This window comes from Sphaeramia orbicularis, chromosome 10, assembly GCF_902148855.1.
Source record: "Sphaeramia orbicularis chromosome 10, fSphaOr1.1, whole genome shotgun sequence".
Lineage (NCBI taxonomy): Eukaryota > Metazoa > Chordata > Actinopteri > Kurtiformes > Apogonidae > Sphaeramia > Sphaeramia orbicularis.
In genome coordinates, this window is record NC_043966.1 from 6,234,786 (window position 1) to 6,356,681 (window position 121,896).

The 121,896-nt window shown below is 37.0% G+C and overlaps 4 protein-coding genes across 10 annotated transcripts; 2 read left to right on the top strand and 2 right to left on the bottom strand.

Moving 5' to 3' along the window:
• The first annotated feature begins 57,362 nt into the window (after positions 1 to 57,362).
• LOC115427619 (microtubule-associated protein futsch-like) lies at positions 57,363 to 77,386 on the top strand. Its single transcript, XM_030146226.1, has 23 exons — positions 57,363 to 57,496; positions 58,106 to 59,758; positions 59,938 to 59,999; positions 60,491 to 60,529; positions 60,623 to 60,681; positions 60,772 to 60,803; positions 60,888 to 61,010; positions 61,991 to 62,116; positions 62,232 to 62,348; positions 63,648 to 63,772; positions 63,847 to 64,568; positions 65,984 to 66,056; positions 67,527 to 67,639; positions 67,732 to 67,844; positions 68,214 to 68,292; positions 68,549 to 68,574; positions 68,677 to 68,805; positions 70,390 to 70,520; positions 70,609 to 71,210; positions 71,442 to 72,340; positions 75,014 to 75,071; positions 75,300 to 75,421; positions 77,016 to 77,386. The coding sequence occupies exons 2-23, from the start codon at positions 58,766 to 58,768 to the stop codon at positions 77,046 to 77,048; spliced, it is 4,776 nt and encodes a 1,591-aa protein (XP_030002086.1). The 5' UTR covers positions 57,363 to 57,496; positions 58,106 to 58,765; the 3' UTR covers positions 77,049 to 77,386.
• Positions 77,209 to 105,679, bottom strand: matr3l1.2 (matrin 3-like 1.2). 6 transcript variants are annotated; one of them, XM_030146229.1, is made up of 21 exons: positions 105,563 to 105,679; positions 102,662 to 103,634; positions 101,204 to 101,265; positions 101,064 to 101,102; positions 99,106 to 99,203; positions 97,821 to 97,870; positions 97,480 to 97,596; positions 95,796 to 95,921; positions 95,537 to 95,713; positions 93,905 to 94,029; positions 90,934 to 91,288; positions 89,937 to 90,110; positions 89,730 to 89,817; positions 89,588 to 89,604; positions 89,374 to 89,496; positions 86,201 to 86,560; positions 84,056 to 84,186; positions 82,096 to 82,627; positions 80,922 to 81,057; positions 79,249 to 79,364; positions 77,209 to 77,521 (listed from the first exon to the last, which is right to left on the bottom strand). In XM_030146229.1, exons 2-21 carry the CDS (start codon positions 103,463 to 103,465, stop codon positions 77,465 to 77,467), a joined length of 3,687 nt encoding a protein of 1,228 aa, XP_030002089.1. In that variant the 5' UTR covers positions 103,466 to 103,634; positions 105,563 to 105,679; the 3' UTR covers positions 77,209 to 77,464. The 6 variants fall into 6 exon arrangements, with proteins under 6 accessions (XP_030002089.1, XP_030002088.1, XP_030002093.1 ...); XM_030146228.1 differs by having other exon boundaries at positions 102,662 to 103,631; positions 105,563 to 105,637; XM_030146233.1 differs by lacking the exon at positions 105,563 to 105,679 and having other exon boundaries at positions 86,201 to 86,329; positions 86,432 to 86,560; positions 102,662 to 105,555.
• A 1,034-nt stretch (positions 105,680 to 106,713) lies between these two features.
• On the top strand, positions 106,714 to 114,391 carry LOC115427622 (polyadenylate-binding protein-interacting protein 2). 2 transcript variants are annotated; one of them, XM_030146235.1, is made up of 4 exons: positions 106,714 to 106,848; positions 107,079 to 107,249; positions 110,932 to 111,126; positions 113,241 to 114,391. In XM_030146235.1, exons 2-4 carry the CDS (start codon positions 107,109 to 107,111, stop codon positions 113,304 to 113,306), a joined length of 402 nt encoding a protein of 133 aa, XP_030002095.1. In that variant the 5' UTR covers positions 106,714 to 106,848; positions 107,079 to 107,108; the 3' UTR covers positions 113,307 to 114,391. The 2 variants fall into 2 exon arrangements, with proteins under 2 accessions (XP_030002095.1, XP_030002096.1); XM_030146236.1 differs by having other exon boundaries at positions 106,750 to 106,898.
• Positions 114,392 to 114,503: 112 nt separating this feature from the next.
• On the bottom strand, positions 114,504 to 120,368 carry exosc3 (exosome component 3). Its single transcript, XM_030146234.1, has 3 exons — positions 120,092 to 120,368; positions 117,066 to 117,215; positions 114,504 to 115,990 (listed from the first exon to the last, which is right to left on the bottom strand). The coding sequence occupies exons 1-3, from the start codon at positions 120,314 to 120,316 to the stop codon at positions 115,631 to 115,633; spliced, it is 735 nt and encodes a 244-aa protein (XP_030002094.1). The 5' UTR covers positions 120,317 to 120,368; the 3' UTR covers positions 114,504 to 115,630.
• Positions 120,369 to 121,896: the final 1,528 nt, after the last annotated feature.

Below are 121,896 nucleotides of genomic sequence, written 5' to 3' on the forward strand. Positions count from 1 at the left end.
CAAAAACTTTTCTCTCACTCGTGGTTAGCGGTTTGGTGAAGCCATTTATTATCAAACCAATGTGTTTGCTCTTTTTAAATCATACTGCCAGCAGAAACTATCCAAATGACCCTGATCCAAAGTGTACATACCCTAGTTCACAGGTGTCAAACATGTGGCCCGGGGGCCAAATCTGGCCCGACGAAGGGTCCAATCCGGCCCATGGGATGAATTTGTGAAATGCAAAAATTACATGTTAAAATCATTTTAGGGAGATTTAATCTAAAGTGGGTCAGACCAGTAAAATACTACCAGTTCTTAAATACACCGCTAGGTGCTACTTGGACACATCATCAGTGATGAACCCGAGGTCATAGGGTGTTTCGGGTCTTTGATCATCAAACACCCTCGCTCGGACGACCCAGCCGGGGGTGATCAGTCCCCGGCTTGTGTCCAAGTGGCCCACTACTCCACGGATCTCCCCTCCGGATCCATAACCACCTTGAGGCTTTTTCCGCCATAATAACCTATAAATAATGAAAACTGCAAATTTTTCTCTTTGTTTTACTGTAAAAAAAAAAAAAAAAAAGAAAAACAAACAGTTAAACTGTACAAAAATGTTTACATTTACAGACTAGCCTTTTACAAAAAAAAGTGAATAACCTGAACAATTATGAACAACATTAAATGTTTTAATAGAAGTATGTGGAGTTTTAATAATATTCTGCCTGTTATTAAATGTTTTGTGTGTTTGTAGATCCATTGTGATCTGTAAGTTGTAATGCACGTGTATAAATGATAAACTAAGGCTAATATTGTAAAAAAAAAATGCACTTATTTTTCTTTAGAATTTTCAGGGTGTTAATATTTGTTCATGTTATGTTCAAGTACAGTTGTAGATGTAAACATTTTCATTACAGAATTTTACTTTTTTCACTCAAAAACACAGAGAAAACTTTGGAGTCGACATTATTCATAAGTTCTTATCCTATTATTTATATTCTTTTACTGGTCCGGCCCACTTTAAATCACATTAGGCTGAATGTGGCCCCTGAACTAACATGAGTTTGACACCCCTGCTCTAGTTCTTGATCCTCCTTTAACATCAACGACAGCTTGAGGTCTTCTGTGGTAGTTGTGGATGAGGTTCTTTATTTTCTCAGATGGTAAAGCTGCCCATTCTTCTTGGAAAAACACCTTCAGTTCCTTTAAGATTTTGGATTTTTGCATGAACTGTATGTTTGAGACCTCCCCAAAGTGGCTCAGTGATACTGAGGTCAGGAGACTGAGATGGACACTCCTTCACCTTTTTTTCTGCTGTAGCCAATGACAGGTCGACTTGGCCCTGTGTTTTGGGTCATTGTCATGTTGGAACATCTAAGACCATCCAATGTGCATTTGTCAGGGTATGTAAACTTATGAGCACAACTGTATATGTGCAAATATTGTGATGTAACTAGTTATGGATGGAACAAATTAAACAGGAATTAAAACAGGTTGTAGAAATCCACTCGATTTTTGCCAGAATGAATATAAAGATAGCTTTGCAGCACCTGGAGGGTTCAAATTCAAACTTTTGGAACTATTAGAGTCCAAATACACAAATAAACAAGAAAAGCACTCGGAGAGCGCAGACTTCCGCCAAAGGAGATCTGCCCCCCACCCCTCCCCACCCCCCGATCACCACCAAAATGTAATCATTTCTTCCTTGTGTCAGTATCAACATTTCCTGAAAATTTCATGAAAATCCATCCATAACTTTCTGAGTTATCTTGCTAACAAACATTTACAAAGTAACAATGGCATCACCTCCATGACTGTCTTCTTTATAATTATGGATTTTCAGTCTGATACTTCAACAGACTACAAACTACAACAAACTCACACTTCAGTCACTCAGCAAATTATCTTAAACTGTCAAACATCATAGATTAAATGGTGCAGAATTCAAAGGCATTCAAAAATGACTATTATAACTAATTACTAATTAATTATGTATAGGCTAATACCACTGTGATCATCCTATATCTGTTTTTTGTCTGTTTGTTTGTTTGCTTGTGTGTTTTGGTGATGTCTACGTCATCATAATGTGTATTTTTAAATTTCTAATTTATAACGAATGAGTGATGTATCAGTGTTGGCTGTTTTATATCTTGTGTCTGTCACCTGCCTAGGGACTACAGAGGAAGTTATTTTTACTAATTCTGGTATATTTACATGGGTGTATTTTTTAGCCAGTAATGTTCATAAATATGCGTGGTCCCTATTAAATAAACCAATAAAAAAAAAAAAATTAATACTGTTACTGTGTGTGTGTGTGTGTGTGTGTGTGTGTGTGTGTGTGTGTGTATATATATATATATGTATATGTATGTACAGGGTGGGGAAGCAAAATTTACAATGAACATTTAGTTGTTTTTTCTCAGCAGGCACTACGTCAATTGTTTTGAAACCAAACATATATTGATGTCATAATCATACCTAACACTATTATCCATACCTTTTCAGAAACTTTTGCCCATATGAGTAATCAGGAAAGCAAACGTCAAAGAGTGTGTGATTTGCTGAATGCACTCGTCACACCAAAGGAGATTTCAAAATAGTTGGAGTGTCCATAAAGACTGTTTAGAATGGAAAGAAGAGAATGACTATGAGCAAAACTATTACCAGAAAGTCTGGAAGATACTATTAAAGAAGAATGGGAGAAGCTGTCACCCCAATATTTGCGGAACACTTGCGCAAGTTTCAGGAAGTGTGTGAAGGCAGTTATTGAGAAAGAAGGAGGACACATAGAATAAAAACATTTTCTATTTTGTAAATTTTCTTGTGGCAAATAAATTCTCATGACTTTCAATAAACTAACTGGTCATACACTGTCTTTCAATCCCTGCCTCAAAATATTGTAAATTTTGCTTCCCCACCCTGTATATAATAAATGAAAGGGACAGGACCTCAGCTCTCTATTGCTTGATAACACTGGTGTGTGTCTGAGGCTGTTTTAGTTCTATTCAGACATAAACATTCCAACTTTGACTTCTAATTATTAAACATGTAAAACAACCATCTTTGAAAGTTATCAGCCTCTGTCTTTGTTAAGCCTGTAAATAGTACAGTTCCATCTGTAAACTACTCGCATTACTGGGCAATCTGGGCTGAACATTTGGACAACCAACCTCAAATCAGGAAGAACGAACCAGGCCCAGAATCACACAAGAAGCTAATTATCGTCTCGTTTGGAGTCAGAGCATGAACTTCTTAAATTAACCTAAAATACTGATTAATGTGCTAAACAAATGAGCTAAAGGCTTAATGTGTGATCAGAACGACAGATATCTTACATCATGAGGATCTGCATTTCATCCCTTAAACGTGTCCCCCCTCAACAGAATGGAAACAGATCCATGTCCCCATTATGTAAAAATGCATGAGTGCACACAAACAGGGATCTGGGCCAGGCCTCGTTGCCAGTTGAGGTGGGTGGAAGAATCTCTTCCCCGACTTCCCTCTGGTCGTGTCTCTGCAGGCGTCTCCTGCAGGAGCACAGATGGAGGAAGAGGAGGAGGATGAAGCTCCGACACGCTGCAGTGATGAAGGATTCTGACCTGTCTTCATATGTTTTCTTGTTGTTTCACATTTAGGGTTCGTGACTGACAACAAACAAAACTTAATCCCTCACATTATGTCATATTTGCATGTCTTCTGAAGATGGATGTAGCATCTGTTTTGGAAGGTGACCAAATCTAGCAAGAAGTTGAATTGGTAATTATTGGTGAAGGTGTTGTACGACAGTCGACCTGTGTCTAATCTCAGCTTTCCAACATCCAGATAAACAGACTATATTCAGAAAAAAGAAGCAAACAGATGCAGCTCTGCTAATTTTCTGACGGAGATTACATATTCCAGGTGTAACTGTGTTTCGGCCTTGAAGACCATAAACAAATGTCTAATGGAAAAAGTCTCAGTTCTCTGAATAAACAACTATTTTATGCAAATCCTTGGTTTTACAACAATCCGACAACCTCACCGTTAACATCTTTAACCCATAAAGACCCAAACAGCCACTGGTGACAAAACCATCTACTGATCTAAACTGTTTAATACCTGTTGATCCAGTAATCCTAACAATACATGTAAATATTTGGTGTAAAATACAGTTTGTCATCTTTTCATGGTCATCAGATATGACCCATTTGAACGTTCAGAGACTTCGTAGTTACCGTGGAAACACCGTCATCTTCGACAACATTGATTCACCAGTAAAACCCATGGGGTTGGATCACTGACAGTGGATGGACACACTGGGTTTGTGTTCAGTTAATGATATATTTGCTGACAAAGTCACTTTTATTTACGTTTTTTCTGTTTCTGGTATAATAACCCTCAACTTTAATCTGAGCTTTCATGAACATCTACATGATCAGTAAATTATATATAGTAAAATACATGATTTACACTGAAAAAAATGTAAAATCCATCCATTCATTTTCTACCGCTTATCTGGGGCCGGGTCGCGGAGGCAACAGTCTAAGCAGGGATGCCCAGACTTCCCTCCAGCTCTTCTGGGGGGACCCTGAGGTGTTCCCGGGCCAGCCCAGAGACATAGTCTCTCCAGTGTGTCCAAGGTCTTCCCCGAGGTCTCACCCTGGCAGGACATGCCCGCAACACTTCCCCAGGGAGGCGTTCAGGAGGCATCTGAAACAGACGCCTGAGCCACCTCAGCTGGCCCCTCTGGATGTGGAGGAGCAGCGGCTCTACTCTGAGCTCCTCCCCCTATCCCTAAGGGTGCATCCAGCCACCCTACGGAGGAAACTCATTTCGACCGCTTGTATCCGGGATCTTGTCCTTTCGGAAGGAGGATAATATTATAATGAATGGTGATAAATCACTTAAGAAAAGTTAAATATAGAGGAAAAATTAATTTGCAACCTGCCACAAAATTAGCACGGGGTCTTGACACGTTCAATGATCAACTTACAACATTACCTGATAAAATATGAACAGTGATCAATATTTTGACGTTTGTCTCTGTTCATTTTGTACCATCAAAGTCAGAGATATACAAAACCACATTCGTTAAAAACCTCATAATTTCTACTTCTACATCTGAGAAATCTGCTCTGTTGAAGCACAAGATTAAAGGTGGGGTAGAAAATCCTGGAAAAACAGTTTGAGCAAGCTGCATTTTGAAAATATACTATTCAAAAGTCCAAACCCCTTTCTTCAGACTTCCCCCAAAGCCACGCCTCCAGAGTACCAGAACGCACAATGCTTCTTCCCGGGGGTTCACGAGCACTGTGCAGCATCGATTTGCCCGCTGCCGCCGCTGAATAGCAGTTGAGTTTGATAGACATGTCACCATTCAGTCATTTTGATGGGCCGGTTAAAATGATTGGATGGTGTTTTTTCAGTCCTGTCTGTTCCACAGGTGACTAACATTTTCTATTTTTGTCTTAGAGCATTTAATTTATTGGTTGCAATCGGGGTGTGAAGGGGATTTTAAGCAATATAGTAAAAAATACTCCAGGAAAACATCTCCTACCCCACCTTTAATGTGTTTATTCAACACTTTCAACAGTTTCAACAAAAGAACTTGAAACAACTGTCCCGTCTTGGGTTTTTTTGTCCTCATATTTCCATCCAGAGGGCTAATGTGCTGTTTAGAGTCTTCCAGCTTTATGGGTTGGTTCTGCTGCCTGTCACTACCAGATCAACTGCCCATTTTCCTCATGTGTGATACTAACTCTACTTCAAAATGATCCAAAATTCTTTGCCAGAGAGGTTCAGGGTCATTCTACGCTGCAGATGGGTTAATGGAGTTCAATTTTTAATCACATTAATTATGATGATGCGTTATTCCATGTTAAAACGTTAATTTTGACAGCCCTAATATACACTGTTTGTCAACTGTTTTTATGATACAACTAAACTGTTAGTTAATGTAAATCAGATGTTTTAATCCATCCGTGAATATTGTTTTGAAAGATGGCATTTGCTTGTTAGAAATAGCAGTCACATTAATTATCAAATTTTGGTTAAAGCACATTTTTTCTATTCACATCCACTACCGTTCTTTTTGTTCTTTTTTTTTTTTTTTTTTTTTAATTTTATTATATGCTCATTTGTCCAAATGTTGCTGTTGTTGTGATGGGTGCAGCTGTGTCACAGCTGAGAACGTCGCAGCTTAAATGTACTTGTTCTTCTGCTCGGCTGTATTCCATATGTTTGATCATTAAAACTGTGACGCTGTTAGGATTCGTGTAGAAACGCTGACTCCAGAGACGACAGATGTGAGTGCAGAGACAATTAATTAACAAGCGTCACAAACCCGGTGGGAATGGGAGGGGAGTGGGTGGGTGGGGGGGCAGTTTGGACTTCACGGTCTTTGGGATCTGGTTTGTTCTAATCTGGTTCTGGTCCAGTGGATCCTCCTGCAGGATTTGGTCACAGTTGACGAAGTGCTAACTGACCGTGAGTGTAGTTTTTAAAAAGTGGATTTGTTTTCTGTGTGTTCACTTGTCCTTAGTTTGGGATTTTTACCCGCCCTCCACAAAATCCATCAGGTTTCAGGTCCCGACAGCAGAAGATCCATGTATTGGCCTCCACTTGGCCCCAGGAGGGTCTGGACTAGGAAAACAGACTGACTGCACATCACTATCACTTCTTACTTTATGATGATTTAATCCTGCTCACAGTTTAGAGTCAGTACTCATGTTTCTGCAAATGAAGACCACATTTCCCATCAGCCCTAATTCTCTGGACAGGACACGTCTTTTTTTTACTTACAGTTTAAAATGGTTCCGACTGGACTGATTTTTGTAGTTTTCCTGATGAAGTGATTCTTCATAAAATGTAAATTTGACCCAGAGGTACCTGGTTTTGCTTCATTTTCATTGCAGTTGTTTTTTGTCATTGTGAACATATCATTTACATTTGTAGTAATTTAGATTTAGAATAAATTTATGAGTTGATACCTACGGTTACAAAACCCTCAACATTCCAATCAAATCAACCCTTTTTTATATTTTCGTAACTTTTGAACCATTCTACATTAAATCAGTGACATCAGATGAAGACAGTCGTTTCCGCTCCTCTTCTTCTGCTCCTCTTCTTCTGCAAGTATGTCGTACTTGGAGGAATGTTCGTCGGAAGTCTGATGTGCAAATGTCATGATGTAACTAGTTATAAAATGTAACAAATTAAGCAGGAATTGAAACAGGTTGTAGAAATCCACTGAATTTTTGTCTAAATGAATATAAAGATAGCTTTGCAGCACCTGGAGGGTTCAAATTCAAACTGTATGAACTATTAGGGTCCAAATACACAAATAAATGAACCACAGACTAATAAAAGTGGGTTTAGCAAAATATGACCCCTTTAAAATATATGTTTAATCTATTTATTTGTTTATTTTAATTTTATTCTCTTTAAGCTGCATTACTATGTACCTGTGGATGAAAAATAAAACTTAACCCTTCTTAGTTTGAATCTTTTTCATTTCAAACTGTCTCTCCCACTAAACAGGGCCTAAGTCCTAAAATTTACAGAATTTCACAGTTTTTTTTTCAAATGCTAAAACAAACTAAACATGCAAAGAAAAGTTTTTAAGATGAATTCACCGTAGTCGACACCCTGGAATTAACCCTTTGCAGTAAAATAACAGATAATAATAAAGTATGATGTTGATGCAGGTTTGAGTCCAACCTTCAGGTGACTTGGTTATTGACGAGGGGACTTTATGAACTATTAGGGTCCAAATACACAAATAAATGAACCAAAGACTAATAAAAGTGGGTTTAGAGAAATATGACCCCTTTAAAATACATCATTTCATTTTCAGGATTTTTGACTTTTCTTCTCAGGAGTTCAGGAGCCCAAACCTCAACTAAATCTGTCGCCAACTATGAGTTTCATTCGCTCAATCCTCAAATCTGATGATCTGGTCAACTTGATTCTTTCTGTTCTATGGAGATCAAACTTAAACTCAAAGAAAAAAAACTAAGTTCTACTAGCCTACTGCAGTTGTAGTCTGTAAATGTCGTCTCTGCAGGTTTCACGGTCTTTGTAAAAAATCTTCTGGTCTTAAGTCTTGTCTCATCATCTTTCAATGTGAGAGGGGGTCACATTGAACATCTTCTCAAAATGTATGAAAAACTGTCATCAGAACTACATATCTAGGACACACGGGCTCATAACAGCACATATCATCCACATGAAGAAATAAATTAAATACAGAAAGGTCACATTGGTCCCAAACGCTACAAAAGCTAATCCCAACTCACCTCCCATTTGTGTCGACATTTTAATGATTCTCCAGATGAAAAATTGAAACCAGCTCATGCAACCATTTTATGAAACGCAGTGGAGATAATGTCTTCTAAGTCTTTAGAATAAGTAAGTTTTGTGAGTGGATTTAAATAGTCTCGTGAGCATCAGAAGAGCCAAGTCTGCACCAGAAGACTAAAACTGAAAAATGAAAACTTTTAATAAAAATAAATCCAACATTTTATCATCATTTGATTTATATTTATCTTCTATGTGTATCATGCTACTGTTTATTTTTTTCAATACCCTTTATTGCTAAATTTGTTATTGTATATATTTATTATTTTACATTACACTGCCTTTTTTTTCTCTTTTCACTGTTAATTGTCCTTCTGGCCCAAAGAATACAATCATAAACCTACATGTACACCTGATATTTTTATATTTGTTCCATGAAAATCTACTAAATTATTTCCAGTAGTTTATTCTCTTTATTTGGTATCTTTGCTTCCAGTTTATTTTCAAGTGTTTGTCCAATCGTATTTCACCATCAGGTGTTGCTGGGTAAAAGAGATCTGCCTTAAGCCTCAGAATCAACAGTGCAGCATCAGGAGTGATAAATAAATGGAATGAACTTGTTGATTTAACCAATCAGATTTCATTTTGACCACATGGGGGCGATCTAGCAGGCGTATAATACCATAGGTATTTTTACGTCATTTGACTGGACGGTAGAACCACATATCTGTTCCTAAATGTGTAGGGCTACATAAAGTTCTGTTATGGAGGACATAACAGATATTTCTTTTGTGCTCTTTCTTTTAAAAAATGCCACAAACAGAGCATTGGACAAGAAAACATTGGACTTCTGTAGGCTTCAACACCACCACTAAACCTTACCAAACAATATGAAATAACACAGTCTCCATACATCTTATGGGCATACACAAAAACACAAAATACATAAGGGCTTATCATTTTTTGTCTGACTCTTCCTTATTTTCCTGGTGAAACAGGGAGAAATGAGAGCTTGTGACTATTGCGCAGGTGCAGCTGTTTCGCTACTGGATGTTTACATCAAAAAGAATGCATTTGCACATGTCAGACAGTTTGGAGCATGCACATAATTCTTAGAGGGTAAAAAATAATTGGGGGGTAAAAATTTTATGTGACACTTGTCAAATCTGTCCCTAAGAAAAGTAACATTGTGCTGAATTGAAAAGGAACTACATTTAATTACCAAATTTTCAGTAGTAATGTGTTACACTACTCCTTACCAAAAACAAAGTAGTTTTGTTGCACACAACACTGTACGGATAACACACCAATTAAAAGTGGTGTGTAAATACAGGGTGGGGAAGCAAAATTTACAATATTTTGTGGCAGGGATTGAAAGACGGTGAATGACCAATTAGTTTATTGAAAGTCATGAGAGTTTATTTGCCACAAGAAAATTGACATGATAGAAAATGTTTTTATTCTATGTGTCCTCCTTCTTTCTCAATAACTGCCTTCACACACTTCCTGAAACTTGCGCAAGTGTTCCTCAAATATTGGGGTGACAACTTCTCCCATTCTTCTTTAATAGTATCTTCCAGACTTTCTGTTAATAGTTTTGCTCATAGTCATTCTCTTCTTTCCATTAGAAACAGTCTTTATGGACACTCCAACTATTTTTGAAATCTCCTTTGGTGTGACGAGTGCATTCAGCAAATCACACACTCTTTGACGTTTGCTTTCCTGATTACTCATATGGGCAAAAGTTTCTGAAAAGGTATGGATAATAGTGTTAGGTATGATTATGACATCAATATATGTTTGGTTTCAAAACAATTGACGTAGTGCCTGCTGAGAAAAAACAACTAAATGTTCATTGTAAATTTTGCTTCCCCACCCTGTATATATTTTTTTATACTTTATTTTTGACAGATTTTACATTTTTTAACAAACAAACAATAAAACAAAAATGTAACGACATAAGAAGCAACAGACGTCAACAAGCACAGACAGGGCAGTATCAAAACTTAAAGTACCACAGTAAAGAAGTGGGTCAATGAGTCACAATATTATCCCATCATGATAAGAGGATAGAGTTAGCTTGGGTATTGTCCTGTTTCAGTCCAAAAAGCGGTGTGTATATGTACGTGAGTCATGATATCACATTTCAGAATTGGAAAAACGCGTCTATGAGAGTTTGGACGGTGACAGAAACAAAGCGGCGTTTAGTTTGGCAGCAGAGCTCCAACTCTGCAGCTGAATATTCATCAGCACCTGCCCTCCTGAACAGGCAGCTTCAAAGTGTGTGTGTTTAACTGTGTGTGTGTTGGCCGTGTGTTTAGAGGATTTCCCGCGGTCGCCCCTGAGTGCGACCCCGGCGGTCCGGCTCTCTTTGAACCGGATCGCTGAAGGCCTTCCCGGTGATGGGCGAGCCGTCCTTCGCCTGCCTCCTTTCATCCGTCGGCGGCGTTTGTTAAACGGCGGCCGTCTTCCATCGGCAGATCCATCCATCAGCATGAAACAAATGAGTCATTACGGAGCACACAGCGCGTCCCAGCAAGGCTAATTCTACCCTCCTCCTCAAACGTGTGGGAGTTTTTAATATTGTGGAGAGAAGACCAGTTTACCGTCCTGGGACCAGTTTGGCTTTTCATCAATCTGCCATTTTTTTTTTTTTTTTTTTTTTGGGGTGTTGTTATGTTTTCCCCCCCCTCCTCGCCCACACTGACGGAAAGGAAACAGACAGAACAAAGCTTCTTATTGTACTCCAGTTTAAAAATCAGCTCTGGTTTTGGGGGAATTCTCAGAGGAAACTTCACAGAGGTGGAAGTTTTATCCAATAAAAGCTCTGGGAATATGATCACATCTCTTTGTTATCAGCGTTGAAGTGTTTTCTTTCTTTACGCAAAATGAATATCAAAGGTTCATTTGTTATGAAGCCCAAAGACATGAGAAAACACTGTTAATGAGCCGTCAGTATTTCTCCCCTCGTCAATAACCAAGTCACTGCAAGGTTAGACTCAAACCTGCATCAGCAGTATACTTTATTATTATCTGTTATTTTACTGCAAAGGATTAGTTCCAGGGTGTCGACTACAGCGAATTCATCTTGAAAACTTTTCATGCATGTTTAGTTTGTTTTAGCATTTGGTTAAATAAGTTTGAAATTATGTAAATTTTAGGTCTTAGGTCCTGTTTAGTGGGAGAGACAGTTTGAAATAAAGAAAGATTTAAACTAAGAAGGGTTAAGTTTTATTTTTCATCCACAGGTACATCGTAGTGCAACTTAAAGAGAATAAAATTAAAATAACAAACAAATAAAATGATTAAATATATATATATATATATATATATATATATATATATATATATATATTAAAGGGGTGACATTTTGCTAAACCCACTTTTATTAGTCTTTGGTTCATTTATTTGGGTATTTGTACCCTAATAGTTCATACAGTTTGAATTTGAATCTTTATATTCATTTTGGGCAAAATCAAGTGGATTTCTACAACCTGTTTCAATTCCTGCTTAGTTTGTTACATTTTATAACTAGTTACGTCACAACATTTGCACATATAAGGTCCAGACTTCCAACGAACATTTCTCAAAGTATGCCATAATTGTCCTTAACCTTGTCCTTAATATGAAAAGTACAGTCATTAAACTCATTTTAACAGCGGAAGAGTCAGTAAAAATGTTGGATCTTAAGGTCACTCAGAATGTGTCTTTTAAGTTTAGGTTGAAGACACCAAATTTATCTTTTGGTCTTGAGCTGAAAACTTTTTGGAACCAGCAGGAATAAGCAGATAAATCCGGATTTTAGATGAACTATAACAGTTTTTATGCTTAATGCAGTTTGTGTTAGCTAAGAGGAGATTTTTTTGTGTATCTTTTAAAGGGGTCATATTTCTCTAAACCCACTTTTATTAGTCTGTGGTTCATTTATTTGTGTATTTGGACCCTAATAGTTCATACAGTTTGAATTTGAACCCTCCAGGTGCTGCAAAGCTATCTTTATATTCATTTAGACAAAAATCGAATGGATTTTTACAACCTGTTTCAATTCCTGCTTAATTTGTTACATTTTATAACTAATTACGTCACGACATTTGCACATATAAGGTCAGACTTCCGACGAACATTTCTCCAAGTACGACATAATTGTTTATCAGCAGCAGCGGTTGTAGTAAAAACTGAAAATATGTCCAAACTTAGAGCCGATTACCTGAAATGTTCAGTTGTTGGTTGTATTAACTAACACAAGTGGTTGAACAGGACAGAGCACATAGTCAACAACCTGGAGGGGGCGGGGCATGAAGTGACTCATTTGCATTTAAAGGGCCAGCACTCCAAACCACCTTTCTGGTGTCATTACTCAGAAATAGGGTTGAAGATGGAGTGTATCGGTACTTTGTAATCTATGTGATGTTTTATTATGTTAGTCATTTGTCCAGGACAACAGACAGAAAGTTTTTTTCTCTAAATCTGGAGCAGGCATCTTGTTCTTTGCAACTAATGCTAATACACACTGACCTGTAACTAAATAAATAAATACAAATACAGATATCTGTAATTGGAACGGCTGCGTACTTGTGAACTTTCCTCCCTGTTTCTACTCCATCTGCTCCAGAACATATTTCCCTCAAATCACCACAATGTCACTCCATTTGATTTCAATACATTCATACTAGTATTTACATATCATTTATACATTTTATATATTTTTCAAAACTGTAATACATTTCGTCGGTTCAGCCGGGCATGAACTGCATCTTGGGAATTATTTCCCAGCCAAATCTACACGAGTCACCAACCAGTGCATCCTTGGTTTGAGCTAGCTGAGAAGAACAACATCTGGGTATTCCATGTTTTCTTGGTTTATGCAAACTTGCAGTTGGAACAGTAATTGGGCCGCGACTGATGATGTTTCACGAGAACACGAGAACGGAAGAACAGACAGGAACACGTGTTGAGAAATGGCTTATGTTTTCTACAAACTGATGATAGTTTAAGAAATAGTAATTATTGCAGTAATTATCCAGTGGAAGGATCTGAACTATCTGATTAACTGAATCCAGGTACCATCTTTTTAAATATGCGAGGGGATTAAAAAAGACATAAAGTTCTACTCCTGTTGGATTTAAGGGAAAACTAAAGGAGAGTTTTTCATGTACCTGGACCCAATACTTGTGTCGACTAAATTTGGTTTGTCTAGCTCATGTGAGGGCTTTATTTTTGAAATTTTATCAAGGGCGACAATGAACTAATTTCCCACTATAATGTCCAATACATTAACCCTTTCATGCATAGGTCACTCCAGTGGACAGTTCTTCTCCAGCTGTTCTCTTGTATATTCATGGGTTTTGTTGTTTTAGTTCCATATCAGCCAACACAGTGGACACTTATGCACCATCCCATACACTGACATTCAGACCATTACTGTAACTTTGCTGTTCTTGATAAACCTGATCTGCACTAACATGTTTAAGTGTAAATCAATTGTTATTTGTTAGTCAAGAAGGTTTTTTTTTTGCATATTATCTCCATGAAGTGAGTAATTACTAGCATTAGAACCTGTTAAAATGTGAGAAGACATCAGATTAGCAGCATTAAAAATGTTTTTATTTCATTGTTTTCATATCACTTCCTGATATTGGGTTTTAAACGCGTTTCTTTACTTCAAAAATTAAATGCATGGATATTTTTGTAACTCCATTGAAAAAAAAACTTGATCGCATTGTTTTTTTCATGCCTAAGGAGGAATAAAAACACTGAAGAAAAAAATCTTGACTAAGGTTCTCACAATTCATGCATGAAAGGGTTAAAAAAAAAAAAAAAAAAAAAATCAGCAGTTGCAATTTCTGAATGTTTCAGCCCTAAAAACACTTATTTGGCAAATTGATCAACATTTATTGACACATTTACCAACAATCCCTGCTTTCATACTGTTATACATAATAACATCAGCCTAACAGAACGCGAGAACGGAAGAACAGACAAGAACGCGTGTTGAGAAACGACCACAGTCTGTGGATACGGAGCATTGGTTCGTTGGTGATTTTGGTAGATCTAAGTGTTTTCTGGTACCAGACTGCCCCCTGCTGGTGAGAGTTTGTTGTTAGTGTGGTTTTATCCAGTATATCAATACTACATAGAACCGCTTTAAATATAGAGGAAGCCGAATCTGATCAAATGTTTTAACTAGAAGGTAATAATAAATGCAAAGAAAAAATGCAGCAGTCACTTAAAATATCAACAGCTCGGGTCACTTTTCACTTCAGTTTTGTGATTATCTGCTTTATCGACTCATAAATCACCCAAACATGTTTTATTTTCATGATATTGGACAGTTTTATTTAAACTCTGCTGTTTCTCTGACTTAATTTTTTTTTTTTTTCAGTTCAGTTCCGAATCTCAAATAGTGCACAAAGCAGGTTAACACAAAGAGGAGGAGGAGACGCTTCACTTCACCTCCCTCTGCTTCCTCTCACAGAAAGAGAAGGATTATAGAGTCTTATAAAGAATGACTTCCATCTGTGTGTGTGTGTGTATGTGTGTGTTTGGGGATTTCTCTCCCTGTAAAACATCTGGAGAAACAATCTGCTGTAAATAAGCAGCAGCAACCCGATAAATAACAAGAGAAGAAGAAGCTGCAGCGTCTTTCTGCTGAATCTACAAGACACACTTACACACACACACACACACACACACACACACACACACACACATCATATTTGCCTTGTTGCTGTGCTTCTGACAGACATAATGGATGCCTGCACATACACACATTACTGTTGTATGAACATGTTTTTCTGCACAAACATCACTTTGCTTCATATATGTGAGTGTTTTCCTGTGTTTTCCATGTACTGTGGTGCGTGTTTTCAGCAGAATGTTAGAACACACCTGATCCACCTCATCGATGTTCATACCGTTTGCTTCAGGCCTCTGCAGGACGTCATGAAAAAATTACAGTTTTATCTGGATCTGGAGAAAAAAACTACAAATCCATTTTCCACCAGTTTCAATCTGTTAGGCTGACGTTTCCTGTATAATAGTGTGATAACTCCAAAAGTTATGGACGGATTTTCATGAAAATTTCAGGAAATGTTGATACTGGCACAAGGAAGAAATTATTAAATTTTGGTGGGGATTGGGGGGGGGGGTGTGAGAGATCTGTCTTGGCAGAGGTCTGCGCTCTCCGAATGCTTTTCTTGTTGGTAAATGTGATAGGATGTCAATAAGTGTTGATCAGTTTGCCAAATAAATCTTTTTAGGGCTGAAACATGTTCAGAAAATGCAACTGCTGACCCTTTTTTTATGTACTGGACATTATAGTAGGAAATTAGTTCATTGTCACCCCTGATAAAATTCCAAAAATGAAGCCCTCACATGAGCTAGATCACAGGTGTCAAACATACGGCCCGGGGGCCAAATCCGGCCCACCAAAGGGTTTGGTTCAGCCCTTTGGATGAATGTGTGAAATGCAAGAATTACACTTTTTAACAATCACTTTAGTTCAGGTTCCATATTCAGACCAGCATGATCTAAAGTGGGTTGAATCATTCAATACTATTGTAATAACTTATAAATACTCATTCATTCATTTTCTGAACCCGCTTTATCCTCACTTAGGTCACAGGGGCCACTGGAGCCTATCCCAGCTACTTATGGGCAATTCCAAATGTTTCTCTTTTTAAATGTAAACATTTTCATGTATTTACACTAAAACAAATTATAATTTCGCAAAAACTGTGAATTATCTGAACAAATATGAACAACCTGAAATATCTTAAGAGAAGTAAGTGCAATTTTAATAATATTATGTCTGTAAATGATAAAATGAAGCATTATATTGTTAAAATTGCACTTAGTTTTTCAGGTTGTTCATGTTATTCACACGGTTTTAAAGGATAGTTTGTAGATGTAAACATTTTCATAATGTAATTTTACTTTTTTCACTCTAAAACAGATTATAACAAGTGAAAGGGTTCTATCTGCACTCTTCTCTTTTACTCCATTTTAATTGATTATTATTTATGTTTTATTGATTACGTTTTAATTGTATGTTTTTAACTTGTCTCTTTTTCATTTTTGTAAAGCACTGTGAATTGCCCTGTGTATGAATTGTGCTATACAAATAAATCTGCCTTTCCTTGCCTTGCCTAAAACAGAGAGGAAAGTTTGGAGTTGACCTTATTTATATATTATGTTATTATTTACTGGTCTGGCCCACTTCAGATCCAATTTAGTTAAATGTGGACCCTGAACTATACTGAGCTTGACACTCCTGAACTAGATAAACCAAATTTAGTCGACATGTATCGGGTCCATATACCTAAAAAACCCTTCTGGAGCTGTACCTTATGCTGCGTTCCAGGCCTCCTGTAACTTGTGTTTTTCCAGCCTCCTGCAGGTGAAAATGCACTGGAATGGCAGTCAAACCTGTGACTTCCCACCCATGAACCCGTACTAGATCAATGTACTCCCAGTTCCGAGCTCTGACGTCACAAAGCCCATCAAACACTGCAAAAATCAAAATCTTACCAAGTGTATTTTTCTCATTTCTAGTCCAAATATCTCATCACACTTAAAATAAGACAACTCACCTAAAGAGTAACTTTTCAGTGAGATATAAGAACTTATTTTTCGACAATAAATCTTGAAAATCTTATCTTAAGAACACTTACCAGGATAATTTTCATATGTTCCATTGGCAGATTTATTTGCATAATTCAAGCAAAAAAATCTGCCAATGGAACGAGTGAAAATTATCTACTTTGATCATCATCAAATTAGATCATGTTTGACACCTGATTCTGACCAATATGATTTGAATACTTAAAAAAAACAAAATTATATACCTAACACATCGAGTACCCTCATTTACCAATAAGAATCAAGAATTTAACAAAGCCAATTAAAATTTCTCATTGGTTAATTGTATTTATTGTGACAGGTAAAGTTTTATGTCTTTTTCAGTTATAAAACAGGAACTACAGGCTCCAAACCCTCACTCCAACAGAAAAGTTACACAGCCACTCTATCATTTTGCTTTATGGCTTTATTTAACAGGGACAGAGCTCATTAATCTGTAAGAAAATGTAAATGAGCCAGAGTTCACCAACAGAGTGAATTTCAGATGTTAAAATGCAGCTTAAAACAATGTAGTTTAGAAAGAAAATGTCACAGTAGCTCATCTTTCTGGCATTGTGTCGATGTCTTTTCTGAGAGTTTCAAGCCCAATGTCATTCCACGCTCTCAGAAGCTCATTCCAGAGAGTTTCCTTAGAGTTTCCTTAGGTTGTTGCCAAGGGGCGGCTGTGGCTCAGGTGGTAGAGTGGGGCATCCAATAACCGAAGGGGTGGCGGTTTGAATCCCGCTCTGTCCTAGACAGTCCGTTGTGTCCTTGGGCAAGACACTTTACCCTTCCTGCCTCCAGTGCCACCCACACTGGTGTATGAATGTTTGGTGGTGGTCGGAGGGGCTATTGGCGCAAATTGGCAGCCACGCTTCTGTCAGTCTGCCCCAGGACAACTGTGGATACAAATGTAGTTTACCACCACCAGAGGGAGAATGTGAGAGCGAATGAATAATGGATCAATAATGTAAAGCACTTTGGGTGTCTAGAAAAGCGCTATATAAATCCAATCCATCATCATCATTATTATTATTATTATTATTATTATTATTATTATTATTATTATTACTACTATTATTATGGGGGGGCATGCTAAATATTAGAGTAAAATATTTAAAAAAAAAAAAGTACTGGACTGATAAATTTGAAGGTGAAATATGCTCAGTACCTTTGCCTTTACCTTTTGCAATGGCAAAAAAGTGGAATTCGGGCTCTGGGAACAAATAAACCACCAGTTTCTTCAGATTTTACAAGTGTTCTAATATTTTTGCACACCACGGTAGGTAGGTAGGTAGGTAGGTAGATAGATAGATAGATAGATAGATAGATAGATAGATAGATAGATAGATAGATAGATAGATAGATAGATAGATAGATAGATAGATAGATAGATAGATTTCTCTAATATTTTTTTTCCTGCTCTGACTGTAAATAATAATTTTCGTCCACATCTAACCATCTACTTTCATCACATCTGACTGAAAAAGACAAATCTACCGTTAAACTCTACATTTTTATCTCAGATCCTCATGAACAGGACATCTTACAGCTGCAGACATGATGTGTCCACATACTTTTTTCCATATATTTTGTAAACATCAGTATTCCAAACTGGGAAATTGTAGTTTAACCCTTTCATGCATACTGGTCACTCCAGTGGACAGCTATTCTCCAGCTGTTCTCTTGTATATTCATGGATTTTGTTGTTCTTTTCATTGTTTTTTGTTTGTTTGTTTGTTTGTTTTTTACACATATCTATATTAAAGTTTTAAGACACTACATATCTTTTCTGACATGAATTGGTAACATTATGTAGATCTCTCCTGAGCAGAAACCCCCAGAATCACAAGCCCTCCCCATGGTTTTCACACAGTTTATCAGTAAATACATGTTTCTGTGCATCAGAAATTAAACATGTGGTGTCCAGCTGAGTGGACATTTTTGCAACTTCATGAAAAATAGGTTCATAAGAAATGTTTTTTCATTATTATTTTTTAATGTATTTTTTATTTTTATTTTATTTTTATTTATTTTTCAGAAGAAAATTTCCAATCACATTGTGTTTTTTCATGCCTAAAGAGGAATAAAAACACTCAGGAAAAATTTTTGATTAAGGTTCTCATAATTCATGCATGAAAGGGTTAAATTTAAGTTTGATGATGTGTTTCCTACTCAGTGATGTAAAAAACAGACAGGTGGGACCAAGTAGTGGGGCAAAAGAGGAAGAAAAATGCTTTAAAAATGGGCAAAAATCTTTAAAAACAATAAATAAGCAAAGTTTAGTTTATGATGAGAACTTTCAGAGATGCACACACACACGCACACACACTGTATATATTGTATATGTCTCACGACACACACACACACACACACACACAGGTCAGCTTCTGCAGACATGTTTATGTTTCTGATATACAGATATTCTTCAGTGTTTTAAAAGCACACACACTCTGCCGTCCCCCGGGCCTCTCTTGGCGTGCTCTCCCATAATTCCTCTTGTCCACACCACAAAGCGGTCTCCCTCAGCAGCCGCCGGTCCATCAGAGAGAAGAGCGCGGAGCTGCCGCCGCCGCCATTACGGCGAAGCGCGGCATCCTCGCGGGAGCCGGCGCTCTGCCTCTGAAGCCGAACGCCGAGCCGTTTGTGTTGTTGTTGGTGCTGCTGTTGTGTTTTTGCTTTTCCTGCGTTCAGATCGGCGTTCTGCACAAACAGCATGTTGGCTGCTTAGGTTGGCAGAGATGCAGGTTGTTAATTATGTTTTCCATGCCAAGCATACAATCACACAGTAATTGGAGTTGGAGCAGAGGATTGTGGGAGTGTGGTGAATGATAATGACTGCGCGGTCATCAGCATCATCATCATCATCAGTATGATCAGCAGCAGGATGAGCTGAGCCCAACATACCGACACACGGCTGCAGCGTTAGTCTGCATGCAAACGGCAGAATGTCAGCGCCTTGGACTGCAGTCAGGATCCAACTAAAAGTGTAAGAAAAGAAAAGAAAACACAGTCAGACCATTTGGACTCCATCATTAACTTCAAGATTATTATTATTATCCAAACCGTAACAAAAGATGTTTGGTTTCATGCAGGGACCCAAACCTTCAGTACCTTCTGCTGCTGCATCGTGTGCAGGTGTAGTCACTTTCATTTGTATTAACCTGTTCCTTCGCACCTAATTTGAGTTAATTTTCACCATTTTACTAAGTTCCAAAGCTTAGAACTGAAGAACCACGAGGCCAAAATGTATCACTAGACATATGCGCAAAACTTTATCGATATTTACTACCATATTTTCTGGACTATTGAGCGCACCTGAATATAAGCCACACCCACCAAATTTTAAAAGAAAAAAATATTTGTACATATATAGACCGCACCTGACTATAAATCGCAGGTGTGCACGTTGTAACATAATAAATCCAATCAAATTTTATTTATATAGCGCCAAATCATAAAAGTTATCTCATGATGCTTTACATATGGAGTTGGTTGAAACCAGACTGTAAGCCAATTTACAGAAACCCAACAGAATCCTCCAACATGAGATATTTACACAGAAAGATGGTAAAGAGAAAGATTATTTAAATATTTATTTCCATACTTTAACTTCTTTTTTCCAAACAGTGCCTGTAACACGGCAGTAAAACAGCAGGAGCACGACTGGTTCAAAAACCCAGAAAAGTCATTGATCTGTATCTTCATCTTCTTCTGCTCACTAAACCACTGTAGTCGTCTTCTTCAGTGTCAGAGTTGAACATCCTCAGAAAGGCTCCGTCAGTCACACTCCTTCTACGTCTCTCTTTTGTTGTCGCTCTCAGTGGCACTTCCGTGCTGCAGCTCTGTTTCCTTCTTTACAGACACATTGATTGCTTTTAACTTCAAAGCTGCATCATATGCATTTCTTCATGTGTTTTCCGTGATGAGGGTTTGTGCAAAATGATTGTTCAAAGTTCAGCTTAAAACTTCTCCTCTTCATCACCTCTTCCACCTGCCTGTCTCGCTTTTGCACTTCCTGGTAGAGCGCCCCGTGGAGGCTGTTAGCCTGTAAAAATCTATACATGAGCCGCATCGTTGTATAAGGCGCAGGGTTCAAAGTGTGACAAAAAAGTAGCGGCTGAAGACAGGTGACCATACACACGTATTTTGGGACTGTCCAAGCTTGTTTATATACTGGAAAAATATCAAAGAAGAAATTGAAAGAACTGTAAAAAGAGAAGTCCCTTCAAATGTTTTGTTTTATTTACTTGGAGTCATACCGGTCAATGATTTTAATGCAGAGCAGAGATATATTTGACATGTTTTACTATTGATTGCTAAAAAAAATAGTAACAGTAAATTGGAAGAGTGTCAAATCACCAACGGTAATAGAATGGAAACAAAGACTGAAACAAGTGTACACTATGGAAAGAATGACCGCATCATTACAATTGAAAATGGATCTTTTTAAGCGGCAATGGCACATGGTCAAAGACTATTTGTGTAATTAAACTTTTTGGGTTGTTGACGGGAATTGCTCTTATAAGCCCTGACATGAGGAGTTTTGTATTAATATAGATGTGTGCATATGTATACAAATATAGGAATATTTCGATATTTGGCAATGTATCTATAGATGTAGTATAATATTTGTAACAATAATAATACTGTGTGGTGTAATTTATTTTTATTTATGTCTTGTCTCAGATGTTTTGTTCTGTTTTATATTGTGCAAAAATCTAAATAAAAAGTTCAAAAAAAAAAAAAAAAAAAGTAGCGGCTTACAGTCCAGAAAGTACGGTAAATGTCAAAAAAACAGAAGTGTGTAATGTCGGTTTTTCCATTAAATCACAAATGTGGTGATTTGTTTATTTATTATCGCAAGATTGCAAAAAAAGTTATGCTCTCATGAGGTGGTTTTTGAGATGTTTTGATATAGAAGAATAGCACAAAAGTGTAACGGAAAAAAACATTTTGTGCATTTTCACACATCTGGTCCTGGTAGTTTTGCTCAGGCCAACGTCTCCTCTATGACCCTGGACTCAGAACAGGTGGTAGTAGTTTGTTTTTCGGCCAATGGACACTGGCTTTAGTGGAGGAAGTGCTTCCCCAGGGCGGGACAAGTCTGGGGACACCTGAGGTTCAATAACATGAACTCAGCAGGACATAGCTCAGGAACACTTCTGTCCTTTGGTATGTTGGTATGTTTTTATGCTTTTATGTTTTTATGTGATAGGTAGAAAACACATTTTGTCTTTTAATTCTACTTTCTTTTTAATGTAACTTATTCTTAGCTACTTATAATCTACATTTATTTATTTATTGATGTGGTGTGACTGTGTTTGTGGAGCAGTGACTGTATTGAAGTTTATCCATCCATCCATCCATCCGTCCGTCCGTCCGTCCATCCGTCCGTCCATCCCTCCCTCCCTCCCACACAGTTCAGTAAATGTTACCTGGGTCATTGGGAAATTCTGAATCCACAACTCGTGGGTGAATTCCTGGTGCACAGTTCTCTCCCAAAAATCCATTCTGCGCTGCCACTGCCATAAATAAGGACTTATCCTTGGGACAATTCTACGTTCCCTTCTTCTTTTTTGTTTAAGCCGGTCAGTACAACAGCAGTAGATGAACCGACACTACAGTGGCAACACCGAGGAGGTTTGGATCAAACTCAGAGCGTCCATCTTCCTTAAACGAGCGTCTTATGTTGGAAGTCCGGATTCTTTTCGGTCTCATTTTTATAAATTTCTTATTGACTTGATCTGACCACAAACAAAATATAACTCAGCGCTGAGGATCCACACACTGAGCAGGAAAATGGATCCACACATTCCAGTGCACGTCACTTTTATAATCCTTGTAAACTGATCTTCAAACTATGGGCTGACCCCCTTGTGCTAACGTGGGTCGGGTCACAAAAAATGGACCGGTGTCATCTGACTCTAAAGTCAAGCAGATGTGATACTTCAACTCTATGTAAAACCCTTACGAGAACTACACAGTATTTTATGAGAATTACGACGTGTGGTGGGATGGGACTTTACTAGAATCATGCGTCAGAAGCCAAACACTCTTCAATGGAAACACCAACAATTAACAGTTGTACTTTGTTGAAACTGAAGAAATATTGCTTTTATTTTGTGGAAAACTGTCATGGAAACCCAGCTACAGATACTGCGTTAACTTCACCTGAATACTTCTGCTTCCAGCTGAAAAGAACAACCCATCATTAGCCACCGTTAACTAATCAGCTTCACCTTTGACAGTGAGGAGTTTCTAGTCTTTGCCTCCCAAACATCAGCAGCAGCAGCAATCATCCCTTCAGACGAAAAATATAAGGATCTGTCTGTTTTCTGCACTTTCATCCTGAGTTAAAGGGTTGACTCTCCTCTGCAGGTTAGATGTTTACATCCATAAGACAAGTTCTTCTGGAGAACTTTGTTGTTTTTAGTGATTAGATACTGAGGTGAGAGCTGCGTATTGATCACAAATGTCCAAAACTCATCACAGATCTTTGTTTGGATCCTTTTAAGAGCTGAAGCGTTTGTGGAACACGTTCAATTGACAGGTTTGTGCTCTGTGTCCAGTGTTGACCATCATGTGGGATCAGCGGTGTTTATTAGTTTATTTATCGTAGAGCCTGCAAAAAATGCCAGTATACAATAAATCTCAAGTCTTTTAACTGCAATAAATGGTAAAACTGCTAAAACCAGACATTTCATTACCTGTAAAGTCTCCTTGTGATCAAAGTTCCATGGGTGAAACATCCTTATTCCCTTAAGAACAGAACATAGGAACACTATTAGAAGAAATGATGCAAATAGTTGTGATACAATACATATTAATGAAAGCATCCTCATGTTTTGGCTTTATTTTAAGTAGATATCGAAGCCATAAGACCCAGCCCAAGAGGGGATGATTAATTTTAGAAGAAAAACAGGAGAAGTGGTTTGGATTTTTTACCTTCACAGTTTTTCTCCAGGGGACATGAGCGAGGATTTCTCAGTTAATGACTTCTTATCGTTATGCCAGCGTATTCACAAAAGAGACAAGTTTATTATACGTTACACAATTTATATATATATGTTTATGGTATTTTTGCATTACATACAGCTCTGGAAAAAAATAAGAGACCACTGCAAAATTATTCCTTTCTCTGATTTGACCTTTTATAGGTATGTGTTTGAGTAAAATCAACATTTTGGTTTTATTTTCTAAAGTACCGACAACATTTCTCCTAAATTCCAAATAAAAATATTATTATTTAGAGCATGTATTTGCAGAACATGACTCATGGTCAAAATAACAAACAGATGCAGGTGTTTTCAGACCTCAAATAATGCAAAGAAAACCAGTTCATATTCATTTCTAAACAACTCAATACTGATGTTGGAACTTGGGAAAAGTTCAGATATCAGTATTTGGTGGAATAACCCTGATTTTCAATGGCAGCTTTCACATGTCTTGGTTCTCCATCATTACTGTTGGACGACTTTATGCAGCTCCTGCCATAGAAATACAAGAAATGTTTGAATGTATTATTTTTATTCAGTTGTTTTATTTAGTGTTGTTTTATTGTTCTTATTTGATGTTGTTTTTAATTGTACAGCTTTTTTATGTTTTTAATCGATTCTTGTATTTTGTTCTTTTATGTAGGTTTTATCTATTCTTCTGAATTTTTATATATTTATTTATTTATTTTTCTTTACAGTTGTTCTATGTCTTTTAATCTATTCTTTTTTTTAAAATCATTTTTAAAAATTTATTTTCATTGTGCATCTCAGAAATACAATGCAAAAAACAGAAAGAAATTCACATTTTATGATATAAGATTTTGTGACACACAAAGTATAAATCCCACCCCCCCAGAAAGGTAAACGTAAGTGATTTAGAAAGGCACATTCAGCAGATTTTTTTGGCTGTTTATATACAGCAAATGAAAATAATTAAATGTATAAATGCATAAATAATAATTCTGCAAACATAAATGTAAATAAGTATTTGGGTAAATACTGTCAGTATATTTTTATCAAATACATGAATTAACTTAATTCCTTGTAATTTATTCCACTGTTAAACCTTACATTTCTTCAACATAAATTATTTTAACTTCTGAGACTTACACATGCATGAAGACATCTGAGTTTTGGGGAGAAATCCAGGTGTGTTGATCTGATTTCTCATAATCAGATTACTGCGGTTATCTGTTAAAACATATCAGATTATGCTGTTTACATGATCTGATAACTCCTCAATTTGGACAATGGTCAGGCTAAATGTAGCATGTAAAGAGCACACCTGAATACAACAGAAGCTAATCAAAGAGTGGATAAAGCAAAACAATATGCAGAAAACGCAGAATTTAGACAAAACAATGAGAAACAGTGGTTGTGAATATCTCGGGGTCGATCTTCTATTTTTGTTATATACTCTTGCAGGACGTTCGTATGTACCACCTTTCCTGTGGGTCCTGAAGGCAGCAGCGGGTCTTCCTTCCCATCATCACCTCTGTGTTTCAGCTGCAGAGGGAGTCACCGGGCTCCATCGGCGGCGTGGTGAGGACGCCGGCGGCAGATGGCGAGCAACCCGGAGGGGAGGCAAACCGCCACTTTGACTGCCACCCCCGCCGAGAGGTGAGGGGTTTCCCACACGAAGCAACAGGGGCGAGAATGATGGCGAGGACGAGCCTGGCCTCTGCTCGACATCCATCAGGGCTCGGTGTTAATGAGGGGAGGGAGGGGAGGCTCAGAGGGGAGACGAGGTGAGAGGTATTAGTGACGGTGATAAATAAAAAACTACAGGAGGTGCAGAGAAAGAAGAGCGACAAGAAAAGAGAGCGAGAGGCTAAAGAAAGCACAAACGTATCTGAGGAAGGAACACCGTCCTGGATAATTGATGCACCGACGCTAAATAAAAATAACTGACAATCACATTCTCCTCGAACGCATCAAGTAAGAGTCTGTTTTTACAGTTTAAGAGGTGAAAAGATGGCGTCTTAAATGTCTTCTTAACCCTTTAATCGGCAAAGTTGTAATATTGCAACAAGCAACATAACTGACGGAAACAGACCATAATAGCTCCAGACAGAGTTGCCAAATCTTGTTAGCACCTCCCACCAATAAATGGTGGACATGTGCCCCCTTCAATCCCAACACCATTTCAGGGCATGTTTCCTTTCAAAGTGAAAAAGAAAATCCAGTTTGAAAGGCGTGGTCCCAAGCCAGTTTAGTAGGTAAGTAAAGTTTATTCATTTAAGTAAGTAAAGTTTTTTACCTCCGCCAAGGAGGTTATGTTTTTCCTGGCGTTGGTCTGTCTGTCTGTCTGTCTGTCTGTCTGTCTGTCTGTCTGTCTGTGTCTGTCCGTGTGCAAGATAACTCAAAAAGTTATGGATGGATTTGGATGAAAATTTCAGGAAATGTTGATACTGGCACAAGGAACAAATGATTACATTTTGGTGGTGATCGGGGGGTCATGTTGAGCCGCATTATGTAATAAATTCCCATTATGTAATAAAAGTTCAAAATGTAATAAGAATGTCACATCATCTTGTAATAAAGCTGCATTATGTAATAAACTGACGCATTTTGTAATAAACTACGCCAACGCATTATGTAGTAAATTTTTTCACATTATGTAATAAGTTATTACATTTTGAGAAATTTATTACAAAATGCACGTGACACATTTTTATTTTTAAAAAATTGTAATAACATGGTTCAGGATGTAATAATTATCCAAATTAATATAATTTCAGAGCAATTTAGAAGACATTAGTCACAGGAGCTACAGGTAATATAATCAGAACTTTAACCACACAGTTTAAAGATTAATTTAGCACATTACATTTTCCTGAAAATAACAATGTGTCAGTGTGTGTGTTTGTAATAAATTTCTCAAACTGTAATAACTTACTACATAATGCGAAAAAATTTTTGTAATACAAAATGCGTCAGTTTATTACATACTGCGGCTTTATTACAAGATGACATGACATTCTTATTACATTTTGAACTTTTATTACATAATGGGAATTATTTATTACATAATGCGGCTCAACAGGGGGCACTGATCTGCCTTGGCGGAGGTCTGCGCTCTACAGGTGCTTTTCTAGTTTAGTTTTAGTTTGGATAGATAAGGACAGATTTAGCTACTCTACTGCTTGGCTAAAAAGCTATTAAAACTAACTGCATTTTACTTTCTACTAAAGTTTAAGTTCATTTATTTTAACCCTTTCATGCACGAATTATGAGAACCTTAATCAAAATTTTTTCCTGAGTGTTTTTATTCTTCTTCAGGCATGAAAAAAACAATACAATTAAAAATTTTCTTCTGAAAAATAAATTTAAAAAAATAAAATAAAAGTAATTTTAAATAAATAAATAAATAAATAAATAATGAAAAAAAGAAAAATTCTTATGGACCTATTTTTCATGAAGTTGCAAAAATGTCCACTCAGCTGGACACCACACATTTAATTGTTGACGCACAGAAACATGTATTTACGGATAAATTGTGTGAAGACTATGGGGAGGGTTTTGTGATTCTAGGGGTTTATGCTCAGAAGAGATCTACAAAATGTTACCAATTCATGTCAGAAAAGATATGTAGTGTCTTAAAACTTTAATAAAGATTGTGAAAAAAAAAAACAAAACAACGAAAACAACAAAATCCATGAATATAGAAGAGAAAAGCTGTAGAATAGCTGTCCACTGTAGTGACCAGTATGCATGAAAGGGTTAAGGATAAGATGACAAAAAACCAAAACTAGAAGCACTCAGAGAGCGCAGACCTCCGCCAAGGCAGATCAGTGGGCCCCTGTGCCCCCCCCCACTCCCGATCATCACCAAAATGTAATCATTTGTTCCTTGTGCCAGTATCAACATTTCCTGAAATTTTCATCCAAAACCGTCCATAACTTTTGGAGTTATCTTGCACACAGACAGACAAACCAACGCCGACAAAAACATAACCTCCTGGGCGGAGGTAAATATAGCATCTTCTAATCAGCTTTCACCACATCAGAGGAATAGAGGATGAAGGAAGGAAGTGTGGAGGACCAGACTCAGCCTTTCACAGCACAAGCAAATGTTGTTAATACAGACAAAGAGCGGGCTATAACAGTCAGGGTTAGGATTATTCAGGCTTCATTCATAATACAGAAAAATACAAACAATGAGGCGAATTTGAAGTCAACCTACTGTGAATTATGTTGAGGCTGAATAGGATTAGGCAGAGGCTAAACGCTTATAAATACTTTGCCCACATTCAAATCAAAATCAGTTTTATTCTACCAGTCAAAACAGCAACAATCATTCCTGCTTGTATCCTTCAAATATCTTACCAAACCAGTGTTTTGAAAACCATTAATGAATTGCACATTTTTAACTCATGAAGACCCAGTGTTATTATATCGGTTCCCAAATGAATTTTTCTCTGTATTTAACCTTTTTAAAGTGATTTATCACCATTTACTATAACGTTATCCTCCATATTTTGCTTTTTTTCAGTGAAAATCAGGTATTTTCCTATATCTCATTTACTGATCATGTGGATGTTCATAGAAGCTCAGATTTAAGTTGAGGGTTATTGTATTGGAAACAGAGAAAACTGAAGAAAATGTGACTTTTTCAATCAAATCTATTTTGGACTAAACATAAAACAAGTGTCTCCATTAAAATGTAAAAAAAAAAAATAAATGCAAACATTCCGGCTGGGATTTGAACATCGCAGACCGTAGTGTTACTTTCTGAGCTATCCACCCACATGTACTTTGGGAGCGCAAATTTATGCGTCCCAAGGCTCTCCTATGTCTCCTATTGGGGGGAACGAGAGGTTGTAACCCCAAAGTAATACAGAAGTCATGTAACGCATTACATTTCTGAGACAGTAGTACTGTGAGGTGAGGAATTACTTTGAGATAACAGTAACAAGTAATATGTAATGGATTACAGTTTGGAAGTAACTTGCACAACACTGCAAATGAGTCATTGAATTTCATAACATGGAAAATGAGAAACAGGGCAGGTGTGTGTGTGTGTGTGTGTGTGTGTGTGTGTGTGTGTGTGTGTGTAACGATCAGCTTTATAGATGATTGGTATGGCTCGTTTCTGCAGTACAATCATTGGAGTAGTTTTGAAGGTGGATCCCCATATCTCCACACAGCGAAACAGATGAGGTTAAATAATTGAACAATAAATGGTTCGGACGATGTTGTGATTCACTGAGTATCGGTAATCATTGTATTGTCAATCAGAAACAGCGGGATTCAATGTCACGCTCCTCAAAGTTTCAGATTGTCTGTTTAGAAAAAGAGGAAAGTCCATTTGCGATCAGACTTCGCTGCAGAAGCCCCTCGCTCCATCATCACCTCTCCCATCATGCCTCACCTGACAGAACATTACAGATGCATTATGGGATCTGAGGGAGGTGGCAGAGGGGACGCGGCGCTTCATGAATAGTTGATAAAACATGAGACGACCAAACGGCGGTCGTCAGGAGAACAGGAGGGTCATCAATATTCCATCACAGACACATGGATTCTTCATGAGGGAAACTCTGCTCTTTGTTTTATTTCTGGAAAAAAATGTTTTAGGAAGTTTGACATGAAAAAAGAGAAAGTTTAACACAAAGATTATCCTCACACCACCTCACTGGAAACCACAGAAGAAGAAAAAGCCTGGATGTTCTTGGAAATGTTCACAGTTAAAAGGAGATTCCCATCAAATCCTCCTCTGGTCAGACTGAAAACTTTCTCCAGTCAGATGAAAATTTCCAAAACATACTTTCAACAGAAACACAACATTTTTTTTTTTTGTACATAAATCACCGTAAACGATCTTTTTGAACCCGATAAACACATATTTAATAGGTCTATGAGGAACAGCCAGAAAGTTTGATCAGTACAGCAAACAGTGTTAACATTTAATGGAACACACTCCTACCTGTAATTACACTTTAATCTCCATAACAGTATTTTTCTTGTTCCGAGGTGTAGGCTAGAGGCAAAGAGATGAAAGTGTGCTGCTTTTTATGACTGTTTTAGTCTAAAATGGACCGGCATCCTGCTCCAACACTCAATAAAAGCCATACCTCTATCTGAAATCTAAGTTTAATGGGTTTTCAAGGCTAAACTTTATGTTAAGTTTCTTTATGTCAAGTACGTCAAGTTTGTGTAGCGACTAAAGATGGAAATTAGTCTTGGCTATAATCTTGCGTATTGGCAAATATTATGTTTATTAATATGCACTGTCCCTTTGAAAAAACACAAAACTTCAAGTAACTTAAAAAGTGTTTTAACGGCAAATCTAGTATACAGATTTGTATCTCTTCTTTTTTAATTAGAAGGGTTAGCTAATTAGAGCTTTCCATCACGGCTTGATGGTACAAATTGTTTCAAGATGTAGAAATATGGTGGTATTAGTCCATGGTAAATACAAGAAAATATTACAAAAGACAAGTGACTGGATGTTGAATGAGTATGACAGATGTCCAAAATGACCTTTTTACTAATAACAGTAAATTTAATACACTCATCATGACCAGGGTTATGCAGAACAGTCAGTGTATCTTTTGGTATTTGGATTTTCTTTTCAGAAACCAAAGAAAAACTAGTGGTTAATTGATTTTCGTTTTTAAATAGAGGAATTAAAACTGAATTTTAAGGTGTTTTTCTTTTTCAGTGTCAAAACAGATAAACCAAATTTAATAAAGGGACTGATTTTCATTTTCTCTTTCTAATAACAAAAAATAAAGTTACTACCTGACAGAAATGGAAAAACAGACCAAAAATGCCTGTTTTTTTTTTTTGTTTGTTTTTGTTTTTTTTCTGAGACAGGATGTTGTCATTTTCAAGGAAAGAGCGCTAATGCCTAGGACACAAAGATTCTTACGAACGATGGATTTGTACGAAATCTGGACATGGTAGACCCGCTCCCTCCACGAATGTCTACGAACTCCAGATTTTATACAAACTGGAAGATTCGTACAAACCCACTGTTCATAAGAACAAGGTAAAATCAAAAAATCTATACTTAAAAAAAAACTCTCTAAGTAGTAATAAAACTAAATAAAGCTTAACTCAGTCTATGCAATGCCTCATAATTTGAATATGAATAAAATATGCTCTGAAAATAGCATTGTGATACGTTCATTTTGAAAACTCACAGTAAACTGGTCTATATATTTACATTTCAAATGAGGATTTTTTATTATTGTTAAATGACAGGTCCAGGAATAAAGAAGTGAACAACATATGAGGTGATGACATTAGTGTTAGATGTTATTTTCACCTGGACAGAAACACTTTTGCCTTTTGTAAAATTTTATACTGAAAAAAAATTAAAAAAAACAACTCAAAGTAATAATAAAACTAAATAAAGCTCAACTCAATGTATTCAATCCCTCAAAATTAAAATATGAACCAAAAAAATGCTCTGAAAATAATATTGTGATATGTTGATTTTGAAAACTGATACTAACAGTAACAGCTGGACCGAAAATATTTGAAAGGATTATTTTTCATTAATATTAAATGACAGGTCCAGGAATAAAGAAGTGAGCATGTGAGGTGATGATGGTAGTGTCAGGTTTGGACAGACAGGATAAAGTTCTGAGTACTTCTCCTGTCAGCGTTAGTTTAGTCTTTTGAGACTCGGTGTTATTATGGCGTCTGTTCTGCAGTGGGAGGGGCCGAGGCGAAGGAGGCGGCGTGTCACGCTCAGAACAGGATGATGCTGAGCTTGTTTCACGGCAGCTTAACGTGTTTTATCTGTCATGTGTCATCACAGAGGCCCGGTCGGCACTGGATAATTGACTTTGTTGATGAAGATTAACGACAAATCCTAGAGTTGTTGAGCAGCGGCGAACATGAAGGAGATCAGAGGACAAAACACCGCCCTCTGGAGTCTTCTATCACCGTCATAGTGAAGAGCTCAGACCTTCCTGTTCGTTTTTTAATCATCCACACTAGTCACTTTTCCATTGGACATCTGCGCAAAACTTTACCGTTATTTACTAAATGTCAAAAAAACAGAAGTGCATTATGTCGGTTTTTCCATTAAATCACAAAAGCGATGATTTGTTTTTGTTTTTTTTATCGCGAGATGACACGTGAAGTCATTCCATAAACATGGCGACAAACTTAAATATGGTGTTGATTTACAGATATATTCATTATTATTATTATCATATATTCCCCCTCTATCTTGTACTAAATACAAAAAATGATTGGGTTTCCTGGTGTGTCCACACATACTGCCCCATGTTTCTTCTTCTTCTTCACTTGTTGTAACGTACGTCACCATCCAGTTTTTTAATTCACCTGAGTCTAGTTGCGAAAAAAGGTCTTTCCATTGCAGTTTTGCGTGATATACCATTTGCACTATGCCTGAAAAACCACCTCTTGCCAGTGAAAAACTTTTCATCGAAAAATGAGACTTCTGGCGAAATTGTTGTTTTTCCATTAGGGAAATTTTTATGCGCAAGTTATATTTGCACAATTTGAGGGTCAATGGAAAAGCGACTACTGTTTCCTCCAGTAGAAACACTGGTTCAACTTCTTCACTTGCACAAAACATGAAAAAGTAGTGGCTCTGAAACGTTCTCACAGTATAGAGGGTCTGCACGTGACGTCACCGCTAGTGGAAGTCACCGTGGTTCCGCCCACTGAGTGGCAGAAAGAGGGAGATGAGTAGCAGCTTTGGTTTGAATATTGCGAAAACTTTAGAACAATCTAAAAAATGGGGCAGAGCTGTTGTGCCATTGATCGCACAAACAGGTTTAAAAAGCACTGGGAGCTATTGTTTTAGCGGCGACCTAAAGCCAAAGACAGAAGAAGCAGATGGATCGCTGCAATTCAGAGAAAGAACTGGAATCCAGACAAAAAACCTGGATTTGTGGTTGACATTTCGTGTCAGGTAACGTTAATTTATGCTGTATTCTTGTGTAAAATCATACCTGAAATTCCATCTGGTTTTGGCTAACGTTCCTTCTCAGTAAAGCTCTTAATGTTAGCATCTGACATTTAGTTCTAGATTTCAGAACTGAATCGTTTGTGTCTTCAGTTGTGTGATTGTGAACCTTGTGCTCTACATGATTTGTAAACTAGCTTAAACTGAGGCTAACCTAGTTTTCCAAATAAGGGGGTACTCTAGCACAAAGCTGTTGGATCTGTGTTGGATCCAGTATTTGATGTGAACTCTCCTTAAATCTCCACAGTACCAGTAGATCATCCACTCACTTGGGTCAGTACTAAGGGTTCAACTCCAGTAAATCAGTAGTGAACTGTGAGCACTACTGCTGGGCCTTTACCGCCCAAATCACCGCCAACAAAATCCGTCTGCACTGACACAAAACCTCCAAAACAATAGTATGTTGAATTAAAGCACTCACCAGCTGGAATCCTCTAATGAACCAGGACCAGGATGGACACAACTCTGGGTCTGTTGGATGCTTTCAGCCTTTGCTTTGGGGATTTTCCCAGCGTTGAACTCAGGTTCATCTAAATGTCAGGATAGGTGATTTCTGTCCCAGATCAGTGTTGGTAGAACACTTGTTGTTTGGTAGCTTGTATGGATCCATGTCCAGTCCAATTGTCTTTAATTTCATGTTATATTCCACATTTTTCCTGGTCTCGCTGTAGTTACTGCTATGCTCCGCCATGTAGAGCCGGTTTGTTTTTGCCACTCAGTCTGATTTAGGGGGCGTGGCCTGGGGGGAAGTGACGGATGTGCATTCCCTCTATAAGAGTCGACTTTTGAAGGACATTTCTACTCACTGTTTATGTGCAAAGTGAACAGAAGTACAAGACATATTAATAACAGAACATGCATATTTATTTGTGTTAAAATGTGGCGAGTAAAAGGAATGAATTTGTCAGAAAAATAAATAAGCACAGACGTCTGTAACTCTGTTAACGTAGTCCTACTTCCCACGTCTAGTATTTAAAAAGCTTTATTTGTTTCCTACCCGGAGTGTTTAAAATACATACTTTTAAAGTTATGCAAAGGACATAAATGTATTGGGTTGTAAAGACCCAGTGCTACTTTTGTGGCGGTTCCCAAATGAATTTTTCTCTGTATTTACCCTTCATTAATTGATTTATCAACATTTATTCCAATATTATGCTCTGTATTTTGTATTCTTAGGTGAAAATCAGGTATTTTCCTTTATTTAATTTATTGATCATGTAAATTTTCATAAAAGCTCAATTCGAAGTTGAGAAAGTGGAAGAAAATGTGAATTTTTCAGTAAAATATATCATGAATTGAACATAAAACAAGTGTCTCCATCCACTGTCATTGATCCAACTCCATGGGTTTTACTGGTGAATCAAAGTTGTAGAAGATGCCGGTGTTTCTACTTTCACTACGGAGTCTCTGAACGTCAAATGGGTCATATCTGATGACCATGAAAAGACGACAAACTGTAAAGGGAATCAGTTTTAAACAAATAAATAAGTGTAAGTAATTCTGTTCCTGTACGTTTCACTTGTTAAAGAATATCTATCTGTGTATCTAACAATGGGCCAAAAGCCATGAGGACTAAAACAGTACAGTAGTACAATCTCTTTTTTCCTATCCGTTATTCTGTTGTCATATAGTTGTGAGGGGACAGTGACCTCTGACCTCCATGCAATTCACGCTCTGAAAATGATTATTAATATAAAAGGTGTCCATGTTGCACTGATACATCCACATTCACACATTTGCGCTCTTCACAGCTGAATAAATCAAACGCACCCTGACGCGCTGACATTTACAGAGCGGCTGATAAAACGGCTGCAGGATCTACCCAACAACAGGCGACTCATCAGCAGATTTACCGCGCAGCCGTCCAAAGTTTTTACAGTGAGAGATAAAAGCCGAAGGTCATGTTTTATTTATTTGTTCCATCACCGTCATAATTAGCAATTTAAATGACCGTCAGAACAACTATTATGTCCGATTCATCCGCTGGGAGCCATCAGGCTGCAGATAAACCAGCGGGGCCCAACCTGAGGCCCTCCACCCCCAGGAGGTCACAGCAGGTGAGGGAGCGGACCTGCCCCAGTGAGCAACATGTTTCTGTTTTCTGATGAATACTGAAGGTTTTCAGGTTGACCTTTGACCCTGTGAGACCCTGAAAGCTGTCAGGACTTAGTCTGGAGTTATCATTGTACACTGTAAGACCGGACCAGTTGAGTTTGCTTAAAAAATTTGAGTAATGAGTATTGAAAACTAGAGTGTATTAAACTTAAATGCTTGATTTGAATGGAACTGCTATTTTTAGTACAACACACTAAATACCAAGTTAATTTAACTTAAAATTTGTTGCAATGTCAATTGCTTTGTATAACACTGGGTTACAAAAAATGTTTTTTGCAAGTTGTCTAGGTTTTTTCAACTGAATTAGGACCATTTTGCACCGCTAAATCCAAAAATGACATCTGTTTTTCTCAATCAGGTCAGGGTTTTTTTTGCTAATTTGATTTTTATTTTATTTATTTTTATTTTATTTTATTGAATTTTTATCTTGGTCACCAAGTTTAATACCAAAGTAAGACTGGTAAGCACACTTTATGAAACTTGAGACTTGATTCCTGTTAGGTACAATGGTGTATTCACCGCAGATGTAGCGGAATACGTCAGGCTTATTTTTGCAAGATCTTCTAGTCGAAGCCATTTCATTCACCTGTAATATTAAAAAAACCATTAATCATAAATTGGCAAAAGTAAAATCTTCAGAACTCATTTATTGCAAGAAATATGAAAGAACTTTGTATCATATGATGTGAAAATGCCCATAAATGTAAGCAAAAATGTTAAAAAGCCAATATGTAGCATAGTTCAGAAAGTTGACCTGATTGAGCAAAATTAATGTGATTTTTGGATTCAGCACCAAAATTATCCTAAATCAGCTCAAAAAACTGAAACAATAAATTTGTTGTTGACCAGTGTAATTATTAACTTAATATCATCAGTTCATTGGACTCAATTCCAAGTTGATTTAAATTCAGATCTTTTGCGATAAACATTGCTTTATGAAATTACCCAACTTCATTTATTATAGCATGGATGGAAGTTAGACAGGAAGTGAGTTTAATGTAATTTGTCAGTATAGGGAGTGCTTTTGATTTGGCAAGACATAAATATCTACATGAAATACAAATAATTCTAGATGAACAGTACAACCATTGTTCTTCCTCTGGCTCTGACTCATGGTGCAGCTCTACAAAAATACAGGAACAAACACAAAAAGGCCAATAAACACTGCCATACACACATTCAGTCCAAATTAACACTAACACCACAACCCTGCTGAACCCCTGCACAGAAAAATAATACATTTTCAACAACATGCCCAATACCCACAATGCAATGCAGAGATAAAAAGGTGTGGTCATGACTAAAACTTAGTGATTTAATTCCATTCAACTCAAACTTTTTTGTACTTTCGACTATGTCTACAAATTAGTAGAATATACTTAACATTTTATACTAATATAATAAAACTTAAATCATTTAAGTACATTGTAATTAAAGTGTTTTAGTAAATACAAAGTCCGGGCTTACAGTGTACTTTATCTTGCAGTTTTTCCATATTTTATTACTTGAGTCAACTCTAAACAGGCAGGGATGGGAATCAAGAGCTGGTTTTTCAGTATTTATTCTGAGAGATTTTACTTTATTCCAAATACACTGAAGAAAATCTAAATCTTACCAAGTGTATTTTTCTCATTTCTAGCCCAAATATCTCATCACACTTAAAATAAAACATAATCACCTAAAGAGTAACTTTTCAGTGAGATATAAGAACTGATTTTTTAGACAATAGATCTGGACAATCTTATTTCAAGGAGTCTTTCCAAGATAATTTTCACTTGTTCCATTGGCAGATGTTTTTGCTTGAATTAAGCCAAAAATCTTGAATTAAGCAAAAAAAAAAAAAAAAAATCTGCCAATGGCACAAGTGAAAATTATCTTGGAAAGATTTCTTGAAATAAGATTTTCAAGCTCTATTGTCTCAAAATAAATTCTAATATTCTAATAGCTAATAAATTTGTTTAAAATGGATTCCCATTAGTTGCTACCAAGGTAACAACTAGTCTTCCTGGGATCCATCACTTAAAACAGCACATCATCATTTTAATGCACACGTATAAAGAGAAGTTTACAAAATAGGCAACAGAGCCTTATAATAAAACAACTGAAACATGTACAAATGTATTTCAAATTTGGACAAGTTCTTACTTAGTCTTTTCGTGAGAATAATTTTAAAACTTCTTATATGATTGTATTGTTCTACTGAGTATCAGCTCTATACACACTTAATGTGACCCATGAAACGCACTGGAAAAAATAAAAATCTTACCAAGTGTATTTTCCTCATTCACTTGTTCCATTGGCAGATTTTTTATTTATTTATTTATTTTGCTTAATTCAAGGTTTTGTTTTTTTTTTTTGCTTAATTCAAGCAAAAAAAATCTACCAATGGAACAAGTGAAAATTATCTTGGTAAGATTCTTGAAATCAGATTTTCCAGATCTATTGTTTAAAAATAAGTTCTTAAATCTCACTGAAAAGTTCCTCTTTAGGTGATTCTGTCTTATTTTAAGTGTGATGAGATATTTGGACTAGAAATGAGAAAAATACACTTGTAAGATTTGGATTTTTGCAGTGCATCTGTACTTTCTACCTCTTAATTTTTATTTTTTGCATCTTCCTAACATCCAATACAAGCACATTATCACATTTATGTATCATACTACATAAGAGCGTCTACACCCTGCACTAATTTCTTTCCTGACAGTGATGTGACGTTATGATCTAAGACAGACTTTCGGTCTGGTTCATGTTGTAACATGAACTTGACTGATGAATATTTCACTTTAATTTCACTTAGCGGTGTGATAGGATTTTGTGACCCGAGCTGCTTTTCCATTTGAGCGACAAAACAAAGTGAAGGACAAAACAGTCAGTTTAAAGTTTAATGTGAGTGCAGATGTACAGTAAATCCAGAAAAGGAGGAGGCGTGGAGGGGAAATGGGGCAGATTGATGAGATGAGATTAGGTGCTCGGATGAACATCGTCCCAACAAAACATCCATCCATAATGCAGAGGCGCGCATTTATCTGGAAAAGGAAGTGGGATGTTCGGAAGACACATCATCATTATTATTATTATTATTATTATTATTATTAGTAGTAGTAGTAGTAGTATTGAAATCTGAAGTCATCTGACCTTAATGACGGGTCCACACTAATTTGGACGCTTTTCATAACTGGTATTTTCTCGACGTTTCATCTTAAAGGGCTCATATTTTGCTAAACCCACTTTTATTAGTCTTTGGTTCATTTATTTTTGTATTTGGACCCTAATAGTTCATACAGTTTGAATTTGAACCCTCCAGGTGCTGCAAAGCTGTCTTTATATTCATTCAGGCAAAAATCCAATGGATTTCTACAACCTGTTTGAATTCCTGCTTAATTTGTTATGTTTTATAACTAGTTACGTCACAACATTTGCACATATAAGGTCCAGACTTCCGACGAACATTTCTCCAAGTATGACAATTGTTTATCAGCAGCAGCGGTTGTAGTAAAAACTGAAAATATGTCCAAACTTTGAGCCGATTACTGATTAAAATTTTCAGTTGTCGGTTGAATGCAACTCCAAACCACCTTTCTGGTGTCGTTACTCAGAAATAGGGTTGAAGATGGACCTGTGGAGTTGAATGAATGAAGAATTCAGACCCAAGCAGAGCATTTACAGTTTATGGAGACCACAGGGAAATGTTTAAAATGCCTAATTCCATTTTTTTTAAAAAAGCAAAATATCACTCCTTTAAATACAGTTCTATGTCGCGAAAATGGATATCTTCTGAAACTCTTTCCAAAGTGTAGATTTTCTAAACCCCAGTTTGTGTATATCTGTGTGTTCTTAGAGACTGTTAAACGATAACATCATATCCCTTTGTGTACATTGTTCATATCATTTGCTCATGTCCATTAGATTCAAGGTTCAAGGTACTTTATTATCCCCTAGGGGCAAATGACTGCACAGCCAGCAGCACACTCATCAAAAATAAATGACAGATACAATACAAAAGCATAAGTTACACACTATTCAGGAACCTGATAGCAGCAGGAGTAAAAAGTTCTCATGCCTTTTGTTTCTGCTCTGCGGTAGGGTGTATCTGCGACCACAGTGAAGTAGTGTGACCTCAGACCATAGACTTTATGTAATAAATGTCTAATGCAGAGGTCTCAAACATGTGGCCCGGGGGCCAAATCTGGTCCCCCAAAGGTTCCATTCTGACCTCTGGGATGAATTTGTGAAATGCAAAAATTACACTGAAGAAAATGAAGTCTAGACACTTAACAGGTTACAGTAGAAAAAGTTTAATTGACAAATAAAGTCTAATTTAATAAAAATAAATGAAATAAATGATAACAGATGATCGACTAATAATGAGAAAAGTGTAGAATAACCAAAAGAATTGAAGGTTTAAAAAACAAATGATTAAAATTATTGAGGGAAGGTAGATTTATGTTTAAGTGTCATTATTATTATTATTATTATTATTATTATTATTATTATTATTATTATTATTATTGTTATTGTTATTATTATTATTACCTCCACCAGGACATATTGAGGTCACTTTGCTTTGTTTGTTTGTTTGTTTGTTTGTTAGCAAGATAACTCAAAAAGTTATGGATGGATTTTCAGGAAATGTTGATACTGGCACAAGTAAGAAATTATTAAATTTTGGTGGTGATGGGGGGGCAGATCTGTCTTGGCAGAGGTCTGTGCTCTCTGAGTGCTTTTCTTGTTGTTGTTGTTATTATTATTATTATTATTATTATTATTATTATTACCTGGGTATAAGGGCGTCTGTTTGTGTCTACTGTGGATCATGTGACCTCCTCAGCAGCAGCAGAGCGTTAATTATCCCCGTAGGACGGTGTGTTGGAGCGCCGTCAGCTGATTACAGACACTCAAATACTTTTAAGTGGGAGGACGAGCGTCTGAATCTGTATCAGACGTATGAGACTGTCCCATCTCTCTGTCTGTCCCTCTGTCTGCTCGTCTTTTCAGGACGTTTTCACTCCTGGGGCTCATTCGTTTTTGGTGAAAAACTGTCAGATTTTCTTTAAAACAGCTCTTTGACTCAGTCTTAAGGTAAAAAGTTTGTCACATGTAATTACAGCTGGCCTGTGACGATCTGGAGGAATGAATATCTGCTGATGAGTTCGGTTCTGCTTGAGTAGAAGTTGTCACACAGTTCTGTAAAAGCTCAAATGGTTCTCTACTGCTGTGGAAAAAGTGGATGAAGAATCCACGACACCCTTTAGTTTGATGACAGTTATTTTGACGTCTCAAGTTTCCATTTTGGCCGTTTCCATCTCGGTGTTGCGGAAACAGTAATGAGAGGGTGGAGCTGACATAGAGCAAAGGGTTAAAGTTCACACAGGATATTTAGGACACGTTAAAACTGAGGATTTAAATCAGTGGTTTCCAACCTTTTTTGGCTCGTGATCCCATTTTAACATCACAAATTTCTGGTAACCCCAGACATTCAAAACAGAGACTTTTTTTTTTTTTTGCTAAAATTAATTTGTTTTTGATCGTGTGTGGTATTCGAGCTGTACGGCAGCGAACAGGAAGGCCCTCCAAAGGGTCATCACCATGGCCCAGAAGACCACCAGCTGCCCCCTTCCTTCCCTGGAGGATCTCTACAGTTCCCACTGTCTCAGAAGGATGCGAAATATTATCAGAGATGCGACACACTCTGGCTTTTGACGTTTGACGTTTCCCGGACACTAAAGGCCAGCACAAACCGCTGAATGTTGTCCAAAGTATATGATGATGTTTTATGTGTCTTTTATACTTCTAGTAACACTCTTTTTTTTCTTTATGCTGCTTTTTTTTTTTTTTTTTTTTTTTTTTTTTTTAGATATTTATACGGTCAAGGTTTTTCTTTTATATTTTAGTTTTTATACTCTTATATACATTATTTATAATTTTTTTTATGGCACCTAGGACAATTGCACTTTTTAAAATTTCATTGTACCTGTACAATGACAATAAAGACATTCTATTCTATTCTATTCTATTCTATGTGATAGTTTGCTATACTATATTCAGATTCAAATGTATTTGTCATTTCAGCATAGAGAACACAAAGAAATGAAACATTGTACTCAGGTCCCCAGCTGTCAGCAGCATTTAGTAAATAGTATAAATTACTGATAAAAATAATAAAATACTGATATAAAAAACAATAACAATAGCCCCCCCCCCAAAAGTTACCTCTAAATAACTAAAATTTTTATTTCTAAAGTGCACAGCAGTAAAGTGCCAATTTAAAGTGCATTCCGGGGCTCAAATTCAGCCAGAGTTCATGAGTCTAACCGCCTCTGGATAAAAGCTGTTTTGGAGTCTTGCAAATAAACATTAATTTTAGAGGACATTTAGTCTATAGAATGTATATTATTATGGACGGAGGCAGAAAAGTCAGGTGTAGATTACTGCACAAAGGGAGAATTCACACCAAACGGCCCCTCTGACCACCACCAAACATTCACACACATTCACACACCAGTGTGAGCGACACTGGAGGCAAGGTGGTGAAGTGTCTTGCCCAAGGACACAACGGCACATGACTGGGACAGAGTGGGATTTGAACCGCCAACCCTTCAGATATTGGACCACCCAATAGATCAATAGATAGAAAATCTTATTTCAAGAAATCTTAATCATAATTTTCACTCGTTCCATTGACAGATGCTTTACTTGAATTTAGCAAAAAAATCTTGAATTAAGCAAAAAAATCTGCCAATGGAACAAATGAAAATTATCTTGGTAAGATTTCTTGAAATAAGATTTTCCAGATCTATTGTCTAAAAATAAGTTCTTGTATCTCACTGAAAAGTTACTCTTTAGGTGATTATGTCTTATTTTAAGTGTGATGAGATATTTGGGCTAGAAATGAGAAAAGTACACTTGGGAAGATTTAGATTTTCTTCAGTGTATTTGGAATAAAGTAAAATCTCTCAGAATAAATACTGAAAAACCAGCTCTTGATTCCCATCCCTGCCTGTTTAGAGTTGACTAAAGTAATAAAATATGGAAGAACTGCAAGATAAGGTACAATGATAACTCCAGACTAATTCCTGACAGCTTTCAGGGCCTCGTAGGGTCAAAGGTCAACCTGAAAACCTTTAGTATTCATCAGAAAACAGAAACATGTTGATCACCACAGCAGCAAGTTCTTATATCTCACTGAAAAGTTCCTCTTTAGGTGATTCTGTCTTATTTTAAGTGTGATGAGATACTTGGACTAGAAATGAGAAAAATACACTTGGTTAGATTTAGATTTTTTGCAGTGTGGTTATTGGGCTGCGGTCGGCACCAGTTTGGGTCGAGGATCATCCTGTGTCTTTATCTACAGCCAGTCGGATCCTCCAGGTCAGCGCTGGTGAAATTCTTTTGGGTCTACCGCTTGACTTTTTTGTTCCAAAACCCTCAGGATCTTTTAAGAAAATCAGAATGACTGACTTACTGCCTCTAACCTCAGCAGTGATGGTTCGCTGCCAGAGGCCTTACTTCTGCAGCTCAACAGTCCGACCACGTTCAAAGACACAAAGCTTCTGTGCCTTTTCCATCAGGAGGTCATGACAGTGTGAAAACCTGACTCAAAATGACAGTGAATCCACATTTTTGCACTGATTTGGGCTTTTAAAGGCTGTGGTCTTCAACTTTTGATCAGCTGCTGAACAGTTTAATTGTTGTTTTTGTAAGGCTCAGAAGTTAAGGTAATTAATGTTGAAGAAATGTAAGGTTTAACAGTGAAGTAAACTCATATTACAGGGAATAAGTTAATTCATGTACAGTCTACTCTCGTTATACCGCCAACTTCTGTTCACGGCCAAATTGGCGGTATAGCGAAAATGGCGTTACAACGGGTTGCGTCCATAATGTGCATGTTTTTACTATATGATGTCTATGCTGCCTCCGTTAACCCGTTCTAATTGCGTTTCTAAATAAATCTTGATTCTGTTATGTTGTAAGGCAGGGATCGGCAACCTTTAACACTCAAAGAGCCATTTCGACCCGGTTTCCACGGAAAAGACAACACTGGGAGCCGCACCTCGGAGGTGCCACGCCACAGCGGCGCACCTCGGAGGTGCCGCGCCGTGACGCTGGCGGTATAATGGTCGGGAAATCAATGGTATAAGTGTTGTTTGTGCATGGAACTGGGCTGGCGGATGGCGATAAGCGGAAATGGCGGTATAACGGCGGGCGGTTTAACGAGAGTAGGCTGTATTTGTTAAAAAATATATGTCAACAGTGTTTACCCAATTAACTATTTTCATTTATGTTTGCAGAATTATTTTTTACTCATTTACATATTTAATTATTTTCATTTGTTGTTTACAAGCAGCTAAGATAACACTGGGTTACAAAAAAATGTTTTTTGCAAGTTGTCTAGGTTTTTTCAACTGAATTAGGACCATTTTGCACCGCTAAATCCAAAAATGACATCTGTTTTTCTCAATCAGGTCAGGTTTTTTTTGCTAATTTGATTTTGAAAAATTTGATCTTCTAACAAAATATAATAATTAATACCAAAATAAGATTGGTAAGCACACTTTATGAAACTTGTGACTTGATTCCTGTTAGGTACAATGGTGTATTCACCGCAGATGGAGCAGAATACGTCAGGCTTATTTTTGCAAGATCTTCTAGTCGAAGCCATTTCATTCACATGTACAGGGTGGGGAAGCAAAATTTACAATGAACATTTAGTTGTTTTTTCTCAGCAGGCACTACGTCAATTGTTTTGAAACCAAACATATATTGATGTCATAATCATACCTAACACTATTATCCATACCTTTTCAGAAACTTTTGCCCATATGAGTAATCAGGAAAGCAAACGTCAAAGAGTGTGTGATTTGCTGAATGCACTCGTCACACCAAAGGAGATTTCAAAAATAGTTGGAGTGTCCATAAAGACTGTTTATAATGGAAAGAAGAGAATGACTATGAGCAAAACTATTACCAGAAAGTCTGGAAGATACTATTAAAGAAGAATGGGAGAAGTTGTCACCTGAATATTTGAGGAACACTTGCACAAGTTTCAGGAAGCGTGTGAAGGCAGTTATTGAGAAAGAAGGAGGACACATAGAATAAAAACATTTTCTATCATGTCAATTTTCTTGTGGCAAATAAATTCTCATGACTTTCAATAAACTAATTGGTCATACACTGTCTTTCAGTCCCTGCCTCAAAATATTGTACATTTTGCTTCCCCACCCTGTAATATTAAAAAAAACATTAATCATAAATTGGCAAAAGTAAAATCTTCAGAACTCGTTTATTGCAAGAAATATGAAATAATTTTGTATCATATGATGTGAAAATGCCCATAAATGTAAGCAAAAATGTTAAAAAGCCAATATGTAGCATAGTTCAGAAAGTTGACCTGATTGAGCCAAATTAATGTGATTTTTGGATTCAGCACACCAAAATGATCCTAAATCAGCTCAAAAAACTGAAACAATAAATTAGTTGTTGACCAGTGTTATCTGTTGAATGTGTCTTTGTAAATCCCTTACATTTACCGATCTAATAACTGTTAGCTTCTGATTGGTTTGTTCGGTCATGTGAGGAGGTGGGTCAGGAAGTGTTGTGATGGTAGCTGTCATGTGTGAAGCTTAAAGCACTGGTCAAGAAGAAATCCATCTCCGTCCTGCTGTCTCATTTTATAAAGAATGAACCATTAACCACCAACGAACCCTTACGTTACACTTTTAATAAATTGCTTGCTCGCATTTTTTTTTTTTTGTCTCACTCCCATTTCTTCTTTTCACATTTTGAAACTCTACTTCGAACCTTCTTACGATCCAGCAGTGCAAAATGAAAATTCATGCAATTTTTCAACTGGTCTTAAAATTTTCATCAGGAGTGTACATTGATGTATAATTTGGAATTTGAAGTAATAGTAACATATTATATATAATGTACATTATAATGTTTAACATGGTTAACTACATGGTCGACTACAATCATGTTGAGACACATTAGCTGAGAAACAAGTTCCACCGAATGTTCCTATATTTCTTTGATGATAATGGGAGAGAAAAACAGAGAGATTAAATACATGTTTGCTTAATTTGGTTATTTTTATCAGAATCCCACCTCAGCAATACCTCAGACTGCCACTTGTATCAGAAAACTGTAATTCTATTAATATTAGATCTTTGTGCAATATAATGTATGTGTATAAGTGTATGTACAGTATATATATATATGAGCTCCTTTAGACAGACTACCTCCACAAGTGTGTATTTTCTGTTTTTTGTCTTTCCTGTCCTTTATTTTTGTATTTACTACTTCTTATCCTTATCTTATCTTATCTTATCTTATCTTCATATATACAGGGTGGGGAAGCAAAATTTACAATATTTTGTGGCAGGGATTGAAAGACAGTGTATGACCAATTAGTTTATTGAAAGTCATGAGAATTTATTTGCCACAAGAAAATGTACATAATAGAAAATGTTTTTATTCTATGTGTCCTCCTTCTTTCTCAATAACTGCCTTCACACGCTTCCTGAAACTTGCGCAAGTGTTCCTCAAATATTGGGGTGACAACTTCTCCCATTCTTCTTTAATAGTATCTTCCAGACTTTCTGGTAATAGTTTTGCTCATAGTCATTCTCTTCTTTCCATTATAAACAGTCTTTATGGACACTCCAACTATTTTTGAAATCTCCTTTGGTGTGACGAGTGCATTCAGCAAATCACACACTCTTTGACGTCTGCTTTCCTGATTACTCATATGGGTAAAAGTTTCTGAAAAGGTATGGATAATAGTGTTAGGTATGATTATGACATCAATATATGTTTGGTTTCAAAACAATTGACGTAGTGCCTGCTGAGAAAAAACAACTAAATGTTCAGTGTAAATTTTGCTTCCCCACCCTGTATTCACATACAACTGAATAAAATCATACCTAGCCTACTGATTATCCACCCCCCGTGTCTTAAAAAATGACATTTAATGAATCAGTTTGTTAACAAAGGGCAGCAGAAGCCAAACAGAGCATCAGTATGTGAACATACTCAGCCTCTTTGACCTGAATTCAAAGTTGAACTTCCATGTGTTTAGAGAGAATGATCTGCTTCAGTGATTGTTGTAAAATGTATGGATTTTTTTTTTTTTTGTACCAAAAAAAAAATCTTTTCTGTTTTTTCAATATCAAATTCATTCATTCATTTTCTGAACCCGCTTTATCCTCACTAGGGTCACGGGGGTCGCTTGGAGCCTATCCCAGCTACATAGGGGCGAAGGCGGGGTACACCCTGGACAAGTCGCCAGTTCATCGCAGGGCTGACATATAGAGACAAACAATCACTCTCACATGAGGTGTGAGGTGTGAATGTGAGAGTGATTGTTTGTCTCTATATGTCAATATCAAATTGCCATGTCTAAATGCATTCAAACCACATAATGAATATTCTCTCAAAGACCCAAACAGTCACCAGTGACCGAAACCATCTACTGATCTAAACTGTTTAATACCTGTTGATCCATAAATCTTATCAATTCATATAAATAATTGGTGTCAAATGCAGTTTGTTGTCTTTTCATGGTCATCAGATATGACCCATTTGGACGTTCAGAGGCTCCGTAGTTACCATGGAAACACTGTCATCATCTACAACATTAATTCACCAGTAAAACCCATGGAGTTGGATCCATGACAGTGGATGGACACACTGGGTTTATGTTCAGTTAATGAGAGATTTTGCTAAAAAAGCTGCTTTTTCTTCAGTTTTGTCTGTTATGATAATACAGTAATAATAATCTTTGAATTCACTCTGAGCTGTTGGAAACACCAAAACAATCGCGGAAAAAAAATTATTAGACCATTAAAGTCATCAAAAACAATAGTTATGCAATCAAATACTAACCTCTGTGTGTATCATGTGACTAAAACAGACAGAAAAGAAAACATGGAATGTCTAAAAGCACTGTTTTTATCAGCACAATGCCATAGATATTGATGGAAGAACTGAAGTGATTTTGGTTATTATCAAGAAAACCTGGAAAATGGATAGATATCAGCTCTGAAATGAACCCTTTCATGCTCAGTGGTCGCTCCAGTGGACAGTTCTTCTCCAGCTGTTCTCTTGTATATTCATGGGTTTTGTTGGTTTAGTTCCATATCAGCCGACACAGTGGCTGTTTACGCACCATCCCATAATACACTGATTTTCAGACCATTACTGTCACATTGCTCTTCTTCATAAACCTGATCTGCACTAACAGGTTTGAGTGTAAATCACCTGTTATTTGTTAGACACAAAGGTTTTTTTTTTTTTTTTATTTCCATGACGTGAGTAATAACTAGGATTAGAATATGTTAAAATGTGAGAAAACATCTGATTTGCAGCATTAAAAATGTTTTTATTTTATTGTTTTCATATTACTTTCTTACGGAACAGGATTAGGGCCACTGGACTTTAAACTCAGAATTCTGCTTTTTTTCCTCAGAATTTTGACATTAATCTCAGAATTCTAACTTTTTTCTCCGAATTCTGACTTTTTTTTTCTCCGAATTCTGACTTTTTTTTTCTCATAATAATAATAATAAGAAGAGGAAGAAATACACATTGGACCTTAGTTTATTGTATTTTTTTTCCAGTGGCCCTAATCCTCTTCCCTACTTTCTGATATTGGATTTCAAACACCTGTTTCTTTACTTCAAAAATTAAATGCATGGACATTTTTGTAACTCCATGAAAAAAAAAAATAGATCATTGTTTTTTGTTTTTTTCACATGTAAGGAGGAATAAAAATACTCAAGAACAAAATCTTTACTAAGGTTCTCGTATTTCATGCACAAAAGGGTTAAACTACTATGAGCTATTTTTGTTGTTATGATTATATTTGCCCAAACAAATGTACCTTTAGTTGTACCAGGCATTAAAATGAACAAAAAATTGAACTGTTCTAATACATTTTTCTACGACTGTATGACCAGTAAATGAAATGTAGGAAAAAACCTGAATTTCACTGAAAAATGCCAAATTCAAATAATAATATTATAATTAATGGTGATAAATCATCTAGATAAGGTTAATTGTAGAGCAAAATTAATTGGAAGTCGACACAAAAATAGTTCTATATCTTTTAAGCTTAATTTTTTTTTTATTTTATAGAAACATACCATGAAGTCAGATATTATTCAAACAGTATTAAATATTAACCCCTGTTCTGTTCAATGCACATATTTACAGACGACTTAACACAATAAAGTCAGTCATTTCCTCTGTCAGATGAAACACATTTATGTAAAATCCGTCTTTGCTGTTTCACCTCCAGTTTTTCACGACATCAGACTTAATGACAGAAGGATTTTTTTTTTTTTTTTTTTTTTTTAATTTCAGCTGTTGTTTATTTCATCCCATTCATCAACAGCAGTTTTCAGTGTCTTTAAAAGGTTTGTGGTTGTTACTGTCCTGACTTTATCCACTCTGACTCTGTCATTATGGGTTTATTCCAGAACTATCCTCATCATCGTCTCAAACTTTCTGACTGATTTAGAAAGAATAAATTATCACCTAGTTCTATGTTACACCTTTTTATCCAGTTACACTCATTATCACAACTTCACTTCATGCATTTGGAATTAAAGTGCCGAGTTTTAGGTAAAATAAGCAGAAATTATTAATTATTCTTAAGTATTTCCAGGTTTTCCTTTCAGAATTTTTGGAAATTTTAGGTACATATGGAGTCACGTGCTCCTTCTATCAAAGAAAATATAGAATTTAGCATCATTATAGGTAGTTTTTACAGTCATATGTTTATAGAAATGTTTGGGGTGATATCCTAAATGTCCATAAAGCTTAAAAAATACTTAAAATAGTTGAGATATATTTATGGATGATGGAATATGACAGAGTTTTATTAATAAAGCACATAGATGAAAACAATCCATGTTATCTTAAGCCAATGAGATGAAACAAACCTATTATTCTGAAATAAAAACAAGCGGAAGTGGTCATATTTGATCAGTTAAAATCAGCACTGACAAATATTACACCGTATCTGCAAACGTTTGACCCTCTGAGAATGTGAAAGCTTTAAGTATAATATACATTTTTTAATTTTATTTTAAAATTTGACATCGTGGCAAAGTCAGTTAACAAGAGATGAGACCTAAACACATGTAAATAAATACGTTCATGGTTTTGTGTGAACATACAACTTCAGGTGTGAGTTTTATAAATATTTTCTTAAACAGAGCAGACATTAGTTTGCTTTTTATGTATTTCATATTCTACTTATATTTTTATTTATTTCATTTATTTATTGGTTTATTTAATAGGGACCATGCACATTTATGAACATTGCTGTATAAAAAATATGCCAGAATTAGTACAAAATATTTACTTTTCATCTGCAGTCCCTGGGCAGGTGACAGAAACAAAACATAAAACAGCCAACATTTGTACGTCACTCGTTTGCTATAAATTTAAAAAATTAAAATACACATAATGATGACATAGGCATCATCAAAACAAATAAACAAACAAACATAAAAGAAATAGACATAGGCTGATCAGAGTGGCAGTAGCCTATACATTCACCTCTATACTTACATACAACTGAACACAGACAGTGTATGTGTGATGAAATGTATGTCAGTTAAAACTGCGTGCATCTGTGTTTTTGTAGGAGCCACTGTTTTAAGTGAGTTTTAAAAGTGTTGTATGTTGGACACACTCTTATTGGGAGGGGCAGGCTGACTTGGATCGGTGATACTATAAATAAATGAAATAATAGGAGGTTAATTTACTAAAACAAAGTTGTACGTCTGTAAATGTTACCCAGAGAATGACTTGAGTCCCGGTCCTCTAGTTTATTTTAATTACCTATTTTAATTTAACCCTTTCATGCACAGTGGTCACTCCAGTGGACAGTTCTTCTCCAGCTGTTCTTTTGTATATTCATGGATTTTGTTGTTTTAGTTCCATATCAGCCAACACAGTGGATGCTCATGTACCATCCCATTCACTGCAATTGAAAACATTACTGTAACTTTGCTGTTTGTGATAAACCCGATCTAACATGTTTGAGTGTAAATCAATTCTTAGTTATTGTTATTAGACTATAATTAACCACAAAAGTTTTTTTTTTTTTTTTGTGGAATATTATGTCCATGAAGTGAGAATGTCTAGTATTAGGAGTACACTACAAACAAAAAGTCAAGGATATTTCTTTTTTTTTTTTTGGCTTTTTTTGTAATTTTTGCCATTTGCAAATAAAACTATGTTTGGTCATTAAAAAAAATGTGTTTCAATTCACACACAAAAAAGTAAAAAGCGTTGGGCAAGAATCCCAACTGAAAAAAATAGCCCACAAATTAAAAATATCCATAACTTTTTGTTTGTAGTGTATGTTAAAATGTGAGAAAACATCAAATTAGCCGCATTTAATGTTTTTATTTCATAGTTTTCACACAGTATATCAGGAAATACACGTTTCTTTGCTTCAAAAATTAAACACATGGTGCCCAGCTTGGTGGACATTTTTGCAACTCCATGATAAATAGCTTCATAAAAAAAAAAAAAATAATAATAATAATTAATTGCATTGTTTTTTTAATGCCTAAAGAGGAATAAAGAAAAAAAAAATCTTGATTAATGTTCTCATAATTCATGCATGAAAGGGTTAATTTATTTAATTTTTTGTTGTCTTTATATATATATATGTATACATTTCTTTGTGTTTTGTTTTATTTTAGTTTTACTCTTAATAGTGGGTGGGAAAGGATAATGGTTAATAATGGCTCAGTCATAGAAGCCGTTCAGGTTTAGATTAAAACTGTTGTTCTCAGTACAGATTGTGTAAGATAACTGCCTATTACCTTTCAACTAGAACACCTGGGAACATTGTACATGTTAAATATAGCTATGTAATGTGTGTATGAAAAATCCAATACGAAAGATTTATACAGTGGTGTGCAAAAATATTAGAAATTAGAATAAACTGGTGGTTTATTTGTTCCCAGAGCCTGAATTTCACTTTTTTGTCATTGCAAAAGGTAAAGGCAAAGGTACTGAGAATATTTCACCTACAAATGTATCAGTCCAGTCCTTTTTTTATTTATTTTTTTTTTTTTTACATTTTACTCTAATATTTAGCATGGCCCCCCTTGGCAACTATCACAGCAGCTCATCTTTCTGACATTGTGTCGATGTATTTTCTGAGTTTCAACCCCAGTGTCATTCCACGCTCTCAGAGGCTCATTCCACCGACTTTCCTTAGAGTTTCCTTAGCTTGTTGTTAAGGCGGGGGGGGGGGGGGGCGCACTAAATATTAGAGTAAAATGTAAATAAAGGACTGGACTGATACATTTGTAGGTGAAATATTCTCAGTACCTTTGCCTTTACCTTTTGCAATGACAAAAAAAGTGAAATTCAGGCTCTGGGGACAAATAAACCACCAGTTTCTTTAGATTTCACAAGTGTTGTAATATTTTTGCACACCACTGTATTAAAAAAAAAAAAAAAAATGTTACCAACAGGGTGGACCATGTGTTGTTTTTGTTGTCTGTCTTTTGTCTGTTCTATAATTCTTCATTTACTATTAATTTTTTTGTTCTACACACATGGAAACACACACACACACAGTATAAACTAGAGCTGAATCTGTCAACGCTCCAACTGTCTGATGTTTTTATAAACCAGGTCGGAGTCCAGAGAATATTGAAATCTGCTCCGTGTGAATAATTATTGACGACCGATAACTGTTGTAGTTTGTTGTTTGTTGCCTCTGTTCAGTCTGAGCTGACGTGACAGAGGCTTAAACTGCACGTTTTCGGAAACGCTGACATGTCTCACATCAGCTCAGAGCAGAACGACGCTGATTCATCCAAAGAACAACTGAATAAAACCACGATAACACGATGTCGCTGATGTGTCTGAAGTAAACAAACACAACTGCATCTGGGTGTTTTATTTAATATTAAAATTCACTGTCTCTTTGGGTTAATTTATTTTTTATCTTTTGCAGAATGACAGAAAACATCAAGATTTATTCCCATGGAGTGGCCCTTTATTAAAAATAAGATTTTATTATTTTCATGTTTGACGCCTGATGATATTAATTGAATCTGAACTAAACCTTAACCTGCAGCTATCAATGATTATAATTATAATAATATCATCTTATTGATTGTTTACTGAAAACAGCAAAGTGGGACTTTAATGTGATTTTATTCTACAGAAACAACAAAAAGTGATTTTACTTTAAAAAAGAAGGAAAATATGGCTTCATATTTAGACAGAAGAATGTATTTGGACATTAAAACGGCAACAAAAATGTGATTTCACTCCACAAATAGACAGAAAACTGATTCTACACAACAACATTCTACACAAACAACTAAAAATGTGATATCATTCCTTCAAAACAAAAAAAAAAAAAGCAGAGACACATGATCTTACTCTATAACTACAAAAAAATATAACTTTACTACAATAAAAAGGCAGGAAAATGTGATTTTACCAAACAAATTCACAGCTAAATGTGTCGATTTCACAAAAACAAAAAAGTTACTCTATTGAAAAGGAAGGAAAACATGATTTTACTTAATCATTACACAGGAAAAAAAAATTATTTCACTTCATTATGAAGGCAGGAAAATGAGATTTCACTCAACAAATCGACAGCTGAATATGATTTTATTGGACAAAACTTCCAAATATGTGACTTACTCTGTTAGAAAGGCAGGAATATGATTGTACTTCATCAATAAGGCAGGAAAATGTAATTTTACTCCTTCAAAGACACATACAGACACATTTTACACCTAAATCTGAGGTAGGTAAATGTGCTTACTTATGAGGTGACTACTTTATTTTTGTTTTTCATTTTCTCGTCACTGCTTTGTGTCTGTTTTTATAAAACGACGTTGTACCATCAGTGTGTTGGTCTTTATTAGACGTGTTACAGATTTGACTGTGGTTTATTTCACTGATTTCGTTCATGATTTGACCTTGTGTCTTTGTTAAAATAAACTAAATGATGGGACTGGTCTGTTTATAAAGGAGCCGCCTGATATTTGTCTCATGAAAACACAGATTTGATCCAAAGTGTCGACCCCAGAACGTCAGGTGTCGTCTCCAGAACATGTGGTCTCTGTCTCCACCTACTGCTGTATTCCATAAACAACAAACTCTTGACTGACGCAGCATTTGTGACGGAAATCTGGAATAAAAAAAAAAATCCCTGAGTATGTATAGATAAAAAGATGGAGTTCAATGTAGAACTGCTCAGCTTGTAATCATGACCCAAAATAACAAATGTGTTTTATGACCTGCATTTGTTTTTGGATTTCTCTCAAGAGTTATTTTATTTTAAAAGGTTAAAGGTTGAAATTAATGAAATAAGTTGCAAAGCTCTGCATAACATTGCTACTGAGCTGAGGAGTATTTTTCATGTATTTTTACTGCAGGTATTTCTTTTTCTTTTTTTTTAAATTAACCTATAAAGACCCAGTGCTACTTTTGTCTGTTTCCAAATGAATTTCTGTCTCTATTTAACCTTTCCTAAGTGATTTATCAACATCTATTCTTATTTTACCCTCTATATTTTTCATTTTTTCCCAATATAAATCATGTATTTTCTTATATTTAATTTAAGGCTCATGTAGATGTTCATAAAAGCTCAGATTAATGTGGAGCACTGTAAAAATCAAACCAAAAATTACCAAGTGTATTTTTCTTATTTCTAGTCCAAATATTTCATCACACTTAAAATAAGACAGAATCACCTAAAGAGTAAGTTTACAGTGAGATATAAGAACTGATTTTTAGACAATAGATCTGGAAAATCTTATTTCAAATCTTACCAAGATAATTTTCACTTGTTCCATTGGCAGATTTTTTTTGTGCTTAATTCAAGATTTTTTTTAATTAATTCAAGCAAAAATAAACAAGTGAAAATTATCTTGGTAAGATTTCTTGAAATAAGATTTTCCAGATCTATTGTCTAAAAATAAGTTCTTATATCTCACTGAAAAGTTCCTCTTTAGGTGATTCTGTCTTATTTTAAGTGCGATGAGATATTTGGACTAGAAATGAGAAAAATACCCTTGGTAAGATTTAGATTTTTGTAGTGAGGGTTATTTTATCACAAACAGAGAAAACTGAAGAAAAAGTGACTTTTTTCAGTCAAATCTCTCATGTATTGAACATAAACCCAGTGTGTCCATCCACTGTCACTGATCCAACTCCATGGGTTTTACTGGTGAATCAATGTTGTAGAAGATGACGGTGTTTCCATGGTAACTACGGAGCCTCTGAACATCCAGATGGGTCATATCTGATGACCTTGAATAGATGACAAACTGTATTTTACACCAATTATTTACACGTTTTGATAGGATTAATTTACCAGCAGGTATTGAACACTTTAGATCAGTAGATGGTTTTGGTCACCAGTGTCTGTCTGGACCTTTATGGGTTAATTATAAATGTCTGTACTTTCAACTCCGTACCATTTCAAAACATTCTTGTTACTCTTATTCTAATGCATTTGAGGGAAATCATCCATTGTTTGACACTGTATCTTTGTTAAGACAACAACAAAACTGATTTCATCCTAAATGAAGGGAACAGCCACACAGAAAAAAACAACTGTCGAATCCATTGATGAAAATCACAGATAATAAATGTAACAAGATAAAAACATAAAATACACAATGAAACAATTATGTAAAAGATGGAACAAGACAAAGATGAAGGAAGAAATGGAAGTGACAGAAAAGGTGTGACAACCAAAGCAAATAGAACGTAGTCGTCTCTGATCAGCATGATATGAATTACATAAATACACACGTCACTTTGAACTGGTGTGTTATCTGTACGCATCATAAGATTTGAGTGTGTACGTTCACACCACGGCAAATAGCATGTGATTAGCAGTTTGGGTTAGGTCCAGGGTTAGGTCTAGGGTTAGGTCCAGGGTTAGAGTTAGGTCTAGGGTAGGATTAGGTCTAGGGTTAGGTCCAGGGTTAGGTCCAAGGTTAGGGTTAGGTCCAGGGTTAGGTCTAGGGTTAGGATTAGGTCTAGGGTTAGAGTTAGGTCTAGGGTAGGATTAGGTCTAGGGTTAGGTCCAGAGTTAGGTCTAGGGTAGGATTAGGTCTAGGGTTAGGGTTAGGTCCAGGGTTAGGTCTAGGGTTAGGATTAGGTCTAGGGTTGGAGTTAGGTCTAGGGTTAGAGTTGGGTCTAGGGTAGGATTAGGTCTAGGGTTAGGTCCAGAGTTAGGTCTAGGGTAAGATTAGGTCTAGGGTTAGGTCTAGGGTTAGAGTTAGGTCCAGGGTTAGGTCTAGGGTTAGAGTTGGGTCTAGGGTAAGATTAGGTCTAGGGTTAGGTCCAGAGTTAGGTCTAGGGTAGGATTAGGTCTAGGGTTAGGGTTAGGTCCAGGGTTAGGTCTAGGGTAGGATTAGGTCTAGGGTTAGGTCCAGAGTTAGGTCTAGGGTAGGATTAGGTCTAGGGTTAGGGTTAGGTCCAGGGTTAGGTCTAGGGTTAGGATTAGGTCTAGGGTTGGAGTTAGGTCTAGGGTTAGGTCTAGGGTTAGAGTTGGGTCTAGGGTAGGATTAGGTCTAGGGTTAGGTCCAGAGTTAGGTCTAGGGTAAGATTAGGTCTAGGGTTAGGTCTAGGGTTAGAGTTAGGTCCAGGGTTAGGTCTAGGGTTAGAGTTGGGTCTAGGGTAAGATTAGGTCTAGGGTTAGGTCCAGAGTTAGGTCTAGGGTAGGATTAGGTCTAGGGTTAGGGTTAGGTCCTGGGTTAGGTCTAGGGTAGGATTAGGTCTAGGGTTAGGTCCAGGATTAGGTCTAGGGTTAGGATTAGGTCTAGGGTTAGAGTTAGGTCCAGGGTTAGGTCTAGGGTTAGAGTTGAGTCTAGGGTAGGATTAGGTCTAGGGTTAGGTCCAGGGTTAGGTCTAGGGTTAGAGTTAGGTCTAGGTTTAGGGTTAGGGTTATGATGAAAATGCGAACATATAGTACGCCAAATGTCATAAGAACTGGTGTGACATACAACGTGATTTCATGAGATCACTTTACTTTGATTTCATGATTTAATTCTTATTTTGGTAATTTTGTTGATTTGATATAGTGTAATACTAAACAAGATGGAATCACATGTGCTTTCATTGGTCAATCACTTATTGTTTTATTCAATGGCTTGCATTTTTTAAAATCCTGCCACAAAATAATATAAAAACCAACTGTAATTATGTGACTTCTGTGACTCCTCAAATCTGACGTTTTGTGTGAATACAGGAATAGTCAGAAAGCTGAGCTGTCTGCAGCTGTAAAAGCATCCTACAGCTCCGCCTGCTGGTTCAACCTGACTGTCACTGGTGCATTTGTATGTGTTCAATAGAGTAGAAGGGACACAATACGCAATAATAAAATATAAAATACTGTAACTACACAGGCGTGTTTGACTTTTATTATCGTGATTCATTTCACTCATTCATTCACTATCTTTGTTTTACTTTATTTCACCATTTGAAATGTATTTTAATCTCATTTATTTAAGACTTGTTTCAGGTTTTGTTTTGTTTTACTTCAGTCCTGTTTAACCCTTTCATGCATGAATTATGAGAACCTTGGTCGAGTTTTTTTTTTTTTTTTTTTTTTTTTAGTGTTTTTATTCCTCCTTAGGCATGAAAAATACAATACAATTGAGTTTTGTTTTTGTTTTTTTTCATGGATTTACAAAAATGTCCACTCAGCTACACCATGCATTATATTCTTGAAGCAAAGAAACAAGTATTTAAAACCCAATATCAGAAAATGATATGAAAACAGTGAAATGAAACCATGTTTAATGCAGATAATCTGATATTTTCTCACATTTTAACATATTCTAATACTAGTTATTACTCACTTCATGGAGATAATATGCAAAAAATAACAATTAACAATTGATTTCCACTCAAGAACCAATCAAGAACAGCAAAGTTACAGTAATGGTATGAATTGCAGTTTATGAGATGATGCTTAAGTGTCCACTGTGTTGGCTGATATGGAACTAAAACAACAAACCCATGAATATACAAGAGAACAGCTGTAGAATAACTGTCCACTGGAGTGACCACAATGCATGAAAGGGTTAATTTTTTGAATAAAAAAATAAAAAAATAAATAAAAGATTGCATTGGTATTGTAATTTAACTCATGCTATAAATAATAAGTATAGTTACTTTTTTACTTTTTTTTTATTTAATTTGTTTATTATTTTAATATATTTATTTTCAATGTTTTATTTTGCTGTCATCAAAATATAGTCAATTTTTATTTTATTTTATTTTATTTTATTTTATTTTATTATTTTGTCCTGTAATTCCACTCCTCACCACTCAGCGGCGATAGCGGCTTGTATGTTGTAGAAAAGTCTGTGAATAGGAAGTGTTTACCAACCTGGCGCTATTAGCTCAACTGTGTACTTCCTTGGGTCAGTAACATCGTTTCACTGTAATATTGTCTAAATTCCGTCTTTATTGGTGATGAGCAGTGTCTTACTCTCCCTAACCTTCACTTCTGAGGATATTAATTCACGGTAAGCCTCCGCTGAACGTTTTGTTTTATTGTTAGCCGTAAACAAACCTTAGCTAGTAGCAGGAGTCGGTTAGCTCGGTAAGCTAACGATTCTAACAGTTTTTGTTTGTTGGTTTCAGACAATAAAAATATCTTCATTGACACCTGTCTGCCTTCAATAATTGTCCACAATATCCTGTGTGACCTGTGCGTTGTTTCATAAACGATAATAATAAAGGTGTTAGCTGTTTTACCTATAGTAAATGTTAATAATCAAGCTTTCATTTTCGGCTTTGACTGGAAACTTGCCATCGAAAAGACAGGAGAAGTAGTCTTATTTCATAATATGCCGTAATATGACACTTGAAAACTGTTATTTCACTCTATTAAAAGGGTAAAATGTGATATAATTTCATTATGGGTATGGTTTAACCTCACAGAAATATAGTACAATGCCATTATACTTTGTAATAAGACAGAATCAGCCGATGTTACTCTGTATAATAAAGAAAAATGTTATTTAAGTGCAGGATTGCAGACAGTTTAATTCATAAGAGCATATATTTTGTATTATAACTTCCTCAGTCTGTACCCAGAGCGAATTTATTTTAGAAAAAATATTGTGCAACAGGAAACACTGTCTGGATCTGGATCTGGCTGGACAAGGTGGAAGGAAACTGATGTTGTATCCTTGTGATTTTTCTCAATTTCTAACAGTATCCTAAACATTGATTAAGAAGTATTAACATGGTGTGTCTGGTATAAAGTATTGGTCACATTAGTTAACTCCAGTTCTAAGCTAAAGCTGTCTCAGTTGTCCACGTCCATGATAACAGTCACAGTACATTGATTTCAACATGGAGGACTTGGACTGGATAATCCAGGAAAATCCAAAACCTCATTCTTGAGTTCTTCAGTGCATTTCTTCTGCCTCTCTACACCTGCAACAGCATGCAACTGTTGATTTAGAAATGCACAATCTTCATGTAAGCGCACCAGAGGGCTGCTAACTTATAATAAAAGTGTTGGTATTACTTCTTTCTGGTCTCTGCTTGATCCAGTGGTTAATCCAATAAAATTCAGCTGCACTTGTTTAACTGCTCTGTTTTTAAATCTGATGTTTCTCCTACACAGGTGTATTTAGTCATCGTTTTCTCCTGTCTCTCCGTTCCAGAACATGACGATCTCCGCTGTCAAACCATTCTGAACATTTTTGTCTCTGCTCAAAGTACATTTGTACCTCCCCCTTGCCCCTCCCTACCGACGTTTTAGCCTCCTTCACTCTTCCATCATGTCTCACAACTACCCACACAGACAGCTGCCATCTGACCCCAACCTGCGGCCTGATATGGGAAGTTACAAACCAGCTGACCACAGCCATGACTCACCTGCCCACGATGATTTTTACAGACCTGCACAGGAGCCACCGCCTTCATTTGCTTCATCGTATGCCTCATCATCCTCTACTGGAAGTTCTCAGGCATCTCACTGGACGATGGATGGCGCTCTGAACATCTTGAACAGTTGTGGGCTGGAGCCCAGTGATTTGTCTGTGCTTGCTGAGCTTCCTGAAAACGTCCTGACTGTAGAGTCACTTCCTCATGTCCTCAAACAGATCAAAAGGAAGAGAGGGACTGTGAAGCCTTACCCTTCGCCTGCCCCGTTGTCCTCCTCTTCCTCTTTTCCCCATAGCTCCATTCACCAACACGCTGTCAGAGAAGACGTGCATCCTCTCAGTAGCACGCCTTTCCAGTACTCCTCTCTGGACCCAGTTTCACGCAGCCCTCTTTCTTCAGATCAAGTTCAGGACTGGCAGGACCACTGGCGAAATACAAGAACTGTCACCACCAGCCCCTTCTTACCCTCTACCTCCAGACCTGACCCACCACCCTCTTCTTCTAGCTTGGTGGTGGACTATGGCCATAAACCTGCCACTTCAGAGTATAGTGCGACCAGTGTAGCTATGGTTCCAGCTCCGCAGTGTCCAACCAGCAGTGTCAAACCAGCTCTGCCCTCGCTCTTCTCTCAGCTTGGTCCAACAGACTACAGACCTGCAGTTCCATCTGATGCCTACAATCCAAAAAACCAGGCAGATTTCCGCCCACCCGGCCCTGAAGCCTCTACCATTGGCAAGACAACAAAAAGCCGCTGGGACATCGAATCCACCTCTGTCTCAACCGGTGCCATGCCCTCCATGAAAGAAGCACAAGACTTCCATGGGACAACTCCAATGGCGTTTCCATACTCGTGCTCTCTGTGTGATATCACTGTGCTGTCTGAGAGGGTAAGTTTACCTCGTCGTCCTCGAAATCTGTCTGTCCACAGTCGGTTCTGGGGTTAGGGTGGAAGAATGGATCTTACAGTGTTCTTGAGGCCTTCTGCTGCAGAGGCATGCTGGGAACGCTGTTGGAGTGGAAGCTGTCGTCTCAGTCAAACACTAAAACTTTCTTTCATGTGTTTCAGGTTTGGAATAAACATGTCAACGGAACAGGTCATGCAGACGGACAGCTTAACCTGCTGCAAAAGTGAGTTCTCATCCGTGTTTTCATTAAATGCTGATGTGTATTACTGATTTTCATTGATGCATTTCTGGAAAGCGCTTAGGTCAGCAGAAGTTGTTTTTAAATGTGCTATACAAATAAACATGAATAATTAAGACGTGAATTTTAAGCATTTTTTTTTACATGAAGTTGCAAAAAGACATGTAAATAATGTGTGTTTTCCTTAAACTGGTTATGAGAGAGTAAATAAGGCCATATAGTGTTAGAATATGTTGCGACAGGCAATGCTATACACCTTTAATAAACTGAGGTGAAGACAAAACGCTGATTCTACGTTTCAGCTTATTTTGTCTTTGGACTACACAAGCAGGATAAATAAGTGTGAATTCTTGTTGATGGGGAATCTTTAACTAAACTGAAAAAACTTTGTGTCATTAGCTGCCTTGAATACACACATCTGATTGGTTCTCATGAACTTCAGACATTTCCTAATGGGTGTCATGTCTTCTCCTCAGGTTTCCTAAGTGGGACTGTCGCATGGAGAATATTAGCAGGTCAGTGTCATAATTGAACCTGATAGAAAAAAACCTTTCAGACAAATTACTCATGTTTGAAAGGAGTGTGATAATTTCATTTTCTCTTTAAAGGGCTGACAATCATTCAGAGAAGAGGAAGGATGAAGGAAAATTTGCCAGTCAGGACAGCGGTAAAGATTCTTTGTTGTTATTGTTTCACAAGTAACAGTGTGCTCATTATTTTTGTTTTAACAGCTGTTTTTTTTTTTCAGTTTTTTCAGAGCAACAACCCAAAAGGCAGACTCAAGTTAAGGTAGACGTCCTGCCAAATGTATCTTCATTTATTGAGTGTATGAATCCCTTTGAGGAATGTGTTTTTTTTTTCTCCCCATCTCAGACGATCGATAAAGGGAATGTGGTGTGTGTGAACTTTCCTATTCGGTCTGTGGGTGAGCCATACCTGAGGAAACTCACTGAACCATTTGGAAAGATCGAGAAGATCACCATGTTTCCATCTTTAGTGAGTCTGCTCAAAGTTTTACAGCACTAGGACTGAAGACACATAATTTCCAAAATTAAAGCTCATTTTGTGTGCAACCATTACAACCCCACACTCTATGTGCACTGTGTCGTCTAGTTGGTAAAAACACACATCTGCTGCTAACATCTTGGTCCAGATACCACAGCACACCTTCAGAGGTCTGGTGGAGTGTAGTGGAGTGTATTAATATTAGACAGGTAGTAATAATAATCTGCTCCATGGGTGTGTTGAGATCCTGTTGCTGTTGTTCTGTAGATACTTTGGTAGGTTCTAACCACTTTCCTGGAGATGCTCTGACCCAGTAATTTGGACTTTACAATTTCTCTCCTGTCAAAGTTGCTCAGATCCTTACTCTAGCCCATTTTTGCTTTTTCAAACACATTGTACTTTGAGGTCTACATGTTCACTTGCTGCCTAATACATTCACGGAAAAAATTATTAGACCATCAAAAGTCATCAAAAACAATGGTTATGCAATCAAGTACTAACTCCTGTGTGTACCGTGTGACTAAAACAGACAGAAAAGAAAACATGGAATGCCTAAAAGCACTGTTTTTGTCAGTAAAGTGCCATAGACATTGATGGAAGAACTGAAGTGATTTTGGTTATTATCAAGAAAGCTATGGAAAATGGGTAGATATCAGCTCTTAATTTAAACTCTGATGAGCTATTTTTGTTGTTATCATTATATTTGTCCAAACAAACATACTTTTAGTTGTACCGGGCATTAAAATGAACAAGAAATTGAAGAAAACAAGGGTGGTCTAAGAATTTTTTCCGCAACTACTGTATATATCCACCCACTGAGCGATCACTTTGGAATGCAGTGATCAACACTGATAACATTTTGTCTCTGTGTCAGAATATTATGGCTAATTGTTGTATATTGTTCTTGTAACTATAGTTGCTCCACTTTTAATCTCATTAGTGTCAACATTACATGTCTTCTTCCACTGCAGGGCTTTGTAGAGCTGGGCTCTGCTGACCAGGCAAACGACTTGGTGAAGTATTACAGCAGCTGTCCTCAGACTGTGAAAGGACAGAAGATTGAGTTCAAGATCTCGACGACCTTCAACGTCCAGCAGGTGATTTTCTGTTACCTTGTACACTAAGGAGGGTCTCTGTGTTTGTAACACTGAGGTCTATAAAACCAAAACACTGTTAAGCTCATGATTCATTAAAAGGTACGTTTCCTCTCAGAGTTCACAGGTGGTGAGTTTCTGGCCAGCTCCACCCGGAAAGAATGGCCAATCAGATCTGCTCAGCATCTGCAGACGCTTTGGCCTGCCGATCTACTCTCTATTCCTGCCATCAGTGGTGAGACTGAAAACACTGTTCAACTAATTTCTATGCGCACATAATTCTACACAAAGGCATCTGTTTATATTTATATTATGTCATTCTCTTATGCTACACTGAAGTTATTCTTCATGATATGTTACATTTGTTTATGCTTTCCCTTGTTTTACCAAAGATATACAGGGTGGGGAAGCAAAATTTACAATATTTTGAGGAAGGGATTGAAAGACAGTGTATGACCAATTAGTTTATTGAAAGTCATGAGAATTTATTTGCCACAAGAAAATGTACATAATAGAAAATGTTTTTATTCTATGTGTCCTCCTTCTTTCTCAATAACTGCCTTCACACGCTTCCTGAAACTTGCGCAAGTGTTCCTCAAATATTGGGGTGACAACTTCTCCCATTCTTCTTTAATAGTATCTTCCAGACTTTCTGGTAATAGTTTTGCTCATAGTCATTCTCTTCTTTCCATTCTAAACAGTCTTTATGGACACTCCAACTATTTTTGAAATCTCCTTTGGTGTGACGAGCGCATTCAGCAAATCACACACTCTTTGACGTTTGCTTTCCTGATTACTCATATGGGCAAAAGTTTCTGAAAAGGTACGGATAATAGTGTTAGGTATGATTATGACATCAATATATGTTTGGTTTCAAAACAATTGACGTAGTGCCTGCTGAGAAAAAACAACTACATGTTCATTGTAAATTTTGCTTCCCCACCCTGTAGTATTTGTATTTTGTCTAAAACGTGTTCATCAACTCAAACTTTTAACATAGAAGACGGAAAACAACTTCACAGGAAGCTACTGGTATTAGACAAACCAGAGGCACTCATGTAGAGGGCATGAACAATAGGAAAAAGACAAAAATCCAGGCACTCACTTTGTTGGAAAAAGTAGAAATTGTAAAAAGCCTTTATTTCATGAGGGCCTGTAGATTAATTAATTGGGGCTGGAGTTAAAAACACACCGGTGCGTTGGTGTGTGTTTTAACTCCAGCCCCAATTAATTAATCTACAGGTCCTCATGAAATTAAGGCTTTTTACAATTTCTAATTTTTCCAACAAAGTGAGTACCTGGATTTTTGTCTTTTTCTTAACATAGAAGCTTTAATTTAAAGATTTAGATCATTAAAATAAATTGGAAAATGGTCTTGGATATGTAGGTATGAACCACTAATATTACACTTTTGAGTTTCAGCAAAATGTCAGATTGCCTCCTCTACTTTTCTTAAAACATGAATTTTATCTCAGTGCATCAGAATTTTACATTGCTGACTGTGTTCTCTGTGGTAACTTTAATTGTGTTTCAGGCATTTGTTGAAATGAAAAACATCTCAGAGGCTCAGAAGCTGGTGGATTATTACTCATCCAATGAATTGAGAATAGACAACATCGTCATCAGAGTTTCCTTCTCGACAGAATACAAAACCTTCTTGTGAGTACAATGACTGCTGTGTTTGATTTGATTATTGGATTATTGATCAGTTAGTGACGTGTTCTGTCTTGCAGGGGTAATTCTGCAGCCAAAAGGTGTGAAGACGAAACCTCTTCCTCCACAAAGAGACCAAGGAGTTCCAGCAGAGACAGAGATGAGAAGTTATCCATAAAGAGGAGACAGAGGAGTAAAGACCGAGAGGAGGACAGGAGGTTCAGGAGGAGCAGGTCTAGAGAAAAATCCAGCAGGGATGAGAAAAAGAGGAGCAGGTCTCGAGAAAAATCCAGCAGGGATGAGAAAAAGAGGAGCAGATCTCGAGAAAAATCCAGCAGGGATGAGAAAAAGAGGAGCAGATCTCGAGAAAAATCCAGCAAGGATGAGAAAAAGAAGAGCACGTCTGAAGAAAAATCCAGCAAAGATGAAATAAAGAAGAGCATGTCTGAAGAAAAATCCAGCAAAGATGAAAAAAAGAAGAGCACGTCTGAAGAAAAATCCAGCAAAGATGAAATAAAGAAGAGCACGTCTGAAGAAAAATCCAGCAAAGATGAAATAAAGAAGAGCATGTCTGAAGAAAAATCCAGCAAAGATGAAAAAAAGAAGAGCTCGTCTGAAGAAAAATCCAGCAAAAATGAAGAAAAGAAGAGCGCATCTGAAGAAAAATCTATTCACAAGGAGAAGCAGCACATTTCTGAAGATAATTCCATCAAGAAGACCAGTTCTGAAGACAAATCTAAAAAGGGAAATGGAAGCATATCTGTAGAAAAGACGGTGGCAGCAGAGACAAAGACAAAAAATGGTGAGAAAAAAAGTTATTCGTGTTGGAGGCTGAAGTTGATACAGTGAGAAGGTTTCCTGAACTGTAGGAAAGGCCCAGATTACAGCATTTTGAACCCCTTCTGACAATCAGAGCAGCAAATAAATGAAGTTCAGCCCAGATTCTCTGATAATTTGAGGAATGTACAAATCCAGTCTTAATCCTCCTGATGGTTTCCTGAACATTTCATCTGCTGTTTTGTTTTATTCACTATAAAATGTTGATTACAGCCAGCTGACCATGTTGTTTACATCTGCATCCCATGAGGTTCTGGTCTTTCAGGGATGACGGCTTTAATGTCCTGTGTGTTGTTGTGGAAATGTTCAACGGACCACTCACTCAAAGAAGAGGAGAGAAAGTTAGAGTTAAAATAAATGATCATTTATTTGAGAAGTCATTCACAGAGAAACTCTGTGAAGTCTGATTAAACAGGAGAAAAACTAAAGATTATATAGAACCAAATCCAACCCCCTCAAACCATGATGTCATCCCTTGCATACATCGTACCACTCCATACTACTCTTTCTCTGCTCCGTGAAGAGGTCATGATGACCTCTTCACCCTAACCTTGCTTGGATCCTATCTGGAGTGCAGACGCCATCCTCTTATCTACACATTCAGACATTTAGGTGTTTGGTTTTTCAATCAAGGCAAGAACTCCCTTCTTGGGTCAGGATGTTACACAGTTGTAAATATCACACATAGAGACATGTGACATGAATAATGACTCAGCAATAAAGAAGATGTACCAACAGTATAGAAGTAAATTTTCCACCACAGTGTGCATTTTCGGATCTTGTGTGTTTTTAAGATTAGAGAAGATCTTCACTTCATGTGTACAGGGTCTTAAAAAGTCTTAAGTCTTGAACTTACAAATCTGCATTTAATACCTTAAAAAAGTCTTTAAAGGATATTAAATTTGATGTGGTAGGTCTTAAGTTATATTGTCATGAACTTGTGGGTTGTCTTGTGTTCAAATGTAGCTGCAAAGAAAGTAACGTCAGTCAACTCAGTTCCATCCGTTCTAACCCGACAAATTATATTGAAATAAGGAACCAATTATTGCTAACTTTGCAGCCCCTGGTGACAAATAATCACAGAAGTGATAAGTAAACATGGGCAGGTGCAAATGTAATAATTCAGGGTTTGGAGAAAAGATCATTCTTGACCTGGTTGCCACGAGTTTTCCTAAATTCTAGGACTCAAGAACTTTTGTCAGTATGACCATGAAATGGGCTTTAAATTCTGTTCAAAGCAGTCTTAAAAAGAGTTAAATTTAACTTGTAGAAACCTGTCGGAACCCTGTATGTGTGATGAAACTAAACTTATAATCAGTTAGGGTCATTAACCTCCTGAAGTCTGAGCCAGGACTAAACAGCTGCTTGTTTTCTCTACAGAAACTAAAGCTCCACCTCCCAGAGACTCCAAACCTGAAGCCGTTGAGAAAGAGCTCACTGAGGAAGGAGCAATGTGAGTTTTACAACTGGTCCTACACACTGCTGCAGATTATCATTTTATTTTTTCAGGGGGCAGGAGTTCACATGTACACATATGAGAATATTACGTTTTACGATCTTTTATTAGTAGCTGATATGCAGTGAAATGTGGCAGACAGGTTAGTTTTGTTTAAACTCCCACCAGCCGGATCGCAATGATGCTGTTGAGTTTTTAAGTCATACAGTCGTAGAACAAATTATTAGACCACCCTTGTTTTCTTCAGTTTCTTGTTCATTTTAATGCCTGGTACAACTAAAGGTACATTTGTTAGGACAAATATAATGATAACAACAAAAATAGCTCATAGTAGTTTAATTTCAGAGCTGATATCTATCCATTTAACATGTTTTCTTGATAATAACCAAAATCACTTCAGTTCTTCCATCAAGTATATCAGATATAAAGCCAGCAAAATCATGCTGTAAATAATACAGGGAACTCTTTATAATAATCTGGTGCATTATTAAAATAGTATTTAACTTTAGATTTGACGATATTTACATTAATTTACGTTTTATTCGCCATATCCGATAAGTGTTAAACTAAGCTTCATGTAACAGGGTTAAACAGGCAACTGTAGGGGAAAAAATATTACAAATACAATTAAGGGTATTTTGTTGTTATGGGGTTTACACACTTTTAACTTTTTTCTCTTAACATGAACTCAAAACTAGTTCTCTTTATTAAATCTATGCCTATGCACTGTTTATGTGGAAACTCAGCACCACAAACTACAGTCATGGAAAAAATGATTAGACCACCCCTTGTTTTCTTCAATTTCTTGTTCATTTTAATGCCTGGTACAACTAAAGGTACATTTGTTTGGACAAATATAATGATAACAACAAAAATAGGTCATGGTAGTTTAATTTCAGAGCTGATATCTATCCATTTTCCATGTTTTCTTGATAATAACCAAAATCACTTCAGTTCTTCCATCAATATCTATGGCATTGTACCGACAAAAACAGTGCTTTTAGACTTTCCATGTTTTCTTTTCTGTCTGTTTTAGTCACATGGTACACACAGGGGTTAGTACTGGATTGCATATCCATTGTTTTTGATAACTTTTGATTGTCTAATATGTTTTTCTGTGACTGTATGTGGTGGTTTGTTCTATGGTTTTCTTAACATTAGTTTAAATCCAGATCACAATAAATAACAATATATTTAATTGTAAGCCCTGTATCTCCAACCCATTCTTGCTAAAACATAGTCTAATGTGCACAGTGGAGTTAAACAGATAAACACTGATGAAACCAGAGATGGTTTGTTATTTTGCTTATTAACCACTTGTATCTAAGCAACTTGTCCCCTTCTTGTGATGTATTTATTCCTGATTTTGATCCACGTCACAGAAGCAGATTGTCATTATATTCAACGTCAGATGACATTTCTATTTAAAATTTAACTAAGTTTTAAAAGTGATACGTGATCATGCAGGTCGTCTGAAGAGGATAGCGACATCGAGGGAATGGAGGTGATCGGAGAAGACCTGATGGAGGTTTCGGATGAAGAGGAAGATGCTGAGGAAGTGAACACTGACTCTGCAAAAGGTCGGGATGAAAACAGTGTTGATATGGATAAAACAGCAGAGACAAAAGAGATGAAAAACACCAAACTTTATTTATTTTCTAAATTGTTGTAGAAAAAAGGAGCAAGGTGAAGGATGAGGAGGCCAGTGGTCAGCGGAAACATGTAAAAGAAGAAGAGAAGGTGCATGTGATGAAGGTGCATGAGAAGACAACAGAGACCAACATTGTAGAACAGAGCAAACACTGCTGAACATGATGATTTGATTCAAGTCGGAAAGAAGCAACATAAAAAATAAAAGTCTGAAATACTTCAAATTCTTGAGTGTTCACCAAGTAAATCTAGATTGATTTGGGCATGAAGTTCAAACGCTTATGATGACCATTCAAAATTTTTCTCTTGTCAGGCAAAACTTATGGATTTTGATTCATTTGGCTAATTTTAGAATTTTTGAAAATGTCACCTGACCAGAAACAAACACTTCAGATCAACAAAACTCTCATTTTAGTCCTGAGATGATCAGATTCTTAAACCCTGATAATCACCATCAGCGGTGATGTAACACCATCCTTTATGTGTCTTATGTTTTCCTGAAAGGGGGAAAGAGATTTCCCATTTGACCTGAACAACTGTATCACTCTGGATGAAGTGAACGAAGACGAGTCTGAGGACGAAGGTGAAAACTTTCACCAACTACATCACGCACAGTTTCTTTCACTTTATCATGACTGTAATTTGATGATATTTTTGTAGGGTTATTGACATTATGGTTAAAGGTTTTGAAGATAATTGTTTTTTGTGTTAAATTTAATATAATTAAAAATGTGTTATTTTCAACTGTGTGTCTAAATACCTTAGACAACATTAAAAGCAAAATAATAAGATGATGAAACAGACCAAAGTAATCTAATTTTCTGATTTATTTTTTGCAGGTGTGGAAGTCAGAGAAGAAGAGATGGTGAGGATAAAATTGTTAATGTTCACAGTTTTTCAGGCAGACATTTTTGTATTTATTTACTGCTTAATTTACTTTGTATTTGTGTTTTTTTTCATCCTACAGGATTCCACCTCCAGAGTGGTTTATATCACAAGACTGCCATTGTCCCCCTACACTGATGCTGAGTTTATCAAACTGGTGAAGGATTATGGGAAGGCAGAGCGCTACTATGTAGCTCGTCACCGTAGGCTGGTGAGAAAAATGACTGTAATCTGGTTCAGTCTGTGTTGTTTATAATGTGGTTGAACGTCTCTGTCATCTGGGTGTTAAAATAGAACCAAAACTAACATTATTTTCCTTGTTTATAGGGATTTTTATTAAACAGTTACAATCTTGAACAATTTCATTCTACTATTTAGTTTAATGGAATTTTATTTCAATATAATATTTGAAAATCTTAAATAACTGAAAATTTATATGAAAATAACTGAAATGCTGCTGTGATGCCTTTAGTATGAGAGGATATTAAGATAGAGCCGCCTCATGTTCACTACACAGCCTCTCATTGTCCGAGGTTTACAACTGAAAAGCTGAGGAAGTCACCTTTACTTGACGTTGTAATGTCTGTACGTAGGATCAGCACAGATTAACACAAATACTGAAGGTAATATTAAAGGAAAACAATGACTCAAAACTTTTCTTCATGGATTTAGAACGTTGACTTCAATGATCAGCTCAACAGTTATTTGGGTTCTAATAAAGTGAATGATATGCATAATGGGTTTTTAGCATTTTTACTGCTGTTATGTGTTGGCACCCTAGACCTCCTGGCATGTAACAGATTGGGGTGCGAGAGGTCCTGGGTTCAAATCCTGGACGAGCCCCCAATTCATGTTACGCTCGGTCTAGGGGTTGCCGAGACACAACATGGTGTGAGACTCCCCTCCCTCCACATCCCTTAACAAACAGGAGCAAATTAACAAAATGACCAGCAACCACGCCACTGCAATATGAAATATTTATTTACAAAAAAAGAAAAATTAAATCAGGTAAGGGAATCATAATAGTCTACAAACACAAATGAAGGGAATCAAAATTCACCAATCTTACCTAACAAAAGCTTAAAGAAAAAGATTCCCTCCTTCTATAGCTGATTTCACAAAGTTCTAACAAAAATTACAACAGGCTGGTCTGCACAGAGGGGAGGATGGAATGAGAGGAGTCTCCGGGGAGTAATGAAGATCTGGCTTTAAATTTCCCAGCTCATCTCTGAAGCACCAATCAGTTGCAGCCAGCAGACCAACAGCACACCTGCAGCTCATCCTCCATTATCCACTATCTGTTGGAGGGAAAGACAGAACACGCCCACACAAGGAAGAGAACAGAAAAAAACTACAAAAATATAACAATCACAAATGACACAGCACACTACAGAATCAACAAAATGCTAACCCTTAACAACTGCTCTAAACTTTGATATCAGCCTTTACAACTCCAATACTGTATATAAATTTAGATCTTTTAAGAAGTGATGGATTTGCAATATTCAGAAGCTGATTAATGGATGTAAATATCATGTGTTGGCAGTGACACGAATGGAATTTTTGCATAAATGTGATTTATTTGCTAATAAAAGTCATAAAATGCTTTTAATTGTTCTTCAGTGTACCACAGAAGTTAGCAGGACCATTGTCCTTATACCTCTGGTCATAAAGTGCACTAATATCAGCACTGGCTTCATGAATCCAATCCAGTGAAGTCCAGTGGCCTGGTTGTCTTCCTTGTCTCCATTCTGCATTAATGTTTGGCTTCATCCTCTCTGTTTCTGTTTTTCAGGGTTTCATCCAGATGTCCAGTCCATCTGAAGCTCTGAAAGCCATTGATGGGCTACGTAATAGATCTCCGAAATTCCATGGCTTTACTATCCACGTCCACTTATCCAAAAAGTATAAATGGCTCTCATCAGGGTAAGAGTTTCACTCGATCCATTGTCCAGTTGCTGCTCACTGACACGTATTGTGACTGATGATTTATTGTCAATCTGTTTGTTCTAAGGTGGGATATTCTATCAGATGAGGAGAAGGAGAAAGAAGAAACAACACGTAGCAGCAGGAGGAGAAGCACTAGATCCAACGAGAAGAATGATTTGGACAAGAGTAAAGAGACTTCCAGAAAGACTCAGACAGGGGAGACATCATCCAAAAAGACTGAAAAGAAAGAAGATTCAGCAAATAAAAAATCTGCAGAGAAAGAGACGGCATCCAAAAAGACTGAAAAGAAAGAAGATTCTGACAATAAAAAGTCTATTGAGAAGGAGACAACATCCAAAAAAACTGAAAAGAAAGAAGATTCAACAAATAAAAAGTCAGCAGAAAAGGAAACAACGTCCAAAAAAACTGAAAAGGAAGAAGATTCAGCGAATATAAAGTCTGCAGAGAAAGAGAAGGCATCCAAAAAGACTGAAAAGAAAGAAGATTCAGCAAATAAAAAATCTGCAGAGAAAGAGACACCATCCAAAAAAACTGAGAAGAAAGATTCAGACAATAAAAAGTCTGTAGAGAAAGAGACAACGCCCAAAAAGACTGAAAAGAAAGATGATTCAGACATTAAAAAGTCTGCAGAGAAGGAGATGGCATCCAAAAAAATGGAAAATAAAGAAGATTTAGACAAAAAGTGTGCAGAGAAAGAGACAATGCCCAAAAAAACTGAAAAGAAGGAAGATTCTGACAATAAAAAGTCTACAGAGAAGGAGATCGCATCTAAAAAAACAGAAAATAAAGAAGATTCAGACAAGAAGTCTACAGAGAAGGAGACAACGTCCAAAAAAACTGAAAATGAAGAAGATTTAGGCAATAAAAAGCTTGCAGTGAAGGTGATGGTATCCAAAAAAACTGAAAATAAAATGTGTGAAGAAAAGGACCACTCCAAAAAGACTACAGAGAAAGAATCAACCTCCAAGAAGACTAATGAAAAAGAATCAGTGTCCAGAAATCCTCCAGAGAAAGACACGACCAATAAAAAGTCTACAGAAAAGGAGTTGTCCCAAAAGTCTCTTGATGAGGAGTCAGCATCTAGAAAACCTCCTACAGAGTTAATTTCTAGAAAGTCTCCAGAAAAAGCATTGGTGTCTGAGAAAGAATCAGTGTCTGAAAAGTCTACTGAAAAACAGTCTAAGTCCAAAAATCCTCAAGAAGAAAAACCAGCCAATCGAACATGTGGAGAACAGGAGACAGTATCTGAAAAGCCTCTAGAAGAACCAGCATCTACAGAACTTCCAACAAAAGAATCTATGTCTAAAAAGTCTCCTGAAGAAGACTCATTGGCTAATGTTTCATCAGAAGACTCAGGGTCCAAAACCAATCCAGATTTGTCTACCAAAACCACATCTGACAAAACATCTGAATGTCTAGAGAGTAAGTTGTCTAGTGAAGTATCATCAGAAAACAAGTCCAAACAGACTGAACAGGACTCAGCTATCGTAAACACCCCAGAGCAGCCTACTTCAGAACAGGCTCCAGAAGTAGACGAAAGACCATCTAATACCTGTCAGAAGAAGAAAACTAGAGGAACAAAGAGGAAAACGACTCAATGCAAGAAGAAGGCTGTGGTTCCTGAGAAAAAGACAAAGATCGAGTCTGTAGATGGAACGGATGCGATGGAGACAGAGCTGGTGGTAAAAGAAGAGCCAGAGGATCCACAGACAGATGAAGATCAAAAACCACCAGACTGTTCAGAGGTGGAGGGTTCTACACCGATTGCACTACCAGGAGATCTACAAACTGAACAGGTACAGCTGAACACCAGGTTCATATTACTGAGGTGATTGAATTAGTTTCTTCAATTGTGGAGGTGGTCCAGAACTTCCCTCATTCATGGAGTATTAAGGCTGTGTGCTCTGGAGGTTTTTAAATCTGTGGTTCCAACAGCACTAAGGTCTGCTCGGTGTTGGAGGATGTCTAAAACCTTTTCAGGTGGTCACCAATAGCCTTTAGTTGTCAAGTAGTAAGACAATAGTATGTATTAAATATGAGGTCATTCTAGAACATGGTTTTATTTATCTAACCAAAGCCTTTTAAACAGTTTCAGCAGCATTAGGAAGTGCCTCCAAAGAAAATGCTTTTTCAGGTGGTCACCAACAGTCTGAGGTGGGGAACTGTGGGTTCCAAAACCAATCAGTTCAGTCAAGTTTTATCAAGTATGTTTCTAATTCAGTGTACAGGGTGAGTCAGAAAAAACACTCTTTTCATTTAAAGAAATTGTACCACTGAAATGGAAATGCTTATTTTTCTTTTGATCATACAGTCATATTGATGTGGTTATTGAGCATGTCTGGCGATTGAATCATTGATTTATGGCATAGCATAACAGAGGGAATGTCCATTGTTTATTGTGCACCGAAATATCTGCCAACACAGTTTGTGCCACCGTGAATGAAATTGAAATTGTCAACCATTACAGCATGTTTACTCGCCATCAAAATGTTTTGTCTCAACAAAGTCGTCCGGCACGACCTTCAACCTGGCTACCATTCAGATTGATGCAAATCTGTGCTCGTTGTCGCATCTCTAACACAGCTCTTCTCGCCATTCGTGTTCGTCGTAGGGCTTGGATTTCAGCCGTGATGCGATTTCGGAGTTCCTGAAGAGTTTGTGGAACAGTCTGATACACACGGTTTTTAAGATACCCCCACAAGAAAAAACCAAGGGGGGTCAAGTCCGGGGATCTAGGTGGCCACTCTCTCTCCTGACCCAAACAGACAACTCGATGTCGAAATAATACCTGCAATCGCTGTGGTCTTGCCATGATGAAAACTCCCTGGGCACTGTCATGTAGGCCTATGTCCTGAGTGTGAAAGCAAAGCCCCGACTCCTGTAATTGTTGTCAATTTCAAGTTTGTTCACTGTGGCATACATTGTGTTGGCAGGTATTTCAGTGCCCAATAAACAATGGACCTTCTCTCTCTTGTGCAATGCAATAAATCTATGACTACATCACCAGACATGCTCAATAACCACATCAATATGACTGTATGGTCAAAAGAAAAATCAGTGTTTCCGTTTTAGCAGTACAATTTCTTTAAATGGAAAGAGCGTTTTTTCTGACTCACCCTGTAGATGAAGGCTGACACATTAATAAGTGTGTCCTGGGGATGTTCCAGGTTTCTCTTAGATTTTTTTTTAAAAATTTGTTGCCAACAGCCTCTGGTAATATATTCGTGAGATGTGGACCAAAAATGGTCACTTTGGGCAGGTTGTTATTTCTGCATCTTTTCTGCATTTTTAGATAGATCTAAAAGCATTAGGAAGTGGATCCAAAGAAGCTTCATATTGTTTCTATGGCTTTTCCAGGTGGTCACCAGTGACCTCCAGTAGTCACCAGTTGCCTCCAGTGGTCACCAGTGACCTCCAGTAGTCACCAGTTGCCTCCAGTGGTCACCAGTGACCTCCAGTAGTCACCAGTTGCCTCCAGTGGTCACCAGTGACCTCCAGTAGTCACCAGTTGCCTCCAGTGGTCACCAGTGACCTCCAGTGGTGGGGTACTAATATGTGCTCCAAAAACTTTCCTTCTGGGAAGTGGTCAGTAATGTTTCTAGAGCAGGGGTCAGCAGCCCTGGTCCTCCAGAGCCACTATCCTGCATGTTTCAGATGTTTCCCTCTTCCAGCACACCTGACGGTCATTATCCGTCTTCTGCAGAGCTGATGATAGGCTGATCATTTGAATCACGTGTATCGGAAGAGGGATACGTCTAAAACATGCAGGATAGTGGCTCTCTAGGACCAGGGTTGCTGAGCCCTGTTCTAGAGCATTTTAGATGATTGCTAAGGTCTGCTGTAAGTGTTTCATGTAGGCTCTGAAACCTTTTCAGGTGGTCTGCAGTGACCTAGTTCTGCTGAGTAGTAAGGCTATAGTATGTACCACACATGGGGTCATTCTGGACAGGGTTTTATTTATGTTCCCAAAGCATTTGAAATAGCTCAGCTAGCATTGACAGATGCTTCCTACTGGAATTGAAGTTGTTGAAATGTTTGTAAGGCAGTCCTCATGACCTTTAGTGGTGAGGTGCAAAGACCACAACATGTACTCCAAATACAGTGTGATGGCTCTGAGGAGTGAGTCCAAATATAGGTCAGGATTTTCCAGGGCTGTTCATAGTGACCTCTAGTGGTGGTTTAGTGAGATTAATACTGTGTACTCCATATACAACAGGTGTACATATGCATTTTAAAAGTACTACTAGTGTAATGTAGGTACATGCGTCTGTTTTCAGTTTCTCTGTGGTCTTAATCTTCTGGTGTAAAGTTCCTTGACAGGATTTTGTTGTGATTGCTGAATGGACTTACGGTGGTATGAAGTGTAGTGTTGGCACAGAACAAAGTATTCATTACATTGGTAATGAAGTTGAATAAATGTTGAGGGACAAAAGCCACAAGTGTTTTAATGATGTTAAATCTGTGCTCAGGAAACTGCTGAACCAGCAGAGGTCGCTGCAGAAGAACGGAAACCCTCCAAACCTGTTGGTAAGACAAACAGTATTTATATGTTTACTGTCATTTCTGAGTCTGAACATGTGTCCTCTCACCATAACGTCCTGTGGTCTAAACTCAATACCTCAGTATGGAGCATTTATACATTAAAACATCTCAAATCAACCCATTATTTATTTTCTTTATGTACTTGCATCAAATCAGATTTTCCTCGTATGGTCTTTTACTTCTTTAACCCTTCCTTGTATTTTTCTCGTGCAGGTACAGAGTTTGTTCGTCCAGTTGTCGGGTATTTCTGTAAACTCTGTCAGGTGATCTACGCCGACGAAGACGAAGCCAAACTTCAGCACTGCAGCAGTCTGGAGCACTACAACAAATACCAGGTCAGTTTAGGATTCAAACCATCGTCTGTAGAACAAATGACGACCGACTGTAAAGAGTAAAATTAGACCCAGTTTCCACCAGACACTGGTACAGGTTCAGTCATTCACCACTTTGTGTTTGATTGCGAGTTGTATCGCAAGTGATTTCCTGAAGGGATTCAGAGGTTTAAGTTCATTTTGATTTAGTTTGAGGTATTTCAGTTATAAAACCAGCGAAATCCTGCTATAAATAATACAGGGAACTCTATATAATAATCTGGCGCATTATTAAAATATTGTTTAACTTTAGATTTGACATTGATATTTACATTAATTTACATTTTATTTGCCGCATCAATTAAATGTTAAACTAAGAGCTTCATGTAACAGGGTTAAACTGGCATCTATAGGGGAAAAATCTTTTTAATTGATATCAGATCTTTCAAGTCAAGATTGAATTGGACTCTTATTGAGAACATAAACTAAAGAATAGCCTAAAAATAATACAAATAAGGGTATTTTATTGTTACGGGGTTTACACACTTTTAACTTTTTTCTCTTAACATGAGCTCAAAACTAGTTCTCTTTGTTAAATCTATGCCTATGCACTGTTTATGTGGAAACTCAGCACAACAAACTACAGTCATGGAGAAAATGATTAGACCACCCCTTGTTTTCTTCAGTTTCTTGTTCATTTTAATGCCTGGTACAACTAAAGGTACATTTGTTTGGACAAATATAATGATAACAAAAATGTCTCATAGTAGTTTAATTTCAGAGCTGATATCTATCCATTTAACATGTTTTCTTGATAATAACCAAAATCACTTCAGTTCTTCCATCAGTATCTATGGCATTGTACTGACAAAAACAGTGCTTTTAGACATTCCATGTTTTCTTTTGTCTGTTTTAGTCACATGATACACAGGAGTGAGTACTGGATTGCATAACCATTATTTTTGATGATCTAACAATTTTTTCCACGACTGTATATAATAATCTGGTGCATTATTAAAAATATTGTTTAACTTTAGATTTGACTTTGTTACATTAATTTACATTTTATTTGCCACATCCATTAAATGTTAAATTACAGGCTTCGTGTAACAGGGTTAAACTGGCATCTACAGGGGAAAAAATCTGTTTAACTGATGTCAGATCATTCAAGTCAAGATTGAACTGGACTTTTATTGAGAACAAACTAAAGAATAGTCTCAAAATAATACAATTATAAGGGTATTTTATTGTTATGGGGTTTACACAGTTAACTTTTTTTTCTGTTAACATGCACTCAAAACCTTTTTTTTAAAAAATTAAATCTATATGCTGTTTATGTTGAAACTCAGCACCACAAACTACAACCTTAAAAAGTCAAATTTACAATTAATATCTTACAACAAACACATTGCATTTTGATTTTTCACGTTGATAAATCAACCTGACGTATTATACACTACCATGTAGGAGCATTTGTGGTAAAGTTACCAGGTTTGAATTTTGTTCAGTGGTGTCAGAAAAGAGACACATTCAGTATTTGTCTCAGGGTATAATTGTTTGAAAAAGTTGAGATTGTTAATGAATTCAGCTCATTCCTAAATAAATGTTTATTTTCCAGGAGCAAACGGGGAAGGATCCATGGACGAGCTGAGAGGATGAACCAACCTGAGGGATGCAACTGTAGGACTACATTACCCAGAGTTCCAGAGGACGACCATCTCCGTTGGACAGAAACTCTTTGGAATAGTCTGAGGTGCGTTGGATCGACTCTACACCACGTTTAGAAAATAACCCAACGAAGACAAAATCTACAAGTTTTCTAAAGTGTTTATTAAGAAAATGTCCAAAGGATCAGAAACATAAATCATGCAGCTTAGTTCTTATTTCTTCTGTCAGTTGATGTTCACGGAGCTGTTTGTTGTGTAAAACCTGCAGGACTCAAACAGGACTAACTGATTCTATAAAACCGTTTATCTGCAGTCGCACAAAGTCAACAGTCAAACACATTTTAGGAGAAACTAAAAAAAAAAGTCTGTTACGTCTAGTCCAGCTCTGATTGGATGATTTCTACGCAGACTTCTTCCCCTTCTTCTTTGTTTTAGTCTGTTCCTTTTCCAGATATTTCTGTAAAGATCAACAGTTTTGTTTTCATTAGACACGTGAACATTTAAGTACTGTATGTAAATCTGGATGATAAAATAGAGTTTAAAGCAGCTAAAGGTCAAGTGTCATGGATGTTTGTTTAATAACATGATTTATTTAGTTAAGTGGTTTCACTTAAGTCTAGAGCAGGGGTGTCAAACTTATTTTAGTTCAGGTTCCATATTAGGAATTCAAATGGGTCGTACCAGTAAAATAACTACAGAATAATCTACAAATAATGCCAATTCCAAAGTTTTCTCGAAGTTTGAGTGAAGAAAAAGAAAGTAAAGGAAAATTACATCATGAAAATGTTTACATTTACAAACAATCCTTTTAAAAATGTGAAAAACCTGAAACTTATTGAGAAAAACAAGTGCAATTTTAACAAAACTATGTCTCAGTTTATCATTTACACATGTAGATCTACAAATGCACAAAACATTTAATAACAGGCTGAATAATATTAAAATTACAAGAATATTTTAAAAGAAATTTCAGGTTGTACATGGTTATTCAAGTTATTCACTTTTTTTTTTTACACTAAAACAATGAAAAATATGTATTTCTCATTATTTATAGACTACTGTATTATTTTACTGGTCTGAATGTGACCCCTGAGCTGAAATGATTTTACCATCCTTGATTGTTAATATCTTACTATTATTTCATACATTCATCCCACGGGCCAGAGTGGACCCTCTGGCGGACCGGTTTTGGCCCGTGGACTGCATGTTTGACACCCCAGGGCTCAGATGCAGCAGACGGTTTCAGTTCGGACTAAAAATGTTTAGCGAGGGTTGAAGATTTAAGACTTCTGCTCATCAGTTCCTTTTTGCAGTCTGTTATGTTTCCATAAAAATACAACAGAAATGTTTAAATTGAAAACATGGCGTTGATTTAGAATAACCTTGTGTTTTGTTTTTTTAGCTCTGTATCTATAGGCTGTTTAATTCTGAACAGATTTACTGGTTTCAGTCTGTGTTCTGCTGCATCATTAATGTGAATATCTTTGAGTTCTGGTGTAAACAACTCATTAGAAGTTTTACAAGGATATAAGCTCACGTAGTTAGACAGGAATTACACAAGTGATCCAGTTTTCACACTTACACAATTAATATTTAATTTTGCCACAACTCTACCAATAGTGAAAAGAATCACTTGCAGTTTTTTTTTTTTTTGGATGTAACAAATCTGAAAGCACTGTTTGTACGATTATCAATCGAATATTGAATGTCTATATTGTGCACATAGTGTATAGTTTGTATGTAAATGTTGTCTAGAGCAGTTCATTCAAACTCATTTTCTAACGGGTTAACCCGGTTTATTTCAGTGTTGTCCAGACAGATGTCTACTTTTGAATAATAGTAAATCTGCTGTTCCTCGGTGCCATCGAGCTGTCCAAACCTGGACTCTCCACTTAGATTTCTACTGACGGATATTATTTCTACAATAGAAGGAATGCACTGATGACTGTTTACTAGCGTTTTCTTGAGTCCTTGAATTTCTCTTGGAAGATCAAAGTTAATCTGAATAATTACTCTGTTCAACAGTTGAAGAGCTGGAATTCTTTGTTGTTGTTTTTTTAACTGTGTGTACTATTGTGTCTTGATCTAATGTTGGGCTGAGTTCTGGTCCGAACATAATAAACTGGTGATGAATCAGGTTGTGATTGGTTTGTCGTGTGTCGTCGTCATCGTGCGTTTCCTCACCTGCAGTTTGTCGTAGTGCATCTGGCTGCTGCAGTGCGTTACCTTGGCCGTGTCTTCGTTGGAGTAAAACAGGAAGCAGACGCGGCAGTAATAACCCATCTTCACATGTTCCGCACCTGCACGAACACACAAACCCCATGTAACGCACGTCTAGAGCTGCTCGGTGTTGTTTATACAAAACAGTGTTTTAACAACTGAAAAAGTAAAATGATTAAAGCAGCGTATGATGTTCGTCACCAATTTTTCCCCAGATCTGTAAAACCTGAGTCATAGCCTGAGTATCGTGAATCCATTAGCCTTTCAGTGAATATGCAGCTGAATCACTTCTAAGTGTACTAACACAAGCAGTCTGTTTACATACCAAACTGAAACGTCACTCGAGCATTTTTGGAAATTTTGTTGCCAAGTGCATTGTGGGAATGGGAATTTCCATGCAGCCGCAGTATGACCGCAGCAGCAGCAAACACAGAAACGGCTTCATTTCTGCTGCGTGGAATTCCAAAAATGTCTGAGTGACGGTTTGGTTTCGGTTTGGTATGTAAACAAAACGGACTGCTGGTGATGGAGGACACTGTGAAGTTCACCGTGAGGGAAGTGATTCCGGTGCGTAGTCACAAAAAGACTAACGGATTCGTGATACTAAGGCTGTGACTCAGGTTTTACAGATTTGATGAGAAATTGGTGACGAACATCTTACGCTGCTTTAATTTAGAATTTTAAAGATAATTGTAAAGTAGATTAAACTGAATTACTGCCCCTTGTGGGTAGTTCAGTCAAACATTATTCTGCCCAAGTCTTAACTTTCAATCTAATCGCACTTAATTTGACAAACAGTCTTCAAGAAATCAATTGGACAAATTTTCTGAGTTATAATTTTGAAAAAATGGAAGAAAAAAATAAAATCAAATTGAAATTCAGTTATAGTTGCCGCTGTATCTCCTAGTGCTAAAGAAAATGTGTCAGATTTGAAAAGAATCAGGTGAATAATCTTGGAAAAATCGGCTGGACAAAAATCTCAGACGGCTGGAATTCCTAGTGTTACTGGATACAAGGGCTGTGTATTGGCAAGAATCTGGTGATATGATACAAATCACAATACTACGATCATGATACGATATATCATGACACTGTTAAAAAAGCAATTTTTGTTTCTTTTTTTTTTAATGATTATTTCCTTGAAGAATTGGATTACACCAGAAATACGCAAATACTAAACATTTTTACTTGATCACAACAGGATCTGATGCTGTATCACAAAATTTTCCGACTTAAATTCTGTTTTGCAGACATTACAGATTAAGATCCTGTTCAAATGTTCATATTCTATTTGTTCATAACTAACATCATTTTTGTGCGATCCCAACAAAGGAACTAACATTATTTAATAAAACAGTGTTAAATAATAATAAATAAAATATAAACAAAAACAAAAATGAACCTCCACCACATCTGCAAGTGAATAAATACTTAAGAATGTCGATACAGTACTTTTTAATATCGATACAGTATTGTAAAATGAAATATTGCGATATTTTCTTACACCCCTTCTATATACTGTACTATAGTTACAGCCCCGCCTTTTGGGTGGCCGGGGCTATAATAAACCATACTGGTCACTGTTTTGTCATGCATGTGGACTGATCTGAACCGTGGTGTGTTTGTGGGTTTGTTACCGATGGGGGTGTTGGGGTCGTAGGGAGGCAGCGGCAGAGAGGCCACGCTGGGTTTGGGTTCGGGTTCATCCACCGGGGGGGCTTCAGTCTGTCCGTTCTGATTGGACAAAGACTCTAACTCCTCCTCCAACTTCTGCTGCACAAACAAACACCATGTATCAGATGCAAACAGACGGACTGTGGACGTTAAACAGCTGCTGTTAAGGCTGAAGGCCCATGGGATCAAACTTAGAGAAAAGAAATACATGAATGGCATCAATGGAGAGACTTTTTTTTTTTTTTTTTTTTTAAATTGTACCATCATTTACACATTTCTTTGTCAATTTGATTTTACAAGTCATGAACGTCTACATTTTGGCCCAGACTAAAGTTTTGTGTCCAACAGCTCAATGGATTTCTACTGCACAGACTTTGTTCTGATGTTCTCTTTCTGCTGTTGCCCCTTCTTTGAAGAGAAAAATCATATAAAAGGTAATGGATAATGTATGCACTGTAATTCCACTTATTTGTAAGTACTGTTACATCGCTCAAAAAAGATTAAAAAAAAACAAAAAAAACAGCTCAATGAACTGCATTTCTGTGCATGACACACATTAAAAACACAAAAACGGTCACTGCCTTATGATGTTTCACCTCAATCCTTAAGAGTGAGGTGAAAAAAGTATTAGTTTATTGTTGCTATGGAGATGTCTTCAGACTTGATGATGTCACCACCATGACTTTCAGGTTAATTACTTACACTACAGACAAAAAGTAAAGGATATTTTTAATTTTTTTTTCAAGTTGGGATTCTTGCACGGCGCTTTTAACCATTTTTTGTGTATGAATTTAAACACTTTTTTTTAAATGACCAGACAGTTTTATTTACAAATGGCAAAAATGACACAAAAAAAAAGAGAAATATCTTAACTTTTTGTTTGTAGTTTATGTCCGACCACTGACTGCAACACATTGTTTTCACACTAAGGTCCCCTGGGGCAGAACTTCAGCTCTATTGTTTGTTTGTTTTTTTTGGTGGAAAACCAGTACAAAAGCCCAACTAATCCTTTCAGACCTTCATGAACGTCACATCATCACCTCCTCTGACTCTTTTAACTCTTTAGAACTAGGATCACATATTGGGTGGATTTGGACTCAGAATCGGTAAAATGACACTTGTCTGTCAAACTCTTACTGTTATGATTTGTTCTAGGCTGCTCTGCTGCTCCTCTGAGGCGTCTTCGTTCTTCTCCTCTTCGTTACCAGCATCAGCCTTCTCCTCCTCCTCCTCCATTATCTCTTGCTCCTGTTCTTGTTCCTTCTCTGATTGTTCCTCTCTCTCCTCTGGCTTATTCTCCTTTTCCTTCACCGCCACCTCTTCCTCTTCTTGTGAATTCTCCTCTTCCTGCCCTCGTTTCTCCTCTGCTTTCTCCTCGGTTTTCTCCTCTGCTTTCTCCTCGGTTTTCTCCTCTGCTTTCTCCTCGGTTTTCTCCTCTGGTTTCCCCTCTGTCTTCTCCTCTGGTTTCCCCTCTGTCTTCTCCTCTGGTTTCCCCTCTGTCTTCTCCTCTGGTTTCTCCTCTGTCTTCTCTAGTTTCTCCTCTGCTTTCTCCTCATCTTTTGGTTTCTTGGCCGGAGGAGCTTCAGGATGTTTGGAGGATCGAGGAGGCGTGCTGCTCTTTTCTCTCTTTCCAGATTTCTTGTCGTCAGATGTGCTCACACAACGATGTCTGAAAGAACAGTTAAAGATGACCATAAATGTCCGATAACAGAGTAATCAGCTAATTGTAATAATCAGATCTGACGCGTTTACATGAACTTCAGAAATGCAATAATTGAAAACCCTGGTTTAGATGTTTCGGTCCATTGTCTGATACCTTTCGTAGTACGTACGTACATAGTGGGGCGAAGTCAAGGGAAGGTTAACATCTGATCAAAAAAATTTAATTACAATAATCCACACCAAATTTATATTTTACTTATATTTTCAGGAAAATGTATTTTGTAATGAGAAAACATTTGTGAAAAAAAAAATTTGAGGAGTTTTATGAGTGTGAATATTTGGAAAGTGACAGTTTTGGGCTGTCATTCTGGGTTCATTTTATAAACTCTCCGAAATAAACTAAATTTATTCCAAATACATTGATATTTGACTATTATATTATTTATGTCATATTCTAAACAGTGTTTAAAATTAAGAAATCCATATATCTATGCAAAATACATTTGAATATAATGTTAATATTATTTATGTGATAAATATTGTAAAAAAAAAAATGTATATGATACTGATAACTAAATAAAAAAAATGTTTCATTTGATATTTACTTTTGTTGTCCATCCGTGACGCTGCCATTTGTCTAAACTCTTGCTATTTAGAGATGATTAAATAGATTTTTCCTCTAATTATTTGGTTGTAAAATAGAGGGTTTAAGGCATACACTGAGTACATTTGAGGATGAAAATGTCAGAGGAACTTCACTTTGGAGAACTTTGTAATTCTTGCAAAAAATAGATGTGAATTTTTTGTCCATCTGTGACGCAGTAGTTTTTGATATTTTTCATTTACAAATATTCAAAACTAAATTTTGCCCTTTGAGAATGTTTAAGATGGCACTTAGACCTTTACAATTATGTGGAACATTTGTCTTTAACTTGTTCTGAATCAAAAAGTAGTGGGCGGTCCATCTGTGACGCCCTTGACCTCGCCCAGTGATGATAAAATCAAACTTCTGTTATTGTCTTCTGTGCACATAACTTCCATTTTCTATGATTTTAATCGTGTTTACACATTCGCAAATGTAAAATACTTAAAATAAAATCAGATGAACCTGTACACACATGCAGGAAGACATTGGAAAATTGGCGAAAAATCCAGGTGTGTTAATCTGATTTCTCAGTCAGATTACTGCTGTTATCTGATCAGATTATACAGTTTTCATGGTCACTTGAATAATCTGATAACTCCGTAAATCGGATAACGATCGCAGTATTAGCGTTCATTGCGTAAACTGGCTCAGTGATAGTTCCATCAGATCTACAAGTTATTTGATCCTGTTTTAAAAATCGATGGATTGATGAAAAAAAAAAAAAACACATTCTGACAGCACATACATTCTCTCGATCTAAAATGAAACGACTCGATGTGAGCTACTGACCCGTATTTGAGCTGTTTGTACTTCCTGCTGACGTAGACCGTCAGACGTTTGCCGTTGAACTTCGGCGGTTCGGTTTTGTAATGTTCAGCGAGTCTCTCTGCGTCCTCTGCTTTCTCCATCTCGATGAAACACTGACAAACATATGAACCAGCAGTGGTTAATCTGTGCACAGTCAGCGTTTTGTTTTGAATTAGTTATTAGAAAAGGGAACGAAAATGTAAATAGACATTCAGAGTAATTAATATTAAATAGCACTAAATACGACAAAAGTATGTGGACTTGTGGAATTCAGGTGTTTCTTTTCTAATGGGTCTGGAATACAAAACAATAATGACAAATGCCATAATATAGTTGTAAATTTGGATAACTATCATTGCATTGGTTAGTTTGCTTTAAATTTTTATCTCTGTGTCTCTGTATTTTTGTCCATATAGTTTAGAAACATCAATATTTCCCTAAAGTTTAATGGTGGATTTTTCTTCCTCGCCGTGATGTGAAGAAAGTAGATGGTTAGTTTTGGTAAAAAATTATTATTTACAATCAGAGCATGAAAAATGTTTTATAAATTTAGTGGTAGAACATTTAATATCATAGTCATGGATGAGAAAAAAATCAATGTTGAGAGAAATTAAGTAAAAATCCTCTCTGAGGGATTTTAAACCAATTTAAACCAAACTACCCAACACAGTAGGGGTGTAACGGTACAGAAACATTTCGGTTTGGTATGTTTTTGGTATACTGAAGGAGACCAGTGCAGGGGGTGGGTGGGGTGAAGTCATTTGTGCATTAACAGGCACCCGCATTTTTGTATTTTTGAATGTTCAGTGTTCGTTTATGGCAAACGCTGTAATTTACTGAGTGTTTGTGAACGCCTCACAGTATTCCCTGACGTATTGTGAATGTGACCTCACAGTAACACCGCAGCAGAGGCTCCGTGAAGGAGAAGAGGAGCAGGTTCACTTGATTTTGACAACTTGACTTAAAAAAATAAATCTCTTTTTGTTATAAAGGAACCCACAAACTCTTTTGAGCCAAAAAGCTGCAACAAACCAAAAACTGAAAATGAAACTAACATGCTTCGAACAGCCGACCCAGCTTCTGTGCCTGTGTTATACTGTCTATTGTCATGTTTTGGGGTTTTTTGAGAATTCGCCACTGCTGAATGTATATAAAGGAAACCCTGCACATGGCTTCTGCTTGTGTCCTCCGTGGTGTTTGCGTTCTTCACATAGGCTACACCAGTGTTTTTCAACCTTGGGGTCAGGACCACACATGGGATCGCCTGGAATTCAAATGGAGTTACCTGAAATTTCTAGTAATTGATAAAAAAAAAAAAAAAAAAAAATTTAAACAAACGTACTAATAAATATCATATGGTGAGTTGACAGAGACAATCCCAATCCATAAAAGACATGACAAACTGAGTGTGAAACTGCAGCACTGTGGTTCTGTTTATCTGTCAAATGTTCATCGTGGTCAGTTTCAGATGCTGCAGCTCTTTCATAATTCATAGTTTGAGTTATTGTTCGTTCAGTATTAATTGTCAGCCTTGAAAATCCAAGCTGGACTGACTGTACATATCCTGACCAAGGAAAATCAAATTCTGACTTCGTGCAGTAATCTACACCTGGATTTACTGCCTCCGTCCATAATAATATATATTATATAGACTAAAATTAACGTTTATTTGCAACATAGTATAGCAAACTATTACATGATCAAAAACAAATTAATTTTAGCAGAAAAAATGTCTCCCTTCTGAATGTCTGGGGTCACTAGAAATTTGTGATGTTAAAATGGGGTCACAAGCCAAAAAAAGCTGGGAACCACTGAACTACACGTATTTATTCGGTACAGCTCAGTATTGTATCGAAGGCCCCGAAATGAAACAGTTCTGTACAAACGAGTGCACCATTACACCCTTGAAATGCAGTAATATTTATCCCCATATAAAACTATATTATGACATTTGTCATTATTGTTTTGTATCCCAGACCCGTTAGAAAAGAAACACTTGAATTCAACGTGTCCACATACTTTTGTCCATATAGTGTAAGTGTGGTGATGTCTGTAATTAAAAACTACACATTTCCTTTAGGACAAATTCAAACAATATTCCTGAAGTGCAGTGTAGAATGTTCCTACCTCTCTCTTGAGCCGGTGCAGGAAGTATTTCCGGACTTTTCCGAACGGCATGGCTAGTTTGAGGATGTCGTCGTCGGAGTATTTGATGTTGGGGATCTGGCCGATGTAGACCACCCGGCTGGTACCGCACTGACGGATCAAACCAACACAAATATGAAGGAGGGCTGAAGAAGACGCAGAGGTAGAAAAAAGAATGAGATGAAGACGGAGGAGGAAGGGGACGGGGCTCACCTGGATGGTCGGGTAGGTCATGGAGTGACTGACTCTGACTGCTCGACCGCAAACCGACGGCAACACGTTCCCGCTGTAGAACTTCGCCATCGTACGAGCTTCTTCTTCTGTGGCGAACTGAAAGTAGGCCTGATGGAGAGGACGAACAATACGGATTCATATAAACCAGATCAAAACAAGCAGGACTAAAAACTGAAAAAGTCTACGCCATTCTGATCATTTTAGGGAAGGCAAGGCAAGTTTATTTGTATAGCACATTTCAGCAACAAGGCAATTCAAGGTGCTTCACACAGGACATTGAAATAAAAAGAAACACATTGAAAACATTATAAAAGAAACATGTAAAAGGTGATTACAAAGAGCAAGTAAGAAAACAACACATAAAATCCAAAAAAATAAAAACACACAAATATTAAAGTAAGAGTTGCAGTGCAGAGTTTTAAAAGAGAATATAAAATTTAAAAAGCCAAAAGCCTTTTAGTCAAAGGCAGCAGTGAACAGGTGACTCTTTAACCTTGACTTAAAAGAACTCAGACTCTCAGCAGACCTGATATTTTCTGGTAGTTTGTTCCAGATATACGGAGCATAGAAACTGAACGCTGATTCTCCATGTTTAGAAGTACAATTAATACTGACCTCATGCACAATTTAAATACAATCAATTTTCCAACTAAAAAAGTCCAAATATCAGTTTTTAAGTGACATTTTCCTGCAGTACTGAGCCTTTACTCTGAAAACATGACACCTTTTTCCTGTGCTCCTTATATTATTAATATTATTAAGTAGAGCAGGGGTATCAAACTCACTTCAGTTCAGGTTCCATATTCAGCCCAGTGTGATCTCAAATGGACCCGACCCATAAAATAATAACCTATAAATAATAATCCAAACCTTTCTCTTTGTTTTAGTGGGAAAGTTGAATTACATCATAAAAATGTGAATAACCTGAACAACCGTGTACACTCTGAAATGTCTTTTTAAAAAATAAGTGCAATGTCAACAATATTATGTCTCAACTTATTATTAACACAGTGGATCTACAAGAGCAGAAAACATTTAGTGACAGGCTGAATATTGTTAAAAAATAAAAATAAAATTATGCTTATTTTTCTTTCTGGTTTCTCATTTCTTCCGGATATTCAGACAGGATAGTTAGGAAATGTAAATATACTCATTATGTAATTTTACTTTTTTCACATTAAACCAAGGAGAAAATTTGGGGTTGTCATTTATACAGGGTTCCTACAAGTTAAATTCAACACTTTTTAAAACAACTTAGAACAGAATTTAATGCCCATTTCTCAGACATACTGGTGAAAATTCATTACTCCTTGGTGGGTGTTGGTGGGAGTTCTCCGTACGCACAGGCCGTATGGTTGCAGTTAGTACTGATATGTGGCGACTACAGGAGTAAATGCAGCGTTCCTGTTTTTAACTTCATTTCCCATCATACAGTGTGGTACTAGGCTTCTGTGATTGTAAGGCAAATGTAATAATAATAAATTAATTATACATTTTATTTATAACGCACTTTTCATTCAGTGAATCTCAGAGGGCTACAGTAGAAAAGGACAGATCCCCCCAGAAAAACAAACATCAACAGCAGTTGTACTCCAAAATATGACTAATATCTCCGAAAATATTGACCCTATCAACTTGCTGAGATATTAAATGTGGAGATGGGACTACTCCTCACATGTAGGTACCAAATTGGCCAGATATAGATTTTACTTGATCTCACACTGAGTTGAATATGACCCCTGAACACCACTGACTGTTAATATTGTCTGTAGTCACTTTTCCATTGGACATCTGTGCAAAACTACCAATATTTACTAAATGTCGAGAAAACAGAAGTGTGTAATGTCGGTTTTTCCATTAAATCACAAATGCAATAATTTGTTTATTTATTATCGCGAGATGACACGAGAAGTCACTCCATAAACATGGTGACAAACGTAAATATGGTGTTGATTTACAGATATATTCATTATTATTATTATATATTCCCCCTCTATCTCGTACTAAACTAAAAAATGATGGGTTTCCTGGTGTGTCCACACATACCGCGACGTGTTTCTTCTTCTTCACTTGTTGTAATGTCCGTAAACATCCGGTTTTTTAATTCATGGTTTTTTCCGTTTTTTTCATTCAAAAGGTCTTTCCATTGTTGTTTTGCGTGATATACCATTTGCACTACGCCCAAAAAACCACCTCTTGCCAGCGCAAAAACTTTCAATAAAAAAAAAAGTTAAATTTGTACAATTTGAGGGTCAATGGAAAAGCGACTAGTGTCATTTTTGCACTTTGCAATTTCGTTCCACACCCACCAAATAGTCCAACCCAGCCCGGATTGGACCATTTGGTGGGCCGGTTTTGGCCCACGGGCCTTATATTTGACAGCCCTGAAGAAGAGGTTATTAAGGGATGTGGTCAAAAGTACAACGGTGGGATTGGACCTGGAAAAAATTAGGTATCCAGTCCACGGGTTGGAGGATAAATATGACAGAACCTGGTCACAGTTCATAACTCATATGAAGAGCCTGCCTTTTGCCTGACTTCTTGTTTTTATTTAATGTATTTATTTTTCTTTCTTTCTCACTCTTTGACTGGTGTCCTAGTCGTCTCAGTGCCTATACTCTAACTGCTGGGAGTTTTTTTTTTCTTATGCCAGAGGTCCAGAATGTTGGTGGTATGGCCGGAATGATCAACACAGATTGGTTTGAGTCTTTTTTTGTGTACTTGTGTATATTTCTTATTTTTTTTCTTTTGGTGTTTTGTTTGCTCATTTGATACGTGTGTGTTTATGTGGATGTATTAGTGGGGATGCCACTTGGAGGGGGCAAGTTCACAAATTTTGTAAGAAATGCCTCAATGATGTCAATGTTCTGGAAAAATGATAAAGTTGTTTAAAAAAAAAAAAGTACAACAGTGTTCAGTACCTCGGGTCGTAAGTCGAGCACCAAATGTCGCACCACTTTTCCGAACGGCTTGGCGAGTCCCAACAGCTCCGACATGAAGTTATAACCTCGTCTGAAGCCGACGACGTTCACCACCCTCATACCCTGACAGACGGAAAAGACACAAAACACAGATGGTTATTTATCTTAGCAAAAAAAGAACATCCCACTATCTGCAGATTAGAGGTGTACGTACCCCTTTCCTGGAGTTATCTGAAATATACAAAAGGAGAAAAGAAAAAAACTTTTCACTAAAATATTTCACTGAGCCTTAAAGACTCGACTGGTGTAGAAATAACTCAGCTCTTCATCATATGAAACGGATCAGATAAAAGTACCGATGGAGTCCGAGTCGTCGTGGGATTCATCTTCGTCTTCTGCAAGTTCATCCAGAGTCACAAAGTCCTCCATGTTCTCCAGGAAGTCCTGACACGGCACAAAAACCAACTACATTCACAAGAAATTCAGCAGCAATGTGTATGTACCATGATCAAATAAAAGAAGAAGTCAAATGTGATGAAAAACAGACTGATGTGAACACACACCAGGTCGTCAGGTTCGTCTCCCTCCATCGCCTCCTCCGTCTGCTCTGCGTTCTCTCCATCTTTAACTGAAGCTTCACTTTCCAACCGTTCTGGCTCCACCCCCGGTTTGGCATCCCCCTCAGCCCCACCCCCTTCTGCAGGCGTGTCCTCGGCGCCATCATCGCCCCCTGAAACCTGAGGACACGTGACATTGTTTTAGACACAACAGACATTCCACCAAACTGTATTCCAAGTACTTAAATACTGAAAATACATGAACATTCTGTAATAAAGAATCAGAATCACTTCATCTATTCTATTATTGTCCTTATTCTTAATCCTTAATCCCTTTATTTTTAATTGTATGGCTTTTTATGTTTTTTAATATATTCTGTATTTTATTATTTTATTTGGGCTTTATTTATTCTTCTGTACAGCACTGTTTTCTATTTTCTACAGTTCTATGTCTTTAAATCTATTCTGTATTTTATTCTTTTATTTTGGTTTCATTTATTCTTCTGTACAGCGCTCTGGTCCACTGCGGCTGTTTTAAAGTGCTTTACAAATAAAGTTGGATTGGATTATTCTCATTCAAATTAACCAGCGCCATTGAAATTATACATAAGAACGTAATTAGACATTTTGACCAAACAAATTTTAAAATATCATTTACTATCAATGTTTTTATTTTATTACGCAAATTTCGTATTCAAAAAGACAGATGTTTGAAAAAAGTTCCAAATTTTAAAATCCTCACGTGTGAATCCAATGTTTATTTTCATTCACTATCCCTAATAAATAAAAAAAGCAACAGAAACCATTAGAATGTAGCAGGAATTCTTAAAAGTGGAATGATTACAACCCCTTCCAATAATTGTGCTGTCGTTTTATTAGATTTTGATTGTACTGATTTTCTTAAAGTTGAAAAAAAAACAAAAAACTTGACATCCCTAAAAGCTTAATTGTATTTTTTATTTCGAATAATTTCTGCTGAGGCTTGTGTTCATTCCTTCCTCACCTTCTTCGACTCCCCTGCATCTGTTTTGGCGTCCACTCCCTCTGGCTCCGCCCCCTCTGTGTCTCCATTGGTCGTCATCTGCTCCTCCTCTCCTCCGTCCTCCCCTTCCATCACCCCACACACCTCCTCTTCCTCCTCCTCCTCCTCTTCCTCCTCTTCCTCTTCCTCCTCCTTCTCCTTGACTGCAGGTCTCTCCTCCTCCTCCCTCTTCCTGTCCTCTCTGGTTCTGGAGCTGGAGGAGGTTCTGGACGATGAATTTCTGGACGTGAAGCTGCTCCTGGATCCGGAGCTGAAGTTTCCTCCGTCGTTCCTCCGACCTCGACCGTCTCCGAAGCCTTCCTGTCTCCTGTTGATGCTGAGATGCAAACAGTAGAGACACAGATTAATCTGTAGACGTATCAGTAGAAGCACCTGAACGTCCACAAACAGATTAAAATGCCTGAATCGACTGCATTTCTAAGAGTTCCCTTCAGTGTCTCCGTGTAAAATCTGACTGGTTTATCCTCGTTTCATGAATTTCATTACAGACAAAATTCAGGGACGTAAACTGCACTAGTTAGAAGATTGGTATGAGATCATCTTACAAATACTCAAAATGCAAAAATTTACTTAATCTATCAGAAGCCATAAATTTTGGGACAAATGGATCAAGTTTTTATCCTGTAGCCACCCAGAATTTGTATCGCTTCTCTAAAAACGTCCTTTTTTTTAATGATCTCCCTGTATTTTTTCCTTGTTGTATGCTTTTCTGCATAAACATGTGCAATGTTTAAAGAACCTAGAGGTATTGTTAAACTATGATTTATTTTTTTTTCCATTTTATTTATAGAACTTTTCAACATTTATAGAACTTTTCATTTAACAAATATAACAGTTAGAATTTCAAGTAATGTGTTCATAATACAGAGATTGACACCGAACATTATCAACAAGAAATAAGCGAGAAATGCCAAAACTAAGCACCCAGTTCATATGTTCAGGTTTTTGTTTTTACACTTTTGTATGTATAAAATAAGAAATACAAAAAGGGCTCTAATAAATAACATATGTATGAATGGTAATGTTGAAGATACTTTGTCACCTTTTCCAATAAAAAAAAAAAAAAAAAAAAAAAAAAAAAAAGTACGTTACACCAGGAAAGGGAAAATTCCACCACTGAATTCATCATTTTACTGCTTCTAAAGTAGCATAATAAGAATTGTTTCAGTGAAATTAAACACATTTTGATGAATTCACATGATCTGAGTCTTAGGTTTTATTAAACATAATCTACAGCCCTAAAGGGAAAAATCTGAATTATCATAAATTAAATTCCAGGACATCACTTTTCCAGGTTTGGAAAATTAGATTTTAAAAATTCAGTGACTTTTCTAGGTTTACTTTGATGTTTCACCTTTTAGACAATTTATAATAAAGTCAAAAAGTGTAGATTTCTGATGTGTCATTTTTTCATGAGTTAAAAGGAAGTGATTAATTAATTGCCTGTTTGTGTTTTCCTTCTCCAAACATTCTTTATTATACCAACCTGTAAAAACACTGGTCTACAGTTTTTGGAAAAGATCTGCTTCAGACACAAAATCAAGTAAATCTTACATACTTTGAGAAGATAAATTGAAAACAAAAGACAAATGTTCTAGTTCGTCAATGTTTTACATTTGTTTGTGTTTCCATGTTAACCTTTAACCTTTACATAAACATGCAGTAATTTTATGTACATTTGTATAATAGATTCTAAAAAGCAAAAATGTCAAAAATATCAGTATCAGCTGATATTTGTTGGCATTGTCGTATCAGATACCATCGTGTCTTCACTGATGGCAGAGGTACATGTTTATTTTATGTTATGTCAAATTTTTTCATAAATTTCTATTAGAATCTTTTCATTCATATATAATGTGATAAGGGACTGAAAGACTTTAAATCAGTGTTTTTCAACCTTGGGGTCAGGATCCCACATGGGGTCGCCTGAAATTTCTAGTAATTGATAAAAATAAAAACTTAATAAAAATATATCATGAGTTGAGAGAGACAATCACAATACAATACATAAAAGACATGACCAAGGAAAATAAAACTCTCATTTTGAGCAGTATTCTCAACCTGGCTTTTCTGCCTCCATCCATAATAATATACATTACATAGCCTAAATGTTGTCTAAAATTAATGTTTATTTGAAACATAGTATAATAAACTATGACATGATCAAAAACAAATAAATTTTAGCAAAAAAAAAAAAAAAAAAAGTCTCCCTTTTGAATGTCTGGGGTCGCCAGAAATTTGTGATGTTAAAATGGGGTCACGGGCCAAAAAAGGTTGGGAACCACTGCTTTAAAATATTAAATACTTTTATATTTACAATGAAGATTTCTTTGTAAACTAGAAGCACTCGGAGAGCGCAGACCTCCGCCAAGGCTGATCAGTGGCCCCCCCCCCGTGGGCCCCCCCACCCCCAATCACCACCAAAAGTTAATCATTTCTTCCTTATCCCATTTCCAACAAACCCTGAAAATTTCATCAAAATCTGTCCATAACTTTTTGAGTTATGTTGCACACTAACGGACAGACAAACAAACAGACAGACAAACAAACCCTGGAAAAAACATAACCTCCTTGGCGGAGGTAATAAACAAGGAAACATCAGTATCGGCACTGGATAAACTATCATTTCATATATGTATACGTGGTATGGTATTGGCGTAGAATTTTCCAGTCAGTGCGTCCATAAATCTTACCCCAGAAGGAAACTGAGCAGTGAATGTGTTCTAATGATCAAACAGTGTTTAACTACAAGTCATAGTTTAATATTTTTCACTGAATAGAATTTCACGTTTTGACCTTTAAATTACAACCATTCAACACTTTTGACTTAATTTTCCTTCAGGACTGACCAGAATTGAGTAAAGTTTCACTACTTCGTGCTTCTAACCCGTCAACCCCCCGCCCACTCATCTGACCTGTCCTTCACACTCACTTCAGGGTCTTGTACTTGGCGCAGATGTTGAGGCGGATCTGTCGGCCTCTGATAGTGAGTGGGTTCATGCTGTAATATTTCACCAACATCTCTGCGTCCTGTGGCGTTCCGAGCTGAACAAATGCCTGCGAAAAGGCAGAACGGCACCCCAGCGCATTTACTCAAACAGCTTATACCCGGTCACATAGATAAGACAAGATAACAGATTCTATAATCAACATTAAGCTCATAATCTAAACCATGGCTGATTTGTTGTGGTGGATGACCTGCAACTATCAGTGTGTAACTCAGGTCTTAGTGGGAGTTGCCCAGTGAACTGATAGAAATTCAGTACCAGTATTATCAATATTAACATGGAAACTGTGCAACAATGGCATCTTATTTGTAGCAATGACACCTTTTTCTAATAGTTATGAGATCTGTTCTTATAATTATGTTTACTTTCATACAACAGTGATGCAAAAATAATTTTAACCAGAGCTAAAGTGGTTTATGCGATTTATGCAGAATAGAAGCAGAAATATGATTTTATAGCAGAGGATGCAAAAAATGTCAGTATTGTATAACAGACCAGTAAATAACATTAGATTAAAAATATGTAAAAAAAATAAAAAAATATTCTTGCAGAAATTCATGCCATTAACTGCAACACACACGATGACCAGCAAATCAAAAATAACAAGTGGTGCCAGGCATAATAAAACCCTGCCCCTAACAAGTATTGTAGCTTATTTTGGCATCGATCCAGCTGATGTCATGTCATCTATGTGTGTGCTGATGTCAGCATATCAACTGCCTCTATGTACCAAGTTTGAAGTAAACTGAAGCAAAAATGTTGTTTTTATAGATGTGGAAAATTTGTCCATTATAAGTAAATGGGAAAAAAATATTTAAAAAATTCATACAAAATTGAAACTATGACTTACTTTTTCCAAAATGCAACCACATTTATTCTGGGTCACTGGCGATCTATAAATCCAACTTGGTATTAATTCAACCAATAGTTTTGCTGCTACAGACATGTGAAATTTTGCACATTATAAGTAAATGGGGAAAAAAAAGATTCAGAAAATTCATTAAAAAATGTAACTTTGACCTACTTTTCCCAAAATGTAATGAGTTCTATTTCTGTGTGACTGGCAATCTATAAACCCAATGTGGCACGAATTCAATCAGTAGTTTAACAAACAAACAAACGGAACCAAAAACAATACCCGTTGCCTTCCCCTCTGGGGGGGGGGGGGGGGGGGGGAATAGGACCAATGGCCAATGACAATATTTAAGTTTTGAAATGAATCCAACCAGTAGTTTCACAGAACAAGATTGTTGAGATGTAGACACTGGTGACCTTGACTTTGACCCTTCAAGGTCACAGTACCAAATGAAAGTCCATATATGACTTCCTATCAGTGCTCAATAGTAACTATATTGATATCTTGAACCATTTCCATGTTATAAATCATCAAAATATGGTCCATTGTAAGTAAAAAAAAAAAAACAATTTCAAAAATTCATCAAAGACCTAAATTTCTAAAAACTGTGAACAAACTTTATAGCTACATATAAAATTTGAAATAAATCTGACCAGTAGTTTCATCAGAGAAGATGGGGTTAAAGTAGGGTCTCCATTACCTCTTTGTGTAAGAACAGGTGTTTCTCCACGGTCCCGAAGCGTCCGGCGACGGTCAGCAGCTCCTTCTTCGTCTCCTCGTCTCTGGGTAGGTTGGTGAAGAAGACCACCTGACTGCCGTGACCTTTGAAGTCTCTGACGGGTCTGTCCATCATCCTGTCAGACGAGCGATTCGCTTTCTGAAGGTGAAACACAAACCGGTTCAGACTCAGGTTCTGAACCCGGGTCTCACCTGCTGCTGAAGACTGTTCGGTCCGTTACCTCGATGACCATGAGCCTCTTGGACAGGTAGAAGGACACCGGTTTGCCGTACAGAGACGCCGGGTGCTGCTCGTAGTAGTTCACCACGTCCAGAGCTGCTTCATGAGTGTCCATCTCTAAGAAGGCCTGAAAAAGACGAAACCATCATGATCAGAATCAGAACGAAAGACGACAAAGTACTTTCACCGAGTCACTGAGAAAAGATATTATTGAACACTGTCAAAGACGGTGGGAGAAGATACTGGACCATCAGAGCGCAGACTACAGGACTGGAAAAGAGCTTCTACCCAAGAGCAACAATTACACTGAGCTCTGCATTAACCAACCACATGTAATAATCAACAATAATTAACAACATGCAATAATAAAAAAATCAACAATGTGTAAAAATCTAAAATCTTTTAACACTCTCCTTTTCTTCCCTCTCTTCCTTATCCGAAGTTGAACTATTTAATAATAATTATTCATTGTATTCTTACAGCAAGTGATTGAAAGAAAATCAAATCAACTAAAACCCAACACAAACACGTGGTTCCAGGCACAACAAACTAGAGCCCGACCGATATGGGATTTTTGGGGCCGATGCTGATACCGATACTGGGGGCTAAAAAAAAAGCTGATATCCAATATTGGCCGATAATCGATATATTGGCCGATATATGAAATAAGAACACTGATCTACACAGGATATAATAATCTTATATTAGATAATTGTGGACAGGTGGATAAACAGTTGCATAAATCTTTGTTTATCTCACAAATATAATTTACACAACTTTCAAATGCAAACTATGCAATCACAAAAATAATTAGAGCAAAAAATATGACTGAACACACACTATGTTTTCACTCACAAATTTTCATGTGTCACCTCACGGCACTACAACTTCTTATGTGGACTAAGGACTAAACTGAGCATGTGCAGAGTGAATTAGGTGAGTCCTAAGTTGTTCCTGATTGGAGCAACAGCAAGAGTTACAACTGACCTGTGTTACAACTGTCCCCAGTCTCCCCTACACGATTAACACCCAGGCCTGCTGGCAGAATGAAACTGTGAGGGAGACAGGAAGTGCACGGACATGGGTGTGTGTGTGGGGGTGAATAGTTCATAAGAATGGGGGCGGGGGGGGGGGTAGCTCCGTGATTATGTGATTGTGTAGGGGGGTACAGCGTCATTGTCCGAGCAGGAGTGAAAGTGAAACTAACTTGCTCCTCTTATTCTCCGGGCAGCGCACACACGCACACGCACACACACACACACACACAGAGGAGCAGCGAGCGACACAATCTCCGCGCAGCAAAAAAAGTTAATATATCGGCTACATATTGGCCGATGTTGATTAATTGGTGATACACCGATTAATCGGTCGGCCGGCCGAACCAAAGACAATACCCTTTGCCTCCCCTCCAGGGACGGGGTAAAAATCCTTTTGGCTAAAGGTCTGTTTTGTTCCATTAGTCTCTTTTTTTAATTCTATTAATACTATTTAACTGTTCTTTTTTCCAGACAAGCCTAAGGTGTCAGGCTGAGGAGACTGCAGATGGCAGTTAAAACATGTCGTGGTAAAACAAACTCCTGCACTTATTGTTTGCCTGAAAAAAGGACTGGTTTAATAGAATCCTACTGCTCTGGGTCACAGGTTCAGGACTCTGTTACAGCCCACCTCGTGGATCAGGGTCTCACCTTGTTCTTGAGAATCAGATGTTCCCTCAAGCGACCGAATGGCTCTGTGAAGGCGAACAGGGTCTTGTTGCTGAGCGGCTTCCTGTCGTATTTCACCACCACCACCCTGCTTCTCATCTGAACAATGAACATGTGGACATTATAACAGATCCATTCTCCTGTAGTTTATAGTATTATAACCTGTAGTAAAACACTTCAACAGTTATGTGGTTGTTTTCTCTTCATGTGATCTACCTTCTCCAACTATTCTACCCATTCTGTTGACCTCCTACATATGAATAATGAGCTGCTGTCTCTGATCTGGATTCCTGTTTTAGTTGAATTCCACGAGTCACACTGACCTTATTTTGTCCGTGCTGGTTCATCCCTGACATACCAGTAGCTCCTCCTCCTGAAACACAAACAATCATAGACCGGGATCCAACCTCATGTATAGATGCATCATGTCAGTGAGACGAGCACAGTTACATCAAGATTCATACACGTTTCGAGGTCAAATTCAAGCACTTTAAAGGTCATTTTCTAAATTTCACAGCACAGTGCCTTATCACTGGGTAAAATATAGATCTACAGGAATACAAATACTCATGACTTTTTTTTTTCTTCACTTTTTACCACAATGATGAACATCTAATTAGGGTTCCTACACATTTGAAATGTTAAAATTCCATACTTTTTCCAGACTCTAATTTCCAGATGTCTTGGTAAAAAAATTCCAACCAGCCAACCAGTCTTTATATTTGGGATTTATGAGTCAGTCAGAGAATTTCCATCTACCCATTATGAGTTCTGCCAATGATCACACAAGGCATGTTGAATAGCTCGCTCACTAACAGTGTGTGGATGTCACCTGTCCATCAAAGCAGCAGTGAAACTTAATGACACCTGGGTGGGCCTTAAAATGGGTTGGAGGAGGATAAGAGCAGAAGGCGGGGCATTCAATTTGTCAATCTGCCCAAATGTTTTCTGGGAAGCGTAGCCTACTGTATGTGCTCTCACTCAAACATTTTTGTTGCACTAGCAAACCCCTTAAAAAACAGATTAATCCATTTCTTTTTTAAAATATTCATAATTTAATGTTTTAGAAAATAACAGTCCTGGCAACATGAATATTTTTCCATACATTTGTTTCCATTTTCCATACTTTTCCAGACCTGGAAATGTATAAAATCAAATTCCATACTTTCCATACTAAGGTAGGAACCCTTTCTAATGTTTCATAACAGGAAAAGGTTTAGAAATTAAACAAGAACACAAAGTTTAATCCAAAAAAATGGAAGCCACTTGGCGTTCTTCAGACACACTCGCACTGAGCCAAAGATTAAGATAAAAATGTACCTAGAGTCGACCTAAGAACACGCAATAATTTTCGGTTTTGACATAAAGTTTTATTTTTCTAAATATAAGTAACTTTGACTTGCCATCTAACCTGGCAGAGCTAATATTACAAATAAATAAATCAGAGTTATAAGTGCAACTACTTAAACTACAATTCAAGCACTTTCCAGACCTTGAAAACACAACACTGAAATTCAAGCATTTTCAAGGATTTCAAGCACCTGTATAAACCCTGTTACATGTTAACACACATACAGATGCATCGGTGTGTCTGTCAGAGACTCTTACCCCAGCTGGACGACATCCCTCCTGATGCTGCAGCTGAAGACATGGGGGCCGGTCCCAGTAGTCCTGAAGACAGGTTAGGGGTGTCCAGGAGCCCCCTACTGGAAGAGAGCAGCTCATTGTCACTCATCAGATACCTTCAACATTAATATTTCAATAAATATAACGTGTTTATTGGCTTAAAATGACACAGAGGTAGCAGCCTACCGATCATCTGTGTCCCACGTTCACCTGGATCATGGTTTCAAAAAGCTTAAGGACTTCTAATAATCACATGATAGATACAGATTCATGTTTTGCTCATTTGATAAATACTGTTGTTTTTCTAAATTAATGTGATCTCCATTAGACCGGTAAATAATGCAGGACATAGAGACCATACAAATGAACTTTTTTAAGATTAAAAACTCTAAAATTTCCAAATTTGATTCAGTTCAAAACAGCACAACTAATATTTAAAGAAAGGAATAAATTACTTCCAAATAAAAGACAGAAATTGTTCTCAGAGAAAGAAGGGGGATAGAATCTAAAAGGGAAACTGAATTTACAAATGCACTGTGTCAGAACAACTGTAAAAAGGATGGTGTTTCAATCACAGGTTAAATTATGGAAGTCTACCAGATGAATTAAAGCAAAGTAAAAACATAAATCAGTTTAAGAATGAGGAACCGCGGTTTGATCCAGGATGGTGATGTCAGTGTCTGAAGAAGGAAATACAGCTGGTTTGTTTTGTTCTGTTCTCTATGGCTTGTTGTAACTTGTGCTCTTTTTCAGTAATTTAGTGGTTGACCTGCTCTTTTTTGTGGACTGGATATATTAGTCATGTAAAATCGCAGTAGGACAACATAAGCTCGGCTTCTTCCTCCTCCATTTCGGACATAAAGTGTTGTTGAGGAGCCACGGTGAGGTAGTTTTACATTGAAGGACTTTTTTTTTTTCCTTTTACTGTTTGGCTTGCTGCCTTGAACTTCACAAAAAAAAAAAGTTCTTACAATCCTTTATGGTAGTTCTTTTTCCAACAGCTAATATTCTCAAGACAATGAAGACACTTAATCTGAATGAGCAAAAATGATAGAAAACAATAACAATGTTCTGGGTGCTTCTATGAAACTGGTCGCTAAAAACAGGTCAGAGGGTCTAAAAATTCAAACCAGATGTAGACTAATGTTCTGAAGCAAGTTTGGAAGCACTTTGGGTCTATTTAAAAAATAAATACTTACTGAGATAAAAGAGAAACTATTTTTCAGATAAAACACATTTTTATATTATTTTGCATCATTTTTAATACAAATATCTGCATGTAACACGGTCAAAAAGACAAAAAAAAATACATGCTACTATTTTTTAAATATCTCTTTATTCTCTCACAGGTACATTTTAGGAATTGAACTAATTATGCAAGGCAGAGTGTTTCACAAAAATGACCACTGATGCAAAATCATTCACGATTTATTTGTGTTTAAATGAGCAGGTTCTGCGTGTAATGCAAGTGGACACGATAGGTTACACACAAAACCTGGAATGAAACTGAGATTCATGAAAAACCTGCAAGTCTGGATTAGAAAAACCACTAGGATCGACACATTTAACACAGTGTCTTTATTTATAGTGTATATAAGACCATTTCAAGCCATGTTTTCCAGATCAAATGCACTGACAACTTGGTAGCTTTTCATGTCTCAATTTTGGTCCTATTTTTGGCCCCGATATTTGATTAAAAATTCCTTAATTTTGGGATGGCTCAGAGCAAGAGTATAATTTTTTTGTATTTATCTGAGGTCATCATTAGGTACATCCTGGGGGAAAATATGTCTGAATTTCTCTTTTATTACTGTGTCTAAAAAGCTGGTAAAAGGCCAGGTACCAAAATATACCCAGTTTCATACAAGCACCCTTCTACATCATCCATTCTCTGAACAATTTTATGAAAACATGGTTACTGAACTGTGTTAGTGTCTTACCCTCTGCTCGAGTCCATGCCAGGGTCCCATTCAGGATACCTAAACACAACAGGGAGACATTAACCCTCAACAACGTGTCCAACAACCCTAAACCCCCTGTTGATCGTACAGTACAGGTATTGAGTATCTGAGTGACTCACATGTCGAGCAGCTGCCGTCTGTTCTCTGCATGTCGAAGTCCATTAGTGTGTTGGTTCCACTCCTACAGATACAAACAGACTTACATACCTGAACCATCTGCTTCTATCTGAATTCACCTGTGCTAAAGGAAGAGTTCACCTAAAACTAACACAAATACCAGGTCTTAGATTTTTAACATCTATAGGTTTTGGATTCTGTTTTACCCTTGAAGAAAAAGCAGGGGTGAAAGCAGGAAAAAGGAAGTCAATCGGCCATTATTACCTCCCATCTCCCAAAAACGTGACAATGTAAGAAGCATCTGATTCCATTAGAACCTGAATAATCCTTGAACTAAATATTTAAGTAAATGCCTAAATAATAGGGGTGGAAATCAGAGACCACTTGTTTAATTATGACACTTTCAGAAATTGTCATGTGACACAGAATTGCTAAATTGTGATACAGAGACTATCATGTTTAGAGTAAATAAATCCTAAAAACAGAAAAAAGCAGAAGTCCTGTACTGACTCGCTGCATTATGGATTTGCCAAAATGGTGCAAGTACGGAGTCTTAGCCTTGTATCCCTTTCACAAAAAATAAGAATTATGGGGGAATGTCAATTTTCATTAGCCCTAAAAATAGGTTCTTAGTATGTTTTATTTGGAAAAAGGTCAAATCCCAGAATATTAAATACATGTAAACGTTGTCAATGGATGCATCTTCCACCTATGAATCACTCCAACACTGAGTTAAACTGGTAAAGGAATCTGAATGGTTTAGTAAAAATATCCATTTGGCAGCATCATAATCCAATATATCACATAAACCCCCAGATATTACAGAATCCTGTGGGGATATTTTGTTCCACCCTTAAATAAATTCATCTTATAATGAACAAACTAACTGAAAAAGTCAAGATGGAAGCCAATTCTATTTTGAAGCGTTGTTTTCACTCGAAGTCATTAATTCCAGTTGAGAAGGCACAATGTGAGCACAGTTCTGCAGATACCGATTCACTGGACAACCTCTCATCTCTAACATGAAAGAATTTATCATTTAAATATCCAAAGAGATTTACCCAAACCCAAAGAAGGCGTAGACACGCTTTACTGTCTAATATCAGGCACTACTGTTGTCTTAGAAGAGGCTGCAGCTGCTAATACTCACTAGTATGAATCCAAACTCTTTATCAACTGATAATAAAAGATGACAAGAAGTGAATTTGTGGGTCGACTATTCCTTTAAAAGAAGTTTGATGACAGCTAAAGAGAACTCAGTTCAACAGGTCAAAGTTAGAGAACGTGAAGCCTCTGTGCATGCTGTAAGAAGACTTAATTAAATGATCAAACTGGATTTTGATTTTTGTTTTGAAGACCACCTGTCATGGACTGATGTGGACAGAGGACATGAGCTGAGGCGTCAACATGTTACATGTTAGTCGCAGAGGGACAGAGGAAGGAGGCTGGACGGTACTCACCATGGTGGAATGCACATCAAAGTCACAAAGAGAGCAGACATGGGGGAACATGGGGGGCATGACTCCCAAGAAGTCCTGGATTTTCCCCTGTGACGGCGAGCCCATCCTCCTCTGCATAAAGATGGAGTCAGAGTTCAGTGAGCCCATGCCGAGTCCGCCATACGAGTCACGGCGGGAAAGGTCAGAGTATGACCGGTCTCGGTTTCCTCCACCACCACCACCACCACCAAAACCTAAGCCGAAGCCCCGGCTGGAGGGGGAGTCCTGCATGGAAGTGAATCCAAAGTTTGCTGAGGCCTGGGCCCGGCCTGAACTCTGACCCAGAGAATCCCCTCCCATCCTCCCCATGTGTCCATCATCCCAGCTGTCCCCACCTCCTCGATATGCTGAGTCAGAGGACATGGACGGTGCACTGCGCCGCTCTTCAGCATCACCCTTGCGACTCTTGAGCTGCATGAGGAGATGCGGCAGCGTCTCCACGCTGATCTCGTCCTCAGGAATCTGAGCCAGAGCATCCAGGTCGGATGGAGACAACCCCAAGCTTGCAAAAAGCTTCATGGTGCTGCCAAGACTGCCACCTGTACCACCACTACGTCGAGACATTGGAGAGTTGCCCCTCTGCCCCTCCCTCCCTCCGCCGCCACCACTACCACCACCCATTCCCACACCTGAGGCCATACCCCCCATCTGTTGGCCAGAGCGCTGCTCGTTCATGCTGAAGTTCAAGGTCTCCGCGGCGGCGAGGAGCCCTCGGCCCACAGCGAAGCCTTTCTGCCCGCCGTCTGACTGTGACTTCTGAGACATGACGTGATGAGCTGGAGCTGCTGTCAGGCCTCACAGCGTCAGCACAGGTGAGTCAAGATAAAGAATGAAGCAGGCGTTGAGTGATTTAAGGACGTCAGTTTCTCTTGAAAAGACTCAAACAGGTGAAAGTGAAGGATCCTCCTCTTCTCTTCTGAATGTCTGATGTCTGCTGAAACACAGTGAGGTAGACACATCCTTCAAACGCTGCCTCACAAAAGGACAGAGGCCAGCGCACAGTTACAGGTGAATGAAAATGAAAGACACTGACTGCGATTCTTTAACAGTCACTGAGCAGGTTAAAGCTGGGAATTACAGAAAGAGAACATGACAGGGAATTAAAGAAGCCTAGAAGTGGAGACAGGGCAGAGGAGGACACAGGCCTTAGACTGATGGATCACAACTCAGAAAAAAAAGAGTGTAAAATATGCACTTTTTTTTTTTTTTTTTTTAAATATACAGACTATTAAAGGCTGGCAAATGCTCATCTGATAAAGAGGAGGGAAGAAAGAGCAACTGTGTCCAATAAAACGAAAGAAGGTGGAAAAAGCCAGAGCAGAAAAAACCCTAGCCCCCTGAGGGCTTTAACTGTGAAATACTCTATGAAGGGTGGACATCTGAAGATGCTTCAGTTAAAACCTGGTCCACAAGTTTTACAAAGAGAAATGAGGATAGTAAATGTGCTAAATAAACAAGAACAAAGAGTTTAAACTTCCTTAAAACACCACTCATACTGTTGTCTGTTACTGAGAACTTGTATATGATTTACAGATGTGTGTTGGATACAATATTGTTAGTTTTCTTGTTTTAACAGGAAATTTTTTTCCCTGCTAGTTTTAGTTTACCATAATGTCAAATGTGCTAAATTATGTTTTAAAGTTCCTGCACTGGTAAAATATTTCTATACATCTGGCTATCCTTCTTTGTTTGCTCTACTTCTTAGAACATACTGGCTAATATATGTGTGTGATTCTTAACAAAAAAATATCCGTTAGGGACAGGTACAACTTTAAATATCAACATCTATTAACAACCTGTGTGTAAACAAAAGTCCTAATTCTCCTTTCCAATCATCATCATCATCTCTGCCAAGGAGGTTATATCTTTACAGACAGTTGTCTGTTAGTATTGCATCCACAGATTTGGACAAATCAAACTAATTGGTTTGATACCTCTAATTTACCAAATATCTTACAATACACAGTACCACAGAAAAAAAAAAAATTGATGGTGACAATGGTGACAAAAGACAATTTTCCAAAAATCAGTACATCTGACTAATCTGTGAAAATATTTCTTTAATATTTAATTTTCAGATCTATTTGTTAAATAAATCTTTGAACTCCCATCCTCCAAAATATAAAATGAAATCATGAGGTAATCTGCTCAAATTTTAAATTAGGATCAATAAGTGCAAGTGCTTTGCAGTTGCATATGAGAACTGAACGGAACAGGAAATTGTTGTGAATAATTATAACTATGATGTCATTGTGGTGATGATTATGGTATGTTAATATTGTCTTTGTTGCTTTGGTTCTTGTCCATCTTTAGTTTGATTTGAACTTGTATCTTAACCCGAGCGGGACTATGCAAAGCAATACTGGCCTAAGAATGACCCTAGCTACACTAGATTAGGACTTGTATAGCGGATGACTGGCTGCTCCACTCTCCTTTCGGAAAGATCTGCAGGTAGATTCATATGGCTCTAATCTGATCCGCATGGTTTATGGGGCGTCATTATGGACAGCGAGCAGCTAAACGAAGTGTGTTTGATGAGATTTAACAGTATACACTTCCACAAACACAGTTCATACATTTGTCCATAGGACACCTGCTCCCGATATCTTCAGAATCTCTAAATGTGTAGTTACACATATAATGCTTTATCACAGAGGTTGCTCTGCAGACACATGGCTAACGCAGATTAGCATACAACGACCGGCTAACATTATATAGCTGAACTATCTACAATGTCCTACATGTAAATACTGCCCATTAATTAACTGGCATATTTTTTGTTTCGTACTTAAAAACTATGTGCGTTTATTCATGATAAATATAGTTAGTGAGCAGTGCAAACGTAAAGGTAAACTGTCTTACCTTAGTGCGTAGTCAGTTAGTAGTTAGCAACAATTACATAGTCTCTAGGTCCCATGAATCCTGTCGAACCGGAAGTACATATGAAATATCGCGATATTATGAGCATTCGCGTTCGGACTTTAACACACCCATATATGTCCAGTTGTATTGTGTGTGTGAGACAGATCTATACATATGTGTGTGTGTGTGTGTGTGTGTGTGTGTGTGTGTGTGTGTGTGTGTGTGTGTGTGTGTGTGTGTGTGTGTGTGTGTGTGTGTGTGTGTAAACATCCTCTCTATATACATATCTACATTTAGATATCTAGGCTGAATATATAAATACATGAGTAAATGAATGAATGATAAAAATAACCACTTAACCCTCGACGGGTTCATGTGTCATTCCAATCATACATTCAAGCCCCAAAAGCACAAACACATCATGTATTTGTAATGTGATTTATTTCAAACTACTTGAAAGAAATAATCAAAATGAACTAAAAATAAGTAGTGAATTTTTAAAAATTACTATAAGGACACATTCAAAAAGAAAAACAATATAATCAACAAAATAAACAAAAAGCAAAAATAAGAAGTGAAGAAAATATGCACACACACACACACACACACACACACACAAAACAACAACAACAACACAATCAACTAAAAGGAACCAAAACAAAGGACAAGAATCAACAAAAAAAGAGCAAAATATGAAATAAATAGACACAAAAATGGTCATGTCACAATCAGATATTGTCAGACTGTAGCAAGATATTTTCCCCATGACATACAAACTTATGTTACAACAAGAAACATATTTGGTTATACTTATAGCAATATAAATAGTTTTTTAAAAATGAATGAAAAAGTTATCAAGAAAAGCCACATTTCCATATTTGTTGTGTGCAAAATATAGTGCGAAATATTGTCTTTACAATGTCAGCAATGACAATAAACGATTATTATTCTCTTATAACATGTCTTGTACTGTCGAGAAAATATCTTGTTATGACATGAAAATAGCCTGTTTTAATTGGGTATTTTCTTGTGTAAATGACCTGCTAAATGAAAATGTGTTCGAACATGACACCAATCACAAACATAAGACCAAAGGTACAAACAACACCGCGTCCTACTTTCTGATTGGCTGCTGTACATCAGGGCAATGCTCGGGTTTGTCCAATCAGCGGAGAGGACACGGTGACGTTGCAGATGTAAACAAACAGAGGTAGCCATTACAGTTAAACAGTTGGACACAGAGTTACCGTTTGGATCCGACGCCCTCAACAAAAACCGTCTGCCAGGTATTTTCCCACCGTTAAAAACACACAGAGTCGTTTAAAGGTTGTTACAGGTGTGTTTAACCGTCGTGTTGGGGTTGTTTGTGTGGGAGCTGGTGCTTTTGTTACTGTTAAAAATGGCTGCTACTTGTGTGTGAGACCGCGGCCATCACAGGCTCCTAGAACAGCAGACAGACTGATTGTTGTGAACAGGTGACTTGAGCCATGTCTGTCCCCTAATGTGTGTCCGACAGGTGGACCGAACCGACCCCAGGAGGACTGAAATGAAAGATCCGAGTCTCAGTAACAGCTCACCGAACATGACCATCAGTAACGAAGTGATCCTGAGCAACCAGCTCATCTCCGATGATAACCCGTTCGCAGAGTACATGTGGATGGAGAACGAAGAGGAGTTCAACAGACAGGTAGGACCAGGACCAGGACCAGGAGCACCAGGCAGACCAGGTCTAAACCCGACTGAACTATATCTGATTCTTATCCATAGTGGATTTGGATCTAGTTCTAGTGTGATTTGGGGGAAAAAAAAAAAAGTAAAAATCCGAACTTCCTCATTTTCACAGGTAAAATAACGGTTTCGTAAGTCAGAAAATGAGGTTTAAAGAGTTTTCATTCTCCCTCAGATCATGTAATATACATTTCATTAGAGTAATGTGATTGTAGTTATAGTCTTTGTCTGCAGTCGGGGAAAAAATTATGAGACCATCATCGTAAACAATGGTTATTCAATCAAGTACTAACTCCTGTGTGTATCATGTGACTAAAGCAGACAGAAAAGAAAACGTGGAATGTCTAAAAGCACTGTTTTTGTCAGTACAATGCCATAGATATTGACATAAGAACTTAAGTGAAATTTGATTATCAAGAAAACTATGGAAAATTGATAGATATCAGCTCTTAAATTAAACTCTTATGAGCTATTTTTGTTGTTATCATTATATTTGTTCAATCAAAAGTACCTTTAGTTGTACCAGCCATTAAAATGAACAAGAAATTGAAGAAAGCAAGGGTGGTCTAATAATTTTTTCCACAAATGTAGATGAGGGGAAACCAAAATGTAATTTGTTTTCCCTCTTAAAATGTAGAACAGCAGTTTTCTAAATCAGAAACTGATGACAAATCAAATAATCTTTAACGACTCTGAGATAATCTAGTCTAGATTTGATCAGTCTAAGTTTAGCAGTTTGAGATCTTGTCCTGGCTTAGATGTTACACAACCTCAAAATCAGAAAATCTGTTTCAGAGTCTTCCATCTCCCTGGGATAATGTCATTTACACTGCATTAGAGTGAAGTGATTGTCGATAGAAAAACTGTAAAATGTTAGCTATTTGTTTTCCACTAACCAACACTGAAAAAATGAAGAAGAATAGTAGACTAAAGGTTTCACAAATCAGAAAGATATCTTAAACTGTAAATCACTGTCCCTTCAGAGATAATCTAGTCCAGATTTGATCAGGTATTTTTTAAATTACATTTGGACAACTATACAAAATTACAGTGTTTTTGTATATTCACAGAGTTCACAAAAAAGTTGGTTTTAAAGTCTAAGACGTAGTGTATCTGTGAGGGGAAATAGGTGAAGTATGAGTTTTTGTGGTTTCATAAATAGAGTGGGTGAAATTGGCTTTTAAACAGTCTGACCTCAATTTGATTAGTCCATATTTAGTAGTTTTTGATCTAGGCCTGATTTATTGTGGTCTAGATGTGGAAAGAATAGCAAAATGTCCATTTTTCTGTTTTGACAAATAGAATAAAGGTTTGACAGCCTCTGTTTGAAAGAGTCTTTATCCTCTCAGGGCAGATATGATCCATCTAATTACAGTGGTTTTAGATTTTTGTTGTCTGAAACTAATCCTGTATCAGAAAAGCTGCAGATTGAGGTCGGTTTGTTGTTGTAGCTCCAGTTTTGTCTCCTGGTAGATATGACTGAGATCCTATCATATTCAAAAAGCTGCAATGAACAGAACTCTGAGTGAACAAAGTGGTTAAACAGAGTGATACTTCTCCAGAGAAAATGGAATTGACTGTATTCAGTTCAGAATCTGACTGCCATAAAGGTATTGTTGTTTCCAAATGAAATCAGTCTGATGGTAATCAATGAATGACTGAAGCAGGTACTTTCATTCAGATACTTGGGTGTAATCAGAGCTCATTATCCTGGAGGCTCACACTGAATCTGTGGGAAAAAAAGAATCTCTTTTCTCTGACATTATTCCCTTTTTTCACAATGCTATGTACTGTACCGTTGTAATAAATAATAAAATAATAATAGATTTTATTTATAAAACATTTCATTCAGAGAATCTCAGAGTGCTACTGCAAAAAAGGGCAGATTTTATAAATATAATAATTGTACAGTATGGTATAAATGTTTGTCCATGACTTTAAAGCAGAGGTGTCAAATATGTGGCCCGGGGGCCAACTGCAGCCCGCCAAAGGGTCCAATGCGGCCCGTGGGATGAATTTGTGAAATACAAAAATTACACTTAAGATATTAATCATTTTAGTTCAGGTTCCATGTGCAGACCAGTTCAATCTCAAGTGGGTCAGATCAGTAAAATACTATCATAATAACCTATAAATACTCACAACTCCAAATTTTTCTTTGTAAATGCAAACATTTTCATGTAATTTTCCTGTATTTACACTAAAACAAATCATTTCACAAAAAATATAAATAACCTGAACAAAATATGAACCTGAAATGTCATAAGTATAATTCTACCAATATTGTGCCTGTTATTAAATGTTTTGTGTATTTGTAGAGCCACTGTGATCTGGAAGTCATAATGAACGTGTAAATGATAAACTGAAGCAGAATATTGTTAAAATTGCACTTATTTTTCTTAAGAAATTTTAGGTTGTTCATGTTATTCACATTGTTTTAAAGGATAGAATGTAAATGTAAAGATTTCCATAATGTAAGGAAAGTTTGGAGTTGACATTATTTATATATTATTTCACTTTAGACCAAACTAGGCTGAATGTGGCCCCTGAACTAAAATGAGTTTGACACCCACGCTTTAAAGCCATTAAATCAAAACCTGCTAACAGATTGTAGGCAAACCCCTCAAGAAATTCAGCAAATCATAAGACTCTATGTAGGCTGAGTAGTGATCTGAACATGCTCTTAACAGTCACTGCAGACAGTTACCATAAAACCAGGGATACAGTCAAGAGGTCAGAGGTCACACTAAAGAGTGATTTTAACCTTTTCAACACATTGAGTTCAGTTTTTTGTGTGTTTCTTAAGGCTGTGCACATATTTCCTATATTTTCTTGGTGTATCTGAAGAAAAGAGAATGAAAAATTGCCTAAATAAATATGTTCATTCCAACCCTGTAAAACAACAAAGATAAAGGTGGTATAAGACTTTTGCACAGAACTGTATGTGTTCGGTAGGCTATAATTTGTTATATCATTGGATTAATTTGTCTTTTTCTGATGTTGCAAATAGATCCACTGAAAATCAAGAAAACTGATGATCTAACAATTATCTTTTTAATAAAATATACACGTATTCTATACAACAGCTCCCAATAAACCCCCCATATCACACCATGCGCATGTGCAATAACAATGTAAATATGTATTTAATTTTAATTATAACTCTGTATTTATATAATACCAAATTTCTTATTTTCTCTTTACATTTAATTTTTCACTTTTTTTCTTCTACCTGTCTTTTTCTCTGCACTTTTTTGTTGTATGTTGCTGCTGTTAACTGTGAAATTTCCCCACGATGGGATAAATAAAGTCACATCTTAGTTTAAAAGCAGATAAAAGGTTATTTCCTCTGTTCAAAACACATTTCATTAACTCCCTAGAAGACAGAAAAGAGTAAGAATTAGGATAAATCGGTGCATCTGAGCAGCAAAAGTCATTCAAACCATTCAACCAAATAAGAACATGCACATTAATAGATAAATTATTGCGTCTCTGTTTATAATCCTGTCTCATCTGTGTGTGTGGAAACGGCGTTGCATGACTTCAACGTGCTGTACAGTTATAGTTCCTCCTAATGTGATCCAGTGAAACCAGTAGGGCTACATGCGGACCAGTCTAACCCGTGACCCCGCCCTCTGCAGGTGGAGGAGGAGCTGTGGGAGGAGGAGTTCATCGAGTGCTGTTTCCAGGAGATGCTGGAGGAGGAGGAGCAGTGGGAGTGGTTCATCCCGTCCAGAGACCTCCCCTCCGCTCAGACCGTCAGCCAGCTCCAGGACCAGATCGGTCTACTGGTCCTGGACGCAGACATCCACGCAGACGCCGACATCGACGTCGTGGTGAGCGCTCGGACATTTGTACAATTAATTCAACCTGGTACAAACTGGAGGAGTGGAGTTAAACTACAGGTGTCAAACAAATGACCCGTGGGCCAAAACTGGTACGCTAATGGGTCCAATCCAGCCCGTGGGAAAAATGACACTGAACGTGTTAACAATGGGGTTAAAATCTTTTTTTTTTTTTTTTTGACAGTTTTTATTAGTTATTTATCATTTAGTCATACAGAACACAACGAACGGCAACAGATAATGGTCACAATCTAATAGTTAAGATGATTTAGGTTACAGTTAGGAAATAGCAATCATGTTACCTAATTAATTACATTTTTAGAGCAGCAGTTTATATAGCATTTCAGCGGACTATGAGACAAACCACCCATTAATTGTATTTAAAGGAACTAATCCATTTGCCCCATCATTTTATTATCATTTTAAAGTTCCTCTTGCAGCCTCAGCATAAATGTTAATCTCTGAGGTTAAAATCTTTTTGGTTCAGATTCCACATACAGACCGTTGTGATCTAAAGTTGGACAGACCCGTAAAATACTATTATAATAACGTATAAATAATGAGAACTCCAAATTTTTTCTCTCTGCTTTAGTGTGAAAAAGTCCAATTACATGAAAATGTTTATATTTACAAACCATCCTTTCACACAAAATGTGAATAACCTGAACAAATATTATGAACAACCTGAAATGTCTTAAAGAGAAAGTGTAATTTTAACAATATTCAGTGTGTCACTAAATGTTTTGTGTATTTGTAGTTGTAATGCACATGTGTAAATGATAAACTGAGGCATAAGGTCAAAATTGCACTTATTTTTCTGAAGAAATTTCAGGCTGTTCTTGTTATTCACATTTTTAAGGAAACATTGCAAATGTTAACCCTTTCATCATGTAATTCTACTTTTCTCTGTTATTCTTGTACTGGTCCGGCCCACTTCAGATCATCAGACCCCTGAGCTAAAATGAGTTTGACACCCCTGCGTTAAACTAACAGACTGTTACGTGTTACCATTAGCGTCCTCCTGCCTAATGCTTAACATTACACTTCCATCGTTCACACATAATAAACATAGTTCTCGCAGATGTTCCGTTTCACTGACGCTTTCTTTTTACCGACTGGTTTGTATTCGTTTTTAGATTTTCCATTATCCTGTTGTTTTTAGAGGGGGGATTTATTTCACTTTCTATTTTTGTCTTTGCACATTTGTAACACTTTAAATGTAACACCATACAATACATGTAAAGGCTTTGTACAACTGGAAAAGAAAATTATTATCGGGAAACGTGTGACCTGTTGTTGACGGAGCTTAATTATAAATGAACAATAAAAGATGAAACACAAAAGACAGCCCTTTTAGGAGGCATTTTTAGCTTCTATGTCTGAAAACCTTGATCTAATATGGACCAAAAACATTATCAAACAAAAATGTTCACTGCATGAATAATATCGTGAGTTTAGTGACAGTTGTGTTGACTATTAAATGAACTGCTTTGAGTAATTTTTTTGTTAAGAATAACTGAAACCTCTTTACATTCAGTGTCCTAAATTTGAGTATTTTCCATTTTCGTTCCTACTTCATGACTTTAAATTGAATATCTTTGGCTTGTGGACCGAGAATTACATTTGGGGAAACACTGAGAACACTGCTCAATGTTTTTTTAACTATTTTTAGACATTTTATATGTATGGAAAAGTCTGTTTAAGAAAGAAAACAATCGGCAGATCAGTCGGCGACATTGAGCATTTTCCTTGGCCTTAGTTGTGTCTCATTTGCATTGTTTCGTCTCACATGGACGTAAAACTCCCTTTGAGCCACTTCCTGTCCTGAAGTTCCGCTGGATTTCAAGACGTTCAGTTATTGGTCACGTGACTGTCGATACGTAACGTCTCTCAGCACCAAAGTGGATTCACCAGACCTTTAGAAAGTAAACCCCAGATGTCAGTGTCCCTCTTTGTTTTCATGCATATATGTACAGGTTTTTGTTTGTTTGTTTGTTTGTTGTCTTATAATCTGTTTCATTTGTAAGGACTAGGTGGGATTACTTTGTCTTGTTGCATATTCGACATAAACTAAACTAAAATGAATGGTCTTCTTCTGCTCTCAGGTCCACAGCAGTCTGAACCCCAACGCCAAGGAGTTCACCCCGGGCATCCAGAAGCACGTCATGTGACCCCGCCCCCTGCCCCTCCCCCTCTAGTCTGCACTGCGACACCAGTGAAGAAGAAGATGTCTGTTGTATTTTCAGCCTGACGTGTTGCCAAAGTTCTCCGCTTGCCTCGCATGTGTTCAACTAAATGAAACAGGATCGCACACCTCCACCTGTCTGCCTGTCCATCTGTCTGTGTGTCCATCTGTCTGTCTGACTGACTGCCTGCATAAGGTGGGAAGTAACACAAGTACCAATACTCCAGTACGGGACTTCAGTTGATTTTTCAGCTATCTGTACTTACTATTCTTTCCTCCTTTTTACATTCTAACACAAATATTCGTACTTTCTACTCCTTATATTTTGTAACCAGATTTTTTTTTTTTTTTTACTTTAGTTTTGGTGCATTTTACAGGTGTCAGCCATTCTTTTTAATTTTACATTATTCTGGAGACATTTCTGCCTAAACAGTAAAAAAATCAATATCAGTGCATTTAACCACAAATTCAACACTATGGAAACTTAGCCAGTGTCTGCTTTTATGATGTAGTGTTAATGTTGTTCATTTTGATTTATTTCAGCATTAGAACAAATTCAGTTAGTGCAATATCAGACCAAAACAGAGCTCTTAGTCAGTTCTTCTACTTTTTCGTTATAATAGTAATTGTACTTCTACTGGAGGAAACAAAAGGTGTACTTTAGCCACCTGTCTGTCTGTCTGACTGATCGTCTGTCTGTCTGAATGCATCTCTGCTGAGTCTTCATTCGTCCGTTGGTCGTCTTCTTAAATCCATTTTTGCACTTAGTTCAGATTATTTTCTGTCCTTGTGTTAAACTGCACATTTTCTCCGTTGGTGCAGAACCGAAGCCACTTTAGTTTGTTTCGAGTTCGCTTTGGGTTTTCCTCGTCTCATCCCAACATCCCTTGCGTTGTCTCTGAGCCTCGGAGGCGCCGGCAGTCTGCTGCTGCCACATTAACTGATGTCTGTGTTGAGTTTTTTCTAAACGCACATAAAGTACTGTATAAAAAGTGATATAATGAAAAAAATGTTGTAAAAAAAATCTATTTTTTCTTAAACTATTTGAGAATAAATGTTTATGGAGAAAAAGTGTGTTTTATTATTAAATGTTTAGATCAAAATGCATCAAAATGGAATCTTTTACCTCTTTTAATACAAATATAATCACATTTAACAACATTTAGCCTTGAAAAACACATCAGAGCTTTACAGAAAAATCAACACATCATGGATTTCTCCAGAAACTGAGAACGACTGTACTTTAACTAGTTTTTTTTTTTTTTAAGTGTCAAAGATGTCAAAGCTTGTTTTCCTGTTTTTTGTGATACTGGATCTGTTTAAATCTTCAGTTTTTCCCACAGAATTAAGATGCAGTCTCACAAAATACAAAAAGGAAACTTCCAGAATCAAAAAAATACTGTGATAGAAAATTTAAACTCACACTGCACTAACAAGTAGTCCAGGATTTTCCCTACCATTATAAGAATGATTAAGAATGCAGAACTCACACCATTTTGGGAATCAAAAGTCAAATTAATGTGAAACAATAAGAGCATCGAACCTGATTAAAAGGCTTTTTCTAATGAGTGCAGTTAATGGCCAGCGGACTTTAGTTTGGAAGCTTTTTGGATGCTTTTCGAAAATTTTCTACACATGCATAATGATAAAAATGATTTAAAAATTTAAGCTAAATGACATATTTTTACTGAAATTGTACAGTGTAACTGCAGACGGCCTTCCAGGCTCCACAACAGTCACCCAATTCTTCCACAAATTTAAGGATAATATTAAACCCACGCAGAAAACCCAACAGTCGCATGTATCATCTGTAGGATTAACCTATGGAGCCCCTTTGGTGACATGAGAAAAAAATAAATATATATGTGGCCACAAGATACTACTAACGTGAGCACAAGATAATTCACCTACGAGATTGCTGTATAGCGTTGCACACCGAGTTGATGCTCTTACCAACATGGAACACCTCAATTTGATTTTATTTTCACCTTTGTATGAACTACCGTGATATACTTCGATTAAAGTAATGGAAACACATTACTAACTCATATTTTTTTCCTCACACGTCACCAAAGGGGCTCCGTATTAACCTATTACTACAAGAAAAGCCTCTGTTACAGGCTTTGAGATGAACAACAGGAACAGTTTCCATGTGTTTGCTCTTTGATTGACAGTCCAAGTAACAAATCCACAGCTTCAACTCACAACCACGTTCCTGTGAAACATGTAGCTGTGATGAATAAAACAGCAGAGTGGTCCTTTCAGCTCAGTGTTTCAGTTTCTCACCTGCAGCTTTAGGAGGTCCTTGCTCTATAGCGCCCCCTGTGCCACCCTTTTAAACAGCTCCCGTCTCTGCGTGGCCGTCATGTTCTCGCAGCTCTGCAGCAGGTTGGACACGATGAGCGTCCGCTGAATGCTGGACGCCTTCACCCACAGCCGGCCGTTCATCCCCACCACCAGCTCGCAGGGGAACAGCTGCGACAGGTCCGACATGATCTCTGACCCCGGGGCCAGGAGCCTCCGGACCAGGCCCAGAGAGACCATGAAGAGTAGACCACCTGCCCCGAACACGCCCATCCCGTTGGCCCGGCCCGAACCGTCGATACACACCAGCTCCGGCTCCATGTCCTTATTGGCGATGAGGAACTGAGCGAACACCAGGTCGCCCACCTGCACACAGGAAATACAGGAAAACACAGATGATGTACAAAGAAGCACAGGGAATATACAGGAAAACACTGATAATATATGACACGGCATATGTAATACACAAGGAAACACAGGTAATATACAGTAAAGCACAGGTAATACATAATAAAGACAAGTAACACAGGAAAACACGGGTAATACATAGGAAACCACAGTCAAAACACAAGTAATATACAAGAAAATACCGGTAATATACAAGTAAATGATGGTAATGTAAAAGGAAACACAGGAAACGTTGAAAACATAAGTAATATGCAGGAAAAAAAAGGTAACACACAGAAAACTCAAGAAAAACACAGGCAATACACAAGAAAATACTGGTAATGTACAAGAAAACATGGGTAATATACAAGAAAATACTAGTAATGTAGAAGAAAACACAGGAAACACACATGAAAAACACAGGTAATATGTAAGAAAAGAGAGGCAATGTACAAGAAAACATGGGAAATTCAGGAGAACACAGAAAACCAGAGAAAAACACAAGTAAGGCAAGTAATGTACAGAAAAGACAAGGAATAGACAAGCAAACAAAAACACAAGTAATATATAAGAAAGAAAAAAATAATAATCCAGGAAACAGGGGACCACAGTAACATACAAGACAATACTAATAATGTAGAAGAAAACACAGGAAACACACAAGAAACAGTTAAAGCACAAGTAATAAGCAGGAAAAATGTTTATGTAACACAGAAAACCAAAGAAAAACACAAGTAATATGTAAGAAAAGAGAGGTAATGTGTAAGAAACCATGGGAAATACTGGCAAACACACAGAAAACCAAAGAAAAACCCAAGTAAGGCAGGTAACGCACAAGAAAAGACAAAGAATAGACAAGAAAACACAGGTAATATACAGGAAAACATGGGTAATAAACATATAAGAAAGAAAAAAATGACATTGGAAACAGGGGACCACAGTAATATACAAGAAAATAAAGGTAATACACAGAAAACCAAAGGAAAACACAAATAATATACAAACAAACACATGGAGAGCACCTGTAAATCCCAGGTAATAGTCTGGTTCTGACCTGGACGTTGGGTCGGTTCCTCTTCGTCGCCCCCTCGAACGCTAAATAAGACAGAGACGCCTGTTCGCTTCCTCCAAAGTCCACCTTGAAAACGTCTCCAGATTTGGTCGTGACGATGCCGATGACGGTCTCTCCTTTAGCGGGGACGTACTGAGGACAGACACACAAACAGATGGACTCAAACCTCCACAATGCACTGCTTCAACACGAACAGTTTACCCTTGTATCTTCATCAGGGACAACAGATGTTTTGAAATTTACCAATATTTAAAATAAGAATGAGACCAAACGCAGACATCCATGTTATTATATTTTTTTTATTGTGTTTCTGTTTTTATTCTCACTCACTTTTGTGTCTAGAAAAGAAAGAAATCCTCATTATGTCAATTGAAAGTAGGCTAACGGAACTTTTTTTTTAGCTCCTCATGACATTATCTTTAGCTGATGTGTCACACAATGCATCACATCACCTGTAAGGATGCACAACAGAGGACGTACAAAATAAAAAACACTGGAAAAATAACATTTTAGTGCTTCTGTCAATTTATATTTATATTTCTGTTAGGGTTGCACAAGTGATCAAATGGCTGTAACTGCAGTAACTATGTGTAAATGTATAATCACAAAAAAATAATTTAAAAGGTCCAGATTCAGGAGGATTTAGGATGATCTAACTGTGGTATTACAAAAAATATATACAGTTTAGTCTCACTGAGCAGAGACGTACTGAGGAAGATATATAAAATAAGTTTAAAGTAACAACTTTTTTTTGTATTTCTAAGTTTTTGCAGTGCTGTTTATATGTTTGTGTTGAAAATATACATTTGCATGTATTTATTTACTTCAGTAAATAAGTAAATAGATAAAAATTGAAATAATAACAGTGATCTCCAATATGACTTTTTCAACAACTCATGCAGCCCTTATTTTTTTAATGAAAAAAAAAAAAAAAAATCATGATTTCCTGAAATAGATTCCATGTACTGAGTCAAAACTATTTAAACATTTTGGATTAAAACAGAAGAACTGAAATTTACTTGTAGGAGGTTTTTGTTTTTTTTAATCTAGTGTATTTCTACAGTTTGGTACAATTTTGTCGTCACTGGGACACAACACCAAGTTTAAGTTCATAATTAATAGATTAGTTAATTATGTTTCAGTGTTTCCAGCTGGTGGATAAATATCTTAACTACTCCTGTAATTACATGATAAAATGTCCATTTTGTCTGTTTGTGAATGTGCTGAGCTCCCACACTGACCTCCATTCAGATATACTGCCACTGAACTTTGACAAGGACTGTTTGATTTTTTACATTTGAAACAGAACTAATTCTATTAGATATCATAAATCAGCTTCTTCTGCTGAGTTTTTCGGCATACTGCTGCTTTAACTATAAGCACATTTTATGACAATATATTCACTATTACACACTAATCTCACTGCTTAGAGCAGAGGTGTCAGACTCATGTTAGTGCAGGGGCCACATAAAGCCCAACATGACCTGTAGTGGGCCGGATCATTAAAATAATAACATAATAATGCGTAAATAATATCAATTCCAACATTTGTATGTCTAATTTCTATGTTTTAGAGTGAAAAAAGTAAGATTATATTATTAAAATTTTTACATCTACAAACCTTTTAAAAAATGTTGAAAAACATGAAAAAAAACATGACCAAAATGAAATTTATTAAGGAAAAAAAGTGTAATTTTAACAATTTATGCCATTATTTGGCCTAAGCTTCTCAGTTTTCCATGTTCATTACAACGTACAGATCACAGTGGATCTACAAATGCACAAAACATTTAATAATAGACAGAACATTGGTACAATTACTCTTAAATCTCTTAAGACACTTCAGGTTCATATTTGTTCAGGTTTTTCACATTTTTTGTAAAAGGCTAGTCTGTAAATGTTAACATTTTTGTGTAATTTTTTTTTTTTTTTACACTAAAACAGAGAAAAATATGTGGTTTTCATCATTTATAGTTTATTATGATAGTATTTTACGGGTCTGAACCACTTTAGATGGAATTGAACTAAATTTGTTTTGACATCCTTGATTGTTAACCCTTTCATGCATGAATTATGAGAACTTTAATCACATTTTTTCCCCGAGTGTTTTTATTCCTCTTTAGACATGAAAAAAACAATGCGATTAAAATTTTTCTTCTGCAAAATAAATAAAAATAAAATAAAAAAAATTGAAAAAATTTTAAAAAAATACATTTAAAAAAAATAATAATGAAAAAAAAAAAAAAATCTTATGAACCTATTTTTAATGAAGTTGCAAAAATGTCCACTCATCTGGACACCAAACGTTTAATTTTTTGACGCACAGAAACATGTATTTACAGATAAATTGTGTGAAAACTATGGGGAGGGCTTGTGATTCTGGGGGTTTCTGCTCAGGAGAGATCTACATAATGTTACCAATTCATGTCAGAAAAGATATGTAGTGTCTTAAATCTTTAATAAAGATATGCGTAAAAAAACAAAAAAAAAACAAAACAAAACAACGATGAAAAGAACAACAAAATCTATGAATATACAAGAGAACAGCTGTAGAATAGCTGTCCACTGTAGTGACCAGTATACATGAAAGGGTTAACATCTTCAGTGTAATTTTTTTATTTCAGTAATTCATCCCGCGGGCCGGATTGGACCCTTTGGGGGGCCGCATTTGGTCCCCGGGCCGCATGTTTGACACCCCTGGCTTAGAGACTCAACAGATGCAGAACCAGCTGATCTGATCAACTAAGTATTTAAGTCTTAAAATAAAGCGATTTAGTGACATTAGCCTCAGCCGTTAACTCCATTAACTCACCAATATTTAGATTCAGTCAATGAAAACCCCACCAGGGACTCTAATGTGGACCGGCAGGATCAGAAACGTTAAATGTCGGTGTTTGTGGATGGAGTCTGGCCCAGTTTAGGGCTGTTTTTCTCGGTTCCCATACAGATCACGTCCCCGGTACCGGTGTGTGTTACCGGGGTGTGCTGGTGTGTGTCTCCGGCCTCACCCTCTTCTGCTGGGCGTCCATCCAGAACACGTTGGGCTGTTTGTGTCTCAGGACGCCGCTCTTACACACCACCAGCCGGTCCCCGCTCCGCCTCAGACCCGGTCCGCACACCACCTTCTCCGCCTTCACCGACTCCGTTAACGAGATGGTGTCGTCCGTGTCGAAGCAGAACTCATCTCCCGGTAACAAAACCTCCCCAACTTTGTTTTTTAACCTGGAAAACATCTCCACCGAGTTTGGAAACCCAGCCTCACATGCGTTCACTCTTCTTCTACTCCTCCTCCTCCGCATTCAACCAGTTTGTGTTACACCGCCACAACACCGCCACCTACTGGACTGGAGGATACATAGCATCAGCTAAAAAAAAACCTTTTATCTAGTATTTGTATTTATTTATATTTATTTATATTTATTTATTTATTTAGCATAATAAAAACAGTGCAGGGAGGGAACGAAGCCTTGTACAGAGTTCCACTCCCATCATCTACTACAGGGGTCTCAAACTCATTTTCCTTCAGGGGCCACATTCAGCCCGATTTGATCGAAAGTGGGCCGGACCAGTAAAATGATAACCTATAAATAATAACAACTCCAAATTTTTGTCTTTGTTTTAGAGTAAAGGAAAAAAAAAAACATTAAATTATGAAAATTCTTACTTTTATAAACTATCCAAACAAAAAAGATGTGAATAACCTGAAAAAAACTGACATTTCTTAAGAAAAACAAGTGCAATTTTAACAATAATCTGCCTCAACTTATCATTTCTACATGTGCATTATGGATCGGATCTACAAAGACACTAAACACTTAGTAACAGGCAGAAAATGGTTAAAATTGTGCTTAATTTTCTTTAGACATTTCAGGTTGTTATTCACATTTTATTGTTACAGGATAGTTTGTAAATGTAAATATTTTCATAATGTAATGTTACTTTCTGCACTAAAACAAAGACAAAAATTTGAAATTATTAATTCAAGATTTTTTGCGGAATTCAACATTTTTTGCTAAATTTAAGATGTTTTTTTGCTTAATTGAAGAATTTTTTTGCTTACTTCAAGATTTGTTTTACTTAATTGAAGATTCGTTTTGCTTAATTCAACATTTTTTTCCTTAATTCAAGCAATCTTTTTTTTTTTGGCTTAATTCAATTCAAGACTGTGGAATTTTTGACTTTGCAAATTCATCCCACGGGCCGGATTGGAACCTTCGGCGGGCCGCATTTGGCCCCCAGGCCACATGTTTGAGACCCCTGATCTACTATAAATAAAAAATAGAATGTACAAACATAAGAAAACAATAATTAAACAACAAATAACAACTGTTATGGAAATGTTCAACTGATAACCCACACACAAAGAGGAGGAGAGAAAGTTAGAGTTAAAATAAATAAATGCATTTATTGAGAAGTCAATCACAGAGAAACTCTGTAAGTGAAGTCTGATTAAACAAGAGAAAACTAAAGATTATATAGAACCAAATCCAACCCCCTCACACTATGATGTCATTCCTTACGTACATCGTACCACCCCATACTACTCCTTCTCTGCTCCGTGAAGAGGTCATGATGACCTCTCCCCTCTAACCTTGCTTGGATCCAATCTGGAGTGCAGGCGCCATCCTCTATCTACACATTCAGACATTTAGGTGTTTGGGTTTTAACTCAAGGCAAGAACTCCGTTCCTGGGTTGGGGGTGTTACAGAGTGGTAAACATCACACATAATGAATAATGACTCAGCATTAAAAGAAGATGTACTAACAGTATAAAACATAAAGAGTATAAAATATAAAAAGTAAATTTTTCCAC

Coding starts and splice junctions, on each gene's coding strand:
- LOC115427622 (XM_030146235.1), top strand. CDS start 107,109: ATGAAAGATCCGAGTCTCAGTAACAGCTCACCGAACATGACCATCAGT. Junction 107,250..110,931: donor AAGAGGAGTTCAACAGACAG/GTAGGACCAGGA, acceptor CGCCCTCTGCAG/GTGGAGGAGGAGCTGTGGGA. Junction 111,127..113,240: donor ACGCCGACATCGACGTCGTG/GTGAGCGCTCGG, acceptor TTCTGCTCTCAG/GTCCACAGCAGTCTGAACCC.
- exosc3 (XM_030146234.1), bottom strand. CDS start 120,316: ATGTTTTCCAGGTTAAAAAACAAAGTTGGGGAGGTTTTGTTACCGGGA. Junction 117,216..120,091: donor TGGACGCCCAGCAGAAGAGG/GTGAGGCCGGAG, acceptor GTCTGTCCTCAG/TACGTCCCCGCTAAAGGAGA. Junction 115,991..117,065: donor GGAACCGACCCAACGTCCAG/GTCAGAACCAGA, acceptor TCCTGTGTGCAG/GTGGGCGACCTGGTGTTCGC.
- LOC115427619 (XM_030146226.1), top strand. CDS start 58,766: ATGTCTCACAACTACCCACACAGACAGCTGCCATCTGACCCCAACCTG. Junction 59,759..59,937: donor TCACTGTGCTGTCTGAGAGG/GTAAGTTTACCT, acceptor CATGTGTTTCAG/GTTTGGAATAAACATGTCAA. Junction 64,569..65,983: donor AGAGACAAAGACAAAAAATG/GTGAGAAAAAAA, acceptor TTTTCTCTACAG/AAACTAAAGCTCCACCTCCC.
- matr3l1.2 (XM_030146229.1), bottom strand. CDS start 103,465: ATGTCTCAGAAGTCACAGTCAGACGGCGGGCAGAAAGGCTTCGCTGTG. Junction 101,103..101,203: donor AGACGGCAGCTGCTCGACAT/GTGAGTCACTCA, acceptor TGTTGTGTTTAG/GTATCCTGAATGGGACCCTG. Junction 99,204..101,063: donor GGCATGGACTCGAGCAGAGG/GTAAGACACTAA, acceptor GCTCTCTTCCAG/TAGGGGGCTCCTGGACACCC.